Genomic DNA, 144,179 nt, shown 5'->3' with positions numbered 1-144,179 from the left:
TTTGTAGAAACATGGATGTAGAGGGTATTATGCTAAGTGGCATAAGTCAAACAGAGAAAAATAAATATGTAGAGTCTTATACGTAGAATTTAAAACAAAACAACAACATACAAAATAAAACTAAAACAGAATCATAGATATAGGAAAAAAACTGTTGGTTACCAAAGAGAGGGGTTAGAGAGTAGGTAAGATAGGTGAGGGATTAAGAGGTATAATCTTCCAGTTGTAAAATAAAGAAGTCATGAGAATGTAATGTACAGCATAGGAAATATAGTCAATAATATTGTAATGACTCTATGGTGACAGATGGTAACTATCATTATCATAGAAATCATTTCATAATGTATAAAGATATTGAATCACTATAATGTATACCTGAAACTAATAGAATATTGCATATCAGTTATACTTGCATTTTTATTGTTTATACTTCAATTTTTAAAAAGTTCTTTTATGTTATCCGAGATCACAGGCTCAAGCTTTTCCTAGTATCCTCCAAAATAAAATTAATAGTTTTTTCAGTTTTTGAATTTTCATAAATGGAATCTAATTATGTTCATCTATGTATTCATTAGTATTAACATTTTATTGCTCAACATATTCCTGAAATTTGTTTATGCTGATAAGCTCTTGTGTATTCATCTTCTCTTCCTTTAGTAAGCCATTAAGTCAGTAGACCTAATTTAGTTATTCATTCTACTATAGATATATATTTGGAATTTTGTTATTGTTGTTAGTTTTTGCCATGAAGAACAATGCTACTATTAGTCATCTTATGCATACTTTTCCTAGATGGTAACTTGTCTTTATATTTTCTTAACAGTGTCTTTCAAAAAGCAAATGTTTCTAATTTTGATGAAGTCCACTTTAATAATTTGTTATTTTATGAATCACACTTTTGTTGTCACATCTAAAAAAAACCTTATCACCCCCAAAATATTAGCAAACTAATTCAGCAACCTTATGACAAATAAAATAAATTATTAGGAAAAATGTTTGACTTACCCTAGGATTGCAAGTTTGTTTACCAAGAAAAAAATTAATCAAACTAGTTAATCAAATTAAAAATTAAACTGATAAATCATATTATTTTCTCAGTAGACCCAAACTAACAGCATCTGATACCATTCAAAGCATTTATGAGGGCAGCCCTGGTGGCTCAGCGATTTAGCACCGCCCTTCAGCCCAGGGTGTATCCTGGAGACCCAGGATTGAGTCCCACATCAGGCTCCCAGCATGGAGCCTGTTTCTCCCTCTGCCTGTGTCTCTGCCTCTCTCTCTCTCTCTCTCTCTCTCTGATGAATAAATAAATAAAATCTTTTTAAAAGAAGCATTTATGATAAAGACTGTTAGCAAACTAGATGCAGAGTTGAATCTCCTTCATTTTATAAAAATATCTACCAAAGACTTAGAGAAAATATAATTGTGAAATGTTAAAAGAATTCCCCTTAATATCAAGAACAAATAAGGATGCCTCCTACAAATACTTATATTCAATACTGTACTTGTAGACATTGATGGCCCCCAAAACAAGAATAATGTATATATTCTAAATTATTTTAAAGGTAACAAAATTGTCATTATCCACAAGTAATAAGTTCTTTTGTGTAGAAAATCCAAAGAAAGGGGCGCCTGTGTGTTGCAGTTGGTTGAGCATCCAACTCTTGGTATCATCGTCTCAGGATCTGATCTCAAAGTCATGAGATTGAGTCCCCTGTTGAGCTCTGCACTCAGCACAGAGTCTGCTTAGGGTTCTCTCCCTCTGCCCTCCAGTTTGTGCTCTCTTTCTCTCTAAAATAAATAAATCTAGAAAGAAAAGGAAGGAAGGAAGGAAGGAAGGAAGGAAGGAAGGAAGGAAGGAAGGAAGGAAGGAAACCCAAAGAGATAGAATCAACAAGAGATCATTGAATATAAATTCAGAATATGAAAATTAACTTCATTTTTATACACAGAGCATATCATTATAAATGCTGCACTAATGATTTTATTTATGGTAGCAAAAACTCTGACATGTTAGGAATGAATCTAATGAGATATACATAATCAGCTATAGATAAAATGAAACCTTGAGTTAAAGTTACTAAATACTTATTTAATATTAGTTCTAAATAAATGAATGGAGAAACATACAATAGTTATGGGTAGAAAGGCATAGCATCTTTAATTCACAAAGAGATCCTTAGATTTAATAAGATTCTAATTTAAGTACTAATAGACATTTTTGGTAGCATGTATTTCTAAAATTTGTATCAGTGAGTCAAGAGCCAAGAAAAGCTATGATATTCTTAAACATGAATGAAATTCAAAATAATTATGCTGAGTAAAAGAAGCCTTAAAAAAAGAGCATATAGTATATAACTTCATTTTTATAAAATTCTAGAAAATGTTAGTCAAATTTAGTGACAGAGCAGATCACTGTTGCCTGGTAACCTGAGACAGAGTATGGAAAAGGGCAGAAGGGAGGGATTGCCAAGAGGCATGAGGACATTCTGAAAGATGATGGATATATTCTTTATCCTCATAGTTTCATGCTGTGTACAGGTCGAACATACCACATTTTATAGTTTATTCATTTCTAACTTATTATATGTCAATAATGCCTCATGAACATTGTTAGAATAATCATATTTTTTTATAATTTTTTCTTATCTTGTCTTTGGCCACTTTCTGTGGTTGTGGAGCTATGCAAAATTTTAAAAAGACACAGTAAAGATGCAGCCTACAATCATCTTCAGAAACTTGTGACTAATAGCCTTTATGTTTGTCGACAAGACCATCAGAAACTAAAAGCAACTAAAGAGACCTACCTGTTTAGTGGGGCCTAAGTGGAACTGGGCCATAGCCAGCAGGTGGATTGCATTGACTGTTGCCTATAGCTTTGTGTCTATATCAGTGGGTCTTGACTGGAACCAATTCTCATTCTTGTTTTGGATTCGCATGTCTAGTAATTAAATTCTAACTTTTTAAAAAGATTTTATTTATGTATTCATGGGAGACACAGAGAGAGAGAGAGAGAGAGGCAGAGACACAGGCAGAGGGAGAAGCAGGCCCCATGCAAGGAGCCCGATGCGGGACTCAATCCAGGGACTCCAGCATCATGCCCTGAGCCAAAGGCAGGCGCTAAACTGCTGAGCCACCCAGGGATCCCCAAATTCCAACTTTCTAAAAGAATTATCACAGAGGGGTGCCTGGGTGGTTCAGTCAGTTAAGCATCTGGCTCTAGATTTCAGCTCAGGTCATGATCCCAGGGCCATGGGATTGAGCCCCACATCGGGCTCTGCACAGAGTCTGCTTGTCCCTTTCCCCCTGCTTCTTTACCTGTTCTCTCTCTCTTTCTCTCTTTTTTCTAAAATAAATAAATAAAATCTTTTAAAAAAAGAACTATTACAGAAAATATTTTTCAGTTTGGATCCTCTGCTTACATATTATCTGATTGTAGAAACAAGTTTACCATAGGTGCAATATTACAATGGCCCAAGGAGCATCATATACAATGGGCTTATCATATATCTCTCCATCCACAAAGAAGTGAATTAATTACAAATTAGAATAGGAAGTTAAAATACCTACTTACAAAAACCCAGGGTAACTAAAGACTGAAGAAATGGCTTGCACAGTTGGATGAATATGTGTCAAAACTTAATATGCACGGAAATAAAGAGGGATCATTATTGACTAGATTGTTGAAATATTGTAAGGAAGATAAGAAAGAGGGGATAGCAGATGCACAAGAATTTATGTAAGCTTCTTTCCTTTTTTTTTTTTTTTTTCTATCTGCTGATCCTGTAGTACCAAGATCTGGATAGTATTTATGGGTTTTATTTTATTTTTTTTTTATTTATGGGTTTTAAATGAAGGATTGGGCTCTAAATATTAGTCATGGCACTTCCTCAAAATTTTACTATTCCAATTCTTAAGGGGGTGATGGATTGGGTTATTTCCCTTACCTGTGTAAACTAGGATCAATGGTTTCTGCCTCCTATTCAGGAAATGAGGTAATCCTATAAATTTGTGCTTGACCCAGATTAGCAAGAGTCACATTGCTGCCAATTCAATGGGCCAATCCTTTGATGGAAACTGATGGCATTCCTCAGAGGCTCTAGGTGAAAAATAATGATAAATGGAAAGAAAGGGTAACGATTGATTTTGGAAAAGCAACCAGTAAATGATCATTCAAAAAAGGAAAAGCTTAGGGGTGCCTGGGTGGCTCAGTTGGTTAAGTATTGTCCCTTAATCTCAGTTCAGGTAATGATCTCAGGGTTGTGAAGTCAGGTTCCCACCCCTCTACCCCCATGGGCCCTACCTCACACCCGCCTGTCAGTTCTATGCTAGGCGTGGAGCCCACTTAAGGTTTTCTCTCTCTCCCTCTCCATCTGCCTCTCCCCCACCTTGCTCACTCTCATGTACTCTCTCATGTACTCTCTCATGATAAAGGAAAAACCTATATCAATTTAGTGCCTCAGAGGCTGAGAATAATAGGCTGAGAATAGAATGATGTTATCTCTTATTAGTCTAAAAACAGTTGACTGAATCAGTAATGAAATATATATAATAAAACATTATAATATAAAATACATTAGAAACTAATATATTAATAGTATGTTTGTGATTAAACAATGAGAACAAAAGCCAAAGTTCTATTTAAAAAAAAATAGAATGATGTTATCTCTTAGCTTTATTTACTGATAGCCCTTAAGTAAGCTAACTACTTACAGAAATCACTTCATTTGTTTCAAGCTGAAGCTCTAGCATGGGCCTCAGCTGATTTAAGAGGCATTTAATCTGGAGTCATATATATGTTATATGTCAATGACACTAACAATACTTTGTGATTAGATACTTGGAATAATTCCAATGTTGCTTCATCTGCCCAAGGGCAATGGCCTATGATCATGGCCACAGAAGCACAAGGAATGATTTTATGAGAGACTTATGGTCCTTCTAGCTTATGAAAATTCATAATTGGACAGTGTAATTTGCATGGGTGCTCTCAAACTACCAACTTCCACTCACAAACAAAATTCATATATACTGAATTCTGCAGTTAGTTGGAATTGGAAATCTTTTAAAATTGATAGGAATTTTACCAGTGAGGAAAAATTAGCATTACTTAAAGAGAACCCAGTACACCCTGATTGCATGAAACAATATGCCCATTAAAGATTTAGAATCCAAAATGAGCTGAAATTTCACTTTTGATTTATACCCTAATACATGACATTTCTCATAAGGGCAAGGGCTGATTTCATTGGAAAGGCTGAGCAAATGCTATTATATTTAAAACTAATTTTCTAATAATCTTCTAACTCCTAATGGAACTGCCTTTTATCATAATATTGGTGTAATTGGTACAACTAAATTGGATTGATAATAATGGTATTAATGGTGAAATATCATGAAAGACTGAATTAAAACCTCCACAGAATGTTCTTCTGTCAGAAGCCGGTTAGATAGAGGAACAAATATATTTAGTTAATAATTAAATAATTGTTACTTAGCTAATATTTTGATACCACTTCCAAAGTTCAAATTTTGGTGATGAAATCAGGTTAAAAGTTGTCAAGTTTTATAGGATTTCATACATGTTTGAGTTGGGTTGGAATATTTGGAAAAGGAAACGTTTCTTTGAAGCAATATACTTTTCATGAAATGATGCAAATACTTAGCATTTTGGTGGTTGTTCTTTGCTTTTTATGTCTTTTAAATGGTGCAAAAGATACAGAAATATGATAATGAACAGTTTGTAATTTAAAAAATTTGAATATGAGTTGGAAGTGGAGAATGTATAAGATAACGTTATTGTACAGCTGGACTGGGACAATTCTATGCTCATCTTTGGAAATGCCCAGAATTCTGGTACTACCCCTTTACCAAGAATATGATGGATGTGCTAAGTAGGATGAGATGTGCTAACTAGTGATTGATGGTGTGCTGTTTAAAGTTCAGAACAATCCTTGACACACAAAGGCCTAGCCTTTTTGTATCATTTAGGATATAGGGAATGAGGGATTACACCTGGTTTCACAAATTTTACAGTGTGGCTTGGCTACATACCTGGCAGGGCAGAAGGATCCATTGGAAACTTTTGTTGTGGGCTTTTCGTAGATGGCTTTTAAGATGTTGAGGAATGTTCCCTCTATCTCTACACTTTGAAGAGTTTGATCAGGAATGGATGATGTATCTTGTGAAATGTTTTCTCTACATATATTGAAAGGATCATCATATGGTTCTTGTTTTTTCTCTTGTTGATATGATCTATCACATTGATTGCTTTACAAGTGTTGAACCAGCCTTGTATCCTTGGGATAAAACCCACTTGGTCATGGTGAATAATCTTCTTAATGTACTATTGTCTGTATCTTGTTGAGAATTTTTGCATCTGTGTTCATCAGGGATATTGGTATATAATTCTCCTTTTTGGTGGGGTCTTTGCCTGGTTTTGGGATCAGGGTGATGTGAGCCTCATAGAACAAGTTTGGAAGTATTCCATCCCTTTCTATCCTTTGGAACAGCCTTAGTAGAATAGGTATGGTTTCTTCTTTAAACGTTTGATAGCCATCTGGCCCTGGACTTTTGTGCCTTGGGAGGTTTTTGATGGCTGCTTTAATCCCCCCCCCCCCCCCCCCCCCCGTTCAGGTTTTCTTTTTCTTCCTGTTACAGTTTTGGTAGTTTGTAGTTTTCCAGAAATGAATCCATTTCTTCTAGATTGCCTAATTTATTGGCATATAGCTGCTCATGATAAGTTTTTATTTTAAAATCATTTTTTATTTTAAAATCATTTGTATTTCCTTGGTATGGGTGGTGATTTCTCCTTTTTTACTTGTGATTTTATTAATTTCTTTTCTCTTTTGTTTTTAATAAGGCTGGCTAATGGTTTATCTATCTTATTAATTCTTTCAAAGAACCAACTCCTGGTTTTGTTGATCTGTTCCACAGTTCTTCTGGTCTCTATTTCATTGAGCTCTGCTTGAATCTTTATTAACTCTCTTCTTCTGCTGGGTGTAGGTTTTATTTGCTGTTCTTTCTTCAGTTCCTTTAGGTGCAAGATTAGCTTTTGGATTTGAGTTCTTTCCAGTTTTTTGAGAGATGCTTGTATTGTGATGTATTTCCCCCTCAGGACTGCTTTTGCTGTATCCCAAAAATTTTGAATGGTTGTGTCTTCATTCTCATTAGTTTCCATGAATCTTTTTAATTCTTCTCTAATTTCCTGGTTGACCCTTTAATCTTTTAGCAGGATGGTCTTTAACCTCCACATGTTTGAATTTCTTCCAAATTTCTTGTTGTGATTTAGTTCTAGTTTCAAAGCATTATGGTCTGAAAATATGCAGGGGACAATCCCAATCTTTTGGTATCAGTTAAGATCTGATTTGTGATCCAGTATGTGGTCTATTCTGGAGCAAGTTCCATGGGCACTTGAGAAGAATGTGTATTCAGTTGCGTTTGGATGTAAAGTTCTGTAAATATCTGTGAAATCCATCTGGTCCAGTGTATTATTTAAAGCTCTTATTTTTTATTATTTTATTTTTAGCTTTATAATTGTGCTTCCAAATTGGCTTTCTGACATCAAATTGTAATCCAAATTCTGTAACTCTGTGGGAGAGAGTATTGTTTCTGATTCTTTCTTTTGTGGTGAGTTCTTCTTTCTAGTCATTTTGCTCAGTGCAGAGTAGCTAAAAACAAGTTGTACTGTAAAAAGGAAGGAAGAAAAAGAGAAAAATGGGGAAACAAAGAAAAAATAAAAACAAAAAAAATAAAAACAAAAATAACCAAGGAGGTGTATCCTCTGATTCTATATAGTGTAAGTCCCTCAACTTCCCCTGGAGCTTTCCAGTGCTGCTTGTTCAAGAACTTGTTCTCCCCCTGTCCTTCCAGCTTGTCTTCTGGGGGAGGGGTCTGCTGTGCTGATTCTCAAGTGTGTGCAACTGGGGAGCTGCCCAGGCCCCTGCCAGGTGCACAGCTCAGTGGGAGCTGTTTATCCTGTGAGGCCCCTGCTCCCTGATGGCCCCACTCAGTCCCAGGCACAAGGTGACACCAGGAGGGACAACACCACTGGCAGCGGTCGGCTCTCCAGCTCTGGAGTCAGCTCCCCAGTAACTACCGCAGTTCCCAGTCTGGGGGCCTGGATGATCCGGGGGCGGGGGCACTGACCTACACAGATCGGGCCGCCCAGTGGCAGGAGAATCCTTGCTGTCCTGGGTCCTCCCCGCCTGCCTGTCCCAGGAGGAACCCAGGATCCTGGGCTGTGTCCCCTGGGGCCTTGGGCTCCAAGGCCTACACCACTGGAATTGCGCTCTCGTGGCCACTCCGCTCCCCTCCTCCCCTCCCCAGGCAGAGCCCCTGCAGGAGCCGCTCCCGAGGCCCCGCGGGACACGCGCTCCAGCCCTTTAGGGAGCTCGGCTGCGGGGTGTGGCGCACTCTCCCTCGGGGTGCAGTTCCTCTGTTAGTGCCCCTGGGAGCCTGATCACTGCCCCTCCTGGGATCCTGCCCGAGGTGCCTGCGAGTGCCTTTTCATCTGGGAAGATTGGTAAAGTTCCCATTTTCCTGTCTTGGGGGCTATCGCTGCCCGGCCTTGGCCCGGGTGCTCTTGGGTCCCCTCCCCTTTGGATGCTTTTTTATTTCTTTATTTATTTCCATCTTCCTACCTTGATAAAATAGTGAACTCTTCTCACTGTAGCATTCCAAGTGTTCTCTCTTTAAATCTCAGGCTGAATTCGTAGGTTTTCAGGATGATTTGAAAGTTATCTAGGTAAGTTGGTGGGGACAGGTGACTTGGGGATCCTACTCTTCCACTGTCTTGCCCTGCCTTCCTGGATCCAGTTTTGCTGAATGGTTTCCTTCCCATTTTGTTGCCCCCCCCCTTTTTTTTTAACATTTCTGTTAAAGTTTCTGTAAAGAAAAATTAAAAAAAAAAAAAACCTTTCAAAACTTTCATAAAATCTGTTTAGACCAAAATCTGTCTTCATATAGTTACTAGAGTACTTATTTGCTGTTTGATTGATTCTGCATGCACATAATTAATGTGATAATCTAAGTATAAAGAATAAAAAGTGAATAATAATGTAATTTTATTTCATGTTCATAGGAAATGACAATCTTGTGTTGGATTGTATACTTTATATGTTCCCTTCCCTTTATCATCAAGAATAAGCAATTGGTAAGTGAGAGAAATTGAATTGAAAAATGAATTGATCCAAGGCAGTTGAAGAATCTGGATTTCCTCCTTCATAGTTTTATGAGAATGGAAATTTACAGCATAATTTTATTTTCTATTATTCATCGATTGATTCAAAACTTAGTATTCATTCAAATTTTTAGCTTTAATAAAATACAGTTTATGTTAAGAAAAATAAGTAGCAGGATCATAGGAATGAAGTTCAAGATGGTGGCATAGGAAGATCCTAAATTCACCTCTCCCCAGGAACATAATAAACTTATAACTACATGTAGAATAATTCTCTCATCAAAAGATCTGAAAACCAGATAAACAGAGTCTCCATAACAAAGAATAAAAGAGCAGTATCGAAATGGGTAGGAGAGGCAGAGACATAATCTTGCAAAATAAAACAAATACCAACCCAGGTGTAGCAATCCACAATCAGGAGAGATCTCAAAAACACAGAACTTTTCCTTGAGAAGCAGGAGTCTTTTCTCTACATCAAGCACCCCAACTCCTAGATCCTACATAGAAGAGATGAGCCCCCAGAATGTTTGGCTTTGTAAACCAACGGAGGTTATATCCAGTAAAACCATGAAACTATAGGGAATGGAGAACCTGCTCTTTTCAAAATTTTATTTTATTTTTCTTTTTTGGGGGGGGGTAGAGGGGAGGAGCAGAGGGAGAGAGAGAATCATAAGCATGCTCCATACCCAGCACAGAGGTCCATGGGGGCTCTATCTCACAACTCTGAGATCATGATCTGACCAAAACCAAGAGTTAGATGTTTAACCAACTGAGCCACACAGGCATTCCAGAGAACATGCCCTTAAAGGGCTTGCACAAAGATTCATTTGCCCCAGCACCTAGTGCCAAAACACCATTTTGAAAGTGCCTAGATCATGTGTGAAAGAGGTCCATTTACTAGTTTTAAAGGATCTGTTGGAGAGGCAGAAATTTGTTGTGATGCATTCCAGGGACAGACACAATGGGGGCCACCATTTTTGCAATCTCATTCTAATGTGCTCATGCTGGTGCTGGCAGGTGCCATTTTGGAACACTTTACTTGTTAGTGCTGGAAGGCATGCCCCCACTGAAGGCTCTGCCCACCTCTGAGCCACAGCCATGCATCAGCCAGGCCAGGCAAGAGCTTTGTCTTCCTGTGTGCTGCAATCATGCACCGCAGCAGCCTCAGGTTGTGAACCTATCCCGAACCAACGCTGTAGCCACAATCTCAACAAAGAAGAAGGCATGTGAGAAATCACAAAGGAACTACTGTTGAGTGTCTAAGACATAGCACTTTGAACACCATGAGACATCTCCTACACAAGGCATTCCTTCAAGACTGGGAGAGCTCACTGATTTGCCTAATACATAGAAAGCACAAAGAGACAAAATCAGGAGACAGAGCAATATATTCCAAATGAAAGAATAAGACAAAACCTCATACAAAGACTTTAATCAAACAGAGATAAGCAATCTACCTGATAAAAAGTTCAAAATAATTTTTATAAATATGCTCATTGAACTTTGGAGAAGGGAGAATTCAACAAAGAGATAGAAAATATTAGAAAGTACCAAAGGGAAGTTACAGACTTCAAGAATATGATAACTGAACTGGAAGATACAATAATGGTGTTCCACAACAAGCTGAGTGAAGCAGAAGAAAGGATCAGTGAGTTGGAAAACAAAACAATGGAATTCATTCAGACAAAACAGCAAAATAAAAACAATTTTAAAAAGTGAGGATATCTTAATGGACCTTTGGAACAATACCAACAAATAACATTCACATTATAGAGACTACAGAAGAAGAAAGGATAAAGGGCCAGAAAACATAGTTGAAAAAATAATAGCAGAAAATTTCCATGGTCTGGGGAAGGAAACAGACATCCAGGTCCAGGAAGCCCATCGAGTTACAAATAAGATGAACCTATAGGGCTCCATACCAAGATGCATTATAATTAAAATGGTAAAAGTCAAAGATAAAGATAGAATCTTAAAAGCAGTAAGAGAAAAACAATGTTGTATACAAGGGAAACCTCATGAAGAAGCTATCAGCAGGTTTTTCATAGAAACTTCGCAGGCCAGCAGAGAGTGGCACTGAAAACTATGATACTGATGGAAGAAACTTGAGAAGACACAAACAAATGGGAGGATATTCCATTCTCATGGATTAAAAAATTTAATATTGTTAAAATGACTACACAACCCATCTACAGATTCCAAGCAGTACCTACACAAATCCCACAGGCATTTTCCATAGAACTAGAACAAAGGATTATAAAATTTGTGTGGAATCAGATAAGATACCAAATACCCAGAGAAATCCTGAGAAAGAACAAAGCTGGGGATATTACACTCCTTGATTTCAAACTATACTACACACGTATTGTAGTAAAACAAGTATGATATTGGCATAAAAATGCACACAGAGATCAACTGAACAGAACTGAGAGCCCAGAAATAAATCTACATATGAATGGACAATTAATTTATGATAAAGGAGCCAAGAACATATAATGGAGAAAGGACAGGCTCTTCAATAAATGGTGCTGGGAAAATTGTACAGCCACATGCAAAAGAATAAAGCTAGACTACTATCTCACATTATACACAAAAATTAACTCGACATGGATTAAAAACTTATATGTAAGACCTGAAACCATAATATTCCTAAAAGAAAACAAGAAGGTAAGCAACTTGACTTATGTCTTAGTGTTGTGTTTATGGATCTGGTTCTAAAGACAAGGAAAACAAAATTAAACAATAAATAAATGTGATTATATCAAACTCATCACGCTAAAAAGCATCTTCACAGTGAAGGAAACCATTTATAAAATGAAAAGGCAACCTACTGAATGGGAGAGGATATTTGCAAATCATACACTGGATAAGGGTTAATACTCAAAATATATAAAGGACTCATGCAACTCAACAGTAAACAATCCATTTATAAAATAGGCAGAGGATCTGAATATACATTTTTCCAAAGAAGATATACTGATAGCCAACAGACACATGGAAAGATGTTTAGCAACACTATTATGGAAATGCAAACCAAAAGCATAATGAGACACTACATTTTACCTATCAGAATGGCTACTTTCAAAGGGCAAGTGTTAACACTTGTTGGAGAGGATGAAGAAGGAAGGGAACATTCGTACACTTTTGGTGAAAAGGTGAAATGGTGTAACCACTATGGAAAATTTTATGGAGCTTCCTCAAAAAATTAAAAATAGATCGACCATATGATCTAGCAATTCCACTTGGGGATGCTTATTCAAAGAATATAAGGACACTAATCTGAAAATATATATGCATCCCTATGTTCATTACAGCATTATTCACAACAAACGTGTGGCCACATGTTTTGATAAGGTAGCAGGGAACGATTTGGGTAGATGAGTTGCAAAGGGAGAGTGAGTCTGACTTCTGGCAAGGAGAGAGAGTGCTCTCAAAGAGATGTACACTGACAGAGGGGTAGAAGTGAGCTGAAAGATAAAGCCAGTAGAATCCCAAACTTTAGAAATGTTTCAAGGAGAAGTAATTAAGAACAAAAGCACTTGGGATCATAGGAAAAAATAAGCCAGCTCTAAAATGGAATTTCTGCAAATGAAAGTTAAGCAGTATCATGGAATCCTCTATTTATGGAGGGCAGTAGTTTCAGTGCTGCTAGATCTCATATCTACTGGTATGACTGTCTCCATCTCATAAAAGAGGACAAGTGTCCTGATACAGCTTAGAAAAATCCAGATGTGTGTGTCCAGAGAAACTTCATTGCTTTAGGGATCAACACTGAGTCTTAGGAAAAGAGAGTATGAGGAATTTTAAAAAGCAAGAAATATTAAAAAATAAAGCTACTAAATGCCAAAGATGGCCGCCAATAGTTATAGTTAATAAAGAACAATCAAGATTAAAACACAAAGAAAGAAAGAAATGAGAACAAGAGTCTATTGACCATAAGTACAAAGAATAAGAGGTAGCACTATTCTCCCACTTGGAATAGGCAGGAAACTCTTTATCAACTAAGTATTTTTTCCTATTGGCCCAAATGAGAAGGATGATAAGTGCAATGTTAATGACTCCCCTTGGACATGACTTGGCTGTGCTCTCAGCCAGTCTGTGGCTTCCATTAGAGTCAAAGTCAGCAGAGTAGGATTGAGTTCTATCCATAGAATGCATGTACTAACCTAAGAACTGCATCCTACTCCAAACTGGGACCACTCCATGTTAAATGGCCCATCTACTGTAAGAATGTTACATAAGGTAGCAGGGTGTAAAATCTCACTGGTTTACTGACTCGTAAACCAGATCAGAGTTGCTTTAGCTTCCTGATTGATTAAGCCTAGTCCAAAGTTATCTTTAACTTATTAACCTAGGACCTAGCATTCTAAGTCAAGATACTTAATAAATGAACCTAATCATATTCACTAAGATTCTCATTTTACCTTTCTTAAAGAATAGGTAATTTTTAATATTCTTCAGGAAATTCGAAGTGCCTATTCTTGGAATGAGCTAAAAGAGATGTGTCTCAGAGTTCACAACAGAACATAAAACAGCATTCCCTCCAAAGTGGGACCCGTGGAATCTGTGTTTTTTTTTTTCCTCTTAAGAAAAATTCAAATTTTAACACATACCAAATATCAATTTATGTCCTGCTATATTTTGCTTAAAATACTAGAATAATTATTTTTATATATTATTGCATATCATATTTGTTACAATAAAAAAGTAAAGTGAATATTGATGGTTCAGTAGTTGGCATCTTCATAAAGGAAAAGTGAAGTAAATTAGTGGTTTTATTTGATTGAATGGAAACTGGGGAAAGTAAATAATAAAGGTAAACAGCAAAAAAAAGAAAAAAAAGGTAAACAGCAAAAACTTATCAAAAGGACAGAATTGCTGCAACAAAAAAAAAAAAAAAAAAAAAGCTTAAAATCTAGCAGTAAGAGTCCTATAGCATAGGGGTACCCTAGGAGTTTGTCACGGGAACATTTAATAGAGACACTAAGCTCAGACTGCTTTGTAGAGGAAACAGTACTAACTAATAAGCAGAATTAAATAAAAGGACATTACAGAATACAAATGTCTTTCTGTGTGGATGGAAAGAAAAAAGCAAAATAAGGTAGTGATAGAAAATAAAAAAAAATGTTTAAGAAAAGGCAAATAATTGAATATGAGATGAGAACGGAGAAAACTATATACAAATATTTTTAAATGATTTTGGGTTGAAAATTTTGATACCATCATACTATATTAGGCATCAAAGAAGGAGGAGGAAGCACATAATGCTTAGGGTCCAATGGCTTTGGTTCATGCCTTAAGTAATAAGACTTCGAGGAGAACTAGCATCCCAGGACTTTAGCATTTCATTAATATTAAAAGCAAATAATAAATGATTTTTTTTAACCTGAATGCAATGTTGCCTTGAGAACCAATGAATTAATGTCTTTAAAAGTATCTAGAACAATGTCTGACACATAATAAACATTCAATAAATAATATGATATAAATAAGTATATTAGCCATTTCCAATATTAATAAAATCAGAAACCATAAAAATGTCAATAGATGTAATTGTATATAGCACAAAACTAAATTTCATAGAGATAAAATTGTAGCAAGGTGTGTTGGTTATACCAGCTGGGGATCACTGACTTCTCACTGTGTACAAAGTCATGGAAGGCTCTTAATAAAGGCAAAAGGATAGAGTAGAAGAGGAGAAAGAGTGCAAGTAGCATTGGAATTGGAGAGATTTTTAGGTGCAGCCCCACAGGGCCCTCTTTTGAGCACACAGGATGTGTTTCATCTCCATGTTATGAAACACAAGACATGCCTTAGGACTTTTAGCTTCAGAAAAGCCTCAACAAAAGTTTCCAATCATTCTCAATGAGGAAATACTGGGAGCCTTTCCCTTAAAATCAGGAACACGACAGGGATGTCCACTCTTCACCACTGCTATTCAACATAGCACTAGAAGTCCTAGCCTCAGCAATCAGGCAATAAAAAGAAATAAAAGGCATTCAAATTGGCAAAGAAGTCAAACTCTCCCTCTTCACAGATGACATGATACTGTACATAGAAAACCCAAAAGACTCCATCCCAAGATTGCTACAATTCATACAGCAATTTGGCAGTGTGGCAGGATGCAAAATCAATGCCCAGAAATCAGTGGCATTTCTATACACCAACAATGAGACTGAAGAAAGAAATTAAGGAGTCAGTCCCATTTACAATTACACCCAAAAGCATAAGATACATAGGAATAAACCTAACCAAAGAGGTAAAGGATCTATACCCTAAAAACTACAGAACACTTCTGAAAGAAATTGAGGAAGACACAAAGAGATGGAAAAATATTCCATGCTCCATGGATTGGCAGAATTAATATTGTGAAAATGTCAATGCTACCCAGGGCAATGTACACATTTAATGAAATCCCTATCAAAATACCATGGACTTTCTTCAGAGTTGGAAAAAATCATCTTAAGATTTGTGTGGAATCATAAAAGGCCCCGAATAGCCAGGGGAATATTAAAAAAAGAAAACCAAAGCTGGAGGCATCACAATGCCAGAATTCAGGTTGTACTACAAAGCTGTGATCATCAAGACAGTGTGGTACTGGCAGAAAAACAGACACATAGATCAATGGGACAGAATAGAGAATGCAGAAATGGGCCCTCAACTCTATGGTCAACTAATATTCGACAAAGGAGGAAAGACTATCCACTGGAAAAAAGACAGTCTCTTCAATAAATGGTGCTGGGAAAATTGGACAGCCACATGCAAAGACCATTCTCTTACACCATACACAAAGAGAAACTCAAAATGGATTAAAGATCTAAATGTGAGCCAAGAATCCATCAAAATCCTAGAGGAGAACACAAGCAACACCCTTTTTGAATTTGGCCACAGCAACTTCTTGCAAGATACATCTACGAAGGCAAGGGAAACAAAAGCAAAAATGAATTATTGGGACTTAATCAAGATAAAAAGCTTCTGCACAGCAAAATAAACAGTCAATAAAACTAAAAGACAACCTACAGAATGGGAGAAGATATTTCCAAATGACATATCAGATAAAGGGCTAGTATCCAAGATCTATAAAGAATTTATTAAACTCAACAGCAAAGAAAGAAACAATCCACAATCATGAAATGGGCAAAAGACATGAACAAAAATCTCACAGAGGAAGACATAGACATGGCCAACAAGCACATGAGAAAATGCTCTGCATCACTGCCATCAGGGAAATACAAATCAAGACCACAATGAGATACCACCTCACACCAGTGAGAATGTTGACATTAACAAGACAGGAAACAACAAATGTTGGAGAGGATGTGGAGAAAGGGGAAACCTCTTGCACTGTTGGTGGGAATGTGAACTGGTGCAGCCACTCTGGAAAACTGTGTGGAGGTTCCTCAAAGAGTTAAAAATAAATCTGCCCTAGGACCGAGCAATTGCACTGCTGGGGATTTACCCCAAAGATACAGATGCAGTGAAACGCCGGAGCATCTGCACCCCAATGTTTATAGCAGCAATGTCCACAATAGCCAAACTATGGAAGGAGCCCTGGTGTCCATCAAAAAATGAGTGGATAAGGAAGATGTGGTCTATGTATACAATGGAATCTTATTCAGCCATTAGAAATGATGAGTACCCACCATTTGCTTCAATGTGGATGGAACTAGAGGGTGTTATGCTGAGTGAAGTAAGTCAATCAGAGAAGGACAAACATTATATTGTCTCGTTCAATTGGAGAGTATAAAAAATAGTGAAAGGGAATAAAGGGTAAAGGAGAGAAAATGAGTGAATATATCAGAGAGGGAGATAGAACATGAGAGACTCCTAACTCTGGGAAACGAACAAGGGGTAGTGGAAAGGGAGGTGGGCTGCAGGTTGGGGTGACTGGGTGATGGTCACTGAGGGGGGCACTTGACGGGATGAGCACTGGTTGTTATGCTATATGTTGGCAAATTGAGCTCCAATTAAAAAAAAAAAAGTGGAGCCAGGATTGTGCAATAAGGAAATTTTCAACAGGGAGTTATTAATGGGCTAAGGACTTGGCACTAAAGAGCAGGTATCAAATATATTTAAATATAAAGCAAAGAATAATACCCTACCTCAGTTTCCTTCATTGTCTGCTGAGTTACTTATGGGTTCCACAGTAGGCTCTGCTTTGGATTAAACCATTCATGCTTCCCCAGCACTTCAGCCAGAGGCAATTGTGGAGTTAATCTTACAGATTCTCCTTCCTCAGAAATTATTGTCTTGTGCTTTTTATGTCCAATGTCCAATAATTTTTTTCTTTTTTTTCTCATTTATTTGTTTTATTTTTGTTTTTGTTTTCTTTTTTTTTAAATTTTTATTTATTTATGATAGTCACAGAGAGAGAGAGAGGCAGAGACACAGGCAGAGGGAGAAGCAGGCTCCATGCACCGGGAGCCCGATGTGGGATTCGATCCCGGGTCTCCAGGATCGCGCCCCGGGCCAAAGGCAGGCGCCAAACCGCTGCGCCACCCAGGGATCCCTGTTTTTGTTTTCTAAGAGAGAAAATGTGCACAAGTTTGGGACAGGGAGGGACCGAAGGAGAGGGAGAGAAAAAGTCTTAAGCAGGCACCATGTCCAGCCTGGAGCCTGAACTGGTCTCCATCCCACCACCCTGAGATCGTGACCTGGGCCAAAATCAAACATTGGACAGTTAACTGACTGAGCCATACAGACACTCCTGAAAATTGTTTTCATGCATTTTATCTAGTTTTATGGTTGTTTGAGGTAAGAAGAAAAATCTAGTCCCTATTACTCCAACATGACTGGAAGCAGAAGTATTTACTTTTCATCTTAAACAAAAGAAACCAAAACAAGAGAAAATTAAAACTTACATTATATTTTGTGTTCATGTTGAAGCTGGCAGTTTCATTTGGTTCTTGTGTTAAATGATGTATCAGAAGTTATCTTGAGACAAAAGTCTACATTTCAAAAAAAAAGTCTAAGTTTCTTAATGCAGGGAGGTTGGTAGTGGCATCATTTCCTTTTCAGAGCATTGAAGTTAATATAACATTTCTAATTAAGCATATCTGGAGTTCTATTATGTAGTTTTAACTAAGTGAATAATCAAATGTTCTAAAAAATTCACCAAGACAAACCACATTTTGAAGATAATTAAAAACCAGAGACTCATTAGAAAACTGTTTAGTTGTCATGTCTACTCTAACAATAGACTATTCATCAACTACATTATGAGGCAAAAACTTTGAAGACCTAATTGAATATGAGAAGTTATAAAAAAATTTAAGCTATTGAGCATTCTGAAATACAAAATTCTATTTATTATTATGAAAAAGAAATAAATTGCATTGTGAATGGATTGTATGTTTAAGATATTAGCTAATAATACAGTGAAAACTATATGATCTGCAAAACAATAAAGTATAACAAAAAGACTAATAAAACAGAACAAAAGTCCAGAAGCAGACTCCTACATAGAAGGTCATTTGATTTGTGACAGAGGTTACATTGAAGTGCTGTGGGAAGGAAATATCCTTTTAATAAATCGTGTTAGGTTAATTAAATATCTACATGGAAAAGACCAAACCAAATCTCTATTATACAAAATATAAAAAGCAGTTCAAGCTGTATTGTAGATATAATATTTAAGTGAAATAATAAAGCTTTAGAGGAAAACATGAGAATATCTTCAAGACCTTGATGTAGGCAAGGATTTCTTCAAAAGACACAAAGCTAAAGAGAGCTGAGAAAAAGAAAAGTCAACTACCATCCTGAAAAAGGATTTGCTATATGTATTTGGGAAAGGACTCATAAAACTATTGAAAAATCTCCTGTAAATTAAAAGGATAAAATATCAACCCATAAAAAAAATAGACAAAAAAACAGCATTTCACAGATGAGAATATCCAAAAGCCAATAAACATATAAAATGTCACTCAATTCATTAATCATCAGACAAAAACAAATTAAAATCACACATTTAACAGAATGGCTAAAATGGTAAAGGCACAAAATACCAAATTAAGACGAGTGAGGAGCACCTGAAAACTAATTTCCTGATAATGTAAATTGGTAAAAATACTTTGAAATATTGCTTATCATTATCTACTAAACCTGAATATTTGCATTCTCTATTATATATAAATTCCATTCCTTCATATTCACCAAAAAATGTTAACATTAACGTATACTTTTATATAGTGGGAACAAACCAAAACACATAGACAATAATGTTCATAGCAACATTATTTATATTAACTCAATATGAAAAACAACCAAAAGTCAATTTAGAGTAAAATGGACAGATAAATTTTTACTCATACAACAGAACACATCAATGAGAACAAATGAACTACACTATTATGCCTCAGTAATTCACAAATAGAATAATGTATGAAAAAATCTAAGCATAAAGAAAAATGCATGAATACATTTATAAAATATTCAAAAACATGCAAAACTAAAATATGGTATTAGAAGCTAAGATTATGGAACTTTATTTTCTCCCAATATTTGCTAAATTCATTATATAAAAAAATACATGTACCTTTGAAACACAATTTATAAACAGATCCAAATGATTTTATCACTAAATGCTGCAGCTAGTTTTTAATTAAAGATTCAAATTATTCATAAAGAACTTATTTGACAGATATTTAAGGATAATTTTAATTATGTCATGAATATATAATCTGTAAGCCTCAGTAAGAAGGCCAATAAATACATCCACAGTAAAAATACATAAAATAAAATTCTTAACTTTGAATTCTAGTCATTCTTTTGAAAGCATTTTATCCATTTTATATTTCCTCCTTCTCTTCCAGCCAAGATTTGAGGTTTTTTTTAAATGCCTCTAATGATTAGCAAAGCAGAAACTGTAAGACAACTTATCTATTTCAAAAGTACATAAAGTAAAGGAATCTCTAGGTGGCTCAGTCAGTTAAGTGTCTGCCTTCAGCTCAGGTCATACTCTCAGGGTCCTGGGGTGGAGCCCCAGGTGGGGCTCCCTGCTCAGTGGGAAGTCTGCTTCTCCCTCTGCTCCTCACCCTGATCTCTCAAATAAATTAAGCATTAAAAAAAAGTACATAGAGACTTGTCTACTTTTTTCCAGGTACCCTTTTAAGTGTGACACCATCAGAGGCACCAGGGTGGTGAAGTCAGTGAAGCATCCAACTCTGCTTTAGGCTGGGGTTGTGATCACTGGGTTGTACAATGGGACCCTGCCTTGGTCTCCATCCTGAACTCAGAGTCTGTTTAAGATTCTCTCTGTCTTTCTTTCTCTCTCTCTTTCTGCCCCTCCCCCGCCTCACTCTCTCTAATAAATACATATTAAAAAAAAAACAAAAAAGAGTGACACCATCAACAAAACCCTAGAATAGGGAGCAAGGACATGAGGGCTTTGGGCAAATGTGGGTGTTGCCCAGATTCTGGGCAAAGCCTGCCATAAACTGGATGCTCCAGTAGCAGCCAGAGCAAAAGTCAAGGCCCAGGCTGCGCAATAGTGCACAAGAGGCTATCTGGTGGAAGTTTCAATGATTGTACAATGAAGCATTACTTTTAATAGTACACATCTCTAGTTCAAAGAAGCCTAATAGAGTATTGTTTGAACTTAATATTATTTTGTTAATATGTTCATTAGGGTGGAGGAAACAATGGAAGAGAAATAAGTCCTATTTCCACCTCATAGTTTTCCAAAATTATGCCTTGTTATTTTTGATAATAATTTCCTAGACTCATTTGAGTGTCCCAACTGGGATTTAGAATCAGAGGAAATCTTGAATAAATCAGATAGTGAAACACATCTCAGTTTTACTTTAAATTTAGACAACATAAGTCCCTACACATGTTTAGAAATTATAATACATTTCAAAGTAGAAATGAAGCCATATATAATTTTAAAAGCCTCAGATTGGGATGCCTGGTGGCTCAGTGGTTGAGCGTCTGCCTTCGGCTCAGAGTGTGATCCCGGGGTGCAGGGATCGGGTCCCGCATCAGGCTCCCTGCCAGGAACCTTCTTCTCCCTCTGCCTGTGTCTCTGCCTCTCTCTGTGTGTGTGTCTCTCATGAATAAATAAATATAATCTTTTAAAAACTAAAAGCTTCAGATTTAGTCTATCAAAATGCATTTTCAAATTTTAATAGGGATATAAGGAATAAGCAGTGAACCAGAGAATTGGATTGAAGAAATGATAAAAAAATTTAGAGTAATGTCTATGATTGAGTGAGGTATGGACAGAAGAACTAACAGACAGCACATTTGTTAGGATTATAACAAAAATCCATTGGAAACTATGGCTAAGAAGTAAAAGTTCACTAGAACTATAGAATGCTAAATTTGAAATCACATTCTTACTCAAATGTTATACTCAGAAAATGATTGCTTTCTGATAGATCAGAATGGTGGTACATACAGTTGTTTATAAAAATGGACACATGCTAGATTTGATAGAATTTAGTGGCCATATCATAAGGACATTCATCTATGGAACTAGGAGATCCAGGCAACCATCCTCAATGGAGATAAATCTAAAAATATTCAGCATTTGCTGTACATGGATGTCAGTCTTCCCTTGGCATTATAACTGCTGGCAGTCATGACTGTCCTCATCAAACTCAATACTACCATTCCTACCAAGCAGACACAGACCTTCGCAACTTATGCTGACAACCAGCCCAGTGTATTCATTCAGGTTTACAGAAGTGACTGTGCCATGGCCAAGTATAACAACCTGTTTGGCAAGTTTGAACACACAGACACACTTCCTGTACACCTCAAATGGAAGTCACTTTTGATATTGATCACAGTGACATTCTCAATGTCTCTCCCTTCCAAGAATTGGCTTGCATCCTGTGCATTCAATGTGAAAGCAACTGTTAAAGATGAAAACTTCAAGATCTCCTTGAGAACAAACAAAAAATTCTTGATAAGTGTAATGAAATCATCAAATGGCTTGATAAGAATCAGACTACAGAGAAGAAAGATTAAGAACATTAGCAGAAAGGGCTGGAGAAAGTTTTCAGTCCCACCACTACCAACCTACCCTACCCCTACTCTGTCCCCAGAGTACAGGAGACATCTCAGGAGGAATGCCTGGGACTTCCCTCGTGGTGGATCTCCTCCACATGATGGTGTCTCCCTTGATCCCTTTACTGAAGAGATTGATTCGGCCAACCCAAGCATAGGATAATAATTGTTCCACACAAAATATCGAAGGATCCAAATGTGTAGTAAATTCCATGGTAATTTTATTTTTTTTATTTTTTTTTAATTTTATTTATTTATGATAGGCACACAGTGAGAGAGAGAGAGAGGCAGAGACATAGGCAGAGGGAGAAGCAGGCTCCATGCACTGGGAGCCTGACGTGGGATTCGATCCCGAGTCTCCAGGATCGCGCCCTGGGCCAAAGGCAGGCACCAAACCGCTGCGCCACCCAGGGATCCCTCCCATGGTAATTTTAAAGTTGAGCTACTATAGTAAATAACTAGTCATTCTTTACACTTGAATATGGAATATGTATACAGGGAAGGGAAATATTGCAACTTATAAGTACTGTATCATATATGGAAAATGAAATGTCTTAAATAAAACTGTATTTAAAATTGGTAAAAAACAAACAGACAAAAGAACAAGCCATATGGGTGAGCTTGGAAGCAAATCCTCCAGCCCAGGTCAGCCTACAGAAGACTGGAGACACAGGTAACATCTTGACTGCAACCCAGTTTTCTGACTCATAGAAACCTGAGATAATAAACATTCGTTTTAAAACACTAAGTTTGGAGGTGATTTACTCTGTAGCAGTAATAATTAATATAAAACTATATCAATAAGCCTCTCTTTTTCAATACTTTGAATACTGAGTTACACAGAAGGAAAAAAAGTTGGAGTTCATCCTTAGGGAAAGAACCTGAAAGAAATGCCCTTCAGTTTCCACTATCCACACTACTGCCCTGATCCATGTCCTTTTGGAAGTCTTGTCTAACTTTCTGTTTGAGCTACTCCATTTTTTCCAGGGGATTTGCACTTCATATTATCCAGAACATATTTCTGACATATTCAGAACAAGATCCAGAACTACCAAATGTTGCTAACTGATAGCTTTAAAACAGATTAACATTTTTTCTAAGCAAAAGAGAGCTCAGATAATATCAGAAATGAGAAAGAATTTATAACAACAAGAAAGAAATTTTATAAACTATAAGTAAATATAAAGCTCACACTAAAATATTTGGATACATTGAATGGATGATTATCTCGAACAAATAAATCAATCAAAAGGTTTCAGAAAGAACTAAATACCTAAATGGACAAATAACTATCCCACAAGTTAGATAATTTAATGCTAAATTATTTTAAGTTTAATGTTTTTCTAAAAATTCTGGCCGATTCCACAGACTGTGAAGTATTTAATAAGGTATAACAATTGGAAAATGAAAGGAAAAAATGTTTAACTTATTGTATAATCATCTAAAAATCCAAAGATAATAATGAAACCTAAAGAATTTAAATAGAAAATAGGGATCCCTGGGTGGCTCAGCAGTTTAGCGCCTGCCTTCGGCCCAGAGCCTTGTCCTGGGGTCCCGGGATCAAGTCCCACATCGGGCTCCCTGCATGGAGCCTGCTTCCCCCTCTGCCTGTGTCTCTGTGTCTCTCATGAATAAATAAATAAAATCTTTTTAAAAAATAATTTAAATAGAATATACACACACAATACACACCACAAATATACCTATGTGTGAATGCCTATTTTACTCAATTTCTTTCCTATAATGCAGCAGAAAACAGAAGATACTATATCAAAGCAAATCAAAACCTTATATTCAAATTTTAAAAATAATGTTAGATAAAGCCAAAAGAAAAAGAATGCAACAGAACCTCTTCAAATAGAATCTCTTAGAATACAACTATAAACTTTGCAAAATTATAAAATAGCATGTACATAAAAGGAAAGGCATTCATTACTTTATAATTAGAAATATACTGCACTATAAAGATAAGACCCAGAAAGTCAGGGACTATGCCTTGCTCATTTGCTATTTAATTAGAGTTTGGCATTATGCTTAGTATGTATTGGAGTTGGTATTCTTTTTTTTTTTAAGATTTTATTTATTTAATCATGAGAGAGAGAGGGAGAGAGAAGCAGAGGCACAGGCAGAGGGAGAAGCAGGCTCCACGCGAGGAACCTGACGTGGGACTTGATCCTGGGTCTCCAGGATCATGCCCTGAGCTGAAGGTGGCGCTAAACCGCTGAGCCACCCAGGCTGCCCTGGAGTTGGTATTCAATAAAAATTTTTGAATGAAGAGGCACCTGGGTGGCTCAATTACTTAAGATCCAAATTTTGGTTTAGGTCATGATCTCAGGGTCATGAGATCGAATCCTGTAACAGGCTCTCTTCTCAGGAGAGTGTCTGCTTGATATTCTCTCTCTCTGCCCCTCCCCCTGCTCATGCTCTCTCTCTTTCTCTCTCAAATAAATAAATCTTAAAAAAAAATTTAAAAACATAATAATCTCAAAAAACCCTGAAATGCTTTGATAAATTGTATATGACAGAAAATCTTTATATTAGAATAACCACAATATGACACTCTTAAAATTAACTTTTTAAGTTTGAATAGATTTATGAAAGCTTCACATACTGAAGAAGAAAGAAAGTGGTCCTCTCTTATGGCCTTTGAAGTTGCTTCTTCCTGCATCAGGTGCCCCTATCTCTTTCAATGTAACAACCCATTTATCCTATCTTTATGGCAGCCACAAGGGGGAGTTACTTGCCTCTTTGATCCAAGGTCCCAAATTGGCTGTTCACTGCCTAGACACAAATTGCTACTGCTTTATCCAGTGATCCTATCCAGTAACTTGCCCCAGGTACCCTCCTGTTTCCTGCATTATTGATGATGAGCATGATTGATGCCGCATCTACTGTTTGTAGGAATAGTCTGTTAAATGTTTTCTGGGCTCTGAATTCTTTTTTCTTTTGTTCAAGGAGTTCTCTTAGATTTTGATCTCTTTAAAGTTCTTAATTGCTTTTTGAGAATGGTCATGTATTTGTCCTCCTGTTTGGGGTTATTTGTACAGATTTGGTGTAGGAGGAGGAGACTTCAACATACAATCAGTCTGCTGTCTTGAATTGGAGTTATTGCCTGTGTTTCGTGAAAAAGACACACCTACAGGGCACCTGGGTGGCTCAGTTAGTTAGGCATTTACTTTGGCTCAGGTCATGATCTCAGGGTCCTGGAATTGAGCCCCTCATGGGGCTCCCAGCTCAGCAGAAAGCCTGATCCTTTCTCTCTCCCTCTGCCCCTCCCTCTACTCATGCTCGCTCTCTTTCTCTCTCTCTTAAATAAATAAATAAAATCCTAAAAGAGAGAGATACGCCTAAAACAAAATGACAAGTATGGTAGCCACAAGAATGTACCTCTCAGATCTCTGACTACAACAATCAGAACAGACTGGGATCTGAACTCCTCTTCTGAAATCCAAATGTTCACACTAAGGCCATGCTTCTTACGGGCTACTTACAGTGGTGAGTAAGCATGGCAGTAGTGCCCAGGTAGCTGTTCCTGGGAAAAACAGGACTCCTCTTGACATACGAGGTTGGCTTCATGTCTGCACCAGCTGCCTTGTTGAAGTTTCTTTAGAACATCATTGTAGTCTGAGATTCTTCTATTCACCCTTCCTTCTCTGTATCCTTTTCTGGGATCCCTCACACAACTTCTCCTTGCTTTCTCCCTATTTTTTCTCACAGATGTTGTCATAATACATTTCTTACAGGAGTAATCCTGTTTTGATGTCTGCTTCTTAAGAATCTGAGCTAACACACACAATTAAACAAACCATACACACACACACATGCACATATAAATATACACGTGTGTTACATACACACACACACACACACACACACATATATATATATATATATATATATATAGTTTTTCATATATGTATGAAAAAAATAAGAGACATCCAGGATGAGACTCAAGGGTTGGTTGGACTCTTGAGTCCAGAAATAAGTCATCAAATTTGGTAATGAGTAGTGGGGATCAAGGGTTCATATAACTAGTGAACTAGAGAAGCCAGGCTTCTCTACCAGTGAAACTGAAGGCTGAGGAAAAGCTCCTCTTATGTGACATAGACCTGAAAACATGTGGAACCACTGCCCTGGCCTGCAACTCCATCAAGCTGTTAGCTGCAGTGGATGGAGAAAAAAAGAATAAATACTTCAGAGAGGACCTAAGTGAAATCATATGCCCCCCAAGTGACTGGATCTATTGTTTGGGGGAGAGCACGCCAACCAGCCAAAGATCAGATTTCACACCTTTTTTCTGGTTTATAGGCAACAACAAGACTTCTAGAAAAAAAAGGGGACAAGTAGAAAAAGAGAGAAGAATATTCCAATCAAGATAAACTTTCATGTGGAAATTACAAATCACTGGAGGAACCCTAACACTAAGAAAGACAAAAACTCAGCAATACAGAGGCCAATTTTTTCAAAATAAAAAACTTTTAAAAGCACAATGCTAAAAACTTTGAAATAAGTATATTTAAAATCTTCAGAGAGATAAAGGGAAGAATCACATCCATAAAAATAAACAAGAAAATATGAAAGATTATCCTCACTAAGACCCATGTGTATTTATTTATCCCATATTTCCATAAGAAGATAAATATGGAAAAAAAAAGAAAAGAGAGGGATTTAAAATTATATAGAAGATAGAAGCTCCAACATAAATAGTTCCCAGAACAGAAAAGCATCATTTGAAGAGCTAATCAAGTAAAAGATCTCCAGAAAAAAAGAAAGATGTGTGTTTTGCAAAAACACACCAAGTAATTAAACGGATAAAAAAATTATACCCAGATACATATCATCATCTACAAAATACCAAAAAGAAAGAGAAAATGGCTAAAATGCTATCAAAGACAAATGGGAAAACTGAAAGAAAGAAGAAAGAAAAAAACAAAGAAAGAAAGAAAGAAAGAGAAGAAAGAAAGAAAGAAAGAAAGAGAAAGAAAGAAAGAAAGAAAGAAAGAAAGAAAGAAAGAAAGAAAGAAAGAGAAAGAAGGAAAGAGAACATATTAGTCATCTTGGATTGCTATAACAACAAAATATTGGATGACTTAAACAGCAAACACTTCCTCACAGTTCCAGAGGCTGGCAGCCTGGTGAGTTCTTGGTAAGAGCTTGTTTCTGGCTTGCAGTGGGCTCTCTTCTTGTTGTATCATCACATGACAAAGAGCTGTGGGATCTCTTCCTCTTTCAAGGGCACTCATCCCATAATGGCAATTAAGCCAAACTTTTCTTTTCTGTCTCTTTAAAAACCTCCAGATTTAGGGCAGATAGAAAGCAGTATACATTTTTATAGTTGCATTTTAAAATATTATTTGAGTTTTTAAAACTTGCAATAAAAATCAATAAATTTTATAATGTTAATGTGCACAAACTTCCAGAGTCTACTTTGAATGTTTACATGAAAAGGAAATTAATTTTATAAAGGAGTGGTCACAGGACACCTGGGTGGCTCAGTGGTTGAGCGTCTGCCTTTGGCTCCAGGCATGATTCTGGAGTCCCAGGATCGAGTCCTGCATTGGGCTCCCTGCATGGATTCTGCTTCTCCCTCTGCCTGTGTCTCTGCCTCTCTCTGTGTCTCTCATGAATAAATAAATAAAATATTTTTTTAAAAAAAGGAGTGGTCACAATGTGTAAGAAATCTTCAGAAGGAAGGAGAAGCCTGGAAAAACATGAATACCTGAGCAAAACTCAAAGCTTGGTAATTCTATGACATAAAAGGAGTCTGGGGCAAAGCAATCTTAGAAGCTAGGGAATTAAAACCTGACTTTTGTCTTTTAATCTATGTGCACACATCTACAAAACGTTGAGTAAATGCTATAATGGTACCATGGGAACTGTCAATATTGGTATTGCTTATAGATAAAGGAAAATCACACAGTAAAAACAGACTAAGCAAACCAATTTAACCATGTCAGAGAATTCCAATTACAAACATTTTTGAGATCTACTCCATGCAGATATCTATTCATCATGCCTTTCCTTAAGTGTATCATTAAATCTGCATCATTTTATTTTCATTATAAATTGCTTGATTTTTAAAATCATGTATTTGTATTTTGTTTCTTGATCATGCTCTTTCAGATCACAACTTATAAAATGATACCATCTTGCTGGCAGAGTTCCATCAAACACAGCATTCTGTTTAATTAGAGTTTTCTTTCTGTCATTCTGTCTGATATTTTAGAAGGAAATTGTCTACAAATAACATTTTTGTTCGTGTAAATTGTCATTGTCTCTTAATTGCTATTATGTGTTATGTTTACACAATATGAACAGACTGTCAGTTGGTAAAACATCATTTCATTGTCATTGAAAACACCCGCTTTAAATATAAGAAGTCCTCACTTTAAATAGTAGTGTGGAGCACTGAAAATGATCATACCAGTTGAAAATGTGATAACCAAGTTTAGTCAGTGAGAAAAATTATATTAGTTCCATTAATCTTAACATTAGCTTTTGTCCAAACATTAAGAAGTCTCTTGCAATAAGCTATAAATGTATAGGAATTTTTTTAAAGAGTAAAACTGTTATTTCCTTAATACACTGTAATTTTAAAAATTGAAACATTGAAATTTAAGTGTTTCACTCCTTTGTAAAAAGAAAATATATAGGAGTAGGATCAATAACACTTGCCCTCTGCTGAATGCATAACATTATACAGAAAAAGCATTTTTGTTTTATGCTGACAATTTTTAATACTGTTTCCTAAGGTAGAATAGCTTTAACATTTCATCTTTTGCTTTCAAGTCATGAAATATCCATGAAAGTTCCTTTAATGTGAAGTTCTAGCCAGTGTCTTTTTGTCTAGAACATTTTAATTATTTTTGTCACAACCACTTCTTGAATCTTTAATAGTTGGCCTTTGCTGTGTTTCTTTAGCTGCGTCTGTAGAGGCTCATGAATAGTAGCCAGTTCCATAATCCCCAGTCAGCTGTCTCTCTTACTCCATTTACACTTGACTTGAATTTGACTTCTAGCACAGTTTTCATTTTCTTGTTCCCTCTTTCATCTTTCTTGACCAGTTTCCTCTTATGATATCCACTTTTATAAAAATGCCATGTGGATTTATCACTAAGAAACAAAGACGCACCACAACCACATACTCTGCTGTCTGTGTATAAACCTGATACCAGATAGGTAGAGATCAACAAAGATATTGCAGGAAATCCATGTTATTTCATGTAATGGTATGTGGGTTAAAGAGCTAGCATTGAGGAGGAGCTTCACAAAATCACTCATAGTGAGGGGACCATGGTAACTGAAAGCTGGACCATGTTGCTGAGAGAGTAATGATTTATTTAGCTAAACTGTGGTAATAAAGAATGAAATTCAACTGGGTACATTTCAAAGATCCAATCAGCTTTATTCAGAGAGTCATAAATTGGGCAGCATCCAAAGGATGGGCAGGTGCTCCAAAGATCTGTGCAAAGTGAGAGCTTTTTACAAACCAAAGTGAACAAGAACAGTAGTGGGCATTTGCTGATTTGTTAAAGCAGGGTTACATTCCTGATAGAAGGCGAAATGAAAGGAAGTCTTGGAGCTAGGTTAGGTAACTTGTACTGAGCAAGCAAGCACTGATTTATTGATGAGAGATTTGAGGGGCAGCCACTCAAAAAATAAAGGAAACTTTGTTGAAAGTGTTAGTAATCAAGTAGTTCTAATAGTTAATTTTTTCCCTGATGATCAGAAACGATAAAGGCAATGCAGAGTAGTAAAATAGAAAAAGCTAAAAGACCTAAAACCACATTGCCTACAAAGATGACCTAAGTCATGGTCGATTTTGTATTACATTGACAAATTATCTCATTTTCAATTCCAACTACCCAATTTTAAGATATACTTAATGATGTCTGTCAAACATTTTTAAATGAAGAGCTGTCTTCTGAAATAGAATTCTATTTTAAAACTTTTGTTATCATATCTAGAATATTTACATTTGAATTATAAGTGTTTTTTAAAGATTTTTTTTTTTTTTTTGAGAGAGAGAGAGAGCACATGAGTGGAGGGAGGGACAGAGGGAGAGAGCAAAGAAGCAGACTCCCTGCTGAGCGTGGAGTCCCATGCAGGGCTCCATCTCACAAACCTGAGATCATGACCTGAGCCAAAACCAAGAGCCAGACACTTAACCAACTGAGCCATCCAGGTGCCCCAAGGTATTAGGTTTTTTTGTTTGTTTGTTTGTTTTTTAATCACACTACAATTATTAACCAGTAGGAACCAAGTTAGAGTAACTGTTATGCGAATACAGTTAAATTGCACACAGGGGTCTCAAAGCTCTGAAAGGCATTAGTGAATTATAAAAGGAATGTAGATGTTTTCTACTCTATAACTTGAATGAGAACTTAAAACATGATATTGCAATTCGGGAACAGCTAAATTGTTTATGTTTAAGAGTACTTGAAGGCAAAGGTAACAAACCACAAGAAGGCCCATTTCTTTATGTTGAATTATGAAAAAATATTCATTGTTGTCTTTATTCTAAATTTGAAGTTTCCATATCTTAAACGATAGTCAAGCAATTTAATTCAGAATCATTGTAAAAATGGTTCTTTATCTCACCTAGAAAGAAAGAAAATTTGTATATGATAATATCAGTGTTATATGGCTACTTCACTTATGGATGACTTAATTGTGTTCCTCACCTTTTATTCATATGCTTAGATTGGTATGCATGCCAAATCTGGTTACTATTCACTTTCTGACTTAAGAAACTTCGTATTTATTTCTGATACTGAAACACATCATTATGTCAGCTGCGGGATAAACAGCTATTAACTTTAGTACCTCCAAGTTGAAAGTCAGCAATTTTTCAGTTTCAGTTTTCACATAGATTTACAATCTATCCTAGTAAGATTTGGAATAGCTATATTTAGGCAATAACATAAAAGGAATCAGTATTTTTTATTAATGGTTGCAGAAAAAAATAAATTTATAAAAAAAGAGAAGATTGTATTATCTGTTAAAATATTTTCTCTTAACCAGATTTTATTCTTATATTTTAAAATATAACAAGAAATCAGAATATATCCTCATACTGTGGAGCTCCACATGATTTATGACGACATAAAATTTGATATAGCTTTATTCAATTTACATTCAAATGTATAAAAGTTTTCAGAAATATTTACTTACTTCATCAATATTAAAATGTGCTAGTTCATGTTTAACATATATTTAAAATACTGAGAATATTCTCTTATTTAGAAAAACTAATGGTTCATTACCTTCAAGCTTGAAACAGATGTTAAAGGACTAACTCTTTTTTCTCAAACTTTGATTTATGAACATTGAAATTCTCCCCTGGCTTGAAGGTTCACAAGATCTAGCTGAGTTTTTACTCTCAGCATCAGCTGAAATTTTAGTATTAAAATATTACCCAGGAATTAGTTAAAAACTATTTTCAAATTGTGTAATTTTAAAAATAGGCAATTAATTCACTCCTTTTTCCTTACTTAAAATAGATCTCTTTCATGAATATGAGAGATCTAATAGTAGTGAAATGTTAAAGAAACTAGCAAAGGGATTTTTTTATATGTCCAGAAAATGTTTTTAGTGAATATCACAGAACTGTGATGACCCAGCTCACTACAAAATCACAATGTCTGACTCCACAGAAAGTGCACATCTCTGAAATCTATTATTTTCCTCGTATTTTGATGATTCCCTTCCTGAATACCCATAGTCCTTTCAAATTTAATTATTGAATTCTTTTCACAGCTTTATTCCTAAATCAAATGGTCTCCAATTCATTCTGTCTACATTCTTGCTTCCCTACCTCCATTCTGTTTGTCCTCAAGAAATTCTACCTCCTATGTAGGAGTCAGTAATTTGCCATGCTTTGTTCTGGCCCAATTATCAAGCATCTCTTCATAGCATGCCCTGTGTCAACTAACCTGGCAATAATCATATATGTATGAATTATATAGAAATACTATTACTAATAACATTATTTTGCACTATTTAAGTTTGCAAAGAGCCTTTACGTTTTCTGATTTGATTAGAAACAAACTACTTTTAGATAAAAGCTGTCATGACTGCATGCATCAACAAATGTGCTAATGGATGGCATCAATATTTAGAAACCAGTAAAAACTGGGAAAATACTAATTGTTATATTAGTGTTATTTTAACGGAAGCTCAGGTAATGTTTAGTGTAATCTAATAAATTCCAGATATCTTACTGCTCAAAAGTAAACAGGAATAAAAATTACAAGATCCAGTCTCTACCCTCCAAAACATGTCAGTAACTAAATGGGAGTGAAAATCATGGGGCTAGGCCTGCATTTAAACCCACTAATGTCACCTGAGAATTCTCATAATTAAGAACATACATTGGTTTTCTTCTCTGAAATAAATTTTCTCATTTCTAATGAAGTAATGCCCAAGTGGACTTTACAAAAAATTAATAAGAATTAAAGATCCAGGGGTGCCTGGGTGACTCAGTTGGTTAAGCGTCTGCCTTCAGCTCAGGTCATGATACTGGGGTCCTGGGATTCTGGAATTGAGCCCCAAGTCAGACTCCCTGCTCAGCAGAGAGTCTGCTTCTCCTCTTCCTCTGCCCTCCCCACCCCTTGTGTATCCTCTCTCTCTCTCAAATAAATAAATGAAATCTTTAAAAAACAAAGAATTAAAGATCCATAGAAAAAACAATCTTTATATACTATCTTTTAGTTTTAATATTTATGAATTTAACCTTCATTAAAATAATTTTAAACTATTAAGTTTTGATTTTATGTATCCCATATCATCTTTCCATATGAGCACCAATTGAGTACATTCTTTTCAGAGCTGCTGTTCAGTAAAATGCAGAGTAAATAGATGTTCCTACATACATTCCTGATAATTAAGTCACATTGATGATGTCACATTAAGGTTGCTGTGTGGTCCCTGATGTTTTCTCATTAGCTAAGTAATGCTCCTATGTAACACTTCCCAGCATGCTGTCATCTAAATTTGTGCCTCAGCTAATTTACAAATTGCTGCATAGTCTGAACCTTCAGGTTATTTGCAAATTGTCAAACCTCAAATACCAAATTTCTACTGGATCTTTTCTTAAGCAGGACAGCCTTCTCTTGATCTTTAGAACCTCTCACTAGAGAAGGGTTAAAAAGTAAGCTACTTTTCAAACATGCAAACTAGAGATATGGTTGAGGGGATCTCATTATGCTATCTTTGAAACAGACAATAGGAATATACCTGGGCTGCAGTGGCCCATAATGAGTAATAGGTAAAACAAATTAAGCAATAACTCTCCAGGCAAAAAAATTCAACATGAAATAAGGTAACTATCATTAACTATATGAAATTTTACTCCATATACAGTATTAGATATTGCTATGAAAAAGGGAAGGGTTATAAAGATCATAAACATTCCTTGTGTAGCTTTTCAAATCAGTAGATAAATAATAAACTGTTTAAGAAGAGGTAGCTTACTAATATTTGAGAAAGGGAAGCTAGACTCTTTCTCTATACCAACAAAGATTAGAAAATAAATACAAAAAAACTAGAATAAATGTTCATTCAACAGGTTTGTTACTTAATTGACATATGATGCATATACAGGAAAGTAAATGAAATTATATATATATAATTATGCTATAATTATAATTAAAAAATTATAATTTTTTGGTCTTTTTTTTTTCTTTTCCATTTCGTTGAAATATTTACAGCAATGGGGGAGGAGGAGGAGAAGAGAGGAAGGGGTAAGATGGCCCCCTAGGGAAAGATCCAAGCCCAGGACCCACTCCCCAGGGATATCTAGACCCAAAATCTGCTCCCCAGATAGCCGAGCCCACAGGACTGGGAACTGCCCAGATATGGCCACCCCTGTGGGCTGGGGGCCCTATGGGGAGTTGTGCTTCATCAGGAGTCACCCCAAGGGAGGGGGTCACTGGGTGCACTTGAGGAGACTGATGGGCAGGCTTGCTAGGGAGGCAAGGACGAAGAGCAGAGGGAAGGAGCTTCCAAGAAAGTTCCATCTTTTTTTTTTTTTTTTTTTTAAGATTTATTTATTTATTCAAAGAGAGAGAGAGAGAGAGGCAGAGACACAGGCAGAGGGAGAAGAGGGCTCCATGCAGGGAACCCAACACGGGACTCGATCCCAGGTCTCCAGGGTCACACCCCGAGCTGCAGGTGGCGCTAAACCGCTGCGCCACCAGGGCTGCCCGAAAGTTCCACCTTTAAACCAGCAGCCACAACCGCCCATTCCTCTTGCCCTGGAGCTTTCTCTTGGGCCAGAGGCCCCAGTCTCCAGGAGCAGCGAACTGTCTTCCAGGAGGACCTGCCTGTCTGCTCCCACTGCTCCTTCCTGTTGTAGCTGGCAGCACTTCCAGCTGCAGAGAGAGGAGCAGCTGACAGGTTCCACTCAGTAGGCCCCTTGACCCAGGGAAAGCAAAGCCCTCATTTCCCTCCAGGGGTCAGGAAAGTGGGGGAGAGGGGGGACGTAAAGAGTGGGCTGCACCCCCAGGGAAACCAAAGCCCTCATTTCCCTCCAGGGGTCAGGAAAGTGGGGGAGAGGGGGAAAGTAAAGAGTGGGCTGCACCCATCCAATTTCTCCTTCCTTACTCCCTTGGGGACCTCTTGGCTCCTCCTTACTGCATGTGTGTGTGTGTGTGTATATATATATATATATATATATCATGGGTAGTTTAATGATTTATTAGCAAATGAATACACATGGAACTCCTCCTCAGATTCAGAAATGGATCATTTATAGCCTCTCAGAATTCTTGTTCCCATTCATAACTTCATCACTTCCCCAGAGGTAACCACTATTACGACTTTTGCAATAAGCATGAATTTGCTTTTCTATATATACTTTTAACCACATGTATACATCCCTAAAATAAGAGTCTACTTTTCCTTGTCCAGAACTTTATGTGACTAAAATCTTATGTGTTATTTGGATCTTGCTTTTTTTTTAAAGATTTTATTTATTCATGAGAAACACACACAGAGAGAGAGGCAGAGACACGGGCAGAGGGAGAAGCAGGCTCCATGCAGGGAGCCCGATGTGGGACTGGATCCTGGAACCTCAGGATCATACCCTGGGCTGAAGCCGAGGCTAAACCCCTGAGCCACCCGGGCTGCCCCTTGCTTCTTTTTTTATTTTTATTTTTTATTATTATTTTTAAATATTTTATTTATTTGTTCATGAGAAACAGAGAGAGAGAGAAAGAGGCAGAGACACAGGCAGAGGGAGAAGCAGGCTCCAAGAAGGGAGCCCCACATAGAACTTGATCCTGGGTCTCAAGGATCACAACCCCGGCTGAAGGCAGCACTAAACCCTGAGCCACCTGGGCTGCCCTTGCTTCTTTTTTTTAAACAAGGTATGGGAAGTATAAGATTGGTCTGTATGGTTACCTACATCTTTAGTTTGTTCATTTTCATTGCTGAGTAATATACCATTACAATAATGCGCTACAAGAGTAGTCTTCAAAATGTGGTCTGCTGATACTTGGTGTTCTCAAATCCCTTTCGGGGAGTCCATGAGATCAGAACTATTTTCATTAGAAAAATATGATGCAATTCAACGTTTTCACTGACTCATTTGCATCGATGTGTCAAAGCCACAGTTGGGTAAAATTGCTGGTGCCTAACATAGTCAATGCAGGGACACCAAGCTGTCTTAATCCCCATTGCCACACATTCACAGGCAAAATAACCCTGTTTCATTACAGAGTATCCTTGAGGATCCCCTAAATGTTTTTTTTTTATGTTCTGTTTTTTTAAATGCAAAGCTCAAGTATGCTTTTCAGAATATATGGCATGTTAAAATGGGAATATGTGAAGCACTCTTCCATAAACCAAAATATGAAAGAAAAACACTGTTGCAGTTGTCCAAGTTGTTAGCTAAGTTAGCCACTTTTTCATGAAATATGTTTTTACTTAAAAGAACTATTGGCAGAAAAATATGGTTATTGAGATTTGAGTATTTGACAGACATGTTCTCAAAAAAGAACAAAGTGAGCTTACACTGCAAGGGAAAGGGGAGGATATATTTATTGCCAGTGATATAACTAATACTTAGTTTATAAACTAAAAATTAGAAATTTTAAAAATATGAACTTTACAGATTCCCAGAACTTACTGACTTTTAAAATGAGATCAATAGTGGTATTTTTTAAATGTATTTTTTTAGGATACTGTAGGAGGACATGTATAAATATTTGGGAGTTTGCATAATAAACTATATTTTCCAAATAACCCTACATGATGTTACAAAATCAACAAGAGAAAAAGATTCATTCAAAGTATAGTGCAAGTCAGTAGTTTTTAGTGTTAACAGAGTAAAAAAAAAGTTCATTAATATGGCTTCAGATTCCACATTGCAGTTTACCTCTAAGAAGACATCCCTTGTCAAATTATGGTGAAGTATCAACATAGAATAACCACAATTGTCTTAACACCTTTTAGAAAATTTCTCACTTTTCCAGTTATACATCTGTATGAAACTGTATTTTTTTCATATACTTTAATCCATGTAACAACATATTACATCAACTGAATGTAGAAGCTGATATGAGAATTTCCAGCTATCTTCTAATAATCAGTCGTTAAAGAGATTTACATTTTTAAAAAGTATAAGGCAGGAATGCTCAGTGGTTTAGCGCCTGCCTTTGGCCCAGGGCGCGGTCCTAGAATCCCGGGATCGAGTCCCGCATCAGGCTCCTGGCATGGAGCTTGCTTCTCACTCCTCCTGTGTCTCTGCCTCTCTCTCTATGTCTATCATAAATAAACAAATGAATCTTTAAAAATAAATTAATTAATTAAATTAAAAAAATAAAAAAGTATAAAGCAATGCCAGTTTTTCTTTTCTCAGTGGAAATATTCTTATTTTTCACAAAATAAGATATTTATAAGAGTGTATGCAATAGATTTATTATTATCTTAAATAATTTTTTAGATCTTTAATTTTAATTTCTGATATGATAAATATTGAAAGATATAACTTACATAAAGGAAGCCCTTGGGTAGTTAGTGATTTGTAAAAGTATAACAGTTTCCTAACATGCAAGGGTTTAAGAATCAATGCACCATAATACCTATTCATTTTATTCCTAAAGGATGTTTGAGTTGTTTCCAGTTGGGGCTGTTACAAAGACATTTGTTTGAAGATTATTTTGGTTACATCTCTTAGCCCATATGTGCAAGAATTTCTTTGAGGTGTTGGGATGGTTATTTTTATGTGTCAACTTGGCTGGCCACAGGGTGCCCAGATTAGACATTATTTCCAGGTGTGTCTGTGAGAGGTTTCTAGTTGAGATTAGGATTTGAATTGTGGATTTAGTAAAGTAAATTGCCCACCCTAGTGTATCAGTTGGACATCAGCTAATCCACTGGGGTCCTGAATAGTATTTGCACAATTGGCTGCTCCTATTTTCAGGCCTTCAGACTTGGACTGAATTATGCCACTGGCTTTCCTGGATCTTTGGTTTGCAGACGGCGGATCATGGGACTTCGTGGCATTCGTAATCACATGAGCGAGCCAATTTCTCTTAATAAATCTTCTTTATATATCTTTATCTACCTCTATATATAGAGAGATATCTCCTACTGGTTCTGTTTCTCTGGAGAACCCTGACTAATACAAGTATATACTTAAAAATGAAATTACTGAAATTGAATATCTTCTATTCTTTCATATCTTTTATTTACCAGGTAATCATTTGTAAGAATATTTCATATATGGGACGCCTGGGTGGCTCAGTAGTTGAACATCTATCTGCCTTTGGCTCAGGACATGATCCCAGGGTCCGGGATTGAGTCCCACATCAGGTTTCTTGTGTGAAGCCTGCTTCTCCCTCTGCCTGTGTCTCTGCCTCTCTCTCTGTATCTCTCATGAATAAATAAATAAAATCTTTAAAAAAAGAATATTTCATATGGTCTGATATCAGGTCTTTTCATGTTAGGTATATTACAAGTATTTTTCTTTCACTCTGTGGCTTTTCATATAATTTTCTTTACTAAACATTGTTTATATGGTAGTGAGTTGAGAAAGATTTCTTTAAACAAAAAAAGAAGCAGAAAGTACAACCATAAAAGGCTGATAGATCTGATCACATAAAAAGTTTTTTAAAATTATATTATTAAAATATCACAACAAGCATAACCAAATGCAAAAAATGAAATAATTATAATAATAATCAAAGCATAAGAAATCATGGTCCTTAGTAGATAAGTTCTCCTAAAACCAATAAGAAAAAAAGAAAAAACTTCAAAAGACTATGCAGTGGGCAAGAGATTCAATAAATAACTGTAAATGACCAATGCACTGAGAAGTTTAGGTGAATCTCACCTTCAATCAATTAAATGCATAAAGCATATTAATAAGAAACAATTATTTATTAAATGACAAAATTAAAAAGAACAAACTTCAGAGCAATAAAGGTTTAAGGAAATGGGTATTTGCTTTATTAACTGCTAATGGAAAGGCAAATAGTATAATGCTAGAACACAACTTTGGTATCTACTGAATTAAGTTTTAAGCTTAATGAAAGCTATTCTTTTTTTATTATTATTATTAGTGTTCAATTTGCCAACATATAGAATAACACCCAGTGCTCATCTCAGCAAGTGCCCCCCTTAGTGCCCGTCACCCAGTCACCCCCAACCCCTGCCCACCTCCCTTTCTACCACCCATTGTTCGTTTCCCAGAGTTAGGAGTCTCTCATGGTCTGTCTCCCTTTCTGATATTTCCCACTCATTTTTTCTCCTTTCCCCTTTATTCCCTTTCACTATTTTTTATATTCCCCAAATGAATGAGACCATATAATGTTTGTCCTTCTCCAATTGACTTATTTCACTCAGCATAATACCCTCCAGTTCCATCCGAGTCGAAGCAAATGGTGGGTATTTGTCGTTTCTAATGGCTTAGTAATATTCCATTGTACACATAGACCACAGCTTCTTTATCCATTCATCTTTCGATGGACACCGAGGCTCCTTCCACAGTTTGGCTATTATGGACATTGCTGCTATAAACATTGGGGTGCAGGTGTCCTGGCATTTAATGAAAGCTATTTTTATCTATATAGACAATGTGATTAAACATATTTTTGTGTCATAATGTTGAAAGAAATATGAAAACGAGCAATAATTTCACCACTTAGGAGCAATCAGTTTAAATATTTGGGGGTATTTACTTTTATTTTATTATATATGTATAATTTTCAGTGAAGGTAGCATTCAAAGAATATGGGTTAAGAAAAAAAGGAAGGAGGAAAGCTGAGTCAAATTGCCTGGGATTATTTTAAATTCACATAAACTCTCCCTTTGCTCTCAGATTTTAATCTGTTGTGAACTAAAACCAATATGTTAACTGAAATTCTCCCTTTGCTCTCAGATTTTAATCTGTTGTGAACTAAACCAATATGTTAACTGAAAAAAAGCAGTATGTAAACCAGAAAATAGGATTGTGATTCCTGCTAGTATAATATTAGCATTTCACCATTTCTATAAGCAGATGGGTATGTGTATGTGTAAATCTATGTATTTAGATATGGTTTCTAAATAACCTGTAATAGTTATCCTCTAATTAGATAATTTTAATGAGCATTACTTTTGTTTTTATTATGTTGTCAGATGAGTTGTCTCATTCAATATCTATCCATTCCACCCTTTTTCTAGGAGAGATTGAAAGCAAAAAACAGAAAACAAAAGCAAACAACAAAAAACTACATTTAACATTTTCCAAACTCCCTTGCAAATTGGGTGTAAAATATCCAGTTAGAATAATTATTTTTTTAAGATTTATTTATTATTCATGATAGACACAGAGAGAGAGGCAGAGACACAGGAGGAGGGAGAAGTAGGCTCCATGCCGGGATCCCCATGCGGGACTTGATCCCGGGACCGAGGATTGGGCCCTGGGCCAAAGGCAGGCGCTAAACCACTGAGCCACCTAGGGATCCCCCAGTTAGAATAATTCTTTTGCAAATAAGAAGGCAGAAGTGTGTCCTTGTGTCCTTGCCCAGGGCTTCTGGTAAGCAGATAATGGAGCTTTAAATCTTTCCTGCAGCAAAGTTCTGGAGAATATTGTTCATTCTTCAGTTCTCTAGATGAGAGAAGAAGTTGAGGAGGCAGAGGCCTAGGCCTGTTTCTTTGGGCCCAGATTCCTCCAGTGGAGACCTTAGAGGTAGTAGGTATCCAGGGAGCTCATTTCTAAATTGTTCTGGGAGACATTCCAAGAGCTCCAACCTAGATTTGGCCCCTTTCAGGTCTTCCAACGATTTTGTGGATACATTATTCCTTGTATTAAATACTTTTCTGCTTAGGGGTGGCTGGCCAGCTCAGTAGGTAGCATGTGACTTTTGATCTCAGGATCATGATGATACAGGAGAGCTTGGTTCTTGTCTCATGGAGTTGAAGAATGAATCTCCCGGACAACAGAATGAGCAAAGCTTTGATAGAGGTTTATTAAGCAAAGATACAGAAAAAGCTATCAAAAACGAGAGGGGTCCCAGCAGTTGCCACTAAGGCCTTTAGGGTTGGTCTTTTATAGGAAACTGGCCAAGGAACTTGGTAAATTTCTTTCAATATCAGGGTAGATTTGTAAATATCATTCTATATGTAGAACAAACATGATGGACTTATAACAAACAAGATGTTTTATCATGAGCACAAATAAGGTGTTCCCTTCTCTTTAATTAATATCTTCTCCATAGCAATTCTTTACATCTGGGATTTCTGTTATTACTTAGTAGCCATTAAGGGGGGATATTCTCTAACATTTTGGAGCTAAGGAGCCAGGTTTTTCTGTTTTTACTGTTTTATCTCTGTTTTCTTGAGATGAGTAGGAACCAGACTCTGGGCCTTTCCCTTATCTTTCCCTGCCTAGCCCTGTCTGCCCCTAACTCATTCCTACATCAATGAGTTCAAGCATCACATTGGGAGTAGAGTTTACTTAAAAAAGAAAAAAAAAAAAAGTTTTCTGCTTAAAACTTCCAAATACACAAAAGAGTGTAGGTTTCTGTTTTAGTGCACTGAACTCTGAGTTAAATTAAAAATACTTAAAAGTTGATGAATTAATAAAAATTACTAACTCTATAAACAGAGTTTAGCAAATTTTTCTCATTAAGGGTCACATAGCAAATGTTTTCAATTTTGTGGGACATTTACTGTCTGTCACAAATACCTCTGAAGTTGGAGTAAAAGCAGCCATAAATAATATGTACATAAATTGTCATGACTATATTCCAATAAAACTTTTACAAAAACAAGTAGTTAGCCATAAATTGTTGACCCATACTATAAGGATAAGATCATTAAGGCTATAATAAATGTTTGTGTCAAATATCTTGAGAAACTTAAATGTATTTTTAAATGAAATTATTTTATTAAATTCCATGACTCAAAATAGATCCACATATTTCTATAATTTTCCTTTGGTTTCAGTACAGAAACTATGATTTTGAGTTCCTGTGATTCATGAACAAGATGGCATTCTTTTTCACAGAACCTGTAAATATAATGAAATTGATTTCATTCTAAAGATATTTCAAAATATTTCTGAGAGTTCTGTAAAACTCATTTGGAATTTTATAAACTATTCTTAGTGACAGTTTGTGAAATTCTGAAATTTTAAAGTGTTCTATTTTATTTGAAAAGAGACAAATTGCTACTGTAAGAAATAGTATTTTTTAATACTAATATAAATGTATTATGTTCTTTGCATATTTATGGCATGTTATTTTTGATGTCATGTTATATCCTTTGTAACATGTAATCCATTATTGAATAATTTTTGCAATTGTTAGATTCTAAGTATGCCTTCCTACCTGAACTTGCACTTTTCATTGTCTTAGCCCAAAAGTGAGTCAAATGAAAGTGTGATCTATCAAATACTCAGGAAAGCAAGGAGAACCTACTACTGGTGAGTACTAACAGTGTCTACACATACATGTTTCCCTTCCATTTTACATTTAAAATAAAACATTTTTATTGTTACATTTATTTCACCCACAAGTCTTTCAATGTGTCTAACTCATAACAGATCCTCAGTAAACATATTTTTGAAATACAGGTGCCATCAAAGAAGTTGACAGCTGTGGGACCCAGGAAATTTAACAAAAATCCCCTACCCTGGACAAGCAGAGCAGAACCGATTCCATTTTGTGCAGCACCCACCTTGTGCTGACCTGCTTAGGGCACTGCCCCACCCTAGTCAAGCCCAGGGCACACCCTAATGGGAAATCGGCTCAGTGATAGGCCAGTTCAAATGGATACTTTAGGGTAAAATGTAATTCAATCAGCCACCTGCTGAGTAGACCAGCATGACTGTGTAACTTTCTGCGTATCCCATTGGCCACTGGCCCCTATAAAGTTGCTAAGCCTCTTAGTCTCCAGGTCCAAGTCCCTGCTCCGCTGCTTTGGGTATACTAGAACCCAAGCTCGAGCTTGTAAATAAACCCTCGTGTGTTTGCATCGGTGTTGGCTCCTTGGTGGATTCTAGGATTCGCAATCTTGGGCACAACAACAGCCACCAAAAAGTACAGCAAATATACATTTCAAAGACCCCAAAGTAGACACCAAAAATTAAACTATCATGACATTACAAAAAGAATTATTATAATGATACCAATAATGCTAATTAATACTTATGATTTTTTAAATTAAGATTCTATTTATTTATTCATGAGAGACTCGAGACAGAGAAGCAAAGACATAGGGAGAGGGAGAAGCAGGCTCCCTGTGGTGAGCCTGATGTGGGACTTGATCCCAGAACCCCGGGATCATGACCTGAGCCAAAGTCAGACGCTCAATCCCTGAGCCACCCAGATGCCCAACGCTTTTGATTATTCACTCTGTGAAATGGTATAGGCAGGCTGAGTCTGAGAACCCAGGGAGGGTCCTACAGGATAAGCCAAAAGTTCCTTGGCTTCACAGAGGATAGAATTCAAATGAGAGGCAGAAAAAGTGGAAACAGTACATTGAAAAACTGAAAACAGTTTATTGAAAAGTGTGAAGTGACAGGTAGGGAATAGTATACACTGTCTGGGAGACTCAGAAAAGAAAGGGAGTGAGTCTCGTCATTGCCTGGGGCTAGGAGTTTATATTAGAAAAGGGTCTATGGTGATCCTCCAAGAATCCAGGGTAGGATCTAATCAAAGGTGAGTGTCAGGGGAAAAATAGGTAATTACATACAGAAGGGAGAGGTATTGATGCCAGTGTCAGCCAAGATTTCTTGGAAACTAATATCCTGAAACATGTTTGGGATCTGGCTCTTCTTTGGTCTTATGAGGTGTTTGGGGCCTAGGACAAAATTCAGAGAATGATTCTTATTGTTTTCCTGGGTTTTTTGTTTGTTTGTTTGGTTGGTTGGTTGGTTGGTTGGTTGTTTTGTTTTGTTTTTGCTTCTCCCTTGAAGTGGGAATATAACTTCTTTGGCTTATTCAGAGGCAAAACATGGAATATGAGGAACTGGGGCCTAGCAGAAAAACAGCAGAGATGGAGCCTTTCTAAAAATAGAGTTCCTTCAGCTTCCTTCAAAAGCACAACTATAAAGTCATTTAATTTTCACAGCAATCATCTAATAGTTGCTCTTTTATCCCTGTTTTAGAGGTGAGGGAAGCTGAGATATGGGTTAAATACGTTGTGCAAAGTCACAAAACTATTAAGTGGTATTGCTGGAATTTGAAGCCATATAGTTTGGCTTTAGAATCTGTGGTTTTTCCCATGATGTTATAATGCTTGACTTATATTAGCAAGTAAATCATGATGATTTACATAACAAGAATCTTTTCAATCACTATAAGACTTTAAATCATTAATTTAAATTGCTGAATTATCAAGGACAAAAAGAAATCTGTCAAGGGATAAAAGTAAATAAGAGAATAGAAAATACAACAACCCATCTCATTTACAATCAAAATCAACTCTTCAGTTGAATTTACTGGCTAAAATGGCATGTCAATATTAAAAATCAGCTACTAAAGATGAAAGAATATTACTAATTAATTAGTATTTCCTAAGAAATTGCTCTTTAAGGAAAAAAATAGTACTAATAAAAGGATTCAATGTTGGTTTTACATTTTCAAATTTTAACATTTTAATTTGCTGTTGACAATTTAACAGTACACTTATGGAGGAGGTACTAGATGCCAGACACTGTCATATGTTATTTACAAATATGATTGTATTCAATTCTAATAGCTTTTGTCGTTGTTTTAATCCTCATTTTACTGGTAAATAACTTGCCTGATGTCACAGTTAGTAAATTCCAGAGGCAGGATTCCAGGCCCAAGATTAGCATCCATAGTTAATCTTGTGTGCTATTTAAATAAGAATCCTGTGCATGATAATGAGTAAATTATCACAAGAAAATAAAAATATTTAGTTCCTGGAAAACAGTGAGGATTCCGTAATGCCTTTCTTGAATAAATAACACAATGTTTCTTTATTGAATAGTTTTTACTAGCTGATTTATATAGTTTAGTCATTAGTGGTCCCACCTTCCTCTTGTTCTCCTATGTTGTATGAATATAGCAAGTGATTTGAATGCAAGGAATTTATTTTGAACATAAATATAATAATGTCAGAAATGAATTTCTTAACAATTCTCCTTAATCTGTCTTCGCTACTTGATATTTTAAAATGTAAGTAATGCAATGTTTTTGGTATAGGTTTTAAAAGCTGTAATATTTAAAATGCCAGTGTCCACCATAGTAAAAAAAAAAAAAGAAAAAAGGATAAATAAACAAACAAAATCTCTTCCAGATGACGTAAAAACAGCCAGGGAAGATTGTTCCCTTTGGTGACGATCAATGCCATGCGAAGTCTGTGTAAATTTGTTGTAAGCATTATGACAGATGGGAAAGAACTCATTTAAATTTCAAAAAACTTTTGTCTCACAAAGGAATTTTCCTCAGATAATTTGTATTCATATCTAAATAATAGGAGGCTCAAGATTAAGCATTGCAATTGCCATTTATATTACAAAGAAAAATGCAATCTTGAGCAATTTACATTAGTTCTATTTCTTCATTTTTCTGAATCATCCTCTTTGAACTATTATTCAAAAGATGGTGGTGCTTTTGTCCTTTGTGGGATATCCTTCACTTTGGCTGATGATAAAAAAATTGCTATTTCCTTTCATTCCTATTATCATATTCATGGTTCTCCGTAGTTGGGTGCTTTTTGGATGACATCCTTGTCCTGCAGAGAGCTGCAGGACTCCATCAGATCTGTTCAGGCACCTGAACTAATTAACAAAATTCTAACTATTCTTTTTATCATAGGTTTGGTAAATTAAGGTGTTTACCTCTAAGTTGCTAGGGATTGAGTGAATATTTTTAAATGGATAGTTATTAAAGATCACAAAGCATATCCCATAGCCATGTTATGTATCTAATGAGAAGAAATAGAATATGATCAATTTCCATGTAAGAATCCATTTATTCAAACTGCCTATGATTCAGGAGACATAGCATGCCATTTATAAAGCTACAATTGGAATAGTGTAAACCATCAGCATTTTAACTCTTAACAACCAAATTAAAAAACAGAAGAGGGAAAAAAGAAAGAAAGGAAAACTTCTGGGCAATGGTGATTAGCCAGAGACGAGTAATCAGGATTCCTAAGACCATCTGGTTTCTCTATGTCAGTTTCTATTTGGTTACATCAAGTATCATCAATACTATAGTAGTAAGAACTGTGTTTAATGTAAGCAGCAAAGAACTTTACTGAAAGACTGGTCCCTCCCAGAATCAGTGGGAAGGCTGGAAAACAGCCTGAGGAAGGGCGTGAAGCAAAGACAAAGCAGCACAGGGTCCAAAGCCTCTGAGTTAAGGATGATGCGATAGCACCATCAACACAGGATTCTTGATAACAAATCTTCATCTACCCTTATTCCTGGCCCTCATTCCTGCCATTGCCATGAATTGTTTCTTACCCATTCAAACATCTTTGTCACATTTTCCCAAGATTCAAAACCCAAGTAGGACTTAGTCTTGGCCTGCCCTAACTCATAGCATGCACCCCAGTTATCAAGGACTAGGGAGAGAGCTTGCAGGGTTGGGAAACCCTGCCTCCTGAAAAGACACAGTGAGGAATTTGCCAAATATGGAAAAGGTCTCTAGTGCCATTTTGTCAGAGGACAGTGGTCCACATGGATCATCATTATCATATTTACAGATAAACACAATATGGCAAAGAAGGATTAGATGTTGTGATTCAGACTGAATCCTTTACCTTCCTTGTGATGGCTGCTAAGGCAGTTACTTTCTCTTAGCCTTTGTTTCCTGAGTTCTAAACTGGGATAATATTATTCTGTCCAGAATATAAAGACATTGTGAAGAAGGAAATGAGATAAACTGTGTAAAAGTTCTTTCATTTTCCTTTTTCCACTCAAAAAAAGTATTAAGGGGCACCTGGGTGGCTCAGTCAATTAAGTAGCCAACTCTCGAGGTCATGATCTCAGAATCCTGAGATGTGAGATCGAGCCCTGAGTTGGGCTTGTGCTAGGCATGGGGCCTACTTGAGATTCTCTCTCAATCTCTCTCCCTCTGCCCCTTTCCCTCTCTTAAAAAAAAAAAAAAAAAAGGTATTAAGGGCCTATTATGTGCAAGACAAAAAAAAAAAATAGTAACAATTTATGCCCTAAACAATGTATAAATGTGAGCTATTATTATCAACACTTTAATATAAAAATATATTGAGAATATGCATGCCCTTATTTATTATTCTGCTTAAAAAATAGGACAAATACATGAAAAGTCAAATGACAGATGAATATGAAATTTAGAAGAGAAAGTTAATGCTGAAGTATACCCCCTACTAACTAACACTCCTCTTCCGAGACATATTCCTTCTCCCAATCCAACCATCCAGTTGTTGTGAGAGACAGTCTTTAAAAAAAAAAAAAAAAAAAAACAAAGATTTTATTTATTTCTTCATGAGAGACACAGAGAGAGAGGCAGACACAGGCAGAGGGAGAAGCAGGCTCCCTGCGAGGAGCTCGATGTGGGACTGGATCCCAGAACCAGGATCACAACCTGAGCCAGAGGCAGATGCAACTACTGAGCCAGCCAGGCCTGCCTGTGAGAGACAGTCTTACAAAACCCCACCTCTAGACAAAAGTGATTGGTCTAGTAATAGACCCCTCACCAAACTTAGCCAATCAGAGCTCGTTCCTAAAGCCTTTAAACCTAAAACCATTTATAAAGTATGTGCCTTGGTCAGAAGCAATATTGCATGATTATACATTAGTGTTGAATGAGGGATTCAGTATATCTGTTTACTGTGGTGCTGGGGGAAGTACTGAAAGCAGGAGAGACACCTCCACATTCTAAACATGTGTTTATCCCAGTGAGATAGACATTCCTCCTTGTAAGAGGTCCAGTATGATCGAGGTGCCAGAGGTGCCATCTGATGATTGGTTGGGCCATATTAGGACACTTTAGTGTTCGCATCTGCTGTTGACAGATCAAAAACTCAGTAGTAGCAATATCTGTATCAGCCTTGTTAAGGGAAAGCCCATGTTGTTCAGCCTATGAATCACTTCCATCTCTATTGCAGTGTTACTCTGTATATACAGTGGCTGGAGGAAAAAGCTGACTTTCACTGGAGAGTCATTTTGTCAACCAGATTATTAACCTGCCGTGGTAGATGCCCTGTAATGGACATTTACATAGTAAATGAATGTTTTCATGCCGTTGCCCATTCTGAAAATTTCATTCCCCCTGAAATCACTGCTTTGCAACATTAATATTTGATTGTGTCCAGATCTCACTAGTTCTCCCAGGGGTGCAGTATGGCTTTTGGATTACTATCCTGGTAGGAAGGTATAAGTTTCTATGGCTTCTATTTGACCCTTTCCATCAAGAGAGCTCTTACTCCACAGATCAGGAAATAAATGTAGATTCTCTCAGTTGTTAAATATATCTATTTTCAATACACATTTTATATCTGGGGAAATAACCACAGGATGGGTCTATAGCCCCAATAAGATCAATGATGAGATGGATTTGGGCCAGGATATCCATACGCACACAACATGGCATGAGTTCTGAGCCTCTATTTAACAAGCTCCTATAAATCACTTTAGTATATTGCCTCAGGATGCTCTGGAGATGACTTCAAGTGAGGCTTATGATATAGTTGTTATTAACTGAATTGTATTCTCACAAAATTTACATAGTGAAGCCCTTACCCCTAGTACCTGAGATTGTGACTGTTTTGGAGAGAGGGCCTTGAAAGAGGTAATTAAGGTAAAATGAGGCCTTAATCCAATATGACTAGTATCCTTAGAAGAGGAAATCTGAAACACCAAAAGATACCAGAGGAGTGTGAGCACAGAGGGATGACCATGTGGAAAAGAACCAAAAGGAGAGAGACCTCCAGAGAAATCAAACCGCCCAACACCTTGATCTTAGACTTTAGCCTCCAGGACTGTGAGAAGTAAATTTCTACTGTTTAAGCCACCCAGTGTGGTGTTTCATTATGGCAACCCTCACAAACTAATACAGTCCTGTATTCTAATTTTCTACTGCTGAAATAACAAACACAAACTTAGTGTCTCTAAAGAACACAAATTGATTTTATTGCAGCTCTATAGGTTGGATGTCCAAAATGGATCTTACTGGGCTAAAACCACATTATCAGCAGGGCTGCATTACTTTCTGATAGTCTGGGGGAAAATCTATGCCCTTGCCTTTTTCAACTACTAGAGGGCACCCCCAGTCTTTAGCCTGAGGCCTTCTGCATCCATTATCAAAGCCAGCAACCCTGTATGTCCCTGGCCATTCTTCCAATGACATATCACTTTTTCTGACTTTCTTCTTCTGCTTTCCTTCTCTACTTTTAAGGATCCTGGTTATCACACTAGATCCACTCAGATAATCCAGAATCATCTCCCTGCTTGACCATCAGCTGATCAGTAATCTTAATTCCATGGACAACCTTAATTCCCCCTTTACCCTGTAACATAACATTGTCCTGAGAATTAGAATGTGGATGTCTTTCTGGGGTTGGAAGTCATTATTCTACCTACCATAAGTCCTATGACTAGGTTTTCAGGTTGTTCCTCAAAGGGCCCATCATTTAAAAAGTTGTGGACTTTTGTTAACTCTTTGGAGTTCGGGAACTGGCTAAGACATTAAAATCCCCACAGTAATGAGAGCTAGGTTTCTGCCTACCAGATTAAGAGCTTTTCTGCTTACATAGGTCATGTAGCTCCTTAAGAGGTCACTCAACATTTCTAGATAACCAATATTTATTTCATTTCTAGACAATATGAGGAGCAAATCCTTGCCTTCACTAATCTCTGGCTGGGCTGCCCATCTGCCAAACTTCATCAGAAGCCCGAGGTCAAGGAAGCCATTTGTTTTACTACAGGAAGGTCAGCCTCTTGGAGAAAATAGAAGGGTGGAGCAAGGTGGGAAGTGGGTCTGCAGTAGTAAATGAGAAAAATTCAGGCCCACCATCTCTCACATCAAGTCCATTACCAAGTTCCATTACATTTGCCTTTTAATAGGTCTCTGTCTCCTCTGCCCATTACTACTAATAGCACCCACATCTCAGCCACCACCAACTTCCCCTGCACTTTTGCAATAACTTTCTAACTTGTCTACTTGCACTCCATTGAACTTCCCACTTCCAACTTATTTTCCACATTGCAAAGGCAACTTTCAAAATCCAAGTATGTCTCATTCATCCCACTACAAAATGAATGTTTTGCCACTGCCCGTAAGATAAAGAAAAACTGCTCAGAACACCTGGGTGGCTCAGTGGTTGAGCACCTGCCTTGGGCTCAGGTGGTGATCCTGAGGTCCTGGGATCCAGTCCCACATTGGACTCCCCTGCAGGGAGCCTGCTTCTCCCTCTGCCTATGTCTCTGCCTATCTCTATGTCTCTCATGAATAAATAAATAAAATCTTAAAAAAAAAAAAGAAAGAAAAACTCCTCAACCCATTGGTATCCTATCTAATTCTCAGCCTTATCTGGACCTTGCTTGCCACCTTTTGCTATTTTCACCCCAGCTGCACTGGCTTTGCTTCAGTTTCCAATGCTTTTCATGCTCTTGTCTCCCTCAGGTATATGAATACACTTTCTTTACCCAGAATGTTCTTTCTCTCCAGCAATCCATCTACCAGTCCTTCCTCAAATGGTGGGTGTTTTCTTCTGAGTTGCTGGACTAAGTAGGTATGCAGTATTGCTTTTTGCTTCACTACACATCATCAACCCCCACCCCCACCCCCACCCCCAGTTTTTATGTTTTTATGTGCCTCAGAAGAGATGACAGAAACTAGATGGCTCTGATCACCTTCCCCAAACAGCTCCTGGTTAGAGTTTGTGGCGCCCTCAAGAGATGTGAAAGGCAAAAGACAAATGAAGAGCTCTTCATTCTCTGGCAGCCCTTTTGCAGGCAGATCAAACAGCAAAAGAGTGGGAGCACTTTGGAAGCACTTCTGGAGATCAGAAGTGAATAGCATGAGTATTCAGAAAGCAATTGCTTCTGAAGGTACTATGGAAGAAAATGAAGATAAACAATTATGTATGTTCACAAGTATGTTCACAAAAGCTAAGGTGTAGTGGAAAGAATCAGAGAATATGGATTCTTGTCTGTGCTCTGTCACTGGTCAGGTGACCCTAGATAATATTTTTGAAGAGTCTTTAAGTCCTATCATTTTATTTATTTATTTATTTATTTATTTATTTATTTATTTATTGGTGCATCTCCACCACCCCGCAGGGTCTTGGGACACTGTGCAAGATGGGGGAGGTACTGGTTTTTTATTTTTTGTACAGGTGGTCTCTGTCTTCCAGAAGTCCTGTCATTTTAAATTGAAAAGGTTTCACTCTCAGAAAAAAAAAGATATGGAACAGGTGAAATTGCTCTGCAGTGAATATCCACCTTGCTACAATTCCCCTGGCTATGGTACAAGTCCTGTTCTCTTTTTGAGCATCTAGGCTGACATCTCATCATTCCAGGAGACTTCTGGGTAAGAATTCCGCTTAATGAACTTGGCTCGGGCTTAAGTGAATTGACACTTGTACCAATTTTCAGCTTATTTAAACCACATGAGCCTGCCACTTTAATTCTGAAGCCACACTTCCCTAAACTCAGGCCAATGTGCATTCGTGTTTTTAAAATATCACTTAAAAATGAGCTCACATTTACTTTTTTTCCTAACTGGTATTTTTGTGTCATTAAGATATGAATCATAAGGACAGGGTGAATTGTTAATGTTGCTTTGGGGAGACAGCTGAGCTTGCAAGGAAATTAGTCACTAGCATGTAGTGCAGGCTCTACCCTCTCCACTTCCCTAACTGCCCAAGGACTGCGTGACTTTTAGGGCCTGGCATGCACTTTCTGGCTTTTTAGCCTGTCTTTTAATTTTGTGTTGAAAATTAGAGATGATATATCAGGTAATAGGAACTGAGGCTAATAGGCCTGTTAGTGTGAGCTTTCGTGATGACCTGGCTAGGAACTGGGTTGTGCTTAATATTTACTGTATCTGTAACTGAGGCTGAAAATCCCTCTACTCTCCTTGGTTTTGTCTCCTTTGCTACCTTTGGGTTTCCCTGCAAAACTTCCTTTAAAAAAAGGAAGGATTCTCTGTTATCATCCTGGAGCCCTGTGGCTGGGGTGGTAAGGTCTAAGGAAGGGAAGTGTTTTCTTATGCATGACTACATCTTAGCCCCTCCCCCAGGACTTTGCCCCTCATCACTGTTCCTTAGCTCCTCCCCTTTCTCCTTCTACCTGACAGGGAGGAAGCTGGAATTAGATAATTGCCCTCCAGCCTGCCCAGGTAAGAGAAGGCTCTGGTGAAGTCTTGGTGACTCTGTGAAGTCTGGAGAATGCTCTGGGTGTGTTCAATGGTTACTTTTTCCCTCCCTCCGTATGAAGCAACAGGTGATTTTCCTTGGCTCTTCATGGTGAGAACCTCATGGGGTTACTGGAGGTAAAGCCCAGAAAGGTATGGAGGTTCCCTAAGACTTCAGCCCCAGGAATCTCTGACAGTAGCCCTCACTAGTCCTCTCAACGGTTTGTCAAAATTGGCAGTTAAATGTCCTCCCTAGTTTGTGGCTCTAGTGGCTTCTGTTCCAGAGAGCTGATGTCAGCTGTGAGTTTCTGTACTTACCTAGAATGTGGGTGGCATTTTGCCCCAAGACCTCAATTCTCTGATGGCTCCATGAAGTAATTGGTTTTCAGTGTGTCCAGCTTTTTTCTTGGTATTGGGGCCTGAATGACCTCCAAGCTCTACCAAGAAGCCTTTCATGCACTCTCATTTAAAAACTAAGTGTGGTAAAGTGCATTGTTTCTCAAAGGAAAGTAAATACATTGGTCTCTCCACCTCACTGAGTGTTGATATATTTTATTATAATTCTATGTTGAAACGGAAACATAAATTTAGCTCTAAGTTCCATACATCTAATAGTTCCTAACCAACTTTTGAAATACAATGCATTTGTAAACTAAATTAAAAAGCCTACAGAAATATGAAACGTTAATCAACAATATTACCTTAAGATTGTGTGGTCAAGCCAAAACATTTTTATTAGATTTCACAGAAGGAAGTTACTGCTTGGTTCTAATACCACATTTAGTCTCTTAACTTAAATGAAAACTTCAGTAGGAAACTTCTGTTTATATAAAGTCATATAAAATGTTACTGATAGCTTCAAGACTTTTCATTTTTTCTATTTACAATCATCAAACAAAGGTCTGCTACAGTGCAATTTTTTAATGCCATTTTGATGAAGTAGATTTTGGTAATTCTTTAAATGTATTATACTCACATGGAGAGATGTGTCCATTGCAACATTATGAAAACTTGTATTTAAATCACTGCTCTGGGGGTCACCTGGATGGCTTAGTCCCTTAAGTGTTTGCCTTGGGCTCAGGTCATGATCCCAGTGTCCTGGGATGGAGTGCCATGTCAAGCTTCCTGCTTAACGGGAGTCTACTTCTCCCTCTTCCTCTCCTGCTTAACGGGGAGTCTACTTCTCCCTCTTCCTCTCCCTCTGTGCTCTCTGTCTCTCTAATAAATAAATAAAATCCTTTTAAAAATCACTGATTTGGGTTCAGATTATGAAAAAATACTATCTTTGCAAATTTATCACATAAATATAAGGTATAACCTTATTACTAATGACCTATTGTAACATTAGATATATAAAAGCATCTCTTAATAAGTGTAAAATATATATTTTTTTAATTTCAGCATGCCTACCTCTACCACAATGAGGCCCATGAAATTGAAGTCATTTTCCCACCCACTTTTATATTTAATTGTAAAACTTTATTTGAACTTTGGCATAATGTTATATAGCCTGCATGCTAGACACACATGTTCATAAGGGACCTAAGTGAAGCCATTGGAATCCCAGGGCAGTAACTGATAGTATAGCCACTATGTAGATGGCCTGATAGATACTCACGTTTGTGGTTTGTTTTCCAAGACCCCTGAGAATACAGACACTGATCTCAGACTGAGAAAAAAATTCTCTTTTGTCCAGTTTTGAAATCAGATTTAATTGAGTTTGAGTACCAGCTCTGATGACTCCTAGTTCTATGATCTTGACAAGATCTTAGAGGAATTTACTTAATACCTCTAAGACCTCTAAGGCTTAGTTTCTTAATTGGGAAGATGACCTAACAAAGTTGCTGTGAAATCAAATGGAATGATGAATGTAAAGCCCCAATTCCTTGACATTCCTTATGTTCTTTCAATTAATCATCAGCTTGACCTGAACATTTTCTACCTAGTTCTCTGATAAGGCATCTTACATATAGTAAGACCAAATAGCTAGTATCCTGTTATATAGTATAATATTAATATATACATATATATGTATAGTTGACCATTGAACAACATCAGGGTTAGAGGCACCGACTTTCTAATCCCCCCCCACACATACACTTGAAGATCTACATATAAGTTTTGACTCCCTTAACACTTAACTAGTAATAGAATAGCTTACTGTTGACTGGAAGCCTTAACAATAATGAAAATAGTGGATTAATATACATTTTGTATATAATATGTATTATACATTGTATTCTGGTAATAAAGTAAGCTAGAACAAAGAAAATATTAAAATAATAAGAAAAAATACATTTATAGTACTATACTATATTTATTGAAAAAAAAATTTGTATATGAGGAGACCCAGTTTGTTCAAGCTCATTTTGCTCAAGGGTCAACTGTAGTGTGTGTGTGTATGTGTGGGTATGTGTATACAAATATATGGAGATAGGCTGAGGATTGTGGAAGTAATCAAAGAAGTGGTTTGCATTATGGAAGTAAAAATATATACATACAATATTACAGAGACATCCTAGTAATATAGTCCACTTTGACAGAAATAAATCTCATTAGGATAGAATTTTGGAAAGTTGATGTCTTACTTAGCTTGTTATTCCCAGAGTCTGACTTTTCTAATCACATAGTGTTGACAGGGGCACATAAATTTAACAATGTATGAAGGAGTTTTTAAACTGAAGATTTTTTTTAAGATGACAAAAGGACCATATTCTATAACATGATGTATTTACAAATGGTTATAAAGGAAATAGAGTGAGTTCTGGTGTGTGTCTCCAGTACCTCTTCACTAAGAATTTGGTGATAAATTTAAACTAACATGGTTAAGGAGTGGCCTAAAAGCCTTCATGCAGATTCAGTCTGCATCCACATCTGTGATCCTAACTTCTTGTCTAAAACTGCCTGGCTAAATGGTTCTGCTGCTTGTTTAAATGCTTCTGTAACTGTTACTGTTAGCCTCTAAGAATGGCCGTGTGATACTGTTAATTTCTGCCTCCCAAACTCTGTGCCTTGTTCCTGCACCTGCATTCTTTCTACCAGGCTTATTGTCTTCTAAGATAGCGTTCTATGGTGTCCATTGGCATCATGGCAAGACCATTTTGGTGGTCTCTGTAGGAAGTATGATCCCTCCCTGTTTGGGATACCAAGAAGTCTCTGTGAAACATAAACACTCTCCTCCAGAAGAATTAGATCTAAAAATTAGCTTATTAATGTAATGTTGTATGTTTCTTGTGTGTGTTCTACTGGAATTTGAATGTGATTAAATGAGATGCAAAGTGAAAATTCTGACAAGGTGATAGAAAGTGAAAGAACTTTGTTTGCTCAAACCCCATACTTGAGACCTTTTTCCTTCACTACACTCCTGGGGAAATCCACAACTTGTTAGGTGCTTAAAAGAGATCTATGAATAATGTTAACATCAGTATAGATATAGCTGGGAAATGAGCATTATTGGATTATTACCTTTTTTTAGATTTTTTTTTTTGAGAGGAAGAGAGAGAAGGGGCAGGAATGTGATTGGGGGAAGCATAGTGGGAGGAAGAAGCAGACTCCCCACTGAGTTGGGAGTCAGATGCAGGGGGTGGCGGAGTGGAGAGACAGCTCTATCCCAGGCTCCATTCCAGGACCCTGAAATCATGACCTGAGCTGAAGGCAGACACTTAACTGACTGAGCCATCCAGGCACCCCTTGGATTATTACTTTTACTCGGTAGATATCCATGTGTTTTGTGTTTGAAACTAGAAATGAGGGATTTAGGAGAAAGGATGAAGAAAATTACTTAAACATGGAGTCTTCTCTCAATGTAGAATATGAAAGAGAAGCCAATTAGAATTAATAGAAGATAAAGAGATTAAACCAAAATAATAGACAGTGAGAATGTTACAGAAGGCATACAGATTTTATAAAAAAGGAAAAAATTAATCTGACACATATCATGGACCCTGTTACAATAACCCTTGTTTCTTTTTCCTTTTACTTCTCTTTTCTTTTGTAATGTTCTAAGTGGGAAGAGGAATGAGTTATCTTACAAATTTAGATTTTGCAAACTTGTGCACTGATGAGAGTAATATTGAAGTGCATTGTGAAGAAGAATTTTCAACACACAAATGTGTCATTTCCTTTCTTCATGGACCAGATGCTGAAATACTATGTGATAAAGATTTTAGGTCTCAACTCTAAAGAGAGGGAAGTGGATAAATCAGTGCTGCTGTCTTTTGGACGAACGGTAAAAGACGTTTATTTTAATGTTTTTCCAAAATTGCTTCTATTGATTATATGTGTCTACTCTGTGTATGTGTGTGTTTGTGTGATAGGTGAGATGTATAAATATGTATGTTTATATGTATACATACATACATGTTTCTGTATAGATAATAATTTTTGGTAGAATTTCCCATTGCTAATAACTTGATCTGGTTATTTCAATGATTAAAAAATAGAGATTTCTGCTAGGTTTTTTTGTAAGAGAAAAATGTATGTGTGTGCATAAATATACATGAAATATACTAATTATCCTGTAGGTTGAACTAGTAAGAAATTTTTGCCATTTAATTGTCCATATGTTTTAAAAAATGTATTGACTTTATTCAAAATATGATTGAGACTATTTTAATTAATCTCATTACTTTTCATATAATACTTATGCCTTTAACCTAACGCCTATTAGTACCTGTGTTTGCTTTATAACAAATATTGGTTGGATATTTACTATAAGCCGTTTGCTGAACTAGATGGAGGGAAGAGATCAGAAAAAATAAAATATAGCCTGTCTTCAGGAAGCTCATGATCTAAGGCAAATAGCACAATAGAATTTGAGCACTTTAACTAGTTCTACAAGTGCTACAGTTAACTACTAAAGAAATGTCAGAGAGGTCAACTTACATTACTTAGAGGGAAAGGATTTCAAAAGGTCTTCATGGATATGTTTAAGCTTAGGTTCTTCTTGAAGAATGTGTGAGATTTACAGAGCATAAAATGGGTGTTAGCATTCTCATTGGCCCTGTTAGAATAGTGATAGAAAAGTCACAGAACTGAGATTATAAATGTTTTATACAGTATTTAGGAGCTAATATTCTGCGGGTACATGCCTATATTTAAATCCAAGCCTCTCTACTTCCTAGGTGTTGAAGACTAACTAGTTACTTAAATATTCTGGGTCTTAAGTTTCCTAACCCTGTGAAATGGAGAAAAAACTGGTATATGCCTCATAGAGAGGCTATGAGGGTAAAAGAAGAAAAGCCCATATTAAAAAAAAATGGTACTTAAACGTATTTATTTATTGATGGTTACCTGTGTACTAGGCAATTTTAAAAAAGTATTTTAAGTTTTCATAATAATTCTTAAACTGATATTATAATCCTATTTTAGATATATAAAGGAAGTACAATCAAATCACATAAATTAAAAATTTGCCAAAGGTCACATAGCTAGTAAATGGCACAGTCAGTATTCAAGCCTAAACTTCCAATTCAAGGATGAATTCACAACCAAAGATGAGCATCAGTGGCATTAGGCACAATTTGGATGTTTCCATTCTTTTGTTAATCTCTCTTATAGATAATATTCCTTAAAAGTAGAGCTATTAGTTTTACAAATAATTAATTTGATTTTCATTCATATATATTTTTGACTGTTCATACAAAACCAAAGTTTTTATTTTTAAATAATAAGAAAGGTACTTCTTGGTGTAAATAATATAGGTGTAAATAATAACTTATTATTACACCAAATCTTAAGGATTTATTTACACCAAATCTTAAGGATGAAATTAAGGGTTTGATGATAAGTCTGAATTGGGAATAGTCTTAGAAGAAAGAATATACATTGAACATATATTACATATAAAGACTTTATGCATATCTATATATAGAAAGTTCCACTAGGATGTCTAAGCAATTGATATGAATAAACAAAAACCCAAGGAAAAAAATAAATAATAAATAATTGCATGGAAATATCTCTTCCACATTAATAAATAATAAAAAACAAAAGCCACTTTTAGATATCATTTCACTCCTATCAAAATCAAAATGATTTGAAAATAAATATTACTACTAAATAATGGTAAATTTGGCCTAAAACTGCCATGCTCATGTATGGTTGGAATCTTTGTAAATTTTTATGATCTTTTTAAGGAACACTCAGGCAGTAGATACCACGAAGTTTAGAGTTTTCCTTTCACCTGGTAGTTCAACATATGGTAAATTATCCTAAAGAAACATTTAAAAGGAGAAAACTAAATCATGAAAATATTTATAACATCATTATCATCTATATTAATAAAACATTTCCCTCCAAAAGAAAACGGAAAAAGTTCTTAAAATTACATTATAGTAAAATGACAACATAAATAAGATAGATTTGATGAATTACTATTTGGCCTATCAGTTTAAATTTTTAAAAAATCACATGAAGTATAAAAATATTGATATGATTTTAAGGGAAATATATAAGACCAGATGGTAATATACACAGTGGTATCAACTATGTAACACAGATGCATATGTGCAAAGACTCAAATTTCATATGAAAATGATGGTATTTTGTCTTATATAAAAATGAATAGATGACAGAATTTTTTTCGAAATATAAGTATAGTTGAAATACAACATTATATTGATTTCAGGTATACAATATAATGATTCGGCATTTATGTACATTACAAAATGATCACCATGATAAGTCTGTCACCATACAAAATTATTACAGTGTTATTTACTGTATTCCCTATGCTATCCTTTACATCTCTAGTGACTTACTTATTTTATAGTGGAAGTTTATATCTCTTAATCCCCTTTACCTATTTTGCTCATCCCCCTATTCCTTTCCCTTTGGCAACTACTGGCTTGTTCTCTGTATTTATGAGTTTGTTTCTGTTTTGTTTTGCTTGTTTATTTGTTTTGTGAAAATATGGTATTTGTCTTTCTCTGACTTGCTTCATTTAGCATAATACCTTCTAGGTCCATCTCGTGTTGCTACAAATGCTAATATTTCATTATTTTTTCTGGTTGAGCAATATTCCATTATATATATCTTAAAGAAGCACATCTTCCTTATCCATTTATCTATTAATGGACACTTAAGTTGCTTACATATCTCTGCTATTCTAAATAATACTACAATGAACAAAGTAGTGCATATATCTTTTCGAGTTAGTGTTTTCATTTTCTTCAGATAAATACCCAAAAGTGGAATTGCTGGATCATATGATATTTCTATTTTTAATGTTTTGAGGAACCTCCATACCATTTTCCACAGTACTTGAGCCAATGGTGCATAAGTGTTCTCTTTTCTCCATATTCTTACCAACACTTGTTACTTCTTTTCTTGTCTTTTTAATACTAGTCATTCTAATAAGTATGAGGTGATATCTCATTGTGGTTTTGATTTGCATTTTCTAATAACTAGTGATGTTGAGATTGTTTTCATGTGTCTGTTGCTCATCTGTATGTCTTCTTTGGAAAAACGTCTATTCAGTTTCCCTGCCCATTTTTCTTTAAATCTAACTGGTTTTTGTTTTTCTGAGTTATATGAGTTTTTTTATATACTTCAAATAAATTAATCCTTTATTGGAGAATATGACTTGCAAACATCTTCTCCCATTTGACCCACCTTATCTTTCATATTGTGATAATATTTTCATAATAAAAACAAGAAAAACTGAAGGATATGTTTCCAAACAGGTTAACATTGAAACACTTTCATTATGGTTTTCCTGTTGCAGCTTCTGTAAACTTTTCACCCACTTTATAAAAAGCTGATATTGCAGAGATGTGTTTCACTTCTCATGAGAACATGCTTTTAATAGATTATACAAACTCAAAAGATTTCACAACCCTTTTTCAGTGCATTGACATTTGGTAGGAATGTAACTAAATGTGAGGTTACTTTTTCTCTTTGGAAATGACATTTAAAGGTATATTTGAATTGTTTGAATTGTTCACTGCCTGCTGATAAAACTTTGCATGTGTGTGTTCTCTAATATGACTAAAGAAAATTACAATGATAATATCAGTGTAAAGAACTAAAGTAATGTGGTAAATCTAATAAATGACTGAGGTAAAGTAAGAACATTGAGGGTGAAATTTTTTGTCTCAGTTTCTTATTTATGCACAATTCAGAGAAAAACCTTTTATTTCATGATGTATACCAAAACGACTTTTAAAATTTCTACATGAGTGAAATACAAACTTTTCTTGAGGCATATCCTCAAATATGAAAACTAATCATCTTGCAAAAAATAATTGTCTTGCATTTATTTATGTTATTCCTTATAATGCATTTATGTGTGTGATGAGCACCTGCTAAGTGCTAGTAACTTTCTGTCTTTTGAACCAAAGAGAGAAAAACTACAGAATCCTGTACATTATCTACTCTTATTGGGTAGAGTTCCTCTGATTAGAAGAAACTGGAGACCAAGTCAAGCAAGCCCCTAAGTTCCACATTAAATAAAATGGATCAATATTAATAATGAGCTCATATTTCTTTGTCTGCTAGTTCAGCACAGTAACCTGTGAAACTCTCAGATTTGGGGTCCATTGAGCTTCTGAATCCCATCCATGTTTCTTTTTTCTTTTTCTCAAAATGGAAACCTAGCTTTATTCTTTGCTTTTTCAGCAAAAGACGTTGAAACCCTAAGGTCAGCACTTTCACTTTCCCTTTCCTGAGGTGTAAAACAGCACGTATTAGTTATTAATGCTATTTTCCCCATGTCTGTATTTTGTACATTGAGTAAATAATGAGTATGTTCAGTAAAAAAAAAAAAAAAAAAAAGAGGGTTAAAAGTAGATAGAAAATAGAGGAGATAAGTAGGGGAAAAGTATTTCATGTTGGTTGGTGATAAACTTTAGGGGGGATAAATCCAACCAGGATGGAGAAGAAGTGAAAGAGGTACATCATAAGTTTAAATATGATGCTCGAGAAAGGTCTAAAACAATGAGGTTTTAATCAGAACCTGAGTGAGATGGGAAGGTGTTCACAAGTTTTGAGCAGAGGAGTGCTCCCTTTCAGTAAGGGAGCTATTAAAACAGTGCAGGTGACCAAGATCATGGGGCTTGAACGAGGATGTTGTAGCACAAGTGATGAGAAGCAGTTTCTTTTTTCTTTCTTTCTTTCTTTCTTTCTTTCTTTCTTTCTTTCTTTCTTTCTTTCTTTTCTTTCTTTCTTTCTTTTCTTTCTTTCTTTCTTTCTTTCCTTTTAGCAGTCAGTTTCTATAGAGGATTTGAAAACAAAACAACAAGATGTAATAACAAAAGGATGAGAAAAGGTGGGGGCCAAGAAAAACGCCCTAGATTAGGAACATACTGGAAATCCAAATAGTGATTTTTTTTTTAATTTTTATTTATTTATGATAGTCACACAGAGAGAGAGAGAGAGAGGCAGAGACACAGGCAGAGGGAGAAGCAGGCTCCATGCACCGGGAGCCTGACGTGGGATTCGATCCCGGGTCTCCAGGATCGCGCCCTGGGCCAAAGGCAGGCGCCAAACCGCTGCGCCACCCAGGGATCCCCCCAAATAGTGATGTTATTAGGCAGCTGCATATACAGTTCTGGAGAGATCTGGGCAGGAGATAAAGATGGAATACTTTAGGAGATGAGGAATTAGCAGGGAAAATAAAACTCCTCTCAATGTAGTATCTTAGTGCACTCTTTCTCAACAGAAAAGCATGAACATGACCAGATTTCTGGTATACACTCAGTGCCTTTCATTTTTCTACATTTACTACTTCTGGACATTTCAAATCTGCTCCTACCTCTACTGTACAACCAAAATAGCTCAAATTCCATATGACAGGTCATGCATGTCTTGAAATTCTTCTTTCTTTTCCATAACCTTGACTTGTTTTTCTACCATGGTGTCGAACATTCTTCCTTATCTTTAGTACTAGCTCTTCATGCCTTACTTGCCCACTCAATATGCTAGTTGTTGAATTTATATCCCTCATATTTTTTTTCCTGAAAGATATTTTCTATTCTGATTTTTTTATTCTATTCTTTGTTCAAGTGCTACATTTTTTGTGCTTGTTAATCAATTCTTTTAATTTCCTCCTCTTTCTTAATGCCCTTGGATTCTCCCCTTAAATGCCAACCCTATGCTACTATCCAAGATGCGTGGCTGGGGTAGATAAAAAATGAATTGAAATCCATAAATTGAGGTAGCGAGGAAGGAAGGGCTCCAGGGAAGTCAGAAGTTGCTTTGCAGTCAGATAGGAGTCTTGTGGGTGACAGTAATATAGAATAAAGTCCTGGCTTCTAGTTTGGGTGATCATGCTTTACTACCACCTCTGTATTATCAATATATAGCCATATATGTGTCTGACTGCATTAATGTATGCCCCACTACACAATAAATAGAAGATAATAATAAATAAATGATTATCATGACAGTTGGCTAATATGAATGGATGATATGCCAATATCAAAAATTCTGGAAAGATAAAAGTTAGGTCAATGTGGAAAATACACCATTGTGACTAGTTGTATTATTTTAAAAAATCTGATTCTGAGACTTGAGATCTGAGCTGGACATTTTGGCTTGGTCAGTATGCAAATACTGGTCCAAGCCACAGAAGCAGATGAGTTTCTTGGAAAGAGGATGGCATTTAATAACAACAGAAAATACCAGCAGTCTTATGGCAGCACCATCTATGATTAATTTAAACAGCTTCTTAAAAACATTTTTCTGGAAAAACATATACCAGTATTACGTACAGTCCATGATTCACCAACCTCTGTCATACACTGCCCCAGAAAACAAACAAAACTTCCCTTGGTGCATTAGAGTAGCCAGACAGGAATATTTTTCACTCTTCACTCTACTTAACAGATTTCACATTCATCTCCCTTCCAGCCCTCCAGGTTTTATATAGCCCAGATGTGGTCAGTTAGGCTAGTCCATTTGTAGACATTTAGTAGAGGGTTTTCTTTTTTAAAATTTTAATAAAACTACCCAAAGAAACTATAGTTTGAAATACAATAACTTGTACCATGTTTATCATCTGCATAAGCCCATAAAAAATAAAGTAAAGCTTAAAGGCCCAAATAAAAACAAAATTGAGCCTCATCTCTATTTCAACATGAAAGGGAAATAAGTAAAATATTTAATGGCCAATGTATGTTTTATCACTAGTAATATAAGCCAGGTCACTACTGCCAAAGCAAAGAATAATTTTTAATTTAATTTTTATAGGTACTTCCTCAATATTATATTTTGGGTAGGTTGGTTAAAGCCAGATAAATTTATGCAATCAGAAAAATAAAAGAAGAATTCATGAATAGATTGCCCCCAACTACATGCTTCTGTGGCCTTGTCTGCTGGGCCCTCTGCCTCAAACTAATGCTTCTGTGATGCTGATTCACTCTACTCTCCATGCTGTCCCTGCCCTTATGCCCTTTAGTAGATTTCCATCCCTAGGATACTCTTATCCTAATTCCTGCTCACTTTTCAAAACTTTGATAAAGGGATCATCTTTTCTGTGTCCCCACCATAACTATCCCCTTGGTCAAAGAACTAATCACTCCCTTTTGGCCTATGTCTTTACTTTGGTGTGTGTGTGTATATATATACACACCAAAGTATATGTATATGTGTGTGTGTGTGTGTGTATATATATATATATATATATATATATATATATATATATATATACATATCACTGTCAGATGATTATAAAGATTTTTACTCTTTCATATTAATACATAAGATCTTTGGGGGTTGTGAATATTCTATGTGCATTGATCTTGGCATGCTACTGAATTGCTTAGTACTTGATATAATGATACACAATAGAAATTTGTTGGATTGGCCTATATGAAGGGATAGGTATTTCTATCTTAAAGTCATTGATTGGAAGTATCCTAATATCTATTTTTTGTTTGTCTGTTTTCATGGTGTAGCATCTAGCATTCTAGAGCCACCTTAAAAAAAAAAAGTAGAATTCTTTCTATCTCCCAAGTAAACTCCTTTAACCCATGGCTTCTAGATTACAAATTTAGTTGAAAGAACATGTGGAGCTTCTAAACAAGTATATGGATAAAAATAGCATTCATCCTGCTTTATTGAAGCCAAGATTAGATCAGTAGATTGCCATTATGGATTTGCCACTTTCTTTCTTTAAAATAATAAAATGTTTAAGTTTTCTGTAAGAAGCATCTGTATAGATTTAGCAGTTGTCATATCATATATGTATACATAAACACACAGGGAATGATTTGAGAGATATCTCCAAAAACAATTCGAGGAATCTGTATTGTTGCTGAAGTTCACAAAGATACTTTTTGCATGAAAGCAAATCTTCATTAAAAACATGTTAACAGATTGCTCAAATATTGTAGCGAGAGAGAGAGAGATAGCTCCCAACCTTCCATCCATGTTGGGGATTTATGTTGAAGAGTGGTTCTCAAAGAGAAATAGGTATTTGGAATTGTGTGGGTGGGGATAAAGTTTTTGCCGTTTTTTTTTGTTGTTGTTGTTGTTGTTGTTTTGTTTTGTTTTTTGTTTTTTGCTAGGGAAGCAGTAACATAAGGACTGAAAGACGTTATTGACACTTGAGGGTGGCAACCAGGAATGATACACATTCTCCACAACAAAGATACTCCTTCAAAAAAAGGAGCTTTCCCAGCCATGGTGTTAGTAATGCTTCCCTGAGAACTACAATGAGATGTTGTCAACTGGATCTGACAAAGTAAAAATGGGTGCTAATAAGGAAAAAGCTAGAGTGAATGGCAGTGTGTCAACAGCATGACATAGTCACCCAGTCCTAACATTTGGTTCAGTTCAAGGAAGCTACCAGAAATGTAAGGATACAGACTACAAAAAAACAATAAAGAAGAAAGAAAGAGGAAGGAAGGAAGGAAGGAAGGAAGGAAGGAAGGAAGGAAGGAAGGAAGGAAAAAGAAAGAGAGAGAGAGAAGGGAAGGAAGGACAGAAGGAAGGGAGGAAAGGAGAAAAGAAAGGAAGGAAGAAAGGAAGGCTAGATCTGAGTCATGGGCACAACTCATTTGCCAGGAAGTTCTTTATTAGAAGCACATCCTTTTGGTCACAGTATCTACAAATATCCATCTTGTTTAAAAACCAAAAACAAAACTAATATATGACAATATCTTATTAAAAAAGTCTAGTCCATTCATTTAGCAAATATTTATTAAATATATTCTTTATTACAAGTTGCTTTAGATCCTGCTAATTGATGAATGAAAACAGACATGGTCCATCCTCTTATGTCATTCAAGGTCTAGAGAGATTATCAGATTCAACAGGTTTCATCTTTTTTACAAAAATATTACCATCTAGAAGACTAATAATATGAGATCTTTCCTTTCATTTATGTGAAAATGGAGTTATAGTATCACAAATATTAGGACAAAAGCCATGGTCATGCCCAAGGAGGAGGGGCCAGTAAACAGCCTGACAGGAAAAGATTTCTGGTTAATAGCAGGCATATATAAACATACACATTATGACCCCATTCTTTTAAAAAAATATTTTTTTAATTCTAGTTAAAATACAGTGTAATATTGGTTTTAGGAGTAGAATTCAGTGGTTCATCACTTACATTCAACACCTAGTGCATATCACAAGAGTCCTCTTTAATCCCCATCCACCATCTAGCCCATCTCCCACTCACATCCCTCCATCAACCCTCAGTGTGTTCTCAATAAAAGTCTCTTAAGGTTTTGTTCCCCTCATATTTGTGAGCCCATTCTTTATAAACTAAATTAAAAGATAAACAGCTTTGCTACATTAGGCCCAATTACTTTGAACTATAGTTTTAAAATGAATTCAGCTAAGCTTTCTCATCATGTTAGTTTTTAAAATTGTTTGTTTGTTTTGCTTGCCAAGTAAAGCTATCATCCAAATCAAATAATAGAATAAATTTAAAAGGGGGAGATAGGGGAGTTTGCAACTGAATTATCCAATATCCAATTTGGTTTCCTATAATGGTCAATTTTCCCAGATAATTATTTCTTTCTTTTACTTTATCTCTGAGTATGAAAAGAAGATCTAAGTCCTTTACCTTCCCCCTCTGTCCCCTTTCTCCACAGTAGCCAAATCATTTAAAGACAGTCCTTGGTCAGATCAAAGGATTTACAGGAACTACAACCAATCCATAGAATGATGTATATACAAAGATTGTCATTGCAAACTGCAAAATAAAGAATCGCCTTGGTAATATTTAAAAAGAAATATATTGACAGTTCAGTCACATCCTAACTGCTCAATACCTCTCCCCAAAGCAGGATGAATGTTTGCATAGGAATGATTGTCCTCCATTTCCTGGACAGGATGTGAGTTTGGTGTCCTAGAGTTGCCTGTGCACTCAGTTAAAACCTCAGCTGTACTGAATCCCTAACTCAGCATTAGAGAAAATAAGAAATGATCAGAAGATGTCGACTTTATGCTAAATTTATCAATCAAATGAACTGAACTGTTTCCAAGAAAAAGTCATACATTTTTTTTTTCACTGAAAAATGTTTTTAAAATGTGGTCCTCAGACTGCTGGCAGTCTGCATCATTAAGAGAACTTGTTGGAATTGCAAATTCTTGACCCCTACCTTAAATAGCAGAAACTCTTGGGGTGAGGCCCATCAATCAAGCCTCTCAAATAATCCTGATGCATCTTAAAGAGATATAGGCATAGATTGTGTCATAGAATATAAATGTGCTCAAAAACTACAAAGACATATTTATGGTGCACTCGATATATAATGAGGGAAGCCCTGAAAGAAAACAATACAAATAAGAAGAGAAAGGAGAGTTAAGTTTTTCCTGTGCTTTAATCTAGTGACTAGACTTTATCTTTCAAAAGTGATAAACAGATGCCTTGGCAAAGGAAAAACTGGCTCATGAGGCTCTGATAAAAGATCACAGGAAATATTTGCTTCAGATTTTGCGTAACTGTTTGTTTTATCCAGAACCTCTAATAAAAGATCACAGGAAATATTTGCTCCAAATGTTGTTCAACTGTTTGTTCTAAGGGAAATTCTTTTTCTTTTCAGCTAAACAGTTGTTTTCTATCACTTCGGAAAAGATTTTTTTTTTTTTTAAGGTAAGGGAGTGTTACCTCCCCCTCTCAAAGAACACACATCTATAAACACAGATACACATTTGTCCACAGAAAGATACATGAGTGGATTCCATGTAGGTCTGTCTTTCAATGTTAAAATTAAAACTTGTGGGTAGATACAATATATTGCTAGATATGGCAGATGGGTAAGGTAAGTTTAAGTAATCAATCTTACATGTTCCCTTGCTAAAATTGAATTTGAGTTTTAAATTTCAACTTGAAACATTATGCCAAAGGACCCTCGACCTTTCATGTGTAATGAATATGTTTTTCCCATGTGTCTGATAGAAGTATGGAACCCTGGGATAGGTTTCCCGATCACCAGGATGACCCTGATAACTACTCAGAATCTGTGAAGTTTGATGCTCGTTCAATGACAGCCTTGCTTCCTCTGAGTAAGTAGAAGGGTGGGGTGCCCATGGACTTGTCCTTACAGGTAGTGACACTGTGTAAAATTACAGTCCTGGAACTTACCTTACCTTTGTATGAATGTTAAAATAAGACTTATTGGATAAGTAGGTCTTCTCCTCTTTTCAGGCCAAAGAGAAAATAAACTTAGGTTGGACTAAGGAAGCTTTGTAATAGGTGAAATTGGTCCACAGTATTGATAGAGTCCTCTGATTTCTAGCACCACTAATTAATATCTGAAAATCATGGGTGGTATGTGTTTGTATTAGGCTCCTAGGGCTGCTGTAAGAAATCACCAGAAATAGTGTGGCTTCAAACATTTATTCTCTCACAGTTCTAAAGGCCAGAAATCTGAAGTCAAGATCTCAGCAAGGCAGCTCCTTTTCAAGGCTCTAGGGAAGAATCATTACCCTCCTCTTCCTAACTTCTAGTTGCTCCTGCCAATTCTTATTGTTCCTTGGCTTATAAATGCATCACTCCTATCTCTGCCTCCATCTTCACATGGCCGGTCTTCTTCCTGTGGCTTAATGTGTCCTCTACTCTTCTTGTAAGGACACCAACCATTGGCCAAGGGCCCACTTTATTCAGTATGACCTTATCTTAACTTGATTATACCTCCAAAGACCGCATTTCCAAATAAGATCCCATTTACAGGCAACTGGGGTTCAGAAGTCAATAGTATCTCTTGTGTGGAAATAATTCAATCTACAACAGTGTTGAGACAGAGGTTTGCATGGTTACAAGAGCTCAAAAGAATCAGTATTCGGTTATATCTGGATGGGTTCTTTTTTTAAAAAAAATATTTACTCATTTAAGAGAGAGAGAGAGAGAAAGAGCACAAGAGAGAGTAGAGAGCACAAATAGGGGGAACAGCAGAGGGAAAAGCAGACTCTCTGCCAAGCAGGGAATCTGACATAGGGCTCAATCCTAGGACCCCAAAACCATGATCCAAGGCAAAGGCAGACACCCAACTGACTGAGCCACCCAGGAGCCCCTGGATGGGGTCTTTTAAGGCAGCAGGACCTAGTTGCGTATAATTCTGCTGAGCTTTAAAGGCTGAATACATTTCACCAAAAGGGTAGAGTGGATGAAAGAGGATCCACAGAAATTTCAGTCAGAGGAAGCAGCATATGCGAGTGACAAGATGGATGAGTTCTTACACAGACAAATCTGAAATACAGACGGTAACCCCAAGGCATAGGGGTATTGCACTCTACACAAACGATAGATGGGAGAGTGTGCGTGGAATTGATGAGACAAAAGGAAAAAAGATCGTAGTAAAAGCTGTTTAAGGTAGAGATGTTGAGAGATTGAGGAGGGAGGACAGAGGCATTGGAGACAGAGAAAAGGCAACAGGAACTTTGGAGAGCTACTTGAAAGGCAGAATGCAGAGGATTTGATTGTAAATTAAAAATACAGGAGATGGTTGATGAGTTTCAGGCTCATTCATCCTGGCAAAAGGATATCCCATCTTGCTTGTTTTGTGGGTTGTTCTTTTTCTTTTTCCTTAGATCTTTCTCTCTCTTTTTTTTTTTTTTTTTTTTTTTTAGCTTTTCTGGGTCTTATTTTTGCTTAAAAATTTTCTCTCCTTTTCAATCCTTCGTAGATCATTGTAAAATAATATCTAAACTTTTGTTTTTAAATTGGGAATTTACCACCTTTTTATTGTGCAGTGAAACCAATGGCCATGGGATAAAATTTTTAGAAAAATCTAAGATTTTTTTAAAGTTATTTGAGACAGAGAAAGAGAATGAGAGAGATAATGAGCAGGAAGAAGGGCAGAGGGAGAAGCAGACACACCACTGAATGGGAAGCCTAATGTGGGGCTCGATCCTGGGACACAAAAATCATGATCTGAGCCAAAGGCAAATGCTTAATTGAGCCATCCAGGTGCCCAGGAAAGAAATTTTTAATGGGTGTCTTATTCACCTAATCAGAGAAAATGTCTTTGTCCCCTACTAAGACTCCCATCCACATTGTGTTAACTTTTCTACAATTAGTATCCCATTATGTGAATCACTATTCCCAATAAATGGATAGTATGAAAATATTAATATTTTCTGAAATGCCCATAGGATGGGCTTCATTGATCTATTCCAAAGTTTAGTCAAAATGTGAACACTTTTCTTTCATTTTTTTCATTTTTAAAGTATTCAAATCATAAGAGGTATCTAAATACAGAATTATTGAAATGAAATTGGAAAAGAATTTGCATAATTAACATTGAAAACAGATGTCTCTTTTATCTGATTTAAAGTCTGAAAAAAATCATAATTATATAGTTACTTGAGGAATCTGATTTTTGCTCAGAATATATTCCCACATGAAACAGAATAAAATTTATGTTTGAATATGTTGGCATCATTATTAAAATGTATCCAAAACATATTAAAATTTGTCAGCTAACTAATGCCTCTAAATGAGACAAGTACAAGTATAGAGGACAGTTAACTGTCATAGATGTTTAGTTAAGGAAAATAAATCAGATGTTCATAGTGAGGTCCAGATTGGCTTTTCCTATGACTGTTCTTTTGCTTCCTCCTGAATAAATGGGGACCAATTTTTTGTTCCATAGGCTTGGTAGCAATGATAGAACTGGAGATTACCAAAATGCTAGGTAAGAAGAGTTAAGTTTTCTAACAGTAGGTTGGGGTTTTGTTTTTCTCAGATCCTAAAAATGGCCCTGCCGTTCAAGAGAAACTGAAGTCTCTCAAAGCTGCACTGATTATCCTTTATCTCCTTGTGTTTGTAGTTCTCATACCAATCATCGGAATAATGGCAGGTACAGTATCTAGAGTTTTGAAACTTAGCAACTCATTCTGTGAATTAGTTATTGTAGAAACAAAAGCAAGAGTTCAATCTTTTGTATAGGGGAGACTCACAAGGGAAACGTCATATCACAAAGTGTTCCTCAAATTCATAAATTAAAAAAAGATTCTTCAAAGTTATTTAGTAAAAAAATAAAAAATAGAATAGAGAATGGAAGATCAAGATAAAAATATAGGTATGTTAAGGTGAGATGGAATGGATTAGACCATTCCAAAAAATGTTATCCTCTGGAGTCCTATGTACTTCTAGTGGTGGATCATGAATTTTATAATAAGTATTCCAGTTGCCAATGTAAAGATATAAGCAGGACCATTTACATTCACAATGCCTAAAACAAAACAAAACAACAATAAGAAGACAAGCCAGTTGTTTTTTTGGGGGGAGAACCTCTTCTGTTCCTAGTACTGAGAGGAGAAAGAAATATTCTGTAAGTTTTCAAAGAGGAGATCTTGCACAATAATGACCTATATTTCAGGGATATCTCTCAGGAATATGGCCACATGTTTCATAAGGCTATTATTTAAAGCATTTCTAAAAAAAAAAAAAAAAAAAAAAACATTTCTAAAAATAACCTGATGGCATCTCCTCAAAATAAAAAAAGAAAGTTTGATAAAACAACAACTGTGACAGTAGCTGTCACTTTTGGAATTTACTACAGACACTGGCTTATAAGTATTCCACAGATTATCTTAATATACCTTTACAATTGCCCTTGAGCAGACATATACTTATCCTTATTATCCACAAAAGGAAACAGACTATTCAGTAGTAGAGCTGCAGTTGTCACCCATGAGTCTTGACTCCCAACCTCTATGGTCTACTATCTCCCAGTGTAATTGAATTTTTAGAACAAATGTGATTGGCCAATTAAATGCATGCACACACAAACGCACACACACATGCAAAACAGTTTCCATAATTTTAGCCAAGAAAATATTACCACAGGTAAAAATTAATTCCTATTTTGATCATTAAAAAAAAATGAAAACAAAAACTAACCACAGCAAACCAAACTGATCAGCCAAGCAAACCAACCACAGCCATCTATGGAAAAGGACCTGATATGTCTGTCATTACACAGCTGACTTCGTGATGAATTGAGATTATTTGTATGTTGTTTATGTATAGCTTTTGTTCATTTGAAATGCACAATTGAAAGATGTTTCATTGCTTGGGATCATTAAATATAAGCCAGTTATAAAAGGCTATCACTTTTATATAAACCATGGCCTGCAGAGTCAATGCCAGGAAATGCAACTTCTATCTAGCAGACGTGCAAAATGGGCCAATGAAGTCTGGAAAGAATTCAGCATTTTAACAAGTTCAAGGCCTTTGGGCTATTAGAAAATACTACCAAGTTTCCATATTCATTGTTGTGTTGAAATGACTGATCCAAAGTAGTTTTGTTAAAAAAAAAATAGAATGGAAGAAAGAAAGAAAGGCATTTTGTTTCCTAAAACTATAGCAGGCATCTAGTAAGACTGACAAGAAGTTAAAAATGTTCAAATCTTGTAAGTTCACTTTAGCACTTAAATTCACCAGAACTTGGAATAGATCTCATTGTTTCTGTCACACTTGAATAAACAATTGACAAATCCATTTTCAACTTTAATTAAGTTATAGATCATAATATTTTTCAAAAACAAAACAAAACAAATGCAACACATATCTCTACTTGATATTAAAAAATTACAAATAAAGACAAAATATACCCCAAAAGATAGGAATTACCCTGTTTTGGCAAATATGAATTGATGGATGAAATAAAACGTTGTGCATAAAAACTCCATTTAAATTTAAAATATCTTATATGATGAAAGATACTTCTTTTTTTAAAAAAAGAAATATTTTATTTATTTATTCATGAGAGACACAGAGTGAGAGAGAGAGGCAGAGACATAGGCAGAGGGAGAAGCAGGTTCCATGCAGGGATCCTGAGTGTGGGACTCCATCTGGGTCTCCAGGATCACAACCTGGGCCCTGGGCCCAAGGTGATGCTAAACCACTGAGCACCCGGGCTGCCCGATGAAAGGTACTTCTTAATGATAAAAGCTACTCCATATGCTGTCATTTCTTAATGAAACTCCCGTATCTCTATCATAGTAAAACAACATCATAATGTCTCTGTTCAATAAAATACAATCTAGGATTAATGTACATATAATTGTTGCTGAAATACTGAAGACTCTTTAGCTCAAAATAATACAAATTTTTGGCAAGAAAAGATATTAGCAACATGAAGGAGTGAATGTGATCTGTGAAATCAAATATCACTCTCTCCCTGGGGGTTTGCACAAGCCATAAAAGTTTGTCTCCTTTCAAATATGAAATAGAAAAGTCACAAAATGCCATCTTTCCAATGGTAATGAAAGAGATGAACATTTGAAAATCTGAACTCTGGCATTCTTTAGCTAGATTTATGGTACAGAGTTAAACAGTTTTTTTTTTTTTTGAAAAGTTAGGATTAAATTAGTTTTCCTATAGGATTTGGGAAAACAAACAGCGTTGTGCTTGTAAATCTGTAAGCAAAATGTAGTCTTTATTGTCAACTTTATGGTGAAGTCCATGTCAGATGGAAGCCTTTGGTCACGTGATATTTTGTCAGTTCAAGTCTTTCCTCTCCATCCTGTGAAAAAGATTTGCTTTATCCATATGAAATAAAAACTGTTTCCTGGAAGAGAAAAATTACATGGTTGAGCAATTAGATCACTATGCTTAGTAAAATAAAGTCCGGATACTACAGTAGTCATTGCAATGCCCAATCTCCCCCAGTTTTCTATATTAAACAATATTAATTGTTTATTGAAAATATTGATGCATACAGATAAATAACTCACAGAATTCGAATCCAAAATATTAATAACACAAAAGCTGAAAGTTACCAAATGCTTATATACCTGGAAATAATATAAGCACTTTACATATATTAGCTCATTGAATTATTTGACACCGACTATTAGTATCTATCATACAATTAGTATAATAGAAGCACTGACAGGATAATTTGCCCAAGATCACAGATTAAAAAGGAAAGAGTGAGAATTGCTAACCCAGGCAGTTCCACTCCAGAACCTGGATTCTTACTTTCTACCTAAGAAAACAATAATCATCATGAAAGGAACATTTTTAAGGGACATATTTGAAATAGTTTTGTAAAAATTGTTAGCTTGGATCTCTATAATAGTCAAAATCCTTTCTCAGTTTTACATTTCCAGAATTGCTCAAACAGTGCTCTATACTTACAGGTGCTTAATATATAAATCATAGAATTAAATGCCTGAGTGAGCCTGTCAGTCCAGAACTTGCCCCTCACAATGTAATATATGTGATGAGATTAACTAAAAAATAGACTTTTTAAATCCACTTTATTGATAAAGTAAGAAGTATAAAATAACACAGACTCTGTGGTTTATATAGAAACATTGTCAAGCATTTTATTAATTCAGATAAGCTAATTTTAAAGAATATAACTAGGAAGACATGATATAATGTGGCTTCTTAAAAATTAGGATTTAATCGCATACATAGCTTCATACTTATTCCTCATATAATAATAGCTACAATAGTAGCCATCATCAAAGAGTTTAAGTAAAGATGGTGAAGACTGTAAACTAATATCATATCTTTCATGGATAAGGCACTTTAATTTGAATAGAATTTTCCTATGGGCCATCTGTGTGCTATGGGATTTACATGCCGTATCTTATGCATCCTGAACATCACTGTTGGAGGTAGTTACTACCTGTCTTTGAGGAACCTAAGAAGAGAACTTTCCCAAAGTACCCCAGCTAGTAATTGAGGAATGGAACTAGATTCTAGAATCAGGCAGCTTGTTCCTGACTAAACACCAGCCTTTCATTTATATAGCAGGTAACCTTGAACTCAGGGTGGAGCTAATTATCTTTTATGTGTTATGTCACTTAATTCTCAAAAATCCATGTGGCTGATAATATTGCCATATCATTTTTTACTAAGAAAACTTACATATCAGGTATAGCTCTTTATGTAGATATATATTTCAAACCATATACAGAAACTCTTTTTATTGCTAAATAATGATCAAATGTGAAAAATCTTAATGCATTCAAAATAAATGAATAAAAGACTGATATATATGTAGATAAAATAATAATATAGATAGATACAGAGGGAGATATGAAAAAAAATCTTAACTATCACTGATCAGTACTAAAATGTTATTTAATATTTTCTTTATTGTGCATAATTATGTGCTCTTTTTATCTGCAAAGCTAATGTTTATGCCTTTCATGATTTGAAGCTCCATACATGTTGCTCTAGATCCTTTCACAAAGTAATTGCCTTTTTTAGAGGACATGTGCCCATTTGGAAATATATATTGGCAGCTCTGTGTATCCCCCAAATACCATTTAATAAATAGGAAGGAAAGAAGGAAGGAAGGAAGGAAGGAAGGAAGGAAGGAAGGAAGGAAGATCTTTCTTTCTTTCTTTCTTTCTTTCTTTCTTTCTCTCCTTCCCTTCCTTTCTTCCTTTCTTTCTCCCTTTCTTCCTTTCTTTCTTTTTTAGGAAATAATTACTTAAAAGATTGTTTATCAAAGAATTGGGTATATTAGTAAAAACAGAACAAATTAAGTGAAGGAGTTTTGTTAAATAAATCTAGTAGATCCATGCAGATAATACATTGGTATTAAAATTATTTTTGTAATAATAATATGCTAGTGAAAAGAGACAGATTTGGTATACATACAACCAAAATGTTGGCATTTAACTCAGGATAGTGAGATTAATGGTAAATTATTTTTTCTTTGTTACCTACCTTTTAAAAGTTTTCATTATGAATATATATTTTAGAATGGGTAAAGAGAATTATTTTAAAAATAATATTTTTAAAGTGAAAAAAATATTTGCTCAATTTCCTGTCCCACCAATAATAAATTAGGCCTGCATAAACTGAAAATGACAATTCTCTGCCAGCTTAAGTGATTGGATGAGGAAGATGAGCCAACAATTTATTCATATGGTGGATAACACTAATACTTATACTTTTACCACATATTGTTTTTGTCACATCATTTATCTTCCTAACAGCTAATGTATTCAACATGCTTGCTTCAGATACTGTGTTAAGCATTATCTCATTTTATCCTAACAAACCTGAGGAGTAGGACACAATGCACTTCATAATCATACTGTCAAAGCCAAATACGGTGGTTCCAAAGATGCATATAAGCAGCAATTCAGAAAGAATGACTTGATCCTAGAATAAATTCTAATGTAAAGTGGGAAAAGGAGGCTATCTTCCTTTCTATAATGTGTGTCATGTGGTTCACACATTGTATATTTAAAATAAGTACCCAGTTTAGGACAGCATTCAAAATGTTAGAATGGAATGGAATGAAACAGAATGGAATGGTATATGTATTTAAGGACACAGGCCATGACTCTGTTTATTTTTACTTAAATATACAGCACAGCTCCTGAAGTGGGAAATGAAGAATTGCACAGTTGATCCAATTAATGCAAATGATATATCTCAAAGTCTCACAGGAAAAGGAAATGACAGTGAAGATGAGATGAGATTTCAAGAAGTTGTTATGGAACAAATGAGCAACATGGAGAAGAGAATCCAATACATTTCAGATACAGAAGCCAATCTCATAGATTCAGAGCATTTCCAGAATTTTAGTCTGGTGACTGATCAAAGATTTAATGATGTTCTTCTCCAGCTGAGTACCTTGGTTTCCTCAGTTCGGGGACATGGAAACATGATAGATGAAATCTCCAAGTCGTTAATAAATCTGAATACCACATTGCTTGATTTGCAGCTCAATATCAAAACACTGAATGACAAAGTCCAAGACAATACATTTAAACAGCAAGAGGTAAGAGTTTTTGTATTAGAAGGGTCATATGCTGGATTGAATCCAATATAGATCTTGTCTACTCAAGTAGTTCAAGAAAACAAAATTTGCAAACCCCATTTCAACACATCATCCGACTTACTCTGATTCCTCTGGCAATCTTACCAGAAGGTTTTACATGGATTTACCTACTGTCTTCTCCAGATTCCCAACAAAATGGGGAATTTTTTCCATTGGATATAGACTCTCTTAAAGTATTTTAATTATATAAATCCTTTTATAGTACCTCTTAAGACGCATCTAAGCCAATTATGATTTTTAGATTATCTTAGTAGGTACTCTGTATTTGTAAATTTTACAACAGGCCCAAATTTCTTTATCATCAAAGAAATGGAAACCTTATTTACAGTAATAACATCAAAATCAACATTTTAAAATAGTTTATTTCATCATTCCCAAGAAGTATACATAAGTTTTAATGTGTAAAGACAACTTTAAAGAATTAAATTTTGAATAATATATACATTTTATTTTTATCATAGACTCAAATACACAAGAAAGCAAGCAATGTTTAAACCAACTTGCCAGCAAGTTTCATTGTAGGGCCAGATGTAAACATTTTAGACTTTGGGGACTACAAGGTTTCCCTTGGGACTACTCACCTCTGCCATTGTAGTATAAAAGCAGCCATGGACAATATGTAGACACACAAGGAAAGCTGTGATCTAGTTATTTACAAAAACAGACTTCAGCCCATGGACCATAATTTTCTCACCTCTGCTATAGACTATTCTGTGGCCAACTGGCTGGATTACCTTGTACTGATGAGAAAGAAATTAAGAAGCAAATCCCTTATTTTGAAATTGTATTGTTGTTGTTGTTAAATAATTATAGCTATTCCATACCATAAAAAATAAGCACAACTAAAATTTAACTACTCTTGTGAAACAACAATCTTTGTATTATCAAATATCTGAGACCTAAGATCATAATTAACATGAAGCCTATAAAATGTCCACTATTAGCTAAGCAACATTGGCATCTTGGTAGTAGAATTTAATTTGAATAACTCATTTTTGATTAAGGAAATTGCTTTCTATATGGAGACAGTATTAACGGTAGTGATTTTTGAAAAAGAATGTCACTTACTAATAATAAACCTCTAAAATTATAACATCAGGTAAAAACCAACTAAACTATTGACTAGACAAAACAGGGTAAGAAGGAATAGTGTACATCCTTTATTTGTAAGGTACAATCACTCAGAACTTTTGAATTTCACATGATCCTGGTTTTAAGATATCAGAAGACAATGGCATGGCTATATGAATATGGGGATTTTGTTGTAAATGTCATCCCAACACCAGCCTTGATATTCTGTGTTTATTCCAGGTCACCTATTCCAAAATCTGACTGTTTCCCACACTATTAACAAGTATCTAAGTATATCAATTACTATTGGAATACCAAAGACTTAAGCTATGGAAGGGTAGAGAGATTCACAAAGTAGTAAGTGTCAACAGGGCAGAAGAATATGGAAGACAGATAAATAAAATTTCAGTTATAAAAGTAATAACTGATTAAGTAGGAAGGAAAGAGGGAGAAGAAATATCATTTTATGTAAAAACAGAAGAGCAGTGAGACAGGGTGAGGAGAGAGCGAGAGAAGATGGGCCAGATGGGAAGACAGGATGTATTTGGTACTGCTAATGCTCTAGAGTCAGTAGAGACTATAGGATATCTGTGAGCTCACATCAAGAGTTGAAACTAAATTGGAAACTATTTGGAAGAATAGTTCAGTAGAAATCCTGAACATGTTTGAAGTGATAATTATTGTAAATAATCAAAATATGATAATCAGTGAATTGTTTGAATTTGGATAGATTGCACTCATGTTTTGGAGGGGGTCCCAGCATTAGAAATGAAAGTACAAGGGAATGGAGGGACTTCCAAAGCTATTTTTTTTAGGCAGTAATCACTTGTAGAGATTTAGAAACCAGGTCAGTACTAGTGTATGTGCATGGATGTGTGTGTGTGTGTGCATACACACATGTGCTCATTGAAAACAATATTCAGACTCTCATCCCCATTGCTTAAACAAATTTATTCATCTTTGAATCTCTAGCCCATTGCAAGAATAAGTAAATTAAGTGAATGCCTGAATCAGTAAATGTTGTCTGAGGGAAAGGCTTATAAGTGATACCAGCATGATGCCTATCAAGGACAGACCAAACATCAGTTTGAGGGAAAAAAGTACACTAGCACAAAAGAAAAGAGAGAGGTGAGAATTCATCATGTCCATTGTTCATAGAAAGGACTGTAAGACTGCAAGATTAAATGCCAGTTTCCAGCAGGGCTCCTGATGGTAGAGTATGTACAGTGTGTATGGATGCCAAATAGACTTTAAAAAAAGTGAACTTTCCCTCTTCTCAATAAAAATCACTTCAAGTGAAATCTGGGTAATATGAGCCCCATATGCAGTTTTCAAAAAAGGGAATAAAAAGGCAGCTTCAGCTTTGTGTATGAAAAACATGGGCAAGTCCTGGTTTTTTGGTAGCGAAATCAACTACTAGTCCCCTGCCCTCTGTTATGTGGATATCTGGAACTACCTAATATACCGGAAGCAATCTGTAGCCACTCAAATGAAGTTGAGCATAATTTTTATGTTGCTGTGCTTTACAAACACCCATGCTCACATCCATGCTTTATACATGTTTTTCCAAATTGTACTTATTTTAAATGTTATATGAGTCTCAGGTGTACAATATAGTGATTTGACGTTCTATACATTGACTCAGTACTCACCACAATAAATGTAGTCACCATCTGTCTCCATACATTATCACAATGTTACTGACTATATTCCCTGTACTATACCTTTCATTATCATGACTTATATCATATTGTATGGAAAATGCCAAATAGCCAAGGAAGGAGGAGACAGAGTAGAGATAACAGAATAGGGTTTGGATGGGGGAAGGCACAGTTAGAACAGTAAAAACTCATAAGGTTCTCTGCTTGAGTGGAGTGCCACTGAAGAGGAAAATCTAGATATCTGTTCATTTCTTTTCAAAGACTCTACACCCTGACTTGCCTTGCCCCCCTTCACCTCAACTTGTCCAGTCCAGCCAAGGCAAGTGTAATATTCTCTTTGTACCTAGATTAGGGAGCAAAATGCCCTGGCTTATTTCTATCTGCCAGTGGGAAATGAGAAGATATCAGCAGTTAAGCAGAAATGTCCTTGTAAAAGTTGATAGCATACCGTGAAGACAGAATATGCAATAAAGGTAGAACAGAGCAGGGCACCTGGGAGGCTCAGTGGTTGAGCATCTGCCTTTGGCTCGGGTCATAATATCGGGCTTCTGGGATCGAGTCCTGTATCAGGCTCCCCTGCAGGGAGCCTCCTTCTCCCTCTGCCCATGTCTCTGCCTCTCTTTGTGTCACTCATGAACAAACAAATAAAATCTTTAATAAAAAAAAAAAAGAGTAGAACGGAGGGACAGAAAATGTAACCAGAATGGAAGAGGTTTCCTACATCAGAAACAGACCAACACCCAAAGGAAAACCAAGCCAAAGTCTTGAAAGGAAAAGTAATAAAAACAAACATTGTCAAAAACTTTATGACTGTATACTTAGCTTCATCATAATTTGAAAAGCAAAGTAAGTAGAATGACTTTATATATTTACTCTTAACTCTGCAAACTTAAATATATTGAAGGTTTGAGCATTTGAGCACAAAAATAGGCACTGATATATAGTTAGTAAGATTTAAAAAAATAGTGCCATATATTTGGGGGCACTGCAGCAGTACTGAACAAAAAGTTGAATATTTAGTTCCTCTGATTGGATCTGCTTCCAGGAAGCTGTCCTCTAGAAGCACTTGTACAAATATGTTAATATATATGCAATGTTGTAGCATTGCTTTAAAGATGTAAAAAAAAAAAAGTATGCAGCTAAAACTGAAATCTCTAGGAATCTTAAATTATGAAAAATACATAAATATAATTCCACTAAGTTACTGAAAATAAGGCAGTCTCTAAATATTTTCATAGGTAAATATCCTTAATATATTATTGAGTGGAAAATGAAAGCATTATGATCTTTTCTGTTCACAATCTATGTATGCTTGTATGTATATAAATACACACAAAATATATATGTATATGAAAACATAAAGTAATAATGAAATTTCACAGAGTTAGTAAAAACTGAAAGTAAGAGGGGCAGCTGGATCTCCCTTCGGCTCAGGTTGTAATCCCAGGATGCTGAGATTGGCCTGCTTCAGGCTCTCTGCTCAGTGGGGGGTGTGCATCTCCCTTTCCCGCTGCCCCCCCCCCCATGCTCCTGCTCTCTCTCGCTCTCATTCTCTCTCTCTCTCTCTCAAATAAATAATTTTTTAAAAAAAAATTAAAAGTAAGACATTAAATTCTAATTGAGAGTTTACTGAATGTGAAAACTATCCTGAAATATTTATCATTACCACTGAGAATAATGACATTAAACTTTATTATTCCTATAAAACAGTTTAATATATAAATTCTATCAAATTCACATATTGGAATATGTAGCTACTCTAATTTCACTACAAAAAAATTTCAGTTTTGATAAATTAAGAATCCTACAATTTTTTTTATTTCCTTTTTAGCATTTTGACATCTATATATTTAGGAATTGAAGAATACCCTAGGTATATTTAACTAATTTTGAAGGAACAGGGTGTGTAACAATTCAGCCATTCAGTTAAAAGAGGAAATACTTCAAAACCAAAAACTTACTGTTTCAAGACTGTTCTCTAACTTCCATATTTTTATTCTGTAATATTCTGTAATTTTGCTTTTGAAAAACCTGGCTTCAAGGGTTTCTTAAACTTACATATTTTATAATTATGTGTGTAATAAAAATTGTGGGTGCTTGCTTATGTTTCACAGGACATGAGTAGATTAGAAGAGCATCTGTACAATGCATCAGCAGAAATTATGTCTATGAAAGAAAAACAAGTGAATTTGGAACAGGAAATAAAAGGAGAAGTGAAACTACTGAATAACATCACTAATGATCTCAGACTGAAAGATTGGGAACACTCTCAGACGTTGAAAAATATCACTTTAATTCAAGGTAAAATATTTTCTCATTCCTCCAGAAAACAATATATTAAAATATACTGTTATGTGCAGAGTTGGCGTTTGAAATCTTGTGGTGTAAAATAGTTCTTGAGCATACAAATGTCCAGAGAGAGGAATTTTGAATCTTATCAAGATATGGCAAGATAACAGTATCATGGTATTCTTTAATGGAAAGTGATTTTAAAAAATATCTTTAAGGTCTTTTTTTTATTTTTTTTTTATATATATTTTTTTAATTTTTATTTATTTATGATAGTCACACAGAGAGAGAGAGAGGCAGAGACACAGGCAGAGGGAGAAGCAGGCTCCATGCACCGGGAGCCCGACGTGGGATTCGATCCCGGGTCTCCAGGATCGCGCCCTGGGCCAAAGGCAGGCGCCAAACCGCTGCGCCACCCAGGGATCCCTTTTTTTTTTATATATATATATATATTTTTAATTTTTATTTATTTATGATAGTCACACAGAGAGAGAGAGAGGCAGAGACACAGGCAGAGGGAGAAGCAGGCTCCATGCACCGGGAGCCCGACGTGGGATTTGATCCCGGGTCTCCAGGATCGCGCCCAATATCTTTAAGGTCTTATGAGTCATTGTTTAAAATACTCAATATTAATGTACATGAATAGAAGTTTTCTGTAAGACATCAAATTCTCTACCTATCCACAAATCAATCTTGTTAATTCTTTTTTTCAAAACTTCCAGATTCTTTATTTCTTACCTGACTGTAGTATTAGTTAGAAAGGTCTTTGAACTCTATAGTATAACAAAATGATAATAAATTTGCCAAGTTTCTTCTTTAGTCCGTGTTGATAAACCATGGTAATTTAATATACACATCATATATATTTTTACTCTAGCTTTTATTTCCATTTTATTATTTTTTTCTTTTTAAAGATTTTATTTATTTATTCATGAGAGATACAGAGAGGGAGGCAGGCAGAGGCATAGGCAGAGGGAGAAGCAGGCTCCATGCAGGGAGCCTGATGTGGACTCGATCCTGGAACTGTGGGATCACGCCCTGAGCCGAAGGCAGATGCTCAACCACTGAGCCACTCAGGCATCGCTTTTATTTCCATTTTAAATATTTTCTCATATTTTACATTGTTTTAGGCTTGTCTTATATAAAGAACACATTTATTGATTGATTGATTTAAAAAAATTTTTTTAAGATTTTAATTCTAAGTAACCTCTATACCCAACATGGGGCTCAAACTCACAACCCTGAGATCAAGAGTTGCAGATCAAGAGCCAGCCAGGCACCCTAAGAACACTTTTTTTAAAATGTACAATCTAGCCATTTCTTTTCACCCTACTTATTTCTACCATCTTATTTTGTGCTGTTTTTGTCCAGTTTTATGTTCCGTTTGCTTTCCTTTCTTGTCCACTTTTGGATTGATTAAGATTTTTCTCATTGAATTTTCCTTCTGCCAAAGGCACCAAAAAGATTTTGGAGACTTTCTAATCTATTTCTATTTTGTTGATGATTGTCCTTGAACTTTATCTAACAAAGTCTAAAGTTGATCAATATCTTTACCTTGATCCCAAATATACAGAGAACTTAAAAATTTATCTAATGACTCCTTTCCCTGATCTTCTGTTTTTGAGTATACTTTATTCTGTTTGTGTAGTTTTTTAAAAAAAACAAGAGTCAGTATTATTTTTCTTACATTATATAGACCACATTAAAATTTGTACATAGATTCAATTTTCCTTTTTTCTAAATGCACCTCAGACATCACTTCTGGGATCATTTTCCTTCTTCCTAAAGTATATCTCTTGGAGGTTCATTTAGTGAAAGTCCAAAAGGTAAGACCTTTTGATTTCATTTTCTCTATTTTTGTCCTTGCTGTTTAAAATTGTTCTACTACATACGTATTTCTTAGGTTGACAGCTATTCTGGTTATTTCTATCAGTATTTTGAAGATATTTCCCTGGCTTTTGGCTTTTCTTGCTGTTTTAAAAATGACTGCCAATCTGCTTGTCATTCTTCTTATCTTTATTACCTGCAATTTCACAAATTGTGTTTTTATATTGATAATTTATTCATTTTGCTTTTTTACTTCTTATATTTGTAGATCTAAATCCTTCATAAATTCAGGAAAGTTGTCAGGTTCAGTCTCTCTGAATTCTGTTTCTTTACAACTGTCTCCATTCTTTCTTCTGTAATTCAAATTAAATTAATCTTAGATCCTCTTATTTTAGCTTCCATGTCTGTTAAACTCTGATTTATAATTTTAATATTTTTATTGGATTAATAATAAATAGAAATCCATGAGATTTTTTTATTTTTATTTTATTTTTTTTTTAATTTTTTATTTATTTATGATAGTCACAGAGAGAGAGAGAGAGAGAGAGACATAGGCAGAGGGAGAAGCAGGCTCCATGCACCGGGAGCCCGACGTGGGATTCGATCCCGGGTCTCCAGGATCGCGCCCTGGGCCAAAGGCAGGCGCTAAACCGATGCGCCACCCAGGGATCCCATTTTTTTATTATATAACACTAGGGAGCAATATTTTAAGTCTGCTATCCAAGTATTAACAAGAAAAAAAATTTAAAGCAAATCCCAAAAATTATATATAATGCAATTTTTGTTCCTAATTATCACAGTTTAGCAAAAGCAAGTAGCGTGTTTTTATAGCTACAGACATATGTAATTAGAATGGTGGCTTTTAAAGTGCAGAAAATTGGGTGAGAAATATAAAATTCAGGTTAATGTTTAACCTTAAAAAGGAAGAAGATGAATGGGATTGGGGAGCACCTAAATAGAGACCTATTTCATGGTTTGTGACATTGCAGAGGTATTCTCTTCATTATTGTTCTTTACATCTTACTTACATGGAATATGTTGCATGTATTTTTAAATTATTACATTAAAACAGATGATAAAGAAAAATTTGAATTAATCAGCATTCCCTCTAACAATTAGACAACTCCATTTTGGATTTCAAATAAATACCCACAATTTTATACATCCAAAACCAAACTCTTAATTCTTGAGCATCCTACCCCATTTACTCCCCCAATCTGTTGCTTACTCAGCCTTGTATATCAGCCAAATCATTATCCAGCTAGTTACCCACTAGATCTCGGAAACTGCCTTTAATGTCTTTCCATCACTTCCTCCATCCTATCCATCTATGAGTCCTGTTAATTCTTCTTGCACACAATATGTCAAATAAAACCACTTCTCACTATTTCCTCTGCTACTACTCTGATTCAAGCAACTATACTTGTCTGATGCACTACATCTACTTCTTATTTGTTCTCCTTGATTCGACTTTTAACTCATTCTACGTTATAAAGAGCAAAAGAGTGGTATTTTAAGAAGTTTGTAAATGTTTTAGCTCTCCTGCTTAAGCCTATCCAGTATTTTTGCCATTGACTTGGAATAAATCTAAATTCCTACCTAGTCTGGAACCCATCTACTAACCTGCTCTCATTTTCCCATTTCCCCTCTGGCATTCCCTCTGTCTAGCTTGGAAATCTGGAAAAATGAAAGTGAAACAAAAGTATAAATGACTAGGGAGGAAGTGTTAGTTTCATGTCTTACTGTCTATAATGTGCACTGCACTCTCACCTTCTCTCTTGAAATGTTCTCTTAAAAGTCCACTCCTTCTTGGATGCACTCAAAAATACCTTTTTAGAGGTCAATTTTTCCTCCACCATCCCTCTATGTCATCGTTTGCTTTAACTTCCTCACAATACTTAGCACTTCATGAAATTGTTCCATATCTACATTGTCTCATTTGTTTAGCATACATCTTCTCTAATAGCGTGTGAGTTCCCTGAGGTGGGGTTTCTCCTCTCTCCTCTCTCTCTCTCTGCCCAGCACCTGTTAGAGTGCCTGCTATATAGTGGGTGAGCAAATATATATATGTTGAATAAATAAGTGAAACTAGCACTTTCTTTTTATTGAGTCATGCTTTGTAATGACAGGGTCATTTTTCCAGATTTCCAGCATAAGAATTTTAATTGTTTTTATTCTTTCTTCCAAGACTACTGTTAGTTCTTAGGTTCTATATTCCCTATCCCCTTATTGCTTCTTTACATTCTTGTGTAAACTTTTCTTACCACTGCTCTACCAGACTATTATTGGAAAAGTCTCCCAATCATTTCCTTCCTTGTTTTTTTTTTCTTTCAGACTGTAATCCTAACTGCACTCTTGTGAAAATCCAGTCCTCCTAAAGAGAAACCCTAGATTATAAGCCTATCACTTCCTCATTCTACATTTCTCTGTGTGGCACTCGGAATCTTCTATAATGTATCTTTTAACCACTTTTAAATACCTAATTCCCTCCATTTTCTCTTTTTAATGCCAAATACTTCAAGTGATTTAACTGTGATTCTAACATATCCAGTACTTTTGACATCCTACCTCATGCCTTGCCTTCACTTGAAATACCTTCTCTTCTACTTCTATCTAAAAATGCCGTATCTCTCATTTAATGTCCAACTAACGTGAATACTTCTCTAGTTCCATCAGAGTTATACTCTTTCTGACATTTATGTCTTGCTTAATATTGTACACTAGGTATTCTTTAGTAAGAGAAATCTTCACATGATAGTCATATCTAGAAGTATCTCACATTGTCTTCTAGTGCAGTGTTACCTCTTCTTGAAAACAATACATCCCTTAACATTAGGGGCTATTTTTTATATTCTCTACTACATCTAGGCATAAAACAAATTTTTAATAAATACTTGTGAAACTATAACCCAAGAAAAACAAATCATACAAATTAATGAGTGCCTTATCATTTTTTGGTTGTAGGATTAGCCATCTTTGTGTCCCCTGTTTTGATATTAACGATTGCTAAGTAATCATGAAGATAAAGGAGACAACAATTCATTCCAGGAATAATGGAAAAACAGATGCCAGAAATGAAGTCAGTTAAGTTTGGAATAGGATAGCCTAGAATGTCAGGAAAGAAGTGGTCTAGTTCTGGTTTTAACCAACTAGCGTTAAGACCTTGGACAATTTACACTCTCTGATCCCTCTATATGTATGTTTGACTAAGAAATCTTTAAGTCTTTTTCCAGATTTAAAGGTATCTAAGACAACAAGCATGAAAAGTAAAAAAAAAAAAAAAAAAAAGAGAGCGAGAGAGAGAGAGGCAGGTTTAAGCAGCAATAGCCTAGAAGATTTGGTAGATTTTTATGATGACAAGGAAAGATTAAGAATGAAGTAGAAAATGTATGATCATCATGAATAGGACACAGAGAAGCATAGCTCTGGAAATTTAGGCAGATATTATTAGTTCTTTGGTATCATCTGAGGATTTTAAATGATAGGATATGCCTAGGTTTGCTTTTCTAGTGAACTACGTAATTTTTATCTCTGATATTTATGGTTACTGAGTATTCTAAATCAGTTCTTTTTTGTGGCTATGTAGAAATCTCAGTTTCCTACTAAGCTTTCTTTAAAAAATCATAGAGAGGGATCTAAGTAGTGGATTTTGTATGTGTGTTTTATAGAGGGAATTGTCCATGGCAAATTATTGCTGTAGCATTTACGAATTATCCCTGTAACTTTGCAGTTAGAAGGTATTAAATTTGAAGAAAAATAGTGTGAATTCTTAAGGCTTGATAGTAATTCAGAACAAAGAAGGTGACTGCAAAGACACCAAGTCTCCTGACTTTAAGTTTTTCATTTTTTCTTCTATAACATAGCAGAATAGATAGCTATATTTCTATATATAGTTGATGGAGGTACTATTTTTTTTAAAAGCTGGAACTGCAGGAAATATGAGGGTGAAATTGACACAATACATTCAAGCCAGATAAAAATCTCTAGCCTGGTCCAAGTACAGGATGATTAGGATGTGACCTACAACAGGCACGGAGAGGACACCACTTTTAGAAGGTAGCATGATAGCATCATGTTGACCGTGTTCTCAAAAGTTCTACACACAAAACCAAGAGAAAACTGGTTTATGATCTGTGTACTTCTATCCCCCCAAAATATGTAAAAGACACTAAAAATATTTATTGAGATACTTGCCAGATTTTGTTGTAGGCAGTAGAAGAGATACAACAATGTATAAAAATGAAACATAATAAGTGAGATTAATGTTGCATGAAGAATAAAATAACAATAAAAATGTAATAGCAAACACACCTAGTTAGAGTTCTGTAAGGCGTACCTGGTTTTCTTACTCTGGGATTTAGAAAACTGGTATCAGGATTTTATATGAAAATACAGAGAGGGATCTTACTCAGATTTATATAAAATAATGCATGTATTTGTTATGATTGAAATTACTTCTCCAACATTAGAGCTATAGGCAGTTATTCTACAGAGTTACCTGCAAAATAATTGAAAGGGAAGTGTTTATGAAAGAGTTCCACTTCTCACTGGCTGAATAAACGGTGAAAACTCCTAACCACAGAGGCTAAGAACTGTGATCTAGTCTGTGAGTCTCTTGTTTCTTGTCTCGCACATTCTGCTTTTTCCTGGAATATCTGTGTCTTGCTTTAGAGCTCTAATTACTATATCAAAATCTTTCCTTGTGCACTTCTTTTTCTTTTTTCCCCAAGACACCACCCTTGAGAACTGTGGCTTTGCTTCCTTTCAATTTGCTCAGCAAAATACAGGCTGCAAATTGAGTCTTTCTTACTTGCCCTTAACTTCATTACTGTGTAGAGATGAATGAACTGCAGCAGGGTTCGTGGTGGTGGCAGTGCAACCCCCTGCTGTGGGGAAGATCTGCATTTTTTGTGGAATGGGAGATTCATACAGATTCTCACTGATGTAGAAGAGTGACGTTTCTTATGCAACATCTAAATATATGTCTCTGATATTAAGCAATAGCTTACAGGAATTTGCATGATTATGTAAAAAAAAAATTAAAAGCCAAACAAAACAAAACAAAAAGTGCAGGTACACACACGAGAAATGAATGTTAATGGTTAGTCTCTTAAGATGATCAAATTCTGAGTTATATTTTTTCTAGGTTTTTGTATTTCCTGTAATAAGTAGAGTTGCTTTTGTAATGAAAATACAATAAAATATTACTTACCCATGTTGCATTTGAAGTGAAAGGGGCAATGTGCCATTGAGAAGAACAGTGATGTCTTAAAAATCAAGTAACCAGGGAAGGAAGGTTCTAAAATCTAAATTGGACCTTGAAAAATGGAACAGATCAGAAAAAATGGACAGAAGCAGGGATGGGACTTGAAAGGAAATAACATGAACAGAATATAGTTTTCCATGAGATAATCTTTATCTACTCATGTTGCCCTCTCTTCACATTCTTGAGGTATTTTATTTCCCCACCTGATTAAAATTTGCAAGCAAGTGCTCTGCAACTAGTGGTACTAAATATACTTGTGTATCATCCTTGGGCCATGTATTCAGTCGAACCATGGCGATTGAAAATAACCATTTTAGAGCACCTGGGTGGCTCAGTGGTTGAGTATCTGCCATCGGCTCAGGTCATGATCCAGGGGTCCTGGGATCGAGTCCTGCATCAGGCTCGATGCAGGGAGCCTGCTTCTCCCTCTGCCTGTATCTCTGCCTCTCTCTGTATCTCTCATGAATAAATAAATAAAATCTTTATAAAAGGAAAATACTTGTTTTAAAACATTGCTATTTATTATTCTGTGGTATATCCAACCTGTGTTTTCCTCTTGGCATTGAAAAGAAAATTGCAAAGTGTTCTGCTTTAAGTGAAGGTATTAATACTTGTCCTGTGCAGTCTGTGTAGAAAGGGAATACTAGCAGGGTTACCTTTGAGTTCCAAAGTGCCGTCTTTTCTAAAGAAGTGATCACGGGATATCCATTTTGCTGGGCACAGAAAATTCAAATGACTAAATCGGTATTGATTAAATTCAGTACTCAGGGAACACTTGGGAAATTGTGAGGCCAGGTAGTCAGAATTTTCCCAACAACCTCTCCAACTGATTTTATAATATCTATATCTATTTAGGGATACTACTTAATACAACAAATTACTACAACTCTAGTTGAACAATGCAGAGGTTGGGGCACTGACTCCTTGTGCCCTTGAAAAGGGGTATTTAACTTCTGATTCCTCCAGCACCTTATGACTAATAGCCTACTGTTGACCAGAAGCCTTAACAGAAACAGTCAATTCACACATATTTTGTATGCTATGTCTGATATGCCATATTCTTAAACAAAGCCAGCAAAAAAGAAATGTCATTAAGAAAATCATAAGCAAGAGAAAATACATTTGCAGTACTGTATTTGTCGAAAAAAATCTGTGTATCAGAGGACCCACCATCCAAACCCATGCTGTTCAAGAGTCAACTATATTTTACTTGAAAAGCATTCTTTTACTCATTTCCACCTCCCTCCCTTTCCCAAAGTCTCTCCCTCTTACCCAGAATTCTCTTTCATCTCATTCTATCCATTCTTCAAATTATCTTTCAAATCCTACTGTCTCAAAGGCTTTTTAACCATCCTGCTGATCTGGATCTCTGAGAAGTGTCTGAGTTTGTCATTTTTAACAGTATGGGTTTTGTGGTCTACTGTGTGTGGATCACATATGATTTATACATACATGATTGCACATTTTCCACACAGCATCTAAGTAAATATTGTGAAATCTCCACTTAGTATGCACATAACACTAAGGTGAGCTTATGCCATCATTGACTCAGTGTCTTTTCTCTGCTCCTGGCTTCTAAGAACCTTAAAAAAAAAAAAAGAAACAAAAAAAAACCCTAAAGACTCAGTGTCTTTTCTCTGCTCCTGGGTTCTAAGCACCTAAAAAAGTGATAGGCACACATAAATATGTAATCTATAATTAGGTTGTCGATTCTAAGGCTATCTCACCCTTACCCGTATAGGGCACTGCACTCCTTTATAGAAGGGCACACCTCCATTCAGGAAGGTAATTCTTAACTCATTCTATGTTATTGCATAACAAATAGAAGACTGAATTTATTTAAAGAACTGTCTTGAAACATGACATATTTATTTTACCTATGTTTTAAAACTGTAATCAGTAATTGTCATTTATTTTTTAAAGGTCCTCCCGGACCCCCAGGTGAAAAAGGGGATAGAGGATCCACTGGAGAAAGTGGTCCACGAGGCGTGCCAGGTGCAATAGGTATGGCAATAGTATCGACTTAATCATATCCCTCAGGGCCAGATAATATTCATCCATATATGTGTGTAGGGGGAAATTGCTATTCGATTCATCTCCTGTGGAGTGTATGTGTGTGTCTGTATTGTGTGTGTTAAAGGGGATATTAAGTGTTTTCCAGCAGCCTCATCACTATAATGTACCAAATGTAACTGACTTTTGCTTTTCAAAGAAAGTTAAATGCTTTAGCCAAAACCACAGGGGTTTTTTCATATGTCTGGGGAGTGCTAATTCTATCTATGTTATCAACGCACACAGTATATGGCAGACCTAGCTTTAGGTCACATGAGAATGAGAATGTGAAAATCATCTTCACAGTGACTATATTTGCATATCATACACACACGCACACACACACACCAAAGGAAATTGGATTAAATTCCTTATATACTCCTTAACTGGAATATATCTGCTTAAAACCAAGAAATTTAAATCTAAATATCAACTAGAATACAGATGACTTTTACCTTTACTGTCAGCTACTCTCTGTATCTTACTTAGAGCAAAATTGTTTTAAATTATTTTCCTCAGTTGATGTTGTAATCTTGAAAGCAATATTTTGAGAGAAGATAATAGAAGACAGAAAAGGAGAAAGAGCGTGAACTTTACTTGCTCTCACAAAAATAGAGGAGACAGTAGCAACAGCATGATTGTCATGTTATCCTTGGCTACAAATCAAATACCCACATACCCTTTGAAAGTGTGGAGTATACTGCATGGCTTAATTATAACTAGAATGGTTTGTACTGCCAAAAACATATCTAAATACCATGTACTTCATCCTATTATTCTGTCTTTTGGTTATATAAAATGTTCTTCCTTCTAATCAATATGTTGACTAGCCCAGGTTCCATCAGAAAAATAGTGTTTAAAAATGAAAGGTGAATTTGACACGTCTCTGACCTTGACAAGATTATGCTTAAAAAGCCAATGCATAGTTCATATTAAACATTTTTTTAATATTTTATTTATTCATAAAAGACACAGAAAGAGAGAGAGAGGCAGAGACACAGGCAGAGGGAGAAGCAGACTCCATGCAGGGAGCCTGACGTGGGACTCGATCCCGGGGCCTCCAGGATCACACCCTGGGCTGCAGGTGGCACCAAACCACTGCCCACTGGGGCTGCCCATATTAAAATGTTTTTAAGTTTACTTGACATATATCTATATATCTATTTATATTATATATATAAGATATATATATTAAAAAAAAGATATATATAACTTTACATGTCATATTTTATAAAATTTATATATAATTTTATAACGTGTGTGTGTGTGTGTGTATTAGTATATCAGGTGGGTTGTTGCTATGCCTTTGAAAATACTGCTGAGTAAGATTCTTTATTCAGAAAAGTCTTTCTACTTGTCTAGCACTCAGGAGATCTTCACAATGGAGCATTCATGTCATAGCAGGGGAAGTAACCAGTGTTCTGTCAGCTGTCAGAGGTCTTTCAGCGCCTCCATTACAAACCACAATTGTCAAAGCTTTCTAACTCAACCGTGTAAGTTCAGTCCAGGCTACAACTTGCTGTACAAACCTTCATCTTGGGAGCATCTTTTGCAGCTGTTTCTGAATTATGGATGTGTGAAATAGAAAGAGGGATTTAAAAATTTCAGCTTTTGTTAACACCCTAAACAGATACCGTTGCAAAGCTGCTTTGATCCTTTGAGTGAGAGTTTAGTCTGTTGCTGTTGGTGATACTCATTTACAGAAATAGGCATTATGCAGTTTCTCATATAAGAGAGTGAGATTTCATTGTTGGGGAATAAATTGACTCCTTTAGATTTTTAAGTTGCCATTAGGTTTGGGGCACTGCAACAGAAGTATTCAGGTTACCAGGCATCTCTCCTCATAGATTCTTCCCTATTTAATAACTGCATTCTGTTTTCTTCTCTGCCAGATTGCCTAAATAAGTACTGGAATCAGGAAGTAAAGAATATTTGATGGGCAGTCATGATATTTCTACTTCCTGATTACAGTGAGTTCATTCAAACCCCACCTGTACATCCAGTTAAGCTCATTAAACGCAGCTTGACCAACTCAAAGTCCCCTAGATTGACAACCATGATATAAACATGAGAAGCTTAAAGGATTACTCTAGTGGTCCTCCTAAATGATGAACACATTAAATATACTACAATAGTTACTCAAGTACTGAGCTAGACATTATGTTAAAACTTGCTTTATCTCAAAATAACAACAGAAATTTATTTCAGAGTGGCAGTTCCTTGGAAGCAGGCCAGGGAGAATGACCTACTGACTTTTCCTCAACAGCACATTTATTAAGCACCTTTCTTGTGCCTGCTGCTCTACAAGGTCTTGTGGATCCCAAACTCAGTCAGAAATAGAGAATTTCTGCCTTCTCAACACTCTCAGTATGATAAGTAATTCCGTAGGTGATGAATGTTATGGTCGAGGATTCCTAATCTCATCTGTGATCCTTTGGGGCCACTTTCTGGGTTATTTCCTCAGGAAAGCATGCTTTCAAGAAAGGATGTTTTGTTCGATCCTAAGATTTCCTTTTTGTAGACCATCTAACTGCTGGGCTGTTTCTATCTACTGGGATCAATAACAGAGTAGCCTGACCTGGAGGCATGGGAAGATGCCTCAAAAGGGAACCAAAGGCTCCATTAGCTGTACAGTTTTAATCATCATCCAGTGCCATTTACTTTTCTTACATGGCTTGAATTTTCCACCATAGGATTCATGCTTCTGAAGAAGAAAATAAAGTCCATCCTAACTGTGGTTACTGAACGACAAGGACTATATTTCATTAATCTGTATATCTACTCATGTCTTTATCCCACCTCCACCCCTTCTCCCAGTCTGTGGCCCAGAAAGACCTCTCCTCTAGCCTTCAACAAGGATCGTGCTCCCTAAATATACATGAGTAAGGAATATTGCTGGCTGCAGATTCTTGCTCTGAGAGTTGAAAGCAGGTTTCTTCAGGAGGTACACATTGTGCCAAGGGATCCAAAAATGTCTGCAACCTATATACATATCATTAAATAAAATTATATTTAGCAGCCTTGACAAAAAGCTGGTAAAAACAATGATTGTATCATGTAGGAGAAGGAGAATAATTAAAGGAGGAGAAAAAAAGAAGAGGAGCAAATCACTTATCATGAGGCAGGCACTTTTCCAAGTGTTTTATGCTTATTAACTCTCTTAACTGTCACATCCAACTTACGATGTAGGGATGAACAATTCACTATTTTAGAGAAGCACAGGGAAGTTAAATGACTTACCCGAGATCAATCAGCAGCTGGTCAGTGACAGAACAAGTATTTGAACCCAAGTGGCATGATTGCAGAGTCTATACTCTTCACCAATCTCCCAGACCACAGAAAGAAGCCTGAATAGAGAGCTGGAAACCCTGGATTTGAGAATAATTATCAGACTAACTTTACATACATAGTAGAATCTCTCTGGTCTTCTGTTCCTGCCTCTACAAAATGACAGATGATGTGTCAGGTTTCTTGAAACACCAGCATTCCAGGACTGGGCTTCTGAATACTTAGGTTGCCTCTGGGTTGGCAGCAGGTGCCAGACTCCTTCCCCTTGCCACAGATTATTGTAGAAAATTAGCTAATTGTCACTGGAAAGGTTCCGAGAATCTGATCTCTAGGAATAAAGTTCAGTCATGGTACTTATGTTTAGGGGTCATATTTTCAAACATCATTGAACAGGTCACACAACTCTATAGGCCATACAGAGTCTGCTTAAACATCTCCCATAATAGAGGTCTAGTGATAAAGTGATTTCTATCAAAGTATCACATGTATTTCATTTATAGATTCATTTGTTTGCCCATTGACAATGTGACATAATTCCTAATTGAACAGCTGTATCCTGAGTATCACTGCAATGTACTCAGTAAGCCAACTTTGGAGAGGATCCTCTTGATTCCCCCCTCTCTAAAGCAAGGCATCTTCTATTGCATTTCTCCCTTTTTTCTAAAATTATAATCTCCAAAATTACCTTCTTTCTTTATTTGTTAACTTTCTTGCGGTGTGTCTCCACACTGGAAGATCTGTTTAGATAAGAACCTTTGTAACTCCAGAATGGACAGGGACTGGCACATGTGTGCTCAGTGTGTTTTTGTTGATTTAGTGGAGAAATGGTAAAAATTGGAGTCACCAGTAAGAAGCATTCTATACAGAGTGGGGAATGTTCTAAGATTAAAAAAATAATAAGAGAATTTAGAGTCAATGTTTTTATATGTAAATTTGAGTGACAGATCTTAATAACTATGAGTACAGATATCTGCCTATTTTGCTTGGACAATGAAGAAAGATATAAGTGTTAATCAATCAGCCTGTCTTGAGAAGTGATATTAGTTCTCTCTTAGACTGTATGCTATGAAGTTTAGCTAATATATATTACAAAGTAGAGTGTGTGAGTGTGTGTGTGTATTCAATATATGAATATATTTATGGATGATATATGGATATATTGTAATACACATGTATATATATACATGTACATTTATGTTTTTAATACTACATATGATATATCAATATATATGTGCAAAGTAATATATATTGAGTAATTCAATTGAGATGGGTAACTACTAATATTTCTAAACATAATTTATCATTTTATTGCTTTGGATCTCTGCTTAATATCTGTTGGAATCAAAGTTTAGACTGGGCTGAATAATATTTCGTAACTATTTAGAATATACTTAAATTTAACATTTTTTAGAGAACAGTTAGCCCAATTTTAGGTGTCTATATGAATACACCTCAAGAAAAGTTTTTTTCTCTTTTTACTCAATTAATATGTATAAGTCCCACCTCCTGGAACTTGTAAACTAATGACAACATATTAAAGATTGATATGATATTGGAAGAAGATGTATAATTTTTAAATTTTTCTTAATGTACTTACCAAGGAATTAACTGAAAATTGAATTAATGGGATCTCTGTGAACTGATAATAACATATAAAATGAGATTTTTACAATAGTTTATTTCAAACTGCTGGTTTCCAGGATAAAATATTTTATTCAACAGGAAAATAACACTTTTATATGCAATTTTCATGATCACCATAGTAATGAAGGGAGTGGAGAATGAGCTTTCATTTAAGCACATAAAACCTGGGTTTGTATTTATATAATATGTACTCATAAATGAATCCTTATATACTATACACATGCACACATGTATATATATGGTTTTATTATTGTTTGGGATCGTCATAGAATTCATAAAATCAAGTGCATGAGAAAAAGATTAATATATTCCAGAATTAGGACCTGAGTTTTTAAATATATATATAAAATAAAATATATAAATAATATAAATTTTTTTCTCATTGCTTGAATTGTGCTTTTTTGGGAACAAATCTGAAGAATTCAGTTTCTACCTTGTATATTTCAAAGTTAACCTTTTCAGCTATAGCAAAATTCTGCCATTTGACGATTCCCAACTGGATTGCATAAGCCTTCTAGTTAAAACTCCAAGATTTTTTTTTCTTATATGTTTTTATTTACAATAGCAGTGTGTTTATTTATTGAATATTTACATTGTACTAAATGCACTAAATGTTTCTGCCAATTACTTGTATTGTTTATTAACGGCACACATGAACTTTTGGGAATATTATCCCTTCATTTGGAGGTTTGCCTATTGAGTATTCAAAACTAAATTGTTTCATTATACTCACAAATCTATATGAAAAATGAATTATTATTGCTGTGTTTTTCTTCATTAATCACATAGGTCCTCCAGGTCTTAAAGGTGATCGGGGAGCAATTGGCTTTCCTGGAGCTCGAGGATTCCCAGGGCCAGTGGGGAAGACTGGGAGGACAGGTATTGTGATAGTGTATATTTTATTTGTAGAATTTGTAAAATAAACAACAGAGCATAGTTTTCTTCCTCAAATTCTTGTATACCAAAAGCAATAGCCATCCTACTATGAACAGTAGACTTATATGCAGTTTATTTTGTGATCTAAAACATTTTGAAACTAATTTATCTGTACCTGAGGAAAGTTTCTATGTCCCAAAGGAAAACAGTCTTTAAAAGAAAAAAGAGGGATCCCTGGGTGGCGCAGCGGTTTGGCGCCTGCCTTTGGCCCAGGGCACGATCCTGGAGACCCGGGATCGAATCCCACCTCAGGCTCCCGGTGCATGGAGCCTGCTTCTCCCTCTGCCTGTGTCTCTGCCTCTCTCTCTATCTCTGTGTGACTATCATGGATAAATAAAAATTTTAAAAAATAAATAAATAAATAAAAGAAAAAAGAACAACAGAGGATTTATAAACTCTACCCAACCATAAATCACATGAAGAATGGTGTCTATCTTAGACCGAAGAGAATGGGAAGACTGGCAAAGAAAAACAAACTAGTTTAAATACCCTGGTAACCAAAGCTGGCCAAACCCTGGAAAGTGACAGTTAATAATACACAGATAGGTCAGAAATCCTATTTTGTGCAAGATAAACTGACTGCTGTTAGTTCTTAATAAACTAAATTGTTCAGGCTCTTTAAAATTTATACATGCAACATTTTTCTTTCACCTTATGGCAGTAGCCAGAGCTTCGATTGTCAAGTTTACACAGAAATTTTAAAAGAAGGCAGTCTTATTGTTTCCTAATTTCAAAGTAAATGATGACTAGGAGAATAGGATCTTTATCATTGAGGAGCTTTTTTAAAATAGATTTCTTTTTTAAGGGAAGTTTTAGGTTTATAGAAAAATTGCATACAAAAAAAAATAGAGTTCCCATAAACCCACATCCAGTTTCTGTGTTGTTAACATGTTAACATTAACATGGTGTATTTGTAATAATTGATGAACCAATATGGATACATTATTAGTAATTTAAGTCCACTGCTTATATTAGAGTTCATATTGAGTGTTATACATTTTGTGGGTTCTGACAATTATACAAGGACATGTATCTACTGGTAGAGCAACACGTGGGGTAGTTTCACTTTCCTAAAGATCCCCGGTGGCCTACCTACTCATCACCACCACACTCCCTCCCTACTGATGGTTGTAGTTTTGCCTTTTCCAGATAGAATATCATACAGTTGAAATCATACCATGTGTAGTCATTTCAGATTGGCTTGTTCCTTTTAGCAATATGCATTTAAGCTTCTCCATATCTTTTTTGTGGCCTGATAGCTCATTTAATTTTAATGCTTGGTATAGTCGAATGTATGGATGTACCACAGTGTGTTTATCCACTCACCTATTTGAAAGACATTTTGGTACTTCCACGTTTTTGCAGTCATGAATAAAGCTACTGATGTAAGTTTACTTAGAAGTTTGATTTCCGGGCCTCATGGTAAACCTGTGTTTAATTTTGTAAGAAACCACCAGACTGTCTTCCAAAGTGTCTGTACTGTTTTTGCGTTCCCATCAGCAGTGAATGAGAGTTCCCGTCATTCCACATACTCACTGGCCTTTGGTGTTACTAATGTTTTGGTTTTTAGCAATTTTAATAGCTGTGTTGAGGTATTTTTGATAGTATCAGTCTTCACGGACTGTGTCGTTGGCGATTAGGCTTGGAGAAAAATCAGCTAGCCACAAATAAGCAAGCTACAATCAGACTCAATTACCTGAACTGAATGGTATATTTATATACCATATCTAAAACCATCTCTAAAACTGTCTAGCTTTAATCAGGCCTTCTTGGCAAAATGGGAAGTAGTGTTCATTTGTTAATTTGTTTGAAATTATCTACATCCTTCAGGAATTGCTGAATTTTCTAAATGGGCAATTTGTGTGTGATAGATGAATATATTTAAAAACCCTGAATTTGACAAAATTGCAAAGCTACTTATAGTTTCCAAGATAATTCGAAATAATTCCGTGAAGTGAGAAAACATATTTTATCTGTATTCTAAGTTTAAAGCTAAAATGGTGTATTAATCTACTCTCTGTCTCAACTAGGTAATCATTTATTATCTCTGGCAAATCATGGTAAAATTTTGTTTGGGACTCTTTCTGTTGTAACTTTCTACTTACATTCAATCATAAGGGGTAACTTCATAAATGAATATCACCATGTACTCTGAGTAAATTAGAATCACTACTCTTTGTCTTTCTGGAAAGTCTACATAAGAAGGGGAAACACAGCAAAAAAATTAAGAATGCTAAGAAGACCTTACTGTTTCTCACAACCATCTATCTGTCTGTTATGTATAACCCTCCTACATGGACAGTGATGACATTAAGAATAAATCACAAAAGAGACATGTAACTAGTACAACTTAGCTGATTTAATAAGAAGTAACTTACTTTTTTTTTTTTTATTGAGCACCATGTTTTCTCATCCACTGTACTTGGAGCTGGGAATACAAGATGAGCCAGCTCCCTACTCTTGAGTTTTCTCCCAGAAATTTCTCACAATGACCTCTCTTCTAAAATTTAACCAACAAAATCATTCTGTAACATTTCTGTGCACTATTTAACCTTGGGTGGGTTCATTTGGGAAAAGTAAACGTTTGTCAAGGTGATTTGAGTTTGAATTTCATGTTGGCACATAGTTACTCCATGCTTGTTATTTACTTTACCCTCTTGGGAAGTACAAGGATAGCAGAATATAGTTGGTACTTTACAGAAATAGCATAGTAGATCCTACCTTCCTATCTTTTATCCTCTCTATGCCTCAGTTTCCTTTTCTATTTCTAGGACTATTAAGAGGACCTGTATTTTAGAATTTCTGCAAAATTCAAAAAATTAATAGATGTCTTAAAGCACTTCAAATAGTTCCTGTCACAAAAGAAGCTCTATATACATGTTAGTTAGTAGCTACTGCCTACACAAACTTTAGGATTTTTTCTACTATCAAACTCTTACAGTTCAACACCTGCCCTACAGTCACAGTATCTGAGAGAACATTCATTGATTCATTCACCAAGCCAACACAATTTTATGAGGGTTCACTGTGTGCCCTACATAAATATAGCACAGTCCTTATGGAGCAGGGACAGGAAAATGCAAAAGCAATTAGCTGTAATGCAATGTGGTGAGTAATAAACATTCATGAGTTAGGACAAAATACTACGGAGCAGAAAGTAGAAATTGATTAATTCCGTACAGCAAGACAGTGTGTTACAGAAGAAATAGTGTCAGTGCTGACCTAAAAGACACATAATAGGTGGTATACCTGCAACTATTATAATATTGTATGTCAACTCTACTTCAATTAAAAAAAATACATACAATTTATTTAGGTCTGAGGTTCTCAAACTTGACCCACCATCAGAATCACTTGTAGGACCTGTTAAAACAGTGAACTGTGCTCTACCCCCAGAGTTTCTGATTCAGTAGTTTGGGGGCTGGGCTCCCTTGAAAATTTTTAGTCCTCTCGAATTTTTAGGTAATAGTGACGATGCTGTTCCATGGACCACTCTTTGAGAACCATATCTCTGGTAAAGAAAAGGTGTGGAGAAAGAGAACTCTAAAAAAAAAAAAAAGCTAGGGCAGAGGTAAGAATTCCTTTGACAAAATATATCCTTAGGATATCACTGCCTTAGTTAAAAACTCAAATTTGGTAGAAATGTGAGCCATCAGTGCCTGGTACTACTTTAGTTATATGGTACATTAAAACAATGAATAATAGAGTTTCTCCTCCAAAAGAGTCCAACAAAGGTAGTAGAATTAGAAATAAAATCCAATTATTGTCATATCCTATACCTGTCCATCTGAATAATATTCAATGCATCGACAGAATCCAAAGCAAATAGTTTAAGAAAGAGCACCCTATTTTCTCTTCTGCTTTGCTTTTCTTCCCCACCCTGCAACCTTCCTTCCACATTTAATAAGTACTTATAATGTATACAAGGTGCATTGCTAGGTACTAGGAAATGAAAGATAAATAAGACTCACTCATTAACTGTCCTTAAGAAAAGGGGAAGACTTGGCACATCACAGATCTATAGGGGAGAGCAGTTATAACCTGACATATTTACTTCAAAGAGCTTTGAGGATTTAACTGAAATGTAACATTACATATCTTCAAAATCCCTAGAGGACTCTAGATATAACCTCATTGAGTGACTTAGATTTTCTAGCGCGTAAGTAATGCGCTTTCCTCCAGTTAAACTCGTGGAACCCTTTCAAAGTCTGATTGTAAAGGTGAGTTATGGTCTTTCTTAGGAGTTTCCAAAACCACAGACCATAAATGATTCATTTATTTATTTGACAAATAATTACTGAACATTTTCTCTGTGTCATTCATGGACATATTCATAGATCGGTGAATATATGGGCTTGGAGTTCAGATGAGAGGCCAGAGTTAGAAAGACAAAGTTGTAGCTATGATTACATAAATGTTTATTGGAATCATTGATTTTAATACTATTTTATGAGTAGACAGTGAGAAGAGAAGGGGCCTAGGATGAAGCCTTAGGTAATAAAGGTACAGGCTGAGCAGGAAGAGAAAGCAGTAGATTAAACAGAAGCAGCCAGAATGAGGAAGAAAATCTGGGGAATGAGTTATGAAAAAGTCAAGGTGAGAGAGAGTTTTAAAAGGTGGTCAGGTAAGATGAACTCTACAGAACATTCTTTGCATTGTTGTTATAGGGATGTTGCCTTTATTGAGTAAGTTCAGTGGGATGAGTGGAAACCAGACTGGGGGATGCTCAGAGGTGAACTAGTGTTGAGGAGTAAGCAAGGAGATAGAGCTAATTCTTGAGCAATCTGACTCAAAGAAGAAAGAAGTCAGTTTCTTGTTTGTTGTGTTTTCTCATTTGTTTTGTTTTCTGAAAGAGATTTGAATACTATTTAAGTGCTGATGACAAGATAAGGTAAAGGAGTGCAGAGGAAAGAGGGTAAGGTTAGTGAGAAGATTGAAGGTGAAGACTTCAGAAAATAGGAAGCAATAGTAGAGTTAGGATAGATGATGGTCACACCTGAAATGGAAATAGCTGAACAGGTGGGCTAGTTATGACACATCTGTAAAAATAACTAACCTAACGTCTACCTCATAGAAGGGGCACTAAAAATGCTGGAAATCATAATGATGTTATTGAAAACACCTCCCCTTGTATTTAAAGCTAGAATGTCTATTTATTACGTATTATTTACTTCTTATTTTTCAGTGGCTTTCAGGAATTTATTTTTGATTGAAGAGTATCATATATGAAAGGAGATTAACTCCAGGTTTTGACAAAGAGTTAATCAAAGTTTTAACATGGGATCCATGTTAACCAAAGGTTTCACTCTCTAAAGGAGAGAGGCACTTCTGTTCTCTAGCAAGGAGGTTTTTGGTGTGTTCACCTGTGAGAAAAAATTTCTGAGTGTCCTCTGTGAGGAGATCTCTGAATCATGTTAGAGTGACATAAAACATTTATATTTATTTATAAGATGAAAAGTTTCATTTTATAAATTTTTTTTAAAAAGAGTAGTATAGGATAAAAAGCCAAAATTTTTTTTAAAAAAACTGATTTTTTTATTTATCATAGGATCCTAGAGCTATCAGGATTTAAGTCGGTCATTCACTCAGTGCCCTGGCTTGAGCAAGCATTTCTATTCCTAAACTACCCAAAACCAATTGTGATATAAAAAGACTCCCAAGAACAATGTACAGCCTCTTCCTTTTTACTAAATAATGCTAAAATGATCAAATTAAGCTTGTTGTTTATTATATTATCTTCTCTGAAAAGAATTAGAACTGATCATTATTATCTTCTCTGAAAAGAATTGGAACTGATCATTACACCCTTTTGAATCCACCCTCCCAATTTTTGTTTAATATTTTTAGGCTTTTCCTCTTGGGGAATCCGAAACTTAGATACTATATCTCAAAAAAATAGGAAAAGTTTTGTGTATTTTTTATAAATTAATGATTTTTTTTGCCAATTTCACATTTCCTGAAATGACTGTACCACAATTAAAAAGTGACTATAATGATGTACAGTGTAATCATATATGCAAAGCGATTAGAGGCATTCTCTTCATCATACTCTGATAAGGAATGGTTGGCATTTCAGGAAATCTTCACACTAAAATTTTAATTGGAAACAATTTATGCTTTTTAAAAGTGGTCAATTTCAATTCTCATGTTACTTTCAGTATAATTTTATATTTTTAAATCTGGTGAATTGGGGATCAAAAAAATCTTTAAATGGTGAATAAGAACAAATGTTCAAAACCAAAGACAGATGAAGACAAAGTAAGCTAAATTAGGGAAAGAACAAAAAATAAAATGTAAATAAAGATTAAAACTTTAAAGTAAGATTTAAAATAATTGTGCCATAAAAAGTCAACAGAGATGAAAAAACCCTCTCTCATGCACTGAGAATGGAACCAGAGTGAGACAGACCATTCTAGCTAAGCTTTGGGAATCATAAAACAATAAGAGTATATTCACCTCTTTATGGGCAAGATGCTTTATAAACATTGATGCTAATTTTCAAGGTAGTGCAATGAAGGTGTTATTTTTTCATTTGTTAAAAAAAATACACTTTTAGTTCAGAAAGGTTTGAAAACTTGTTTTGAGCCACATACCTGGGTAAGTAGCAGAGCAAATAATTCAAATAATTTTTAAATGCTCTTTTTATTCTATTACAAAGCCATGGATTTTAAACTATGTCCTTGGATGCAAAGACAGAAGGTCTTGATTTTGTTGGGGGAAATCAAAAACTTTAGCAAAGATTCTGACTTAGTACTAGGATCAGCCCTACATTTATGCCAAGAAGGTGATTGCTTACAGATAAACACTTGAGAAACATTGGAAGAAGAATCAATAAGCAAGAATAGCCCTACTCACAGGAGATGCAATTGTTACCATTAAAATCTCTTGTTGGAAAAAAAAAAAGTAAAATCTCTTTTTAGTACTAAAAGATAATCTTCTGGATATACCTTTGAAAGTAGAGTTGTGGGTGAATAGCCACCATTAGCAAAGACCCAGGACTTAACAATGTTTTTGACACCTATTTGAAGTCCTGACCCTCATATAAAAGGATAGCCTAGTACCACACCCTAATGTAAATAGATGAGGTTTCTCAAAGCCAAAGAAAGTAGCCTATAGGCTTAGATGCCCTTCAGACCCTCCTAGCTTCCCCCCAGGCTGAAGTCAGCAGGATCTTAGCAGTTCTCAGAAATTCATTCACAACCCATCTGTGGGATTCTTTCCTCTGAAGAAATGGAAAACCAAGGATGCCTGGGTGGCTCATTGGTTGAACATCTGCCTTTAGCTTGTGTTGTGATCCCAGAGTCCTGGGATCCAGTTCAGCATCAGGCTCCCCATGGAGAGCCTGCTTCTCCCTCTGCCTGTGTCTCTGCCTCTCTCACTGTGTCTCTCATGAAAAAAATAAATAAAAATCTTAAAAAAAAAAAAAAAAGGTAATCTAGATAATGTGTAATGGGAAATACAGAATCAGGGTTTAAGATGAGATGAAGGACTCAAAGCTTCCTGGAAAAGGGAGAAAATCGAACTTAAAAGAAGAGGGCAAACAAGATGGCTAAGCACAAAAAGTGCTGTACTTCAGTTTTGCCTGCTTTAGGAAAATGGGACACAATGGAAAGGTGTCCTTTTAAATAATTTGCTAATGTATGTAAGGGACCTACCCAGAATAATGACAGGCTTCTTTTTTTTTAAATTTTTATTTATTTATTCATGAGAGACACAGAGAGAGAGAGGCAGAGACACAGGCAGAGGGAGAAGAGAAGCAGGCTCCATGCAGGGAGCTCAAAGTGGGACTGGATCCCAGGTCTCCAGGATCACACCCTGGGCTGAGGGCGGCGCTAAACCGCTGAGCCACCGGGGCTGCCCCTAAATAAAATAAGTTTAAAAAAATTTTAAATGTGAAAATAAAATGAGAGCCATTATTATCAGCATCAACATCACTGCATTTGAATATCTGTCAGTTGTGCTAAACTGATTTTCCAGATTACCTTGTGATGCTTTTATTATTTAAAGCAATTAATCTCTGTGTCCACTTACAGGGATTAATTTTTTAAATGATTAAATGGCCCTAAATAACAACAACAACAACAAAATGTTGCTTTTTTTGTTTATTTCCAAGGAAATCCTGGACCAAAAGGCCAGAAGGGGGACAAAGGGAGTGGAAGCATGCTAAGTAAGTTGACGGTTCATTGTTTTTCTGTGTGCCTTGTCATAAACAAGCCTTTGATCTTAGTGGTCTAGGCTCGATGCAAATGTTGGGAATTTAGGCATTGATCCACAGAGTTTCTGTGGATGTCCGCCACAGTTTTCTCCAAATAAAGCATGCTAATTGGAGTAAAACAAATAGATTAAATTATACAACTCTGAGTCTCATTACCCATTTGTATTTTGTTTTCATGATGAGCGCAGTTTTCTAAAAATTCCACAAAGGAAATTGTTCCGTTTTCAAGCCACTTTCAATCTGCTGAAGGAAAATCGAGTTTATGAATAGAAACAATTACAGCCTACTTACCTACTATCTGAGCTAACTGAACAGCTCCACCTAGGAATGTAGATAACCTGAGAACCTTGGCAGACCAGGTTTCTGATGGCTGGGGTTTTTGTGTTTTGTTTTGTTTTGCTAAAAACTTGAAAGGTTGTGTTCTCTATCCTAGACCTTCAAAATTGCAACAGAATAGATTTCACACAGGGATCTCTGGTGATGGAATGCTGACCTCCTATATATTGGCCCCTAAAAACAAAATATTAGATGAGATTTCTGCAATATACAACGCTCTAAACCAGCTGTGTGTCTAGGCTGAGTCCACACAGATCAAGTAAAAGGATTATGAAAAGGAACTGAGGAATCCCCCCACTGTGTTCCCAGTAGGAGCTGCATGTGAGGTGGAGGTGTGTCTGTGGGAATAACCGCCGCTACACACACACACAGTGCTCATAATCTCTACCCACCAGGGTCTGGTTTACACAGATTATGGCTAATCCTTTAATGTACCAAAAATCTAGCATTTTTCAGTTGTAATTATTATTTAAAAAATATAGTACCAATTTCTCTGCCTTATAGCAAAAGTAATTATTTTAGCCTGTGCTCTGTATGGACACCACCCTTAGACAATTTAGGATCACCACCTTGAGTGCCAGCCATTAAAGTATAATGTAACTACATGATGTTTTTCACAATCGTTGCATTGTTGATGGTGCTTACCCCTCAATTGAACAACATTGAGTATATTGTGTGTCTCCTCACAGCACTTTAGCGTGATTCCGTGATTATCAGTGTTGTTACTACTATAGTAAGAGAATGGAAACATTAGTATACCTTTTCTCCTTTATGTCCATTTCTCCTTTAAAGTGATCACTTTTATCTGCTGTAATACTTTTTATCCCACCTAGTCTCCTTTCTCCTTGTCACTCCAATTATTTTCACTTGCTCCTTGTGTAACTCTTCCCTATCTTCCTGTTAATCTCTATCTTTATCTTTGGTGTGGTTTTATCTATTTTTCTCCTTTTCTTGAGACTTCCTCTGAGCTACTTAACCTTGACTCTGGGGGAACTTGGCAAGTAAAGAACGTCTCTGTTTTGCAGTGTGTAAACTGAACACCCACCTGGTCTTCTGCTACCTGAGGTTATCAAATGTGTTGGACATTTTTTCTGATATGTTCAGAAATGTTTTCAGTTATATTTTCATGGCTGTTTTGAACTTTATGCTCACACTTTCTTTGTGAAAGCGATAATAGAGAGATTTCTGTATACACGTGTTTATGGCTTCCAGATTTCCCTCCATGCACCCCCTCATAGAGAGTATATAAAACTCCATAATGTTTCAAAAAGAGAGAATCATACACACAAACATCTATATATTATGTTCTGCTTTTTCCTTATTTAAGTTAAAACGTCAGTCACCTGCCCATGTTGGTACATGTGACTCTAGCTCTTTTCTTTTAATGACTATGCATTATTGCATTAACTATAACATAGTTACCATAATACATCATTCTATTCCTTAGTCATGAACATTTGATGATTTTTATTTGCCATGATTTGGCTTTAATAAGAAATGCTACATTCGGCAGTCGCATACATGACCTTGTGGAACTATTTTTATAATAGAGAATTTACTAAGAGTAGAATCAGTAGTTCAAAGATGACATGGATTTTACAGTTTGATGGTTTCTTTTGAATGGCTCCAAAAAGGTTGGACCAATTTATTTTGCATGAAAGTGCCTGATTCCCCATATCTTCAATTAATTCTGATAAATAACAATTTATATTGAGTTATTTTAATATACATTTTTAATATTTTTCAGGCATTATTTAAATATAAAAGGAATAATCACTAATTTCCTCTTTTATATATGTGTTAGGACCGGTACAACACCCTGATCGTATTTGGGCAGGGCCCTTTTAAGATCAGGTGGGTTGGGCAAGACACCCTCTGCTACCATCTCATTAAAAGGCCCTTCACTTCTGGACAAGTCATCAGCACAACCGACTCCAAGATCCCTTGGTGGCTTCTCCAAATGACTTTGGTTCCTGTGTGGTATGCAGCTTCCACATGGCTTTTTCTTCTGGCTTATTGTGCTTTTTGGGCCTCTGTTCCCACATTCATACCTCCCCCCACTCCAGTACCCCACCATCACCACCATCTCCTACCACCCTGAGCTGGGATGCCTCCCAGGTACTGATTAGGCTGCTCCTGCCATTTCTCAGAACCAGGCCGAGAGCCCTCTGCCACCCTATTCATCTAAAGTCTTACTGAACCCAATTTAACCCATTGGATTCTAGGAGACATCTCATGGATACTGATTATATATGGGTTCTTTACATTCAAAAACAATACTCTCAACAAGTGATAGGGATGACATAAAAGAGAACATTTGTTCATTCACTCACTCATTCATTCATTCAGCATATATTCATTGCATACTTCCTGGAGCTGGACATAGGAGCTAGTAAGATAACTATTGCCTCTGACCTTACAGTGTTAATTGTCCCTGGAAGCCCTAGACATGTACATGGGCAATTATAAAATACAGCAGAACTATATTATGGGAGGAATAGGACTCTACAGGTGTTCAGAGAAGATCAAGATGATTAAATTCCTTAAAATATTAAAAATAAATTGATTTTGATTAGCTTAGTTTAACTTTCTTGTCTTCTTATTCTACAAATTATCCTTTTTTTTTTTTTTTCAAGTTTATAAGTGAAGTAAAGTGGAGCTTGGACAGTTCATTCAACACATTTAGACCAAAATACAGAACTTGTTTCCTTAAATACTTGGCTATTTCAAGCAAGAACATTTGATCATGAAACAATAATGCTGAAATGTTTTATTCTGAAAAGCTTCTTGTATTTTATACTTTAAATACAATTATAAAAAATAAAATAAAATAAAATAAATACAATTATAGATCATAAAGATGATGAAATATTTCAGTAGAGCTGGAGATGTTTTATGTAGGTGAAGAAAGGGATAAGAATGAGAAAGGGGAAAAGGTAAGAAAAGGCAGACTAAAAAAAAAAGGAATAAGGAATATGTAGAATAACAGATCATGTTTTGACACCTCTCATTTCCTTCAAGGTTTAGTCCCAGTCTTCACAGTCTTAAGTTTCTAGTAAATTCTAAGTAGTGTGCCCAGGTGTCTCTCAGCCCTTCTGTTCCCTCTCCTATAAAATGGACATCATGACACCTATCTCCCAGGGTTGTTGTAAGGATCACATAAGATGCTGTGTGTGGGGAAAATGCTCTGTAAAACCATAAAGTGCTTTAAACACGTAAAGTATGCTTCACACTGGTCTCTCTGAACTGGAACTGCTGTTCCTTGCTGGTACCACGCAGACATGTAAAATCTGTAATCAGAATAGGAGTGAAAGCACAATGAAAATGTGAGAAGCCAAATAAATGTCACGGACAAAAAGAGAGATGCTAGAGAATAAGATAAGATTTTACATTAGATAGAGCAACACGAGTGTGACCAGATCGCAAATCAATGAGTTTGAGCCAAGCAGAAGAGCATAAGTTATAAATAAAAGAATTGACTAAACAGAGTGCATGCCAGAGGCCAGAAGCTGTCGACAGAGGTCAGAACAAAATGTCAACCTCATAAAACAAGAGTCCAGGCTCTGAAGGACGAAGCAGGAGCCCAAGACTGTGCTGATGAGAAAGCTTCAAGAAACGTTGAAACAAATTAGAGTTGTCAGTGGTTCTCTGGGTCTGCACCTGCATGACACCAAAGTCTCCGTGAAAAAGAAAAAAGAAAAAAAGAGGAGGTAGAGGAATCAGCTAGTCTTCAGATGGTCCTTAACATTAGAAAACTGACAACATTGACTGGCCCATTATTGTAGACACATGGAGATGAGTGGGATCTCTTTGCCCGTGGTTTAATCAGATGTGACTTCCTACCCCACTCTGTGCTGGGGGACAGCTAGCACCTGGGGAACCTCTTCTGTTACTAGCAGGCCTTGGTTGACATTGGCCACAGCATGACTCTGATCCTAGAGATTGTGGGAGACAATTCCAGGGGACTCTGTTCATACATTGTCTGACACCCTTAACTACAAATTAGGGAAGAAAGGCGTCATTTCTCTCTTGAGACAAAAATAGATGCTGAATGCCCAGTTCACATGCACAAGTCTACCACTTTGAGTAATGCACAGTGAAAAACAGGTCTATACCAAGCTCTCATGCTTGTCACAAGAGTTCCTCTGCTCTGTTCTCACCCAACTTGGAAGGGTAAGTGTTTCAAAATTCCTGTTATATGATTAAACACTTTTGTGAGGCTCTGTCTTGAACATACCAATTAGCAATGTGTCATTGGTTAGTATTTTTTACTGTGCTTTGTTCATGCCTATAATTAGGATGTGGATTTAAAGTGTCTTATTTTGAAACTCATACGAGGATATGAAATATCAATTTGTCTTCCCATTGATTTCTACTGAGGACTCAGCACAATCTTAAGTGATTTCTGGTCTTTCTCAAAGCATTCCACTGACCAAAGTGAAACCTGTCCTCCAAACACTAAATAATTATAACAATGAACATTTAGAGAATATTGGGTGTTCACCGGGGCTTTGGATGCATTATCTCATTTAATCCTCAGAAGTACCTTTGAGGTAGATACTATTATTATTCCCATTCTATAGATTGGAAATTGAAGCTTACTGCTGATAAATGTAAGAGCAGAAATTCAAAGCCAGACGTATCAATTTCCAAAGTCCCCATTGGTAACTATGACTCCATTCAACACACCCACACCAGTCTTACATATTTTTATATGTAAATACCACAAATATGTGATGAAAGAAAGAAGGAAAAGAGAGAAGGGGATTTGTAATAAGCAATCTGGTTTTCTAGAATGGGCCTATAATTTAAAGATGCTAAGGAGAGGAAATCCTTACCATATGACTTCTGCTGCTTCAAATTCCAAAAAAAAAAAAAAAAAAAAAAAGTGTTCTCAACTAATCTGCATCTTTTATGTTTTCACCTTCACATCCTACTTCAGCTCTTGCCTCCAGTCTCTGCCCCAGATCTGTTATTCAGAAACATAGTCTCCTTGGAATATCTGCAAAACTTGGGAATCTCAACACCAAATTCCCTACAACAACACAGCTCACTTGCTTGCACATGCAGTGTCTAAGAAATAGCTAGCTCCCATTGTGCCTTAACCTACAGACTCACCCCTTTCCTGGGGTGCTCCACTTACTCCCATTTCCTGCTTCCCCTGATTTCTCACATTCTGCTTGATCCACTCCTTGCAGAGTGAAACACCTGAATCCCAGCAACCTTTCAGATGCTAATTGTAGGGAACTAGTTAAAGGAATCCGAATGTGAATTCTTTAGCAAAATGAAAAACACCTTTCTTCCTAATGAAGTTTTGTGTAATTCTGATTTCTCATTTCCTAGAAATGCTGAAAGGTAGATTCCTTTACCTGAACACAAATATTTTTCTGTGCACAAGTGTTACCAAAACTCCACAAGTTTTAGCATAATTCATTTTTTCCCTACAAAATGATATCTATTTTATTCCAAAACATCTTCCATACCAAACTGTCCTGTTATATTCTCCTGTTATAAACTGTTACCTGCTATATCACCTGCATCTAGAAACACTGTTTCTATACCAAAATAACATGTATTAATCACAGATGGTAGCCAAGTGAATAATTATTAGTACTATATTGAGACGTCTAGTGGGTCCTTAATAAATACCTTTGTAGTCTTTTACATAAGAATTAGAATCTCTAAGCCTTTAAAGTAGGCATTTCAGGGACAAATTAATTATTTTTGTTAAAGGTTTTTTACTGTGTTCAGATCATGACATAACAGGGATAGGTATTTGGTTCTCATTTATCAATTAAAGAGAAAGCTGTATTTTCACATTTATACCCATTGAGGTACTCTTTCTCATTTCATTTGGAACTAATCTAAAACACAAAATGGGGTGGGGTGGGGGGTGCAGGATGCGAGAGAAGTGTATTTGTCTGCTAGGGTTGCCAGAATAAAGTACCACAGACTGGGTAACATAACACAGAACTATTCCCTCATAGTTCTGAACACTGGAAATCCAAGATCAGGGTGCCCTCAGGACACTAGTCCTGTTGGATGAGGGCCCCACCCGTATAGTCTCAATGAACCTTAACCTGTCACCATAAAGGCCCTATTTCTAAATATAGTCTCACCGGGTGTTAGGACTGCCACAGATACATTTTGGGGAGATGTATTTCAGTAACAGGAAGGTATCAAGGACTGTTGGTGTCTGTGAGCAGTCTTGTCTAAATAGTTGCTGTGCAGGCCTGGAACTTTGAGAATGAGGAAGGTCTGCTTCAGGAGTCTCTGCCTCTCTTTTTCTGTCAACCAGTTCTTGAGGCCCAGTTGTATTATAAATAAATTTGAGACATTCTGTTGTTTTTGTAGTTATGAAAACAATTTCACCTTCATTTGTTTCTTTTCAATATTTTGTTTTCACATTTCAGGGATGTTCTTTTATATTATGGAATTCATAAAATAATAAAAACTGTCAGGTTAATACAGTTTAGGAGGACAGGAACCAATGGTGATTAAATTCATGAGAAACAGGATGACCTGGGAAGCTGCTTCTAATGTTTATTGTCAAATAATTGCCATCTATGTATTTGTAAGAATTTTTTAAGTAGGAAATAATGGTAATCTGCTTAATTGAGAAACAGTCTATTGATTCACATAATTAAGAATTCTAAGAGATGGTTCTGCTTCAGGCATGGTGGGATCCAGGAGTTCTAACTAAGTCATTTAGACTCAGTATCTCTCTCTCTTTCCCTCCCTCTCACTCTCTCTGTATATATATGTACATGTATATATATAACATATATATAAATTCATAGTTGATTAGGCTCTTGCTGTGCTGCATAATCTTTGCATCTACCCATGTCGGAGAAAGAATGATACCTTCTTTCCTTTAGAAGAACTCTTGTTGTCTCTGCTTAGATACTGACTTCTTCCTTGACCAATCACTGTGGTGTTTACACTGCCCAACCAAGTAAGGTCAATACCAAGTGATGGGTTGGGCAGGATCACCCCCTTCAGAATCTCAGAGTATGGGTTAAAAGGCCCTGAAAAAGTGGAACAACCTAACTTTGTTATTACATTAATATTTAATAATTCTTGTTAAGTGCTTACGGTATTGGACAGCAATGTATTAGTTCACTTCCTCCATAATGTGAGCGGTTTAGAACTCTCTTAAGTAACCACAGTGTGTTCTTGTATTGTTCTCACAGTTATTCTCAGGCTATGGTGAGCATCAAAGTGGCCTCTAAGGCTTTTATCATATATGAATGGCTGGACTCAACATACAGAGATTCTTATTCAGGGCTTTGAGTTGTGGATTTGGGATGTGTGATTTACAGAAACTCTGGGTTGTAGATTTGGGATATGTGATTTCCAAATGCTCTCCTTGGAATTCTGAAACATGAGTAATTGAAAATTTCTTCTTTAATACATGATAGACACTTTTGTGCTACCATCACCCATTCCCAATAACTAGGCCAGAAATCTGATTTTTAAGAAATAATGACATTAATAACAATAATGCCTATAGTATAAAGAGTGTTCTGTGCCAGTTACTCTGCAGAGCACTGTGTTTGGACCTCCTTCACTTAATCCTTTCAAGGAACCTATCGCTCTGCTATTTTTCCCCTGAGGATTTAGAACATAAAATAACCTGTGCAGTATCACACAGCTTGTATATATGTGAAGGAATTTGAATCTTGGTTTATCTTATTTTTAAATTCTATCACATTATATTGCATCTTTCTCAAACTTCTTCAAAGTACATTCATGGACTAAAACAATTCTCACAAAAGTTCTAAGAGGTGATTGCAAAAGATGTCATAACAAATGAAATTAAAATGAAAACAGGCAAAATAATTTGTCCAAAGTCATAAAGGAAGTTTAGGGTTCTTTTTATAATGTAAAAATTCAGTTTATTCATCTGTTTATGACACAGTCCACAAGAGGCAATGAGTTTCACATCATAGATTTCACTTCCAGCTCCTTGGAGTGTTCATTTCTTTGGCTAAAAGGAGAGACTAGACATGAGAAGCAGACAATGCTTAGGCAACTAAAATAAGGATGGGGAGGGGGCTATGCTAATGCCATCGGCACAGGGACGGGCATAAGGGGACTGTTAGTCACAAGCTATTTTCTAGAACTGTTAGCTGCAAACAAAGGGGCACCACTCCTAGATGCTCATACCATGGCAGGCTTCAGTCATCCCCACCACACAGGTACAGCAGCGCTTTCTGGTAGTCACCCTTGTGTCTTGCTAGATGTAGTAGTACATCCAGCCATACTTTCTCTTAAATTCAGACCTAATTTTCAACATGTCCACTTCACTGCGAGAGACCATGATTCTAGTCAGGACTTATCACGAGTCCCCTTGCCCTTCATGGAGTCGTACAGTCAGTCGGCAAAATACAGGGGCTTGTTCTGAATGCACTGGACCAGGTTCAGGAAAGCATTTTCCAGGTCTCCTTTGACTTCCTTCTTGATGCTCTCCAGCATGTCATAAGAGCTGTAGCTCTTGTACCTTTCAAATACTTTCTGGAGATGACATACATTCCTCTCAGTCATGATGCCAATCCACTTGGGCACATCAGTTCCTTTCCTCTTCACTCCAGCATCATAGAGATCCCAGGCATCTTGGCCAATCAGTTCATAATCAATGACAGAGCAATCCTCTGCTCTTCTACCCTTTGCAAGGGCAACCATCAGCTTGCGGAAGTCACCAGATGTGTCAGAAATGATGTCCTTCTCCAGATTTGTCTTATACATTTCCTTGTAGACTCTGTTAATTTCCTAAAGTTCCTGGTTGGTCCTTGAGCAGATGATCTCAATGAGGGACTCCTCATCAGTTCCCAGCCCCTTCATGGAGCCTTTCAGTTCAGAAGTGTCATACTGAGCACGTGTTTTCAGTAGGCCCCAAATCACGGTCTCCAGGTGGCCAAACAAGGCTGACTTCAATGCTGATGCAAGTTCCTTTTTGGTCCTTCTCTGATAGGCGAAGGCAATGTCCTGTCTCTGTTCATTGCTGCGGTTGGTCAAAATGTTGACAATGGTGACCTTATCCACACCTTTGGTCCTGATGGCTGCTTCAATGTTCCGAGCGTCAGGCTCAGCATCAAAATTGGTGTATGCTTTGACCAACCTGTATGCACTTGGGGGCATGAAGTGATCACCCTCCAAGCTGAGCTTGCAGAGAATTTCGTGAACAGTAGACATTTTGAAGGAAGCTGGGCTGGATGCTGAAAGCTGTGAGAGTCCCCAGTTGTAGAGCCCATAAAGAAAGTTTGTAGCATGACTGAGACTAGGCCCTGGTCTCCTGACTTATCTAGAGAAGCATCCTGCTTCATCATATGGATCCTGCCCCTTCTCTGGTGAATAAGCACTGGAACACTCTCTTTTAAAATAAAGCATTCAGTACCTCGACCTGAGAACCCACACTTTACAGGTTTTTTTCCTGCTTTTATTTCTGTTATCATCTGAACAATTTGCTATTTTTTTTCTTCCTAAAAGTACCTTCTCTGATTACATTAAAACAGCCAACATTTAAGCTAAGCAAGTGGAAGCAGTGTTTCCTGGAGAAGAGAGAAACAGCTTGTTTGTTGAATTTTTGAGGCATCAAGTGATCTGTCCTGAAATACCTGTGGACACAGCTGTTGGACAGAAATCATGGCCTCTTCTGTCAAATGCAGAGGAAATGAAGACTTTATAAACTAAAATCCCTTACGGTTCTGGCAGCTCAGTCCTGATAACACCCTAGAGCTCTGAACAGTCTCAAGCATAAACAAAATATTGCACACAATGACAAGGAGAATGTATATTGTCTTTTAATATACCTCCCAATCCAATTCAAGGGACAAACACTCAATTATTTTAGAAAATAATTTTCTCTTCATGAAAAGTCAAAGAATCTGTACTGAGTTGTCAGCCCTGCCAATAACTGGACAGATTAAGCTTTCTTGGGCCAAATTTAAGACATTTTTTTCAACAAAGTCCACAACTTAAAATCCCTATAGTCTATGATTTCAGTTTCCTAGAATAACTTTCAGAATGAAACATAATTATTAATTCTAGCACTACCTTTTAGATAGTTCTTTCGAGCTTAAAATACATTTTATTCACATATTGGCATTTGAAACCACAGTCATAGGAGGTAAGTGTTTATTTTATAAATAGGCAAGTGAAGGTTCTAATGGGCTAAATCACTATCAATGTCTCAACAGATTATAAAGAGCAACATAAGAACCTTTACAAGGTCTGGCTGAGGCCTGCATTTTCAGAAATCAGCAAGAATGATAATGTCATTTATGCTAGTTTGTGATGTTAGTTTTCTAAATTAGCTCTGTTCAGTATCTCAATGGATTGCTTATTTTTATGCTATATGGTTTTAAGTGAAGAGCAAAATTGTAAATAGCCTAAAAATAGGTAAGTAAAATTCCCCTTTATAAATGTTTTATAGTTCTCTTAAGTAACTCCAAAAACTAAAGACTCATTTAGAAATGAAACATTAAATAATAAAATTATTCTGAAATGATAATAAATATCCTAAAATATGAGTACAGTTCCTTGAAGAAAACAATATGGTCTTTGAAAAGCAGACACGTTTGTTTAATTGGCAATTTGGAAATCCAGTAGTAGGAGCAATATTATCACTCAGGATACTCTGAGGACAACTTATACTCCCAACCATGCTGGCTTTTCCTGTCTTACCAACCTTTCCATTTTGCTTATTTTTCCCCCACATAAACTTATTATTAGCAATCACACCTTTGTGGAGATCTACACAACTTGGGAGGTATTCTTCTTAAACGCGAAGTTCTTTCATTTTAAGAATTTACCATTCATCTAGCACGATGAAGTTTTATCTGATGATTCAGCTAAAAAACAACAAAATACAGGAACTAATAGCATTCTGCTACTTTTTAATTCAGACATTGAAGTAATTTACTCATACTCATAATTAGGTTAGATTTACTCAGTGCCATCTGAGTTTAGTACCATGTATTTTGAAGCAACAGATTCTCAATCTTTATTTTATTCAGCAATTAAACTATGGGTGTTCAGTATAATCAGGGTTGAGTTTGCTAATTTCCAATGTAGCCAAGATATCTACTACTCAGCTATCCTGCGGTCCTCAGATCTTGGGGTTTAGTTTGTCCTTTAATAATGAAATAAAATTGAGCACCAATCTCATGTTCTAAAGCAATTTGAGTGTCTCCTATCTAAAGTAGTTTGATGAAAATACAGAAAATTTATATCCCTCCATGTATCTTCTCTGCCAATTCTGTGATGCTGGGTTTAAGAATGTTATAAAAATTCATACCCATGTGAAACCTCAGAATGTGACCTTAGTTGGAAATAAGATCTTTGCAGGTGTAATTAAGCTAAGGTGAGGTCATATCGGATTCAGGCAGACCTAAATCAAATGACTGGCATCTTTGTAAGAAGAGGACACACAGACATAGGAAGAAGACTAAGGCAGAGACTGGAGTGATGCAGTTATAAGCCAAGAATCCTTAGGAATTGCCAGAAGCCACAAGCAGCTAGGAAAATGCAAGGAAGGATTTCTCCCTAGAGCCTTCAAAATGAACATGGCCTTCTAGCCTGCAGAACTGTGAGGGAGGTTGGTTTTTTGTTTTGTTTTGTCGTTTTTAAAGATATTTATTTATTTATTTGAAAGAGAGAGTGAGTACGCACAAGTGGGGGGAGCGGCAGAGGGAAAGGAAGAAGCAGAATCCCTGCTAAGCAGGGAACCTGATGTGGGGCTCTATCCCAGGATCGCAGGATCATGACCTGAGCTGAAGCCACCCAGGTGCCTCTAAATTTGTTGTTTTAAGCCAGACAATTGTATTTGTTATAGTTGCCTTAGGTGCCTAATAACCTAGATGTCTTTGTTTGCTGCTTTCTTTTCATACCACTCATTCTACATTGAACACCACATCCCTCCCTTCATTTGAGGAAATACCCTAGCTCCACCTGGGGATCTAAGAGGATTTTACTGAAGGTTTAATTTTGATAGGAAAATGTATGCAGAATAGTCTATAATGTAAAATTGAACCTCAGACTTCACTGTATTGAAATTCCCAACCAGTTCAGATGTCACATTTTTTTCACTGGATATTCTCAATCTCTCCCCTGCCATCAGACTACCCCATGTACCCACTTTCCACCAAGACCCTCTCTATCTACTTTGTCCTCTGCTTTGTCACAGGATTTCCAAAACATTTGTCTCCTTTGACTTCAGAGTAAGATTCAAAATCTGTTATAATCATTTTCCAGAGAAATTTAACTCTTTCTCCAAACATCTGATACCTAGGTTGTACCTTTCATATCTATAGCTCATTAAGCTAATTATCTTAAAGAAAACATCAGTTCCCTTTCTAAAGGAATTTGGCCACATCATAAGGACTTCCCGGTCAAACTGCAATCATATTTTTGTGAATTTATTATAGTTGGAACTCAAATATAATAAATAGCACTGTAATAAATTTAACCCTAAAGCCTAATTCCAAGAAGTGATAGGAAAAAAGAAAATAGAACATTGAAGTAAACGATATAATAGTTGAAATAACTAAACTCCTCAAGAGTCATTTTTCATCTCAGTTCTTGAGTTCTACTAAAGTGCAGTGACAGACATACAAAGAAGCCCTGGAGTTCATGTCCTTCCTGATTTCTCTTCTCAAATTAGAATTTTTTCTAATAAAGACTAGTTGACTTAGAATATCTTTTTTTCTAAACTTTCTAAGGAAAGACTTGCATCAAAGCACTTCTATAATTTATTTAGGGCTCACGTGCAGCTCCATCAGCGTGGCTATAAATGTGTTGTCTTCTTTAAGTAAAGTATATTTCAAATATAAAGGGAAAAAGGACGAACATTTATAACAAATAGCTGATAAATAGTCATGTACACACTCGCTGGATTTTAGAGATGCTGACATTTTACCATACTGACTATGAGTATTTGTTTTTTTAAGAAACAGAATGTTAATACAGTCAAAGCCCTATTTATGCCCGCCTCCCTTGTTCTTCCAGGTTAGACCTTTATCTTGGAGTTTATATGCTTCTTTCCATTCCTGTTTGTGTACATTTACTACATATGTATGTATGTATGTATGCAGAAACAGCAGACAATAGTTTGTGTGTTATTTTACATGAACGGCATTATACAATATCTCTCATTCTGAGCTTGTTCTTTCCTCTCAATTTTATGAATTTCAGCTTTGAGTCATGGACTGTTTACAACAGTAAGGACATTAGTGATTTTCCAGCTACCACCTCTATTACTAATCTTAGTTTTTAAAATAATGTAATTAGAGAAAATAAGAAAAAGATTATAGATTCAATTTCTTGCCCCATATACAAAATTACTGTCAATATGCATGGGTACTTCCTTCCCGTCTTCCTGTATACCAAATATTTTTGTATAATTGAAATAAGAAGTTTTAATCTTATTTAGATACTTAATATTATCATCTTTGTTTTTCCATTTCTACATGATCTTTTGACATGTATGCTTCATGCCTTTAAAACAATTCATTTAATGTATATGATATAATTACCCTTCTATCCTGAGATATTAAATATATTTGTTTTATGTCCTCCTTTAAAAAATAAGCCTACGATAAACAAAGCAAAAATGACCTCCAAACTTGTGAACTTTTATTATGTTGGAATTATTATTTCAGATTAAGTTAGAAAACCTTTTGTAAATTATCTCCTCTATTACATATTTTTCTCTTGGCCTCTTATGGTCATAGAAATATGAACACGCTATTAATATAAATATTTTATGTATTTTTATTTTATACACAGACTTTTCAAAATGCATAGGAATTATCAGTACTATACTCTTCTCTTCAGAACTGGGAAATAAGGCACTTAAGATTGCTTGTGGAAAGTGAAAGTACAATGAATCAGAGCAGAGATATGTCAAATCACCTAACCCGATTGAACATATTAACATACATAAGGAAAAATGTGTTAACCAAACAGTGTTGGCCAGTCCCAGAGGCAAAATCTCACTGCTGTGTCTCATTGTAAATTAATAAATTAATTAAGCCAATAATTCACTGATTGTGATTTGACTTCCTATGCAGATTGCCCACAGGGAGAAAATGGCCTTGTCAAGCAGATACAAATATTTCAGTTTTTGAGGCAATTACATTTCTCAGTGTAAATTGAATTGACATTTAGTCCCAAGATCATATTTAACATTAGTCTGCCAATAAGAAATACATCCTTTGAACCTACAAAATCATTTTAGAATGCATAAGGCTTCTGATCATCCCTCCCACCTTGAGGGGCTCTCAGTAGTCACATCATTTTCTTTTTTTTTTTTTTCCACCATAATGGGATTCATGTTTATCTCCGCTTAACCAATCTTTCCGTTATGATTTCCCTGACTGCTTCTATACATAGAAACAGTATTCCCTGTAGAGACTTGTGAAATACTGAATTCTGTGTCTCTTGCTGTTCGATATTTTAAGCATTTACTAGCTTAATCCACTCAGGCAATACAGTGTTAAGTATTAGGAAGAGCTCACATTCATTCATTCATTCATTCATTCCGTAACTCTCCATCCAGTGACTCCTAAGTAAAAACCTGTGTTCTGTCAGATGCTAAAATGTTAACTATAAGGATCTTAGTTTGGTGGAGAAAACAAACTAGTGTACAGTGTTTTGGGGGTTAGGAGTGCTATGGAAGTTTAAAGAGGGAAACCTATCCCAATTCAAGGTAGAAAACTGGAAGGAGCGGGGCAGGTGTAGGGGATTAAAGGTGCATTCCAGACAGGGATCAAAGCCCCAGAAATACAGGAGAACAAGGGCTATTTGGGAAATGTGAGCAGTAATAGAACTGAAAAAGAGCAAGAAGTGCAGGGATGGAGTGGTTCTCAGGCTGGAGAGAGGAAAGCAGAGATGAGTCCTGACATTTGTCCCAGGATCCCTGGCTGGAGTATCTCTACTGAAACCCGTTATCATTCTAGTCTACGTATTGTGTTTTCAACTGTGCCAAGGGTTGCCCAGCCATTTCTGCATAGGGCAAGATAGTAGATATTTTCAGTTTGCATGATGCAAGATCTCGGTCACAACTACTCTCCTGTTGCAGCCTAGAACCCTAGACAATATGTAAACTAATGGGCATGGCTGCATTCCAATAAAACTTTATTTACAAAACAGCATGCTATAATTGATCCATGGGCCATAGTTTACTCATGACCGGGTCTGGAAAGGTCCCTTCAAAATAGTAAAAAATCATATTTGGAAATAAAGGTCATATAAACTCACATCTGAAATCATAGGGTAGGTTTTGTCTATCTGCAGAAGCTTATTCTCATCGGTTGAGAACTCCTTTTTGAGAAGGATAAGCATCAAAGAGGGAATTAGTAAAGCAAAAAAAATTTCTAATGAATTAGGTAATTAATATCACAGATAATAGATTCCTCCCAATGCTTTCATCGCAAAATGTAAACCTCAAAATGTTTCAAACTTGTAAAAATAGAAACTTATATTTGTATACCATTTGAAAAAATGCACTATTTCAGGGTACCTGGCTGGCTTGGTTGGAAAAGTATGGAGCTCTTGATCTCAGGGTGGTGAGTTCGAGTCACATATTGGGTTGTAGAAATTACTTAGATAAATAAACTTTTAAAATAAATAAATAAATAATAAAGGATGTGCTATTTCTTCTAACTTTCATAATGACCTCAAAATCCTAAAGGCAGGATACATGTTTTATTCAAATAATTCCTGGAACCCAGGAATACGCCTGGCACAAATTTTTGTGCAATAACTAAGAACATGTAACTTACAGCAAATAATCATTTTCTCTTTTTAACAGTTGAAAAATTTGTTTTAGAGTGGTTACATGGTTTACTAAGGTCACAGAAACAGTGTGAGAGGCAGAACTAAAATCCAGATTATCTGATTCTTGGGTTTTTGTTTCAGTTATACTCTGCAGTCACAGATCTAGAAAAGAACACACATCTAAACACATAGTATAATTAGATTGCATAAATACACCAAAATTATTAAAATATCTTTTATGGGGGTACCTGGGTGGCTCAGTGGTTGAGCATCTGCCTTTGGCTCAGGTTGTTATTCTCAGTCCTGGGATTGAGTTCCACATCGGGCTCCCCATGGGGAGCCTGCTTCTCCCTCTGCCTATGTCTCTGCCTCTCTCTGTGGGTCGCTCATGAATAAATAAAATCTTAATAAAATAAAATAAAATAAAATATATTTTATGGTCTAGACTTATTGTCTTTGCTCAAAACTCATCTTCAACAAGGAAATGGCTCCCCACTCTTACTCCAGAAATGTGTTAACACTGTCTACAAGCCACGAAGCTGGCCACAATGCAAAACCAAATCTGCCACCACCTTGGTCTTGGACTTCCAGGCTCTAGAACTGTGAGAAATAAATGTCTTCTGTTTAAGTCACTCAGTCTGTGGTATTTTGTTACAGAACCTGGACAGAATAAGACAGATACTAAAGTTTGAGATACTATTGCCCCAGGATGCACAAGGCTTCTTAATGACATTCTGGGAGGGTTAAGAGTTAAAGAATATGCAGTGAGAACACTTTTATATGCTTCTTTGGGCGTTAAGACCATCAAGCTCATATAATCAAATGTTTGAATATGGTGTATGCTTTGTCACAGTGTCATGATAAATATATTATGCTTGGGTATATTTGACTTCTGTAAAAACAAACATTTGAGGGTGGCACTAGTTAATACTACACGACTCTAATATTTTAAAATTCAAACAATCCATTCCTGGATTACAACTTACCATTTTCTTAGCCAATTTTAGTGAATGATTGGGTCATGTGGGCATTTTACTTGTTAATTGAAAGTTTGAATACTGTAATAACAAATTTTCCCTTTAAGAATGTTTTAAACTCATGTTTACTAGTGAGAAATGGCTTATGCACTTGGGCGTGATCACATTAACTCAGTATTTAGGATTGAATTCTATTTTGGAAGAATCAAGGAAATAATAATAATTGTAATACCACATATTAACATGTTAGCTTTTTATGTTCCTGAGTGGTTCAATCAGTTAGTTTTGTCATAGGAAATGATTGATATTCTTTACTTGTTACTAGATTATGGTTTCTACAAAATTTATTCCAATTAGAAAAAAAAATGTTACTGAACAAACCCATTTCCTACTATTCCATTTTCACATTAGAGGGGTATTTTTGTTGATAGTTACATCTTGCGTTTTTATACTACAGTGTTTCTCAAACGTACATTTGAAAAGATATATTTAAATAGGACTACACTTCTTCATTGAGTTTTATGATTATTAGAGAATATTGTTATTTTTATTTAGCACTAGCTAAATTTTTAAATTTATTTTATTGTTTTTATATTTTTTTATTGAAGTTTGATTTGTCAACATATAGTATAACACCCAGTGCTCATCCCAAGTTCCCCCCAGTGTCCATCACCCAGTCATCCTATCCCCCTACCCACCACCCCTTCCACTTCCCCTTGTATATATATTTTCTATCTCTGCCTTTCATTCTGTTCTTCAGCCAAATTATTTTTAAACACTTACTAGAATAATACATTCTTCAAGGAAATTTTGATTCTCCAAGTGACTTGTTTTTGTAATATTACACACTTTTATTTTTCTGCATCAACCTCATAATGTATATTATTTAAATAGGAGTCATTTCATATTTAAACCTACACATGATCAAAATTTTATAAAAGTTTATCATATATAGCAATTTGATTAAACACTGAAGAACAAAAATATTTTTGTAATTACAAACTTGGTATATTTCCTCACAAAGTCTGTTGCTTTAGTGATTTCTCAAAGTATCCAAAATAATATAATAATATAATATAATATAATAATAGTATATAATGTTATATAATATTTATATTTCTCAAAATATCCAAGATAATATAATATAATATAATATATAATATAATATAATATAATATAATATAATATAATATAATAATATGTCATTAGGGTTATCTTCACTCTCTTGGTAGAAGATAGGATGTTTGGTCATCTATTTTTGTGTTTACAATATTATAAAATATCTTCTACTCAACCTCCTATATCAAAAAGTCACTGGATTATGTGTTCCAGTTTGTGTGTTAGTGTGGCAAGCAAACAACGAATCAATTTGTTATAAATTTTTCGAAATACTACAAAAAGCCTACAGAACATTAACAAACTTGGCGCTGTTGAATTTCAGTCTTTGAACACAACCTTTGAAGTGTCCTCATATCTGTAACTTATATAAATTGTATATGTAATCATAAATGTTGAAACAAGTTTTGACTAATGCAATATTTGCAATTAAACTCTTTACCAACAGGTGGTGCTAGAAAGTTTAATATTTATTTCAATAGTCGAACTTACCGGGGAAAATGTAATTTTTTAAGCATTATAAAACAATATTTATATATAACTAACTCCTGCTTGTTTTTGTTACAGCTCCATTTAAGACAGTACGACTGGTTGGTGGTAAAGCACCTCATGAGGGCAGAGTGGAGATTTTCCACAATGGCCAGTGGGGCACAGTTTGTGATGACCACTGGGAACTGCGAGGTGGACAGGTCATCTGTAGGAGTTTGGGATACCAAGGTGTTCAAACCGTGCACAAAGGAGCTTACTTTGGACAAGGTAATTAAAAAAAAAAGAAACATAGTCATTCTCTAATATATTAGAATAAAGTAGTGGCAGGAATATATTAAATAGGAAGAAAAATCCTACATAGGAGTTTTTCGAATGGCTTTTTCTAGAAAGTAGAAATGAAAAGAAAGAGAGATTAAAAATAAATGGCATATGCTGTCAGGTAATCTTTAATGTTAAGTTTTATTTAGACTTGGTTAGTGGGAGAACACAAAAGTGATTGGTAAAGTAGAACAGGAAAAATAGGGATAAGTGAACTACAGACAATCCTGGGAAGTTCATTTAATGTATCTGGGTCTTGTGGGCATCTGAGCACTTCCACGTACTCACTCATATTCTCTCTTCTGTGGAACTGGAGAGGAGGGCACCAGCTTGTGCATTTACCTCCCACTCATCTTCCACAGAAGAGAGAAGGATTCTTGGTGCATAGTAGAGAACCTGTATTCTCAAAGGTCAGGGAGGAGCCATGAAAGAAAAAGAAGCAATTAGGTAGGCTCTCCATAGCTACTATTATGATTTCTCCAAATCTTTTAAGAAACATGATGAGAAATAAGGGAAGGAAGAAAATTTGCAGAGGACAGAAGATTTGAATGTATACTCTGACATTTTTTACTGTCTCATTTTTTTCTAAATGGGTACCTTACAATAGGCTTTATATATAATTAAACATGCAAGTGCTTCAATTCTAAATGACAAAGAGTAGAAAAAAGTAAGCATATGAATTAGACTTTTAAAGTCAATATTTTTTACTTATTTATTCTACCGTCCAAATCTGATAAATAAATAATTGGTTTCTCTGAAGTTGATGTTAACAAAAGAAAAAAAAAATTGGTCCTCTTGATTTTATAAGTGTAGTTTAGATAGATATGGGCAAGAAGAAATTGTGTGCAAAGTTATAGATATAAGATTATCTGGTGGGCAGCCCCGGTGGCTCAGTGATTTAGTGCTGCCTTCAGCCCAGGGAGGATCCTGGAGACCCAAGATCAAGTCCCACATCGGGCTCCCTGCATGGAGCCTGCTTCTCCCTCTGCCTGAGTCTCTGCCTCTCTTTCTGTGTCTCTCATGAATAAATAAATAAAAATCTTTAAAAAAAAAAGATTATCTGGTAATACTGCTATTCTGTCTATAGTGATAAAATAGGTGAATGTATCAAATCATTATATCAAATAACTAGAACAGTCTAAGATAGACTTCTTAAATTCATAAAAGATATTAAGGAATGTTATGCTATGACTTTATTGTGTAAAACATATGAATAGTAGTAATGAGAGTTCACAGTTAAATCTTTTATTCCTTTACCTAAATGGATTCACTCTTATCAGATTTAAGAAGTAAATTTAAGCAGAGATTCAGGTTCCAAAGTCTTCAGAAGTCAGAAAGATCACTTAATCTCATATGAAGAGAGTGGTGATGGTAAGAATTTCAGCCTCTGGTCCCAGATTTTTACATGTGCCTTATTGGTTTGAACAGAAGAAACAAAGAAAATAGAAAAGATCTGTAATTTGCCACAACCAAATAGATCTTTGGAATTTCCATATATTCCACCTCTACTACATTTTCAGAACTTCCTCCTCAGGTTGAGAAGTAGGGGACTAAAAATCATTTTTGCACCTGTAAAAAATAAAACATTTTAAATTTCAATAAGCCAGATTTTTTTTTTTCCAGAGAAGGAAAAAACAAAATTTAAAAATTCCCAACTATTGGTCACTAGAGAATCAAGTGAATCAGTCAATCATTTAGCAAGACCAAGCTGTCAATCTGTGTTTCCACAGTGTTGTATGGGGAGAGAATTTATATCTACGGGAAGTAAGACCCACAGCATGAAAGGCCATTTATTTCAAATACTTAATCATCTAAAACATTTCAAATTCTGTTAGCATTTATGAAGTGGAGAACCATGATGCTAATAGATGGCATACAGTCTTCATCGATGGTGACTTACCTAGTAGATGACTAAAATTCTCCAGTTTTAGGAATAACAACATATGGATGATTTCAATCATTGGGATGTGCCTTTGTTGACAAAGTGAAATATAGTTTGCCATTTGTTCAGATAATTTAATCAACATGGGCTAGTTAAATAGCTCAATCCAAAAGGAGAAAATTATCCTAAAATACCATTCATCAAGATGACTAATTCTATAGCTTACATTATCCAAAGAGCTGACATTTAATTTTGTATCTTTATGAAAAAAGCCCCATAGTGCAGTTTATTAATTTCTTATATCTTGAAGTAAACCCTTCATCTATTACAAAGGGACCAAATTCAGAACAACAGCAGTAGCATATATATCTTAATGCAGGGGAAATTAATAAGATTTGGCAAAATATGATATGGAAGGAAAGCAAACAAGATGTTCCCCTGCTTCATTTCTTCACCAAATATGAAGCCTTGCCCTGGACTTCGAAGCTGTTTTCTTTTTGTTGTTGTTATTATTGTTTCAAATTTTTATTTTAATTCTAGTTAGTTAACATGTAATTGTAGTTAACAATGTAATACTGTTTTCAGGAATAGAATTTAGCGATTCATCACTTACATATAATACCCAGTGCTCATCCCAACAAGTGCCCTCCTTAATCCCCACTTCCCATTTAGCCCATTCTCCCACCCATCTCTCTCCATCAACCCTCATTTTCTTCTTTATATCTTAAGAATCTCTTATGGTTTGCTTCCGTCTCTTTCTTTTCCCTCTTCCCCTATGTTCATGTTTGATTTCTTAAATTCTACATATGAGTGAAATCAGATGGTATTTGTCTTTCTCTTTTTTTATTTTTCTTAGCGTAATTAGCATAATTAGCTCCATCCACATTATTGCAAATGGCAAGATTTCATTCTTTTTGAGGGCTGAGTAATACCACATCTTTTTATCCATTCATCAGTTGATGGACATTTGGGCTCTTCCCATAATTTGGCTATTGTTGATCATGCTGCTATAAATGCTGGGGTACATGAAGCTATTTTCCATTGAATTCCAAACATAGGTGGTAACCACAAAGTTGGAGATGATTATCGTAAGCTTTCATTAACATTAAGGTCTCATCTACAAATAAAATAGTTTGTTCCTCACAGCCTTTATTCATTCCTGTTTGTATCTTTAGGGATTTCAGATCTCAAGGACTGTTAACAAAAGATGGAAATAAGTATTCTGAACTACTGGGAAGAAAATGTTTTCCATCTAAATAAGTAATGAAACAATAGAGTTCTGTCTCATATGAAATGATTTATTTGTCTGTAAGAAGACAATTCTCTCAAGTTTTCTTTAGATAACTGACTACCTCTCTAAGATAAGGGGACATTTTTAGTGACACTGTGTATTCATGGTAGTTGGTGGTTCTGTACATTATACTAGAGTTTTATTATAATGAAACAACCAGGTGTGTCTGAATTTGTTTTTTCCTTTCACATTTTTAAGTGCCTACTGGAGTGTATTGGAAAAACTAAAAATGTTTAACTAAGATATGAAATGAAACCTTAATTCTGCTATTTATGTCTCAGAGATTCCATTTCTCCTCCCAAAAATGAGAACAATAACACCAACTCATAAGATTTACTCTGAATCTTAAACAAGTTGGCATATAGAAAGCACCCAACACAAAGCCTGATTCCTAGCATTGCTCGATAACAGTGACAGAGATCACTGCTAGCAACTGCTCCAACTGTATAATTCCAAGGGTGTTTGCCATCCTCTTGAAAAGTGAAACAGATTAGTATCAGATTGTCTATAACATCAGTGATGTTCCAAGGGTCACAAATTTGAATGTGATTTTCCACTCTATAGAAGTGTGACAGAAGGAAGGTCCCATATGGGGAATCCAACAGTGTCCTTGCTCTACGCAAGACAAACTTGCTCTTGTGTCAACTGTCTGTGTAGAGTTCCACACCAAACAATTGAAGAATGATTATGAGAATTTTAAAGTAATAAAGCAAGATGAGCTGGGAAACATAATAGAACTGAGGTTATTTGTTCTGAAGAAAAAGAACCTGAGAAGTAAATTTCATGATCTGCTTCATTGTATGTTGTATTTTCAGAAACAGGCTTCTATTGTAAACTGATTTGGGATTAAACATGGCAAACAACCTTTTTATGTGAAGCTATTTCAACTCCTCCTTGCTTTTTCACTCCTCCACCTTAATTTATAGTTTCACTCAGGAGGAAAAGAAAAGATAATTCTGAGTGCAGGATGGAGACCCAGAAAGGAAACTTAGAAATATGAGTGGAGAGGTAGGGGAAAGAGCGAGATGCATTGGGTTTTAATTATTTGTCATTCTTTTGGGAAAGTAAGAAGAATCAGATCAACACTATATTATCCATTATTACTGAAACTGAAACAAGAAGAAAAAAGGTTAAATGCATACCCTTTGTGTTATTCCCCCTTATAGAAAAAACACAATTTTCTGGACAGAATTTTCTCCCTCTCTTTTTTTTCCCCCTTTGGTTTTAAAATAGCAAACCTGACTTTCCAGAGATAATCCTTGTTAGCTTTAAGAACAATTACTTTTGCAGCTGCAAGCAAAATGATTTATAGGAATAAAACTTAGAGCACACTCCTTTAAATAGTTTCTTTCATTTGGATGCACCTTTTGCATGCAGTGGAATGTTCTTTTTCCTGAGTAGACAAAAAAGGTTAAAATTATGGAAGCAGTGAGAGGTTTCTGGCGGTTATCACTGCATGGGGCAGGGCAAGGGGAGTGAGTCACTTCTCTCCCTTTGCAGACTTTCCAATCTCTCCTCCCAGTGGCCTCCCGGTAGCAAACTTGGATGAGCATTATTAGACTATTGTGGTCCTCCAGGAATTTGCACCCATGCATCTGAGCCTATGTGCTGATGCAGAAAGTTGGACCTGGACCTGGAGCAGCTAGGTGCATCTTCGAAGTTTATAGGAGTTTGTGCTGCAGCTCCAAACTTGAAAGCAGAACCAAAAGAAAATTCTGAGCTTAAATATCATCTCTTATTTAGTATCCTTTTCACATTTCATAATCAATTTTCTAAGTAGAGTTTTTAAAAATACAAGAATCAGCTGAAGATCAACAATATAACTGTACTCTGAACTTCCCCTCTAGTGAACAGGAGTGAAAACAATCCCAAATGTAAACTATATCCATAGGTCAGAACTCAGATTCTTACAGACTGCTCCCTGTACCCTGGAAGTTTTAAAATGTAGATGTTTAGATGTCACTTATGGTAACAAAGACAATACTCAGTATGGAATAATATTGTTAATCAACTGTATACTATATGATCTCATTTAGTGTTGACAGTGCCTGTGAGAATAGATATCATAGCCCCAATTTGCATAGAAAAAGTAAGTAAACTTGATAGAGCTGTCTCAAAACCCCCCTTATTTATACAACTATTATGGTGATTGTAGGGGAAGGGTCAAACTTTATGCCTTAACCTATGTCTTTCCATGAGACAGAATGTCCTTCTAGGATCTTTAAGAATCTCATTTCTAAAGAGCCCGCTTCTTTAAAATCGTAGAATTACAGAACTTTAAATGAAATCTCATAGCTCCACTTCCTCATTCTGCCTATATGCTAAAACAGGGAAAATAAATGTCTTCTGCAAAACTGCTCAACTAGACTTTGGAACTACAGTTTAAGTTGACCCATTCTCTATTCTGATTCCCACTCTATTTCCACCTGATTTAAAAAAAAAATCACAAAAATCAAACCAAAACAAAGTTTTCTTTCTCTAAGAGGAAGCTGTTGACAAAGTACTTCCCAACTAGAAATCTTAAAAGTAACAGATTCAAATCACCCAGCCATGACTAGATTTAATTAAAATTCATTCAGACTTTTAACCAAGAGTGCTTTTTGCTTCTTCATGCTTCTTCTATTCAGCACCTAATCTCATATCTCATCACTGTACTTTTCTAGCTAACATACGAAATATGATCACCTTTTTTTTTTTTTTCAGAAAAGTGGTGAGTTACTGAAGATCAGATTTAAAAATCTCAAATCCTTGAAATAAATATGAATATATGTTATTTTTTAAAAAGAGATTAAGGGGAAATGGTATTGGTCAAGCATATTCTCAGGTTCATAAAATCCCAGGAGCCATGGACAACACATTACTAGCTTTTATGCTTTTAGAAACACAAAATCAGTCAATTTGCCCTCCCTCCAGCCCCCAGATTGTAAAGAGAATAAGAGATGTGTACATGCGTAGGTGGATAAATAAATGGATAGATGATAAAGAGATTGGGTTAGTAAATAAAAAACATATCTAAACTGTACACCTCAATTTTGCATGTTTTCCCACAAGCCTGAAAGATAGTTCAGAGGCAAATAACAATGAAAGTAGCAACACCAAGAATCCTTGAATAATAGTTATTATGTAAAGAAATAAAAACAAATTTGCTTTTAATCTTTGAGGTTTACATGAAGGTAAAATTTTATGAATTCTATGCTACCTTTGAATTAATTTTTAATACAGAAAACAATTTGGAATGAGATGGGAAATGCATATTAAATAAATTTTTCCCTCAGGTTCAATAGCCCTGAATGTATTCATGCAAAAATAAAAACAAATCTTGGAAAAACATTTTTATGCCTCTATTTGGGCTTCTGTGCAGTCAGTGAATAGCACCAAGTTTTACATGTTGTCATGTTGTGTTACTTGGCTGTATTCTCTTTTATCTTGAGAAAAGCATACATTTTTCCTTAATCTCAGTGTATTTACCTGTGACATGGAATTAACTGCCATTATTTCATAGGGTTATTAGAAGATGTAAATTTTAAAGATCAGATGTGAAGAAGCCTCTAGGATGTTTGCTGTGAATCTTTTCCACAGAGATAAAGGCCAGATTTAGTGAATTGCACAATGTGTTTATCATATCCATGTGTTCTTGGTGGAAAAAGTCCTGGAATAGGAGCTAGGGGTTCTAGATGCAAGCAGCAGTTCTGCTGCTAACTACACACGTGTCATCGGTTGCCACATCTGCCCAAAACCAAAGTCTTCACCAGGAAGTCAGTTCAAGAACAAATGGATTTTGATTGTGTCCACTCAGGTAGGCACTCAAAACAGATTTGTTGAATGACTGAATCTAATAACGCAGGGGACTGCAGTGAATTATTGATTAAAGGCATGGGCTCTAGGCAGACATGGGGTAGGAATGCTGGCTTCATCCTGTATCAGCTACATGACCTTGGGCCAAGTTACCTTTTCTTTCTGATTTTTCCTTTCCTCAACAGTAAAATGGCGCTAAAAAAGCACTTAACTTTTTAAGTTATTTGACGATTCAATGAGATAACAGATCAAAAGTACTTCCAGTGTTTTCAGCCACATCATAAATTCTTCAAAGAGTGGGCTTAAATGCTCATATTACTACAGCTTTGGTATTCTAACACTCATGAATCCCTTTACTGCTGTTTCTAAAACTTTGTGTTCACATATCAGCACATTAATTGACTACATAATATCTATCTTCTGCTGTCACTGTGGGGGTGCCCCTGCTGGTGCAACAGCCACCAGGAGGATTCTCACTCTTAATTCTATTTTCCTGGATTGTAAAACTTCTGCACTGCTGAGATCTAAATCTAGTGACTTGATCTACAAAATGAGGAGTGAAAGCATCACAGTATCCTGGTTTAGAGGCCAGAGAGCCATGCCTCTTTTGTGCTCCCATTATGACAGAGCCATGCTTTGACCAAGAGTTTTATTTATGTTTATTTATACAGTTTATACATGTCTATATACCTAATAAGCACAATTTATAAATGTGCTGTTTTGGCTCTCTTCTACATTAACATGGGAGGAGCTTCACTATTTGTGCAATTGTGATTATTTGCCTATGTTTTTGAGTCACCTTTGGGGGTTTCCAAAAAGTTTATGTAGACTTTATATATTTAAAAAGGAAACACACATGCACAAATATATGCACATGTACAAACACACAAAAACAAAAGAGATTGGACTATACCTAGTAAAAGCAACTTGGGAACAAAGAAAAAGTACTCCTGGTAAGGTTTCTGATTTTGAGATTATATTTCCTTAATCTCTTCTATTTTATCTGCCTTAAAACTTCAGGTCAAAACGCGCTCAATACTGTTACAAACATTTAAAAAAATACTTGAAAAAAATAAAAATAAAAAAATGTAAAAATAAATAAATAAATAAATAAATAAATAAATAAATAAATATTTGAGCTCTCCCGGTTGCTACTTTTATAAATGATCAGCACAGGAAAACCTTTCTTTTCTAAGAGAAACATTGTTTGGGCACAAATGATTTAATTACTGTTATATGAAATGAACAATATAAAGTTCCTAATTACCTTGGTAATGTAAACCTAAATATAATTTTGTTCCATATTGGGGATCTTTCTAGTAAAGGCACAAATTATTAAAGATTAAGTGAATGTGCAATTTATATTAAAGGTGGAAATACAAATTTCCTATCTAAGAGTAAATCAAAACATGAGTCTTCTAAGAAAATCTCTCCATAGACATTCTATTAGCTGTTCTTCTGGTATGGAGTTTTTTTCTTTAATCCAACTTCCACCTTTCTGTCAGACACACATTTCTAAAATGTAGTTCTGATGATGTCATTTCTTTTGGTGACACAATATAAAATTCTGAATATTGTAAAGCCTGGCTTTGGCTTTCTATTCAGCCTTCTCGATGACTCCTTCTACCCTCATTACTGTACTTAGTGTTTTAGATGCCAGGATACCATTGACTATTGTCATACATCAAGCCTTTTCATGCTGCCCCCACTCTATGGAATAACTTTTTTTTTTTTATACCTGGAAAACCCCTATCCATCTTTTAAGGTTAGGTCAAATGTTATCCACGTAGTGGTTGCAAAATTCCCAATATTTGTAATTTATTCATATATGCACATATTACTGTATAATTATGCACATTATCAGCCATGTACATAAACTTTTATTTGGCTATTTGAAAAATCAGCAGGAGTAATGTTTTATATTCCATTATAGATGTCTCTGAAAAAAAAGTCTTCATCTAACACTATGTTTCATAGCTACACAAAGTCTGTTTCTGAGCTGAAGTTATTTCTAAATATGTTTTACATAGCTCTGTGACCGAAAGAGAACCTTTCAACATCATATCGATCCAAATTGAAGAAATGTATTATTGATTATGCTGACAGTATTAAGATATTTATTTACCAGCCACCAGTCCTGCTAAGGAGTTTCTTGAAGTTTAGCTGCTAAATCATCAGTTTCTTGATGGCATGAAATGTTCTTGAAAACTCATCAAGGAGGTTTGCATGATATATTTTTAACAAAACACAATGCAATCTTTCATTTAGAAGTTTTTCAAAGGTTCCATTTCTAAATGTCTTAAGTATAAAAGAAAGGGGAACTTTTATATGTGATACATGCAGAAAATCTTTAGAGAATACCAGAAGAACATTTCCAAGCATTATTTTTAAAATAATCTTTTCTTGGCATGCATGGATGCCTTTCAAAAAGCACTTGTTTTCATACTCATTGAAAAATAATATCTTTATCTTGAAAGCGGCAGTTAAGTTTGTGTATTCAGTTGGTTAAGTATCTCCCAGATAACCTACTGTTAACAGCAGTTTTCCTTAGCAGTTTTCCCTTCTAACGTGTCTCAGGAAGAGTTAAAAAAAAAGAGAATATTAGCTCTGCCTTTTTGTTGTTGTTGTTTGCCTGGGCTTGCAATTAGTAATCCATGGTCTTCTTTCGGGATAGTTTGTAAGTCATATGCTGATTGTGTTAGTCTTAGTTTAATTAAAAATACAGAATATATTTGGTAAATGCCAAAGCACTGGAAGCTAAGAAAAGAACTCCAGTATATCATAACATTTCAGAGAATGCCTCATACAGATGCCCTTAGGCCATCAGTATGATCAGTAAAGCTTATTTCCTTTCCTGTTTCTAAAAATAAAACCAATCTGTTAAAACCAATTCATCTTTTATCTAGGATTTCACTGAGCTATGTATGTACCTTTGTTATAGCTCTTATTATTTTGTATTTTAGTAGTTTACACATTGACAGTTGTCTAGGGCAGAAGATTAATTTTTGAATACTAACAGAAAGTATATAACTTGTATATAGATAATAACCAACATTTTTTGTTAAATTAGCATATAAATTGATGGGTTTGTCCCACTGAAATATAAACCCCAAAACCATACTTACTAATGCACTTACATCTGATTTTTGTAGGTACCGGTCCAATTTGGCTGAATGAAGTATTTTGTTTTGGGAGAGAATCATCTATCGAAGAGTGTAAAATCAGACAGTGGGGTGTGAGAGTCTGTTCACATGCGGAAGATGCTGGAGTCACTTGCACTTTATAATGTATCATATCTTCTTTCATCTTACAAAATCACTGTTGCAAAATGATTTTGTTATTTTGCTCCATTAAAATCAGTTCAGTGAATATTTAAGATATTTAGGAATCCTATTTAAAGAAAGGAATATTTTAAAATCCCTGGATGAACATATTGGACAATTTCATATTTACTACATGTCTATATTTGAACCATATCAACTTCTTTAGGTTTTTAAATGGGATTTCTAATATAATGACATACATTGAATAGAATAAACTGAAGTTTAAGGCTTCTAGATTACAAATGCCAGTTAATTGAAACACCTTCCAATCACTGACTTCAATTGATCTCTTCACAGAATGACAATTTTTGTCATTTTTTCTTCTCTGTAATCTATTTAGTTGATTTTAATTTAATTACTTTCTTAATATGAGAAGATTGGGAAGACCTTTTTTGTGCCAAGTTTGCAAAATCTCTAACCATACACATTTTATGAGGAAACATTTTATCCAGCCATCAAGATCTCTGAATGTGGAATAACTTGGCTGTTAGGTAGCAATGTTCATGATATATTTTGGGCATGATGAAAAACTTAGCAGGAGATTTCACATGGTCAATAATAACAATGACTGAGAAAAACATGTTTTTATACATGGTCATGTATTAACAGTTTTTGTTTTTACTGAACCACAAGTTAGTTAAAAACAGGGCATATGAGAAAAGGCACAGACCCCCCATCCCCCATCACTCTATGTGTCTTGATAATTGGTAGATCAAAAATGTCATTCTCAACATGGAGCTTAGTTTGATGTGCATTTTAAATTAGGTTGAATAGTTATCATTCTAGGACACTGTGTTTAAAATGTAAATACACTTTAAAATGTAAATTACTCCACTTTAAATAACAGCAGGCAAATGACTTGAGCACAGAAGCTGGTTTCACCTACCTGTCTTCGGAGTCTTTCATGAAATCCATCCACAATTACACCCAGAAAGAGACAGAGAGAGAGAGAGATGGATCTGCAGCCCTAAAGGGTCAGTGACCCTAAGCTTACCAATAGTCAGCCCATCACCAGGGTAGGTATGTATATCTTAGAATGTGGAAGGCCACCTGGAACCCAGCGCCTGTACTCTGCTGTCTAGGTACATAAGCAGAAAGCCCAGTGATTGCTATTGAAGCCCAACCAAATCTAATCTTGCCCTGAGAAGAATATACATTTCAAGTTTCCTAAGCCCAATCTAGAAGGACATGTGATTAGAAAGTAGTACTAGAAAAAAGAAAGAAAGAACTAGAATGGAATGGCTCTACTCTTCCTTCTGTAATGGTGATAAGCAAAACCAAGGGCTTATGCATTTTTTTCAGCTCCTGAAGTCTAACTTCACAAATACCAGATAGAAGATTGCCTGCCTCTCACTTACCAAGGCAAAAATGTTCTTTTGGAACTGGAACTATTGGAAATGGCCTGCTGAAAATGCCCTTTATCATGTTACATTCTTCTACTTGTTAACCATGAGTGATTTTTCTCCAGTGTAATTTTGTGACTAAGAGAATGTGCCCACAATCTAAGCAGACTGTCTCTAAATCCTGGCTCTACACTTAGCTGGTTATTAATTCCTTGTGCTCAATGACGCTAAGCGTTTCCTTCAGATGGTAAACAAGATAGTATCAAAAAGAATCCTTTGCATATCAGCCTATATGAGATGTCTGAGGTCAGTGTCTTTGGGTTGTGCATGCTGTATTGATGTAAACAATATGGATACTGGGTTTCCACCTATGTATAGACATTTGTGTCTTTAAAACCAATAAAGCCCTTTTTGTAATTGAGATGCTCTACTAAACTCAGTCTGGTCTAGAAAAGAGCTTAACTGTGCCACTATATTTGGGAGATTTACTTTGGAATGGTGAATTGCATCAATTCCTTCAAGGAGCAGAAATTTGTGATTTGGGACAGGAAGGGAGGGAAGGAAGAAAAAAAGAAAGATCACCTGGCCAGAATCATTGCATTCTACTTGTCTAGCCATCTAGTATCGAAATAAATGCAGTGTATACACACACACTCACACACACACTCACACAAATTAAAGGAAGAAAAAAAGAAAGCAAATGGAGGTAGAAAATAAGAACATCAGTTGGTATTTGAGAACCACACACATTTCTTCATATTTATCTGAATAATTTCAAGTAAAAACTTCCAATTTTTCCCAAAATCATGAGAATGTGGTAGTCTGTACTCAAAATGCTCATTTGAGTCATATACCTACTACAGATCATATGGTAATGCTTGATAAAGAGGAAAATGGAACATTTGCAGTCTCAGTAATATATGTGTGACCAGGATTGCCGTGATGCTTGTGCCTAAACCAATCACTGGCTAGAGATACAAACTTAGAGTCATCAGATCAGAATAATACGAATTAATCATGTTCTAGAGTTGGAAAAACCTCAAGGTTCATGAAAGCTCAAGGGCCCATGTTCACTGAATGAAATCAAGGTTCTGGCAGAGAGCAGGAACAAGTGAATGGCTATCAGGTAGACAGTTAACAGTGTTTCCACAGAAAGTACAATTAGGAGATGCTCATGTTGAGATATTGTTTAATACATTGAAATGGAATGTAGGAATTTTAGGAATATGTGTTGACACATATATTACTGAAGCTGCAAATGTTCCATTTCCCTCTTAATCAAGCATCACTATATGATACAGCTTATATAGCCTGACATTTTAAACTCTACTTTTTCTGTAGTGAATGTTAGGTAACAGATTTTTAAGTGGTTTTCTTTAATCGAATCAATCTTTTTGTCACATCACACAATGGAACACTCTTCCTTTCTGATATCTATCGCCTCTTTCATTTTATAGAGTACTGTATGTTTCAAATTTTACTTCTATCATCTAAACAGGTTGTTTTTACATTTGTAAAATCTCTTAACAAAGGACTTGATTTAGGTGTAGGCTATTATTTAGAATATTAGTAACAAGAAAAATTAGGGAGTGAGACATCAGCAAAATGGTAGAATAGGCGCCTCATGTGCTCATTCCCCACGGAAACATTGAAAACCAAGTATGAACTGTCAGAACCAACCTTGTCAGGACTCTGGAAAATAGTCAGCATTTTACAGCAAACTAAGCAAATGCTGAGTCAAGAGAAAAGCCGGGAAGTTTTGTTGCATTTTCACTCACCCTGGTCTTAGCCACTCTTGGATTTGGTCTTGAGACAGCGACAGCCCAGGTTCCTAGTTTGGGGCCCCGGTCCCCAATTCCAGAGGAAACAGCAAACCTTCTTTGCAAATGCTGCTGTGTGGCCATTGTAACTCTTCTGAGGATTCCCTGAAGGACTGAAGCATTTATCCTGTTGTGTCTAACTCTGAACTCACACTGGAAAAGCCACATGTCTTGCTCAAAAACTCTCCAAACTGAATTAATAACCCTTACATGCTGGGGGCCCAAGGTTACAGATGAAACAGACAACTGGCTGCACAAGGTCTGACAGCGCAAGCTGGGCAGAGTTTCTTTGGATGTTTTTAAAAAGCCATGTATACCGGGGGCTGTAGAAAACTGTGTGCATGCCCAGGGCCAGATATGTGAACATCTGCAAAGACCCAGACAGGTGGCTTCTGTTGTTACTGTTTTTTGTTTGGCTATGGGTGGGGTTTTTTTTTGGAGGGGTGGGGCTTGTTTTTGTTTTCTAGTTCCTAGAATTCAAAAACACTAGTGGGGGGATCCCTGGGTGGCGCAGCGGTTTAGCGCCTGCCTTTGGCCCAGGGCATGATCCTGGAGACCCTGGATCGAGTCCCACATCGGGCTCCCGGTGCATGGAGCCTGCTTCTCCCTCTGCCTGTGTCTCTGCCTCTCTCTTTCTCTGTGTGTGACTATCATAAATTAAAAAAAAAAAAAAAATCAAAAACACTAGTGGAACCCAAGCTAAGCAAGAGACTTCAGTGACCACCTGTGACAAGAAACACAGTCTCTGGGAAAGTATCCAGAGAAATAATTAAGCAAATAGGCTACTATAGTCTTCAAGGAACAAACCAGAACAAACCATAAGGAAGGGGGAGAATCTGCCTTTCCGAGTTACATGATCCTCAAAGGTCCAGTGTTTCACAACAAACAAAAACCACAAAGAATACAGAAACAGGAAAGTAACTCACTGAAAAGAACAAAATAAATGGACAGAAATGGTCCCTGAGGAAGTCGAGGTGTTGGACATACTCAACAAAGTGAAACAGCTGCATAAATATGATTTTTTTTAAAACATAAAGAACTAAAGACAATCAAGGCATTAAAATGAGAATATCAATTAAAAAGATAGAAATTACCAAACAAGAAAAAAGAGCCTAACAGAAATTTTGTATCTAAAATGTACAATTGCCAATGTAAACAATTCACTGGAAGAGTTTGGTGGCAGATAGGAACAAGCAGAAGAAAGAACCAGTGAGTTTAAACATACGACTATTGAACTTATTGAATCTGAGAAGCAGAAAGAAAAAAAAATTAGGAAATGTAAAAAGAGCCTAAGGTACTTATTGGACGTCATCCACTGGACCAAACAATGTATTGTGGAATCCTAGAAATATATATACACACACAGAGGAAAGGAAGGAAAGCACCTTTGCTAGGACTACATTTTCCAGAATTCTCTTTCCTACATTGTTCTGGCTTACCATGGACCACACCAGACATTTTATAGGGGAGTTTGGCAGCAGCCACAGCTCAGGTTCAGAAAGTCACTTCAGGGAGAGTAGTGACACAAGTCTATAGGCCCGGCTGGCTCACCAGCTTTGCAGGACCTGTGGCTCCTAGGGTTCCCCTGGAGCCTCCTTTGGTCCTCTCGCTCCTGAGCCAGGCATGTGTGGAGCTCCATGGGGAACTCAACTCGTCCCCTTCTTTGGCAGGCCACCTGGACCATCAAGTTGAAGGCAGTAAGGACTAAATGCAGGCTCTGCCTCACCTATGAGGGGTTTGATTTGCTGGTGTTCTCCTCCATTTGTCAGTATCAGAAAATACTGATATTTTCGGACTTCCCTGCTGAAGTGCTGACCCAGCTGACTTCAGATGACACAGCACCAAGCACTGGAACAGCAGACATGCATAGACGACTCCTGTGTGCATAGACCCCAATCCACTGTCGCCTAAGGTCAAATCTCTTGCAGGGAGAAAAGGAAGAGTAGATGCTCTGGATTTGGAGACAGGGGACTTGGGCAGAAAAATAGACAGAAGGAAAAGGGTATTTAATAATTGCGATAGTGGGCTGGATATTTAGAGACTCTTGCATTTTACAAAGCATACAAGTAAAAACTGCAATTGTGTTTAATTGCTTTGGCTGCTGAACTGTGCTTTTTGAAGGCAGTGCTCTCTGCAACTAAAACACACAGACCCAGTTTTTAACAGTTACATACAGCATCAAGCTTTTGTGCTGGAGGTTTTCCTACAAAAATGTGAACTACACCAAGAATTTTAAAAAGGGGATTTACTCTATTACCTTAATAACTCTGAAATTGAATGTAACCCTTAAAGCTCTTTGGGGTTCCCTGAATGAAAAACTTTAGAATTCCATGCCTAGAGTAATTTTAGAGTAGGGAGAAAAACAAGACTGAAATGCATTTGCTAATCATCCATTATGAACCTCCCTGGGGCCAAATAAGTTCACTGAAACCTGTAAAACATTGCAGTTTTTTTTTTTTTTCCAGAAAATGGCTTTGATGGTTCATGCTTGCAACACTACCCTAAAAAGACTGATAAAATCACTGACATAAATTGTTCATTTATTTTCTTTTGTCAAAGTGCATAGAATTGTCCCATTCTAAGGATTCTATGGCAGATAAATTGAAAACAGCTACTATTCTGAATAAGCTCCTGTTAGGGAATCAGGGCTGCTATCTCTTAGAGAACTAATATGTCTTATATCCAAGTCAGCTGCCAGAGTGATTGGGGTATAAAAAAGATAACCTGAGAGCGTTTAGAACAAAAAAATAAAAGAGGGAAAGAGGGCATCTAGGTGGCCTAGTTGGTTAAGCGTCTACCTTTGGTTCAGGTCATATCAGGATCCTGGGATGGAGTTTCATGTTGGGTTCTTTGCTCAGCAGGGAGTCTGCTTATCTCTCTCTCAAATAAATACAGTCTTAAAAAAGAAAGAAAGGAAAAGGGAAAGAAGGAAGGCAGGGAGGAAGGAGAGAGAGATCCAAGTAACAATAAATGTGTTAATCATCTCTTCATTCTATGCTGAAAAATTTGAATGAGGAGGTAGGTCTGTTTGTGATATTTTTAAACATCTTAAGCTAAAGAAATGAAGTAACAAATGAGTTGGGGGGAAAAAAGGGTTGTGGAACTGTAGTAGTAGACAATTATTTTTATCTTAGCACTCAAGTGCTAAATTGAATTCCTATTCAAAAACAGTTTCATTCCACATTGCTGTAGTGAGGGAATCAAACTTAAAGGAACAAATTTATCATAAAAGCTTCCTACCAGTGACTGTACATGAAAATTATATTTGGAGATGTCCACCCATAAATTTGACTTATGTAGAGACACAAGAAAAGCATTTCTTCTTGTTTTTCATTTTAAAATAGAATTACAGGGCACCCTGAGTAGCTCCGTGGTTGAGTGCCTTTGACTCAGGTTGTGATCCCAGGACCCTGGGATCGAGTCCCACATCGGGCTCCCTGAGCAGAGCCTGCTCCCTCTGCCTGAGTCTCTGTCTCTGTCTCTCATAAATAAAATCTTTAAAAAATAGAACTACAGTATCTTCTGATACTGAGAAAGATTGTATCACATTAAGATAAAGCACGAAGGCATAACATTCTCTGTGGCTTCTGTGCTTCTTGTAGAGACGAACTTCAACAATTCTGACTTGCCAAGTGCCTTCTCCGCCAACAATGAGAGCTGTGTGATCTCAGGGAAAAGGCCGATATTTACCAGGAAACTGGGGGATGTGGTGAGCCTAGGGGGCAGGAGGGCAGGACCTCTATTTCTGTCCTGGCTCTACCTCGTGCTGGCAGCACATTCTGTAGGAAAGTCATTTAGCCTCTAATCCTCACACCCTAGCACAGGAAGTATGAATGGTTCCATGTGACTTTGCTCACTCAAGGTGTGCTTGTGAGGACCAGATGTGAATGTGAATTACTGACCGGTCAGGAGTGCCTCATTTTCAGGCAGTCCTCCTATTTACTAGCCTTCCCACCTTCGACATTTAAAACATGGATTACTTTGAAGTTGGTTTTGTTTCCTAGACTGTTTCCTTTTCATTAGGATGTGACTATGAGACCCCCTCCCCCAACACACACATCATGGCTTCATTAAATATGATAATGTCCTGTAAATAGAGAGTTCACTATGTATCTAGAACTTTTCATTTACTCAGATCTTTGGGAAGGAAGAAATGCTGTGTGAATCAGCTGGGTCTAATTTAGTGAAGGCATCTCAAACTGAAAAACACGTCAAACAACAAGGGGATGTTGCCAAGGCCCCTCCCCTGGGGGCGGGGACCACTTGGCTTGCCCGGTGGAGACACTCCATTCTTGATGTCCATAAGAGCCCTGAGAAACAATGGAATATTACTCAGCCATTAGAAATGACAAATACCCACCATTTGCTTTGATGTGGATGGAACTGGAGGGTGTTATGCTGAATGAAATAAGTCAATTGGAAAAGGACAAATATTATATGGTCTCATTCATTTGTGAATATAAAAATTAGTGAAGGGGAATAAAGGGAAAGGAGAGAGGATGAGTGAAAATATCAGTGAGGGTGACAAAACATGAGAGACTCCTTACTCTTGGAAATGAACAAGGGGTAGTGGAAGGGGAGATGGGCCGGGGTTGGAGTGACTGGGTGATGGGCACTGAGGGGGGCACTTGGTGGGATGAGCACTGGGTGTTATGCTAAATATTGACAAATTGAAGTCCAATAAAAAAAATTAAAAGAGGAAAGAAAGAGGAATATTCAGAGACTGATCCTGAGCAAAGCCCTAGCAGAAATCCCAGATCAAGAAGCATTGGCCAAAACACTCCCAGATGAATCTGCTTCCTCTGCCTTCCAAAGTTTTAAGCCCTTTTCTGAGCCATCCTTCTCTCTCTTTACATAGTTCTTTTCCTCTCTCACTCCAGAAAAGGCTTGGGGTTTAATTTAAAAGCTGTTGGACTGAAACTGGCCAGTCATCGAGAATGCCTGCCCAAGGTTTTAATCCAAACCACTTCCTCACTGTCGCTTGGCCAGCACCTGACACAGCCCATGCTCACCCCGGGCAGGCTGTGCAAACATGTAGAGAAGGAGTACACCACAGAGTGGAAGAGAAGAAACTGGAGCCCTTCGTAGGAAGTGGTTATGATCTGAAGAAGAAAAATGTGGCTTACCACAGAGGAGATTTTATTAGCAGGGGCACAAAAGGATAAAGCTTGGTGAACCTAAGTAGAACACGAAGAGCTGAAAACACACAAACCAATTGCTCCAAGAGCAAAAACTCCAACTTAGGAGATTTTAATTGCATTTAAGGGCCATCTGGGAACCACTGGAAAGCCGTGGAAAGGGAAGTAATATCTAATGATGATCGTGGCTAGAAGAAAAGCTGGATATCTGCAGGCTGGAGGGGCTGGTGGTGCATAATCCTCGGCATCTGTTTAGCTTGATTATGGGTTTATTTAAGCTAAAACTGATCATCTGCTCACACTCCACAGATTTAGAGCAGGTCACTTCATCTGGATTGGTGCCTCCCAATGCCCCCGTTGATGAATTAGCATGAAATTAAGCCAGCCAATGACCCCTTTCTATGCTTATCATTTTTTCATCTTTAAAACAACAGATTTACACTTCGACTCCTTCAGCGTCACTGTTGTGATAAAATCAATCTGGTGGGCTGTGCAGCTTCCACAGATTTTCCTAACATTTCAATTAGCATTATTATTGCTGTCCAGGAAGAGAAGGTGAGAAGCAGAGAAAACTTGTCTCTTTCATACTTAAGGAATAAGTCTAGCTTGGCATAATTCAGAGTATAGAATTACGTGTGTAGGATAAATTTTTAATATATGATAATATAAGTTTCTTAGTGGTTCTGATTAATCACTGTGGCATAATGAGCTTGCTTTATTGTATAATTCATGTTATGACATTACCAGGTGCTGGGCTCGTTAGTAATAAAGACAGTGCTTTAATTTCCATATTTTTCTTAAAAGGCTTAAAAGCAAGGCCCACTTTGGCCTATTAAAGGCACAGTTTTGTGTGGAAAGTTTTAGGGAAAGAAGTTTTGGCACAGACCACAAAGGCTGATTCTTCTCTCACTTACCACTACCTTTGTTTAGGTCTCCTGATCAGTTGTGAGTTTGAGGCTGGTTCCACCAGATAAGGGTTTAAACCCCATAAACATCAATCCATGGACATCAATTGTCTCACCTCTTCACATGCAGGTAATGAAAGTACTTAGGGACTTCTGGTTAAAATCCATAAAACAATGAGCACCTGAGGGTAATTTTAAAGATTGGTATTATGTAAGAAATCATTTAGAAAGAAGAGTTTCTTGACATCAAAATGCTGAAGGGAACTTCATTAAAAGCTTTAACAAGGCTGATGGACAGAGTCTTTACATCTACTTTAACTCGGGTGTTGAAATTCTGGCTTCCCAGCTCTAGAGTCTTAAATACATGTTTAGGATATAAAAGTGTGTAGTAGGATGCTAATTTAAGGAATTTGTCATTTTGAAGGATTATAAATGTGTTTTCATGATCAGAATTTCTTTATGATCCAGATACAGGCTTTCATGCCAGATCCATATTGAACTACAAAGTAGGAAGATAAGGCTTATAGAGAATTTCTCTTTCCTCTGCTGTTCTTCAAACTGGAAAGTCTTAAAACTAAATGCTTTAAATTTACATTAAATGGATTGACTTCCTTCTCCACCAGCAGAGGGAGACCTATGTCCATCCCTCCCAGTTTCCCCAAGAATTTGACTGGCTGTGTGATCAGAATAAGGCTTTCCCTGTTCAACTCAGGGTTTACATTCCTGCTTTCTCTAAGTTCATTAAACTTAGGATTCATCTTAGTGTTCCAAGAATACATTTCCTTTCCTTTATTGCCTCATTATGGACACTATTTGAATTCTATCGTGCCCAAAGTACCACAGAGGGTCTGAGATTTCAAACAGGTAAGATCCCTGATAAAAACAACTGAGACCCAAATAATAAGCATCCCTGTTGTTGAAATCCCCTACCATTGGGAATGTCTCTGTGGTTGACCTTACTTCTCTTTTGCCTCTCAAATACCTCTTAACGTTTTCCTCTCAGGCTCTAACATAGTGCCCGATGCCTGTTAATCGTTTGCACATCACAGATCATTTTATTTCACTTTTCTTTTGCTATGCCCCTAACCAGAGCCTGACTTTTCTTTGAATCCATTGACAAACATTGACCAAATAGAGTTACTCTGAGAAGATCTATTATGAGCTGCTAATCTTAGGGTTCAGTTTCGAAGAGAG

General features: G+C 36.0%; 1 protein-coding gene and 1 pseudogene across 4 annotated transcripts; one reads left to right on the top strand and one right to left on the bottom strand.

Moving 5' to 3' along the window:
• The first annotated feature begins 55,559 nt into the window (after positions 1 to 55,559).
• On the top strand, positions 55,560 to 135,543 carry MSR1 (macrophage scavenger receptor 1). 4 transcript variants are annotated; one of them, XM_025984569.2, is made up of 11 exons: positions 55,560 to 55,710; positions 56,006 to 56,227; positions 67,355 to 67,461; positions 70,143 to 70,256; positions 75,751 to 76,163; positions 81,070 to 81,256; positions 90,261 to 90,341; positions 96,111 to 96,200; positions 104,371 to 104,424; positions 123,249 to 123,437; positions 133,609 to 135,543. In XM_025984569.2, exons 3-11 carry the CDS (start codon positions 67,359 to 67,361, stop codon positions 133,740 to 133,742), a joined length of 1,365 nt encoding a protein of 454 aa, XP_025840354.1. In that variant the 5' UTR covers positions 55,560 to 55,710; positions 56,006 to 56,227; positions 67,355 to 67,358; the 3' UTR covers positions 133,743 to 135,543. The 4 variants fall into 4 exon arrangements, with proteins under 4 accessions (XP_025840354.1, XP_025840355.1, XP_072619713.1 ...); XM_072763612.1 differs by having other exon boundaries at positions 55,572 to 55,710; positions 56,138 to 56,227; XM_025984570.2 differs by lacking the exons at positions 123,249 to 123,437; positions 133,609 to 135,543 and adding an exon at positions 106,613 to 107,388 and having other exon boundaries at positions 55,562 to 55,710.
• Positions 112,874 to 114,059, bottom strand: LOC112908928 (annexin A2 pseudogene; annotated as a pseudogene).
• Positions 135,544 to 144,179: the final 8,636 nt, after the last annotated feature.

This window comes from Vulpes vulpes, chromosome 7 (assembly GCF_048418805.1).
Source record: "Vulpes vulpes isolate BD-2025 chromosome 7, VulVul3, whole genome shotgun sequence".
Classification (NCBI taxonomy): Eukaryota; Metazoa; Chordata; class Mammalia; order Carnivora; family Canidae; genus Vulpes; species Vulpes vulpes.
This window is presented reverse-complemented; position numbering and strand designations above follow the sequence as displayed.

What these genes read in the sequence shown, in the direction of transcription:
- MSR1 (XM_025984569.2), top strand. Translation starts at nt 67,359, where the DNA reads ATGGAACCCTGGGATAGGTTTCCCGATCACCAGGATGACCCTGATAAC. An exon ending in AATCATCGGAATAATGGCAG is followed by an intron (nt 70,257 to 75,750) that starts GTACAGTATCTA and finishes TTAAATATACAG; the next exon opens with CACAGCTCCTGAAGTGGGAA. An exon ending in GGGGAAGACTGGGAGGACAG is followed by an intron (nt 96,201 to 104,370) that starts GTATTGTGATAG and finishes TTTATTTCCAAG; the next exon opens with GAAATCCTGGACCAAAAGGC.